Source organism: Dromiciops gliroides, chromosome 2 (assembly GCF_019393635.1).
Source record: "Dromiciops gliroides isolate mDroGli1 chromosome 2, mDroGli1.pri, whole genome shotgun sequence".
Lineage (NCBI taxonomy): Eukaryota > Metazoa > Chordata > Mammalia > Microbiotheria > Microbiotheriidae > Dromiciops > Dromiciops gliroides.
This window is the reverse complement of record NC_057862.1, coordinates 351,142,434-351,272,096: the sequence shown is the minus strand read 5'-3', so window position 1 is coordinate 351,272,096 and position 129,663 is coordinate 351,142,434. Positions and strand designations below refer to the sequence as shown.

At 40.7% G+C, this 129,663-nt stretch overlaps 1 protein-coding gene and 1 non-coding gene across 2 annotated transcripts; one reads left to right on the top strand and one right to left on the bottom strand.

Moving 5' to 3' along the window:
* Nucleotides 1-43,362: 43,362 nt before the first annotated feature.
* On the bottom strand, nt 43,363-118,767 carry SH3TC2 (SH3 domain and tetratricopeptide repeats 2). The gene is made up of 16 exons (XM_043986442.1): nt 118,610-118,767; nt 108,822-108,929; nt 106,463-106,590; nt 99,998-100,103; nt 97,649-97,792; nt 95,514-95,715; nt 93,578-93,651; nt 88,304-88,499; nt 87,892-88,070; nt 73,875-75,551; nt 69,875-70,055; nt 59,453-59,603; nt 58,235-58,357; nt 57,716-57,866; nt 45,679-45,875; nt 43,363-44,243 (listed from the first exon to the last, which is right to left on the bottom strand). Exons 1-16 carry the CDS (start codon nt 118,659-118,661, stop codon nt 44,052-44,054), a joined length of 3,861 nt encoding a protein of 1,286 aa, XP_043842377.1. The 5' UTR covers nt 118,662-118,767; the 3' UTR covers nt 43,363-44,051.
* Nucleotides 77,609-77,772, top strand: LOC122744989. Its single transcript, XR_006355308.1, has one exon. It is a non-coding gene; the product is annotated as a U1 spliceosomal RNA (small nuclear RNA).
* Nucleotides 118,768-129,663: the final 10,896 nt, after the last annotated feature.

Here is a 129,663-nt window from a genome sequence, read left to right as displayed (position 1 = left end):
ACCGGCCCTGGAGTCAGGAGTACCTGAGTTCAAATCTGGCCTCGGACACTTAACACTTACTAGCCGTGTGACCCTGGGCAAGTCACTCAACCCCAATTGCCTCACTAAAAACAAAAAACAAAACCAAAACAAAACAAAACAAAAAAGAAGTGATGGGGTCCGGGCAGCTAGGTGGCACAGTGGATAAAGCACTGACCTTGGATTCAGGAGGACCTGAGTTCAAATCCAGCCTCAGACACTTAACACTTACTAGCTGTGTGACCTTGGGCAAGTCACTTAACCCTCATTGCCCTGCAAAAAATTTTTTTTTAATTTAAAAAAAAAAAAGAACTGATGGAGTCCAAATGCAGATCACAGCATACTATTTTTACTTTGTTTTTTTTCATCCTTTTGTCTAATATGACTAATATAGAAATAATGTTTTGCATGACTGCACATGTGCAGCCTATATCAAATTGCTTGCCATCTTAGAAAGAGGGGAGGAGTGATAGGGAAGGAGAGAATTTGAAATTCAACATTTTAAAAATGAATGTTAAAACTGTTTACACATGTAATTAGAAAAAAATATTAACAAGGTGGGGAAGCAAGAGAGACAGGGACCTCCCATAAATGACATATTGAAGACTCAAAGACAAACAATTCTGAGGAAGAGTAAGAGGAGCAATTGGGGTTAAGTGACTTGCCCAGGGTCACACAGCTAGTAAGTGTTAAGTGTCTGAGGCCGGATTTGAACCCAGGTACTCCTGACTCCAGGGCCGGTGCTCTATCCACTGCGCCACCTAGCTGACCCTAACTTTACATTTTTAAAAGACATAATAACAATTCACATTTATATAACACCTTGTGGCTTGCAACAGACTTGCCTCATAATAATATCGTGAAGCAAATAACAAAAGTATATGATCTCCATTATTGTTGCTGAAGGAATGGATGCTCTGAAAAGCTAAATGCTTTCTGAATAATCAGATGGATAGTCAATTCTTGAGGTTTCTTGATTCCAAGTTTCACATGCTTTCTACTCTGTGACACTGTCTTTTGACATACAACCCAAGGAAAGCAGGGCAGATAATGGAGGATGAATACAAAAGTTGGACATGGACTTGTAAGAACATTGTCAAGCAGAAGAGCTGAGGCTGTCAAAGGCTGTCAGGGACAACAAAATGGGTGGTTAGCTATATTGAGGAAAACAGGAAGATAGTGAAGGAAACGGGATGATAAACAACAGAAACTCAGAACTTTGTTGTTGTTGTTCTCGACTTATTTAGCTTCTTTTTTTTCTCAGCTGAAAAGAACTGATAAGTATTTATTAAGCACCTACTATATGCCAGACATTGTGTTAAGTGCTGAGGATACAAAGAAAGGTAGAACCAAAGCAGCTATGGTTGGAAGAAAACCAAAATACGTAAAACTATAGTAAGAAGGTACCTAGCTGTCTGATATATACCAGCAAGTATAATCTGCAATCCAAAATGCTGAAAGAAATGATAAGTGTGTCTTCTGACCACGGTCAGTGATGGTGAAAGACTGAAGAATAAGAGAGGTGCTATTGGCCAAGAGAAAGAAGGGCAAATCCTGTGCCAATTTTCAAAAAGGGATGGATAGCGGGTTCTGAAAAACCCTGACTAATGAACTTTCTAAAAAAATTCTAAAGCATGCTATTAAAGGAGACATGATTAATGAACTTCTAGAAAAGGAAGTGATGCTCACAAAGAGTCAGCTTGGCTTCATGAAGAACAGGTCATATGAGACTGATCTTGTTTCTGTTTTCTGATAGAGCACTTAGAACAAGGATGGTATACATAGAGACCACTGACATTTTAGGAAAGCATTTGATGAAGTCCCTTAGCTATACTTGTAGATAAGTTGGAGAGATGGAGTCAGATGATAATATAGCTAAGTGGAATCATAATTCCTTGAGTGACTAGACACAGATTTAGTATGGTTATCTTAAAATGTGTTTTTAAATTAATTAAACTTTTTCTTCTGAACTTATTGAACACCAAATAAAATAGGCATTTCTACATACATAGTAGAACAAAAGAAAATTGTACATAAAACTTTGGATATATTTATAATATATTGCTTGTTTATATAAAATGTAATAATAATATACTCAACATACAAATGCAAATATATTTTGCATACAGATTTGTGTGCAAATATATGTACTATATATGTATATATGTATCTATTTCAAAATGTAACTTTCAAAACCATTCCAATTGTATGATTCTTTCTGTCCTTCCTTCTGTTCTGCATAATTAAAAAAAATACTTCAATAGCCTTCTTTTCTTTCTTTTCTTTCTTCTCTTTCTTTTTATTCCCTTCCTTCTTTCCTTCTTTCCTTCTTTCCTTGCTCCCTTCCCTCCCTCCTTCCTTCTTTCCTTTCCTTCACTTCCCAACACTACCCTATCTCCATCCTACCCTCCCCCAGTGGAAAAAAAGAAAGAAAAATAAAGACTTGGTAACTCTTATGCACAGTCAAGCAAAACAACTTCCCATATTGTTCATGTCTGAAAATGACTGTCTCATTCTGAACTCTGAGTCCATCACCTCTCTATCAGAAGGTAGTTAGAATATTTCATCATGAGTCCTCTGCAGTGGTGGTTGGTCATCATGATGATTAGAGTCCTAAGTCTTTCAAAGTTGTTCTACTGCTTCTGTTCACTTCACTCTTCATCATTTCATACAAGTTTCCCCAGGTTTCTTTGAAACTGTTCCTTTCATAATTTCTGACAGAGAGGTATATAATTTCATTCATATACCATAATTTTTTAGCCATTTCCAGTTGATGTTCATCTCCTTAATTTCGAGTTCTTTGACCCCACAAAAGGGTTACTATGAACATTTTTATACATGTGGGTCTTTTTCTGATCCTTTTGTGGAATAAGACTGGTAGTGGTAATGGCTGGCAAAGGGTATGAACAATTCAGTGATTTTTTGGACAGAGTTCTAAATAGCTTTCCAGAGTGGCTGAACTAATTCACTGCTCTACCAACAATGTATTATTGTATATATTTTCCTGTAGCCCCTCCAACAACTTTCATTTTCATATTTTTCATCATTGCCAATCCAAGGCATATAAAATAAAGTCTCAGAATTACTTTAATTTGCATTTTTCTAATTATTAGTATTTGGAGCATTTTTTCAAATGGTTATTGATAGTTTGGCTTTCTGTCTTTGAAAACTGCCTGTTCATGGGGCAGCTAGGTGGCGCACTGGATAAAGCACTGGCCCTGGATTCAGGAGGACCTGAGTTCAAATGTGGCCTCAGACACTTCACACTTACTAGCTGTGTGACCCTGGGCAAGTCACTTAACCCTCATTGCCCTGCCCCCCCCAAAAAAAAAAAAGAAAGAAAGAAAAGAAAAGAAAAGAAAACTGCCTGTTCAGATCCTTGACCACTAATCTACTGAGGAATTATTCTTTTTCTTATAAATTTGAATTAAGTACCTTATATATCTTAGATATGAAACCTTTGCTGCAAAGATTTTTTTTCTTCTTGCAAACTGGTTTCATTTCTAATTTTAGTTGCATTGGTTCTATTTGTACAATTTTTTAAATTATATAATCCATATTGCTCATTTTATTCTCTATGACTATCTCTATCCTTTGATCATTAACTCTTCATCCATCCACAGATATGAAAGGTGATTTCTTCTTTGCTCCTCTATTTTTTTTTCTGTTGTCATCCTCTTATGTCTAAACAATTTATCCACTGGAACTTAAATTGGTATATTGGGTAATACGATATTTTATAACTAATTTCTTTCAGACAGCTTTCCAGTTTTCTTATCTTAAAACTTCGATAGCTTTGGGTTTAGAGAACACTATTCTTATTATATTTGCTTCTGTATTTTTATCTCTATTAAGTTCAATTATTCAAGCTCCCTATTTTTTAACAAAAACCAAATCATTTTGATAATTAGTTCTTTGTAATCTAGTTTGAGATCTGATTTAAGATTCTTTCCCACTCAAATAATATATGTCCCTTGATAGATGGAATGTTCCAGGCATTTGCCCTTGGTCTTGTACTATTTAACATGTTTATTTATCAATCACTTGGTTAACAACATACATAGTATAAGCATACTTATCCAATTTTCTCATGATTCAAAGAGGAATCAACTAATGCATCACGTGTCAGGTCCAACATCCAAAACAATCCAATGGGCTAGAACACTGGGACAAATATAACAAGATTGAATGTGATATGATTTATGTAGTCTTAAACTTGGGTTCAAACCATCATATTTCAAGTGTGGGATTACATAGGAATGGAGAAGACCAGTTTACATGTAAAAGGCCTAGAGATTTTAGAGGACTGCAAACTTGATAGGAGAAAACAGAATGATACCATAGCTCAAAAATGAACATAAGATTACTATAGACTGTACTGAGAGGCATAACATCCAAGACTTGAGAGGTGATAGTGCCACTCTGCTCTGCCCTAGTCAGAGCACATCTGGAATATTGTATTCAATTATAGAAGCCACATTTTAAGAAAGACATAGATTAAACAGAGAATGTCTCAAGGAGGGTAACCATGACAGAGAAGGATCTTGAGATCATATCAGAGGAAGATGAACAGAGGGAAAAGGAATGTTTAAATTGGAGAAGGGACGACTAAAGGGTGGGGAACATGAGAGCTGCCTTCAAATATTGTGATGGCTATTGTGTGGAAAAGGATTGTACTTCAGTTAAGTCCAAACAAGGCAAAACAATGGGTGGAGTTGTACAGTCAGGTTTAGACTTGATATTTTAAAAAATTAATTCTTCCTAATAGTTAGAGCTACATAGAAATGGAATGGGCTGCCCCATAGGAAGCAGGTTCTCCCTCACTAGATGCCATCAAACGAAAGCTGACTTGACCACCTGTTAGGCATTTGATTCTAATTAAATCTGCTTCAACTAGAACCAGGTTAGTTTTAGTTAGTTTCAGGTGCAGGTTAGCCTAAAGAGTCTCTGAGGTCCCTTCCAGCTCTGAAGGTTTACTTTTACCCCTCTCTTGTCAGTGCTGGAAAAGCCATGTACTTCATCTTTCATAGTTTGAGAACTAGAGAGAGGAACCCACTCCTCTTATTTTACAAATAGGCATTCTGAGGTCTACAGAAGTGAAGGGATTTGTACAAAGTCACACAACTAGTAAGTGATGAAGCTAGAATTCCAACTCTGATTTCCTAGCATCAAATATTTCCAGTGTCGCACCCTTGCCTGAGTCTTAGTTACCTCCTCTGTTAAGTGAGGGAGAATGTAAGCAGCTACGGGTCAGACTAGAATAGAACATCTCAAATGGCCTTTCCAGCTCTACGAAGTCTATGATTCTAGTTGGAATCAGATCCTGGAGAGTCTTGAATACCAAACTAAGAAGTTTGAATTTTATCGTATAGGCAAGAAGAAGACATTTGAACGGGGAAGAACATAATCAGAGTCGCTCATTTGCCAGATCATACTGTTTTGGGGATGGATTGATTGTAGAGGGAGAGGCCAGAGACAGGAAGACCAGTTAAAAGGTTGAACAAAAATAACACCCCTTGGAGTAAAGAGGAGGAGTTAGATAAGAAAGATACTATGAAGGGGAAAATCAGCAGAACTTGATGGCTAATGAAATTTGGACTAAGAGAGCACAGAGTCAAAAATAGTGACAAGGTTGAAAGCCTAGTGAATTAGAAAGATAGTACTGCTAGTGACAGAGATAGGGCAATCAGGAGAAAGGGATGATTTGTGATTGGAGCAGAAGAGGTGAGAGGAAGAAAAAGGGAAGTAGAGGAAGAACATGGCTTTGAAGACACTGCAGAAAAACCTTAAGAAAAGAGAGCCCTTTGTGGCCCTGGGTGGAGCTGTTGAGGGGCACAGACTCCCCATATGCACATCAGCCTGTACTGAAAGGAATGGATGATGGCAGATGACCAGATATCTGGAATGAATCAAGGTGAAACTACATTTTTTCATTTTTCTAGATATGTAATTAAAAATCCCAGGATCACAGCTTTATTCTTTTTAGAAGCAATTTAACTATTGGGTTTATAGATGAAGGAAAGACCCACCTCTGAAACTGAACTTGAGAGTTCCAAGGGGAAATCCAATGACATTCTGATGAAATCCCTGTCTTTCACAGCATTCAGTATAGTCCCTCAGAGAATTTCAATGCTATCCTGTTGTTTTGACACTCCTTGGAAGGAAAACACACTTTGAAGCTACTAAATGAATGGATTAACATAGGTAAGCACTTTGCAAAACTTAAAGCACCATGTAACACTAGCTATCTTCACCATAATAAAAAAAGTAACTGTCTTCACCATTGGACTTACACTGTCTGAATCCCTCACAGTAATAATGGAGTGCTAAATAAACATGAATCACTACTATTGTTATTATATAACCAGTTTTAGACCACAGAGTAGAATGAAAATACTCTAGCTAAACACAAGCGTTTTCTCATTGATCTGTGAGCAAACTCATCCCAATCTCTAGTTCCCTTTGACGTTTAGTAAACAATTCACCTTGTACTTGTTTTAGAAGCAGAATCATTGGAATGCATTAGGGCTGAATGGGGTGGGGGGGGCAGGGAGGACACAGATTCAAATCCTAGTTCTTTAGTATCTTTTGCCATATCTGTGACTAAGGGCATGGCAAGATGCCAGACTCCCTCTCCTAACTCATGTTAGACTTTTAGCTGTGATCCAGGTGGGGAATCTTCTTTTTCCCAAGAGACATGATATTCAAACCTTCTTAAACTCATGAGGCAACCCACATGAGAAATTTCCCTTCTCTGGGTAGGTGGTTAAATCCTAATATCATTCTGTATAGGAAATCAAGATTCCTCCTTTACACCAAAGGTTAGGGGTCAAGAACGTTGTCTATAAACTTGCCTCTCAGGACACATGGGAAAGCAGACATATGCTTCTTCTACGTGTTTTTACAAGGACAACCCTGAAACTACACCGCTGCCATGGTTGCTGCTATCTCTTCAGCTGGTAAATGACATGATGATAAAGTTCTCTCCAGTTATCTTTCTAAGACAGCTTTGAATGAGTACTTGTATGTAATGGGGGTCTAGCAAATGTGCAGATCCATCAGCTTACTCAGCTTATGCAACCTCTCCACATGGAGGATGCTAGGTAGATGACTTCTGGGGGAATCATGATGATGCATAAGAAAGATGCTGTGGAGAGATGGTGAAGCATGAATAGGCATTCTGTAACTGGTACTGGAAAAGTAGAAGCTCTTTAATTGGCTTATTTGAATGCTCCATTCAAATAATACTGCCAACTTCTATTTCCTCTTTGCTTCATTCAAATCTGAGGGAGCTTAGTTACTTTTTTGTTCACAGAGTTCAGTAAAAAACCATGCATGCTCCTCCCTGAAGAGGCATTATGGGCCCCAAGAAACAGGTCTCTGCCCTTGGCCTTTTGGTTTGTTCTTTTTCAGTTTTAGACGAAGGGAGCATCATGACATAGTGAGTGCAAAAGATAATCTTGTGGGAGCTCTGGCATCCCGGTGTGCCAGAGTCTAGGTTCCAGAAGAGCAAGGAGCAATATTCAATCTTCACACTTTCTGATCTACTGTCTGGCCCCATGCCAACAAAAGCCAGGAAAGCTGTAGGGGACCAAAGTAGAGCATCTAATCTCATCTTTTCATGTTGTTGTTTTTTTCAAAATCTTTTTTTCATTTTTACAGGTAGGTCAAGTGAAGCCCAGGGAAGGGAGATGGCTTGCCCCCAGATCACAGAGCTATTAAAAAGCAGGGTTTGGGGCAGCTAAGTGGAGGCACCAACCCTGAATTTAGGAGGACCTGAGTTCTAATCTGGCCTCAGACACTTGACACTTACTAGCTGTGTGACCCTGGGCAAGTCACTTAACCCTCATTGCTCTGCAAAAAGAAAAAAAAAGGCAGGGTTTTGAACCTGGACAGGAGAGGAATAGACTAGCGAATCTCTCAGACTGCTCCAAAGACATATTTTGATGTTTACGTTCTATCTGGTGGTGATGTCACCTTTCCAGTGAGTTTTATGGGACTGATGCTAGATAGGAACTGGGTTAAGTTTTAAGGATACTCCCAGAGAGACTGAGGTGGTATAAGGAGAAGTATGTCCTGGAAGTATTGGGAGAAATGTTTGACCATTGCTCTTGTTATATCATTGAAATAAATGCCCCTTTGGAAAAGCTAATTAATGGTAAATGATTACATGGACTAGGGTACTAGTAATTGGCCCCTCACAGTGGGGGAAACACAGCCAGTGGAGACATTAGAACAGAAAGGATGTCCTAATTCCTCAGGGTGCCCCCTCTGGCACCACAAGGGGGATACAGTCAGCATGTTCTAAGAGTGAACTAGAGAAGAGCTTCTTAAATTTTTCCCACTTACAACCTCTTTTTGCCCAAGAAATTTTTACACTACCCTGAGTGTATACATATATAAAATAGGCATGCATAACCTTTTACTGTTGCCAAATTCATGACCCCCACATTCATGCAAAATGTTTGCTGCTTATAGTTGTTTGTATATTCTCTCCTCCTTCATAATGTGAGTTTCTTGAGAGCAGGGGCTGTCTTTTGTCCTTTTCTGTATCCCCAGAGCTTTTCACAGTGCCTGACACATTTGTTATTGTTCAGTAGTTACAGTCATGTCCAACTCTTTGTGACTCAATTTGGGGTTTTCTTGGCAAAGATACTAGAACGATTTGTCATTTCTTCCTCCAGCTCATTTTACAGATGAGGAAACTGAGACAAACAGGGTTAAATGACTTGCCCAGGGTCACAGAGCTAGTAAGTGTCTGAGGCCAGATTTGAATTCAGGAAGATCCGTTTTCCTGATTCCAAGCCCAGTGCTCTAGCCACTATGCTGTCCCCCAAAATGTTTCATAATAGCAATAATAGTGATTCATGTTTATTTAGTACTTTATAGTTTGCAAAACCCTTATTACTTCAATTATGTCATTTGAACCCCCACCCATAACCCTCAACAATCCCGGATGGGTCAAGAATTATTTGTCTCTGGTTTGGATGTGAATTCTCTTGTCACTGAGCATATCCAGGTTAAGAAGGCCCCCAAAATATGATGACGTACTTAGAGGCTCATGGTCAAATCAACCCATACATGAGTTCCCTTTGCCATATTGAGATGATACTGACTGAAAGGAACAAATTGTTCCGAAATAAGAAGAGGAGGTTGCTCAAAAGAAAAAGATGTACCAAAAGAAACTGAAGAAACAAAAACACAGGAGTAAATGGGACATTAATATGCAAATAAAAGTGAAATTTAAACCATTTGTTTTTTAAAAAAATAGAATTATTCTTCTCATCTTCAGAGGATGAAAATAAGGCCTCCAGGGCTGATATAACTCGCCTAGTGTAGCATAGTTAAGTGTTAAGAAGACCAGTTGAAGGAACTAGGACTTAGCCTAAAGACAAGAAGTTATAATGGATATTTCCAAATATTTGAAGGACAATCATGAAGAAGTGGGATGATATTTACTTTTCTTACCTCCAGAGGGTTGAGTGGGTGGAGGAAAGCTACAAAGAGGTAGATTTGGTTTTGATACAAAGACAAACTATCAATTAGAACTGTCCCTTAGAGCAATGGACTGCCTTGGACGATAGTTATCTCTCTATACTGTAAGTCTTCAGTTGAAGGCTAATGTTTAGAGATGTTGCCGAGAGGCTTGGACTGGATGCTCTCTGAGCTTCCTTCCAATTCTGAGATTGTTTGCTTTTAGCATTCTAGATTTGAGACTTGAATACAAGATTCCTGATTTCATTCATTCATTCTTTCTTTTTTTTTGGTGAGGCAATTGGGGTTAAGTGACTTGCCCAGGGTCATACAGCTAGTAAGTGTCAAGTGTCTCAGGTCTGATTTGAACTCAGGTGCTCCTGAATACAGGGCCAGTGCTTTAGCCATTGCACTGCTTAGCTGCCCTAAGATTCCTGATTTCAAAACCCACTGCACCATGTTTCCTCTCCAATATATAGCACACCTTTCAGAACAGCACATTAGAGATGAGCAAGTCATGTTTTTTTTGCTCTAAATATTTTTAATAGAATTTTATTTTCCAAAATATATGTAAAAACAAATTTTAACATCAATTTTTTTTTAAATTGTGGTCCAACTTCTCTTCCTCCTCCATTCCCACCCCCCACCCACTAGAACTCGAGCATTTCAAAATAAGTTATACATGAGTAGTCATGGGAAACATTCCCACATTAGCAAGGTTGCAAGAGAAAACAGTAAAAAAAACTCCCAAAACTTCAGACTGAGGAATTGTCAAAGAGGAAAAAAAAAATTTTTTAAATGTGTTTCCAGGGGCAGCTAGGTGGCGAAATGGACAGAGCACCGGCCCTGGAACCAGGAGCACCCAAGCCCAAATCCGGCCCCAGACACCCAACACCCACCAGCCATGTGAACCCGGGCAAGCCACCCAACCCCAATTGCCTCACACAAAAAAAAAAAAAAGAAAGAAAGAAAGAAAAAGAAAAGAAAAGAAAAGAAAAGAAAAGAAAAGAAAAGAAAAGAAAAGAAAAGAAAAGAAAAGAAAAGAAAAGAAAAGAAAAGAAAAGAAAAGAAAAGAAAAGAAAAGAAAAGAAAAGAAAAGAAAAGAAAAGAAAAGAAAAGAAAAGGAAAGGAAAGAAAAGAAAAGGAAAGGAAAGAAAAGGAAAGGAAAGAAAATGTGTTTCCATCTATTTCCAGATACTATCACTTCTTTCTCTGTAGATGGGTTGCCATTTTCATAAGTCCTTCAGGGTTATATTGGACCATTGCCTTGCTGAAAATAACCACATGCTTCCCAGCAGATCATCTTACACTATTGCTGCATGGTTTTATTTTAATGAAGAGTTATATTTTTATAGAAAAATTCCTACTTTGTCTTTGCTCCTGGTGTACCCTGTGCTCAAATGCTACCTCCTCTCAGAAAGCTCCTTTAGGCCATGAATGGCCTTCCCCTTTGGACTTCACAAAATATTGTTTCAAATCTGTCTGATTGTTTGCCATGTGATGTTATAGATTACAACTATCTGCACATGTCAACCCCCAAATAGACTGTAAGCTCCATGAGGCCAGAGACTATATATCTCATCTAAACCTTTACTTTCCCCAGAACCCTGTACTGTACTCTTAGGAAAAGTAGGCATTTAATAGATGTTTGATGATGGAGAAATGGAAGGAAGAAAGGAAGGAAGTGTTATAGACCTGGGGTACCTCAGAAGTTTTCTGGGGGAAATCAAGGAACCTTCTCTTAGAGAAGCTAAATCAAAGGGCAGATACACCTAAAGAGTTAAGCGGAACCCAATCAGGACTAAGTTAGCTCCAGGACCACCACCCTTCATTCCAGTCTCCCCCACACCTCGGGGAGATAAGATTAGTTGTGACTGCTGCCTTTGTGGCACCAGGGAAACTGAGATTGGGGCCACCTCTCACCCAACTTCTCCCGCCCACCCCCAGTGGGAGATGGTGCTCCCTCAGGTGATCACCCCAATAAGGGAACTTTCCACAGTCAGATGATCACCTCTACCATCAGTACTTTATAAAAGTATTTGCCTGTCTCCTGTTTGAGGAGATAGGTATCTCAGAGAACCATGCTTCTGTGCCATGCCTTCTCCCCATAAGAAGTCTAAGGACTTCTTGTTGGTCTCCTTTCTCTAGTGCCCAAATAAAATATTATTTTATTCTAATTGGATTTCTGTGCAAGATGGTATAATTCTTTAAAGAGGAATTCCTCAGGACCCCAACACCCCCAATTCCAACCCCCCACCAATTTCCCCCAAAATGGAAGGAAGGAAGGAAGGAAGGAAGGAAGGAAGGAAGGAAGGAAGGAAGGAAGGAAGGAAGGAAGGAAGGAAGGAAGGAAGGAAGGAAGGAAGGAAGGAAGGAAAGAAGGAAGGAAGGAAGGAAGGAAGGAAGGAAGGGAAGAAGGGAGGGAGGGAGGGAAGAAGGGAGGGAGAGAGGAAGGGAGGAAGAGAGGGAGGAATTTGAAGTTGAGAAATATTTATTCACTATGAGACACCTGGCTCTTTCTGCCTTTAAGCCAACAGTTTTCAAAGTGTGGTATAGGAATCCCTTGGGGTCTCTAAGGCCCTTTCAGGGAATCCACAGCTACCTTCATTTGTATCACTAAAATGTTTTGTATAATACTTTAAATTTCAATAGATATAATCCACATAGACAAAAGCTCTTTGGAGGATCTTCAATAATTATTAAGAATGTAAAGTGGTTCTGAGACCAAAAAGTGTAAGAACCTCTTTCTTAAACTACAACCCAGGCACAACATTTTGCCTGGTGGAAGTTTATTGGATTATAGGCATATTGACTTAGAACACAATTAGACTCTGGCAAACTGGCCTCACAAACCAGCACATGTCCCCTGCCACAAAGAAAAGAACATGCCCCACCCTATTCATGCTGAATATGCCCTGAAAGGGTCAAACTGGGTAAGATCAATATTGTATCCCAATAAGCAAAGCAAAGTTGCCAAAGAACAAGGTGAACCAGCAACCAACCCTACTTAAGGATGTAAGGATGTATATCTGGAAAGGAAGGTGGTGTAGTGTAAAATTCTCCACCCAAAGGCAAGGTCAGTAGGGACGGAAGGAAACCATATTCAAAGGGTGGAAATAGAAATTAGATGGAATTGTGATTGAAAGGGGTTCAGAGTTTAATTAGTCAGAAAAAAAGACAGAGGCAGAATGGTGCAGACAACAGAGCCCTGGACTAGGAGTTAGAAGCTCTGGGCTGAAATCACAATGTGCCTCTAAGTCACTATGTAACCTTGAACAAGTTTTCCCTCTTGAGGCCTCAGTTTCTTCATCCATAAAATACAGATAACAGTGCTTGTACCCACCACCATCAAAAGTATTCTATGGGAGCAGCTAGATGGCGCAGTGGTTAAAGCACCGGCCCTGGATTCAGGAGTACCTGAGTTCAAATCCGGCATCAGACACTTGACACTTACTAGCTGTGTGACCCTGGGCAAGTCACTTAACCCCCATTGCCTTAAAAAAAAAAAGTATTCTATGAAGATCAAATGAAGCAATAGATGTCATACTTGAATAATCAGAAAGTCAACTGTGAGCTACTATGACACCACGATATTGAACATACTATATTCTATGCTTTTAAGTCTCTTCCAGCCCTGACATCCTATGTTCCATGTTCTAAGTGTCCATCTAATACTGACATTCTATGTTCTGTGTGCTTACCTTTGTGGCAAATAAAATTATATGTGGTCTCCCTATTATTGTCCCAAGTTTAGGGAACGTAGCTGGTTTTTATTATATATATATGATTTGGATATATATGTTTATTGGATTATAGGCATATATATGTTACTTAGAAAATAGAGGCTACTGCACCAGTTTGGGGGCATTAAGCATTTATTAAAGCATATTAAATATTAGTATAGAGAGCACTCATGGCTCTGAAAGATAGGAAATCCTAGCTGGGATCTAGGGGAGGAGAGAGAAAATGGGTCCTGTCTGTTCTCTCCAAGTTCCCCGGCCAAGAGAGTGATCAGTGAGGGTAAGCTCTCTGAGGGAAGTCAGAGAGGTAGCCCTTACACACTGCTTAAAGCTAATTGGCTGGCATCATTCAAATCTATGGGTTCACTGAATTTGAGGGTGGTTCTGTACAGTGTGCTGATGTAAGATCCCAGAGAACAGATCCTCTGGAGGGAACAAGGCTTTCAGGTGGGTGGGGTTTTAATCCCCATTCACAGTCCCAGGTCCCACTTGGCTGACTCTGGGCCAGTCTTAAAAGGTCAGGCAGTTAGACCCTTGAGTGAGGGGGGTCTCTGAGAGTGCCCAAACCCCATTATTTTCTCACACCTTACTTCCACTGTGAAATTCTATAAAGTCTCTTAGAGTTCTAGTATTCTCAAATGAGATAATTAAAGGGAAAAAATGCTTTTGCACAATAGTGAAGTGCTAAAAAAAAAAAATCCATGAATTATATGGCTTTATAATCCTATGTATAAAATTTATGTAATTTCAAAAATAGCACTTTGATTTGGATTTAAAGGTTGAACTAGATACTTACTTAAGTGCCTTGTAACTTGGGATTCTTTGACCATGAATTATGAGTTTTAAAAAAAAGGTATTAAAAAGAGCAGAAATCATGCTGATATGATTTTTGTGGCTTTTGCTAGGACTATTATTAGGTCATATGAAATAGAAATTCTTATCTTCAATGCCTTCCTCTCTTGTACCTTACTCTCCAAACAAACCAGTCTTTCACCCCAAATATGTGCCATATACTCCTGCTTCCATTTCTTGACTTGGGCTGCTCCCCACTGGAGTGTACCCCACTCTCATCTCTGTCTGTTGAAATCCTACCTCTCCTTTAAGCGCAACTCCAATGCCACTGCTTCCAGGGAGCCCTCCCTAACAGGCCCACATCGAAGTGACCTTTCTTTCCCAAGATTTTCTCATAACTCTATTTTTTGCACCATATTTTCTTGCTGTGTTAATAATGTGTGTTAATATGTTTGTGTTTCATTCCTCTGCTAGACTGCATGTTCTTTCAGGGTGAGAACTATGTGTAATTTAATATTTGCATTACTTATACTTCTCTTATTATTTGCCTATAGGATGACTTGTATTATGGTAAGTAGAGTTAATGTTGAATGTTCATTGAATGAGTCAATCCTTGAATGTAGTAGGAAGAGGACTGATTTGGAATCTGAGAATCTGAGTTTGAATCTTGGCTCTATTGCTTACTATCTGCATGACCTTAAGCAAGCCTCTTCCTTGATCTGCACCTCAGTTTCCTAATCTGTAAAATGAGTGGATGAAGTATGTCTAAGGTCTACTCTAGTCTTAAATTCTCTGATCTGATAAAGCCTATTAATCTTCAAATTCCCTGTGATGAGAGACTGAGGAAAACTGCAGTCCTGAAACTAATTCTCACCAATGAGGTCAAAGATGGGGAAACTTGAGGGAAGGTGCCCACTCCATCTAAGAATATGTAGAGAAGGAAAAGTAGCGTGATGTATGCCCTAGATTTTCAGGAAATAGATTCAAGGTGTTCTGAGGACAGGTAAGATCCCACAGATTAAAGGTAATCAGAGTGGTTATGGTAGAGAGAGGATTGACTTTGGAACCAGAGGTGGTTGTTGTTGTTCAGTCATGTCTTACTCTTTGTGATGTCATTTGGGATTTTTTTGGCAAAAATACTTGGGGGGAGGGGGGGTTGCCATTTCCTTCTCCAGATCATTTTACAGATGAGGAAACTGAGGCAAACAGGGTTAAGTGACTTGCCCAGGGTCACCCAGCTAGTAAGTGTCTGAGGTCAGATTTGAACTCAGGAAGATGAGTCTTCCTGGCTCCAGGACAGCTACTATATCCACTACACCACCTAGCTGCCTGCAACCAGAAGACCTAGGTTTAAATCTGAGTTCTATGACTTATTAGCTAGGTGACCCAGAACAAGTCACTTCTAAGCCTGTGCATCCAAATCTTTAAAATGAGGGGATTGGACTATCAGATGGTCCTTTCCACATCTAAGTCTATCATCCTATGATTGATCTAGGATCCTTTGAAAATTCTATCAGGGGGGCAGCTAGGTGGCGCAGTGGATAGAGCACCGGCCCTGGATTCAGGAGTACCTGAGTTCAAATCCAGCCTCAGACACTTAACACTTACTAGCTGTGTGACCTTGGGCAAGTCACTTAACCCCAATTGCCTCACTAAAAAAAAAAAAAGAAAGAAAATTCTATCAGGGAGGGGAGAAAAGGCCTCAAGGATAAAATTGTAATGATAAGTAGTAAGGAATGTGCCCCACAGAGAGCATGGGGGTGGAGTGTCATCTGGTGCTTCATAGGGTGGTGGAACAGACATCTCTAGACACTTTCCCCCTTACCCTTCTCCAAAGGAGACTTCTTTTCCTGCCAGGATGAGGGAACAGAAGCTTAGTCACTATGCTATCCTAAGAGAAAGAGGTACTGGGCTAGAATTATAACTACCGCTCCCTTAAATATTGACAGTGTAGGGGATGTAGTTTTCATGTTTAAGCTAAACATCTGATTTCTGTTTCTTTAATGGAGAAAGAAAGACTCATGCTTTACATGCAATTCTTGACCCCTTTCCCACTGGACGCCAGTTCCCCAGTGAACACATAGGAAGTAACAAAGAAATCCATTTGTTCAAGTCAATAGCAAAACAGAAATCAGATAAAGTATACATAGAAGAATATATACCAGGCAATAGAGAATGAAGGAGTTCTCTCATTGGGAATGAGGCAACTATGCTCTACCAAGAGAAAGAATCTCAGATTCCACCCAAGGGGAAGTTCTTGAAGTTTCTAGTGTAGCAAGCTAGTGGTAGGAACATAATGGAGACTGACAGCTCCCTTTATGTCAACTTCTTCCTAGAAACTTTTCCTTTAGCCACCTGTAGCAGGATTGGCATCAGCATCGTTCATCTTCTCTCTCAGAGCTAGAGTCCAGAAACACCCAAATCGATTTCAAAGACACTGAAGAAATTTGATGAAGGTTTAAAGAGAGCAGAGCCTTGCTCTCTTGACAACTCAACCCTGCCCCCCATGCAGGAATGGGCATTGCTCTCTACCAATGAGAGAGCTCCATACAAATGGGCTTTAGGATTTGGATTATAGACTCAAACAGAAAACATTACAGTGCAGTTTTTAAAAAAAGGAAAGTGGTGGACCTGTTTAAAGAAACCACTGTGAACAATAATAACTGATCATATAGAGACATGGCTTGGGATTGAGCAACATATGAATTCAAGTCCTACCTCTAACATATCTTGGCTGTGTGACCCTGGTCAAGTCACTTAACCTTTCAAAATCCTAAACAATTATGAAACCATAAATTGCATAACAGTTGTTGATAATTCATTGGTAATTTCACTAGGAGGTCCCTGCACCAATGAAACCACAAGTCTAGACCAACAATTTAAAATTATATAGTATTTAACATATGAGAACTTACATGAGCCTTACAATGATCCTATGTGGTAAATGCTGCGTGTATTCATATCTCTCTATTACAAATGAGGAAACTGAGGCTGAGAATGAAATGACATGCCTACGGTCATGTAGCCAATTTGTGTCAGAGAAAGGATTTGAATCCTGACTCTTCTGACTTCATTCTATGATTCTATCCACTGTATCACATTGACTCAGGATCGACCAACTTAAGTTTTTGTTTTTGTTTTTGTTTTTGTAATGTGAATACCAAAGGTTAAATCAAAAGTAATAAAGGGTGAATATAAAAGCAAGGCAGTTCCTTAAGAATACTATCCAGAGGGGTAAAACTTAGATTAAATTGAAGTTTGGAAACAAATAATGACAACAAAATGAGCTTTCATAGCTGTATTTGAGGCAAGAGAAGGGTCAAAGAAAGGATAAAACAGTTGTCCTCTCTCTACATACACCCTCTCCTTAGAAGGTCTCATCTGCTTTTACAGGTTCAATTATCATTATCTCTCCTCTACTGAAATCCCCAAATCTCCCATAATTTGCTGGACAGCTCCACCTGAATGCCCTGCCAGCACCCGAAACACAACAAAATCAAATCATTACTTCCCCTTTATTTCCCGCTATAAGTGCCCCTCTTCCAGGCTTCTCTTTCTCTGGTATGGTATCTTGAAAACCTCAGGGCTTTTTTTGGGGGGGGGGGAAGGGGGGAGGCAATGAGGGTTAAGTGACTTGCCCAGTGTCACACAGCTAGTAAGTGTCAGGTATCTGAGGCCAGATTTGAACTCAGGTACTTCTGAATCCAGGGCCAGTGCTTTATCCACCGTGCCACCTAGCTGCCCCCTACCTCAGGGCTTTTGACAAAGAACTTTTGACTCTTTTCATTCCTTCATTTCATACAACCTAATAATTGCCAACTTCTAGTGCTACATCCAAGGGGGTGCTCTTAAATTTTCAGTGTGAGTACTCATACCTTGGAAATCAGTAAATGCTTTGAATCGGGGCTTGATTTATTGTTTTATTAATTGTTTAGACTTAGAAAGTGATGGACAAAATATTAATAATACAGATAAACTTACATGTGTGTGGTTCCAAAAGACCTGGATGTTAAAGATTTGCAGCATACCATTGGCTACATCTTAAGCTATTCTTTTCTCTAGAGGTTCTCAAACTTTTTTTCCCTGAGGACCCTTTTATACTTTAAAAAATTATTGAGGTCCGGGGACGGCTAGGTGGTGCAGTGTATAAAACACCAACCCTGGATTCAGGAGGACCTGAGTTCAAATCCAGACTCAAACACTTGACACAAGTTGTGTGACACTGGGCAAGTCATTTAACCCTCATTGCCCCACAAATTATTATTATTATTATTATTATTATTATTATTATTATTATTATTATTATTATTATTATTATTGAGGTCCTCAAAGAGCTTTTGTTTATGTAGGTTATATCTACAATATTTACAATGTTAGAAATTAAAACTAGTAAATTTTTTTAAAATTTATTAATTCATTAAAATAAGAGTAAGTTCATGACATACTAATACTAATATAAATAACTTCTTAATGAAAAATGACCATATTTTCAAAAAATTAGTGAGAAGAGTGGCATTGTTTTACATTTCTTTGCAAATCTCTTTCATGTCATGCTTAATGGAATAGAGTAATAAAATACAGTTTTCCTAGCTGCTTCTGTATTCAATATGTTGGGATGTTATTTTGGTTGAAGTATATTAAAAACGTCCAGCTTCACACAAATAGAAAAGCGAGAAAATCATAATAGACAAATAACATCTTAGTATTTTGCTGAAATGGTTTTGACCTTACCAACCTCCTGAACCATCTTGGGGATCCCCAGGCATCTAAGGCCCAGATTTTGAACAACTGTTGCTCTATTCATAAAGTTACTACCCCATCACCATTCACCTTAACTATTGTAATTGTACACTGTCTCCCTCTCTAAATCATTCTTTACACAATTGACAAAATAGTCTCCCTAATGAACCAGCCTGATCACAGTTACTCCTCTACTCAAAAATCTTTGATGGCTTCCTTCTGCCTAGAGATTAAAATGCAAACATCTTAGCCTTACATTTAAGGGACTCCTCAATCTGGAGCTATCTATAATAACAATAACCAGTATTTATAAACACTTTACAAATATTAACTCATTTTATCCTTACAACAACTGTGGAAAATAGATGCTATTCTTATCTCCCTTTTACAAATTAGGAAACTGAATCACAGAGAGGTTAAATGACTTGCCTAGGGTCACATAGCTACTAAATGTTTAAAGCTAGGTTTGAAATCAGATCTGCCTAATTTCTGCTCCAAAAGTCTCTCCCCTGGACCACCAGGTTGACTTTCCTTCCTTATTTCCCATTATCCCACTTCTTATTTCAGCCAAATTAGTTTACTTACTCTTTCCCCAAACTCAACATACCATCCATCTCTAGCCTCTACATTCATGCTAGTTGCCCCCATGCCTGGAACACACTCTCTCCATTTCTACCTTTCAGAATCTTTACCCTTATAGCTTCAGCTAAGGGGCCATGTTCTCTGCAGAGCCTTTTCTGACTTCTCCAGTTAAAAAGTATTGTCTTGGGGGCAGCTAGGTGGCACAGTGGATAAAGCACCAGCCCTGGATTCAGGAGGACCTGAGTTCAAATCCAACCTCAGACACTTGACACTTACTACCTGTGTGACCATGGGCAAGTCATTTAATCCTCATTGCCCCACCAAAAAAAAAAAAAAGTATTGTCTCCCTATTCAAATTTTCCAGGAAGGGCACAGTACCTCCATGGTCTGGAAAATCTGAATAAAATTTTTTTGGACCTCCCTTTGTACCAAAGAAGAATTCTAATTTTTTTTCTTTTTCTTTTATGGGGTGCTAACAGTACTTTATTGTAAAATTTTTGTTAACTATCTGGTCATAGGCTCTGTGTCACCTGCTGGTCTTTGTGTGTCATCTGTGGCTTCCACAGAACTCTTCCCAAATTCACATTTGATTTCTTTTCTTGACTGGTGACATATAGAAACTGCAATGAGGAAAGTCGCGATGTGGAAGGGATAACTGTACCTTCTCTAGATGTCTCCTTTGCCCCATCACTTTGAGTTATGCTAACATGTGTCTATGTCATATTCTGCCTGAAGGGCAAGACTGTGTCACATTTTCTCGCTGTATTCCCAGCTCCTGATGTAGTAGACCTTTGCACTTAGTCAGCATTTGATGTTGTATTGAGCAGTACTGACAGGGGCTGAGAAAAACAATTAATATATTAAGTTACAAGGTAAGGATCCTTAGAAGCTAAAATCATATACTGAATCTATGAGGAAGATGTTTAAAAGTGCCAAGTGCTAAAACTCTGGCCATCAAATTGTTTTGTTTTGAATTTCAGGAACATAAAATGGAAGTGGTTTGGCCAGAAAACAGTTCTCATGAAAACACTCTAGGGTTTGTAGCAGAAGAGGTGTTTATTATGAGTCAACAGTGTGACCTGGTAGCCAAGAAAGCTATGGCCAACTTTGGCTGCATTGAGAGACACAGTGTACAGATCAAGGAAGGTGATAGTCCTTCTTTCATATACTGTCCTTACAGGTCCACGCCTGCACACCTCCAGTCATCTCACATCAGGAATCTGTGTTCTGTCCTGGATGCCACATTTTAGAAATCACATTGACACACTGAAAAGTGTCCAGAGGAAGGTGATCTGGATGGTGAGAGGCTGGGAAATTGTTCAATATGAGGAGTGCTAGAAGAACCTTCAAGATGATTGGATTTGGAGTCAGAAGATGTAGATCTGAATCTCCTCTCTGCTCTTTACTAGCTTGGAACTCCCAAGTTGAGCCTGAAGAAGAGTTTATCCTAGTGGAGAACATGATGGCTTATCTACCAGTATTTGAGAAAGAATGTTCTGCTTTACCCCAAAAGACAGAACTAGGAACAAAGGGTGGAAGCTACAGAGAGGATGATTTTGGTTCAATAGGAGGAAAAACTACATGATCATTTTTTAACCAAACCTGTAATTTTATTGGTATAAGGGAGACCCAGTGAAAAAACTCCTTTCACCAATGCAATTAAGTACCTGCTCTTCAACTTATAGCCTTTGAGATTTGGCTGAGGACACAGAGAGGTTATGAATTGCCCAAGGTCACAACATAGCCAATATGTACAAGAAGCAGTCTTCTGTCTGAGGCCAGCTTGAAGTACAGCAGTTACAGTGCTAGACTTGGAGGCAGGAAAACCTACATTCAAATCCTGGCTCAGATGCTTACTAATTCTGGACAATTCATTTAACCTCTCTGTGCCTCAGTTTCCTCATCTATAAAAGGGGGTGGTTAGATTTGATGGCCTCTAGGGTACCTTTCAGGGCAGCTAAGTGGTACAATGGATAGAGCACTGGGCTTAGAAGACCTGAGTTCAAATCCAGCCTCAGACATCAGCTGTGTGACCCTGGGCAAGTCACTTAACTCTTATTTGCCTCAGTTCCTCATCTGTAAAAAGAGAACACACTAGGGGCAGCTAGGTGGATCAGTGGATAGAACACCAGCCCTGGATTCAGGAGGACCTGAGTTCAAATCCGGCATCAGACACTTAACACTTACTAGCTGTATGACCCTGGGCAAGTCACTTAACCCCAATTGCCTCACCAAAAAAAAAAAAAAAAAGGAACACACTGGAGAAAGAAAGAGCAAATATCTTTGTAAAGAAAAGTCCATGGGATCACATAGAGTTGGACACAACTAAACAGCAACAAAGGTATTTTTCAGTTCTAACTCCACAACCTTTTGATCTCTTTCCACTATGCTCCTATTAATTAGAGTTATTGAGAAGTGGAATAAGCCGCTTCAGGAGGAAGAGAGGTCAGATTACTAGAAATTTCTTAGGATGTCATGATAGGACCAGTATCTGTCAGAGTCCCTGTGCTCCCCACAACATGGGTTAGGCTGGAGTTTCCCATAAAAGATGACAAACAAGGCTCAAGGGGTGTCTTCCTTGGTATAGCTTCCTAGTGTCCATTGCCTGTATCGATGTGGCTTCCTGGTCACCTAAGGACAGAAAAGATCCCACCCACATGAGTTTGGGGCCCTTCAGACTCTGTGGATGCCTGAAGACCATTGGAATCACCAAAAGCTGCACTGATAATTGTATGCATTTGTGAGAATTGGAATGGTACCCCTGCTGGAGAGATACTGTAGGGAAGCTCTGCCATGAGGAGAAATCATGTGATTTAGATACCATGTGACTTCGGCATCTGGCAGTTACCTCTATAGAACCACCTGTGGGACTTGTCAATCAGAGCTACCAGCCAACTAGCTTGGAGCTGTGTGTGTGTGGATGGCCCTGTTTCCTGTTAGAGAGGAGGTTTCTGGAAGGAGGAAGGAGCGGGAGAGCACTCTTTGGCGCAGGACCTTGGTTTGAGTGGAGCTGAGATGCTGGCTCCCTGAGATAGATAGATGAAGGAATCTTGGCTTCTTTCTCTCTCCTCTCCAAATTCTTATGCTCCTTAATAAATACTTAAAAGTCTAAATTCTTGCTAAAGCTTATAATTTATGGCAACCACTCATTAGATTTTTAGATGGTTTAGCTAGAAGTTTAGCTCCTTACCCATTTCCATATGAAGAAGCTAATAGACACTGTATCCTTGTTGTGTATCCTTGTTATATTAAACTTCCTTTGGTTAACTGTTCAGTGACCTAAGAATGTCTCATTTCACCCCAATATTGAATCTGAACTAATAGGTGGCCACCCCTAACAGATACAGAGCTGGAAGGAGCATTAGAATTCATGTAGTTGAATCCCTTAATTTTACAAATAAACTGAGGTTGAGAGAGATGAAGTGATTTTTCCCAAGTCAATGAAGCTAATGGAAAGTAGAGAAGGGACTCAAATTCAAGTCCTCTGAGTCCATATCTAATACTCTAGTCAGTATACTGTATAATTGAAGGTTAGTGGGTCACCTATCAAAGTTGTTGGATAAGTGAAACCTCAGGGAACTTGGACAATCCTTGGGCAATATTTTGCCCTTTCTCTCCCTAGAGCTTTAATGCCTGTAGCATAGAGACACAACACCCCAGTCTGTCAGTCACAGGGGCACTGCACACCTTGAGAAGAGGCATAGAAGAGAACATCATTCTTGAAATACCAGATTTCTAATTTCCATCTCACAGTCTGGAGAGGAGTAATCCTGCCAATCTAAATGGAGGGAGCATGCTGCAATCCCATCTATCTGGCCTCACCACGTTAGATGCCAGTGATGTGCTGAACCCTAATCCCTCTGCTAATCACCCACTCCTCCTCTCACCACCCAGTCAGATTCCAATCCATTGCCTAACTCCACCTTTATTGTCCACAAACCTCCCAACATCTTCACAATTTTCAACCAGCGTTCTCTCCACCTCTGCTCTTTAACAGAAATTCACTTCTTCCCTGGGGAAGCATATCTTTTGCAACCTTCCCCACCCCACCCCACCCCCAGCTTGATGGACACTCCTGCCACTTCCCTTGACTCACAACATCATCAGGGGGAGGGGATGGACCTCCTTCTTGATTCCCCTTGCTATATTCTTCTGCCACCATTTCTTAATGAAGTCTCCTCAATTCTCTGGCACCATTCTCAGCAGACCAGAAACACAGAGCAGACAATCTGGCCTCCTGCTGAAGCAGGTGTTTGAGGCCATAGTTTGAGGCCATAGGATGAGAATTACCACAGCTCCCCTTTGCCATTCTGACACCTTTTCAGCATCATCACCCTCTCTTTCTTCCTTCCCTCTGGTGAGAGAGGAAGTGATATCCCTACTAATTATTAAGATTAAGCTTTTCATCTGTGACCTTGATGCCACCTTTTCCTGCCTCCTCCAAGACCTTGTTCCAGCATCATCCCCTCTTTTCCTCAGGCATCTCTAATCCCTCCCTCACCACTGCCTCCTCCTTTGCTCTTCTGCCTAAATCTGCTCAGATCTCCTAATGCCTAAAAATAAACAAACCAACTCTCTTTAGTCCTTCTAACCCAATCAACTTGCCCTATTTTTCTCTTCCCCTTCATTGCTTAACTTCATGGGGAAAAAATGTGAACACTAAATTCCCCTAGGATCATATAGAGCTGGCAGGGGCCTGGGAGGTTTTCTAGTCTGTTCCCTTTCCTACAGATAAGGAAACTAAGTCCAAGAAAGGCTAGGCGACTTGCCTAAGTATTAAGGGGCAGTGTCAGAATTTGAACCCAGGTTATCTCATTCCAAAGCCAGGACCATATCCATTGTTCCAAGCTTCCTCCACTTTTCCACTATCCATTCTCTCCTGAACCCCCTTGTAATCAGAGTCCACCCTGACAATTCACTCTCTTAGACCACTAATGGTCCTTATCACCAAATTTCATGAACTTTTTTTTTTCAGTGTTCATCTTCCTTGACCTCTCAATAGCTTCTGACACTATTGACCACCCCTGACTCCTGGATTCTTTCTTCTCTCTGAGGTAATAGATAGAGAGCTGACCTTGGAATCAGAAAGACCTGGGTCCAAGTTCTATTTCAGATATACACTGGCTGTTTGACCCTGGGCAAGTCTTTTAACTTCTTAGGGCCCCAAGAAAACTTCCTGACTGTCTACATTGGTAGAAGGGGTTTCCTCAGCAAGAATTCTCTATATCAATGGGATCTCAAACCACGGAGACTCCCTGAAACGTATCTCTATTCAAAATAAGGTTGGACTAGATAGCTTTTGAGTATTCTGTCTAACCCCAAGACCTTAAAATTCTGTCTTCTTATGGACAAGCACACAGTAGGTCTTAGAGAATGTTTTCTGAAAGACAAAGGCAGAAGAAAGATACCCTGCTCCACCTCCTAACTCCTCCACACCTCACATTTGTATGTACACTTTATCTACTTGACTCCTCCAAGTCTTGAAGCCTCAGGCAGTGGCTGAGTTTGCAAATATTTCTACTTTAGGCTGAGAGGTGAGGAGATGTTTCCCTGCCCAGCCTCAAATTATTATGTAGGAGGGGGATGAAGGAAGGAGGGAGAGTCTCTGCCAGGCCTGATATGGGAGGGGCAGACAGTTCAGTCATAAAACCTGCTCATTGAAAGTATGGTGATTAATTTGCAGATGGTATCAGAGGAGCTGCTGCAAATTGTTTTTGAAAGAATCACATCCACCACTGTCCAACCTTCTCTGAATCACAACCCAGTAGACAGCCCCGTTGGCCTGGGAATGGAGGGAGGTAGTGGAGGGCGGGTATTTGTTGAGGGGAGAAAAGTGTGGTGGAAAGAGCATCAGACTTAGAGTCAGCAGACCTACTTCTCCAACTGCCTTGGGTCTCAGTATGCTAATCTATAAAATGGGGAGAACTCAACTTGTCCTATCTACCACTTAGGAGCAGTAAGAGTGAACTACTTTGTAACTGCAAGAGATAGAGATGAGGATTACATCCTTGATGTGACTGACATAAGGAACTTCCTGGGGGGAATTCCCTCAACCAATATACCTTCTCTTCAATTAATCTTAGAGAACACTGAGGAAAAGGGACTCATTTCGGGTTTTAGTATATCATTATTCTTAGAATAAGGAAGACCTGGGTTCAAATTCTACCTCTGACACATATCTGCTGTTTGACTCTTAGCAAGTAATTTATGATCTCAGCGTTCCCAGGAAATTTCCTAAAGGACAGGATCTGAACGTAGGTCTTAAGGCTGGCTCTCTATCCAGTGTGCCACAGGGGTAAAGTAAAGTACTATGTAAAAATGAGTCTTTATGATTTGTACCCATGGGTTTGTATGTGTGTTTGGAGAACCAGAGGTGGGGCATTCTCCTTTCTGATACCAACTCATTGTTTGACCTTGGATAAACCATTTCTAGTCTCTAGGACTCAGTTTCCTCTTCTGTAAAATAAGGGAGGTAGGGCCAGGTTATCTCTTGGGCCCCTCTAGCTCTGACAGTCTGTGTTCTATCCTCTGGGGTTCCTTCCTAGTCAAATATTCTGTGTTCCATATTCTCAGGTTCCTTCAGGTCTGACAGTCTCAATCCGAAGTTCCTGCCCATCTCTGGCATTCTGTAGTCTAAGTTTTCTTTTAACTGACACCCCATATTCTAAGACCAAGGCACTTTCATATTTAATCCTTAATAAGCTGTGCAAAGGAAGCTAAAGAGGAATAATTATCCCATTTTACAGATAAAGCAATTAAGAATCAGAGAGGGAAAGCAACTAGGGAAATAGAGCAGAACTTGTGAGCCAACCAAAGTTCCTGCCAGGCGGGGAATGGATGGGGAGGGGAACCGGGGGAGACCTGGAAGATGCCTGGCTGGCTGGGGAAAGGAAAGCTGCTGTTTACAGAAACAGCTGCCACTCCAACTGCCTTTGTTTCTGTCCCAGCCTTTATTTATTTCCACATCAGCCTAAAGCCTTTGGCTCCAGTTTGAAGGCAGAACACAGGAAAGGAGGCCCCTTTCCTTCTGAGGAATGGCCGCCCAGAGTTGGCTAGGGGAGACTTTCAGGAACCTTGCAGAGCCTGGGACCCCTGCCTCGGGAAGTCCGACATTGACAATTCATTCTCCTCGGGGGACTTGGATGCTGAGGAGTGCCTTATCCTTCCCCAAAGGCCTACAGTCTCTGGGTTTTCTATATCAGAAAGACTGAGAAAAGCTAGGCAGCACAGGGCAAGGTCAAGAGGTCTGGATCTGGACTCAAGGAATAAGTTTGAGTCCCATCTCTGCCATTGATTTATTTGTTTTTGTTTTTGTTTTTGTTTTTGTTTTTGTTTTTGTTTTTGTGGGGCAATGGGGGTTAAGTGACTTGCCCAGGATCACACAGCTAGTAAGCGTCAAGTGTCTGAGGCCGAATTTGAACTCAGGTACTCCTGAATCCAGGGCCAGTGCTTTATCCATTGCGCCACCTAGCCATCCCTCTGCCATTGATTTATCATTCACTGGGTGACCTTGGGTTAGTCACTTTCCTTCTGGACCTCCATGATAAGAGGCAGTTGAACCACACAATCTGAAATGTCCATTCCAACTCCATACTTATGGCCCTTAGGGTCTCATAAGAATGTACCCAGCTATGACATGCAGGAGGAAGAGTGATGACTTTGGCATCAGAGGATTTGGGTTTGAATGCCCTGCACTGCTACTTCTGACCTGTGTGATCAGGAACAAATCACTTGACCTCTCTGGTCCTTGAAGTTTCCTCCTCTATAAAATGAGAGGGTTGAATTAGATGAAATCTGCCTTTTCCTGCTCCAAGTCTGATCCCATGCCTTATAGCTCACTCCAAGCCCCTTTTTCCTCCTGTCTATTGCCTCTCACCTCATTTCAGTCTTTCCTTCTTCCCCCCAGGCCATACTGCCACAATCTTCTTGCTGCCTTAACTGACGTCTGCCTATCTACCCTCACTTCATGTTTGACATGGACACAACAAAAGGTGTCACAAGGATGTCACCTGTCACAAGGCACTTTCCCTTAGGGGATCCTCATGACAACTCTGGGAGGGAGGCAGAACCTAGATCATTTCCCCTATTTGACAAAGGAGGAAATTAAGGCTTGGAAGAAAAGTAACTTACCCAAGGTGGCTCTAGTCAGTGACAGTTGGAACTCAAACTGGCCTCCTGACTTCTGACCTAGTTCTTTTCCTACTCTGTGGCCTCATAGGTGAACTCCGTGCTCTCTGAGACCCCTCCTATCCATACCATTTTGTGTTATATGTTCTAAGGGTCCTTCTGGCTTTAACATTCTATGATTTATGTTCTAAGATACCCTGTAACTCTTATGTTCCATGTCTTAAAGTCTTCCTGCTCTGATTGATATTCTGGATTCTTTGTGGTCTATGCTTTCAGTTTTGCTCTAAAACTTATGTTCTGGGGGGCATCTAGGTGGTGCAGTGGATAGAGCACCAGCCCTGGAGTCAGGAGGACCTGAGTTCAAATCCAGGCTCAGACACTTGACACTTACTAGCTGTGCGACCCTGGGCAAGTCACTTAACCCCAATTGCTTCACACACACACACACACACACACAAACAAAAAAACTTATGTTCTAGAGTCTTAAAGTCCTTTTCTGTTCAAAGAGTCTGGCATTAGTAATGAGAATACTTGGGTTCAAATCCAAATTCTGACCCCAACCAGCCATGTGATTCTAGGCAAGTGAAGTCTCTTTAGCCTCAGTATTGTCATCTGTAAAATGGGAATCATAACACTCACAGTGTCTATTTCATAAGGTTGTTATGAGGAAAGTGCTTTGTAAACTCTGAAGTGCTATATAAATGTGTTATTATCTGTTCGGTTGTTTTTCAGTCATGTCTGACTCTCTGTGACCCCATTTGGGGTTTTCTTGGCAAAGATTCTAGAGTGTTTTGCCATTTCCTTCTCCAGCTCATTTTACAGATGAGGAAACTGAGGCAGAGTTAAGTGACTCAAGAAGATGAGTCTTCCTGCCTCCAGGCTCAGCACTCTAGCTCCTACACCACCTAGTTGCCCCTGAGTTATTATTACTGAGCATAATAATTATATCTCCTTTGGTGTTCCTGGGAAGAGATTTGCCTTTTGTTCAGTCGGACCCACAGGACATCTTGATATTTTGCTCAGGAAGCCACAAGCTTATGGTGCAGTTTAGTAACTGCAGTATTTGTAATTAAACCTCTTCTATTTGAGTCCTGTCTGGACTTGGCTACTTCCTAGCGGTCTGGCTTTGGTAGGTAGGGCACTTCCCCTGTGCCAGCTTCAGTGTCTTCACCTATAAAGCAGACATGATAATCCTAGTTAGCCCTCTTGTCCTCACAGCACTTTCAGGAGGATTAATGAGATAATGGTTGGAAAGCAGTATGCCACCATAAAGTGATAGATAGTTGGAAATTACGGGATTGAGGAGGTAAAGCAAAAAGACCATTGTATTTGGGGACCAAGAGACCTGGGTTCAAATTCTGGATCTGCTGCTTGCCATGTGATCTTGGTCCTTTTATGTCCTTGACTCCCTTATCTAAGTTTATAACAACTCAGTGAGGTAGGTACTATAGATATTATCCCTATTTTAGAAATGAGGAAAGCTGAGGAAAGGAGAAGCTAAGTGCCTTGCTTATGATCACAGTCTGTCAGGATTCAACCAGCTATTAATCCCAGGTCCAGGACCCTTTCAGTTGTATTGTAAAATGACTGACGGGGTTGGGCTAGATGATTCTGTGAGGTCCCTTCCCTTCCTAAAATTCAGATTGAAAGCTTTTGGAGAGAGGCAAGTAGGGGGTGTCGTGGATAGTGCTATGGGGAGAAAGCACGTGGGTCCTTAGGATTCCTCTGTAAAGAATTACACTCTGGCACAAGTCTTATTTAGGAATAAAAGAACAGGTTTATTAGGGTACAAGAGAAACTGGTCAGGAGGAAGTCTTCCTAAGACTCATTTTTTCTGAATTTAAATCTAGCCTCAGACACTTAATAGCTGTGTGACCCTGGGCAAGTCACTTAATCCTGTTGGCCTCAGTTTCCTCATCTGTAAAATGAGCTGGAGAAGGAAACAGCAAAACCACTCCAGTATCTCTGCCTAGAAAACCCCAAATGGGGTCACAGAGAGTCAGACGTGACTGAACAACAACAAAAAAGCTTTTGGAGAGCAGGAACTATCTAATTTGTATATTTCAACCCTAGTACCTAGCACAATTCTTAGCACATAATCAGTATTTAATAAATGCTTTGGGGAATGAATTCAACTGTTTCCATCATCATTTAAACCCAGTACCACAGTCCACCTGGTGGCAGCCTTGTCAAACTGAAGGCCAAGTACCTGTAATCATGACAAATCCTGCAAGCCCACACCCAATCCCCTAAAGGCTGTCCCAAGAATCCCTCCCCCTGAGCTCATGATGAGGTTCTTTAGAAAGGCCTCACCCTCTCCCGGAACTTATAGATCCTAGCCCCAGGGCCAGGCTCGAGACAAAGGTTCTCCCTTCTTATGGAATGAGGGGCTCCGTGCTCACGCTGGGTGCGGGTTCAGGTCATCCTCAACCCTCCCTATCTGCAAGGGAAAGGGAGGCACCAGCTCTAGCTGACAAACTTGGAGAGTCAACCCGGAGGCTGACAGTGTCGTAGAATTTATTGCTGCAAGAAACACTCCTGGAGAGTCATTAAAACTCTTTCTCTCTGGACACTCCATTTCTGGGCTCCGCATCTGTGTTACTCTCTGCTCACCTCGCCGCACAAAACCCCTCTGTTCCTCTAAGATCAACTCAAGTACCCCGTGAGGCTTTGCTGATTTCCCGCACACCTCCCAGTCGCTAGTTCCGTCCCTCCCAATCTCCCCGCTATTTAACTGCTTTGTATTTCTTCTCCTTGTTTTCATTCTGGTTGACGTTCAGTTGTGTTCATCTCTCTGTAAGCCCATGTTTAGGGTTTTCTTGGTAAAGATACTGGAGTGGTTTGCCATTTCCTTCTCCAGTACATTTTAGAGATGAGGAAAATGAGGCAAAGGGTGTTAAGTGGCTTGCCCAGTCACACAGCTTAGTGTCTGAGACCAGATTTGAACTCAGCAAGGCTCATTTTCCTGCCTCCAAGACCAGTGCTCTGCGCGCTATGGCGCCATCTAGCGGCCCTATTTTCATTCTGCATATACTTATATGTATCCTTTTAGTCTACCCCGTCAGAAGGCAAGTTCTTTGAGAGTGGGGATTTCTTTCATTCTTTGTATTTGTAAATTCTCAGCACAGCGCCCGGAATTAGTAGGTGTTTCGTAACTGCTTGTTGATAGATTGATTTCTTCTAGTCCCACCCACAGAATTTGAAAGCTAGAATAAAGATGGACCTCAAAAGATATCACTAACTCTTACCTGAGCAGGAATCTCTTGCCCAACAGCCCCAACAAGTTGTCCCACAGCTTCCCCTAGAGGGACTAGCCTATGCCACTTCTGAATAACAGGTCTAACTGTTAGCTTGCTTTCCCTGTGAGGTCGATCAGGCCACATCTAATCAGCCTATCTAATGAATGTCAGACAACCCGACCCAACAAGAATTCACTAAGTGCTGGGGACTGTCCCAGGCACTAACTCTTCATCCTAGCTTCCAGATTAATCTAGGACCCAACCTCTCAACAGCATAAGTGAAGTAAGCACATTCTACTATGACTTAATGGAAGCAGCGAGGTGCTGAAGTAGGTAAGAACACAGGTCTTGGAGTCAGGGTTGAGCTGAGTTCAAATCCTGCCCCAGATACTTATTGCTATATGACCCTGAGCAAATCAACTAGCCTCTGCTTGACTCAGGTTCCTCATCTATAAAATGAATATGATAATATTAGCATCTGCTTCACAGGGTTATTGTGAGGATTAATAAAGGAAACAATCATTTCTTAAGGGCCTTTAATGTGCAAGGCAGTGTGGGAAGTGCTTTGCAAATATCGCATTTGAAACTCACAACAACCCTGTGAGGCAGATACTGTTACTATTCCCATTTTACAAGCTCAGGGTTGCACCACTGGAACCATCTGAGGTTAGATTTGAACCTGGGTCTTCTGACTCCAGTCCCAGACCTCAATCCAATCAATGCCTAGCTGAGGTGTTAGAATCTCATAAAACAAATGTATGGTGCTTTGCAAACCTTAAAATACTGGCTAAGTGACAACTATTGTAAAAAAATTTGCTGAGCCCAGAATTGAATGCCCTTGAAGACAGCCATCTTGATCCTTATACCTCCCCTCTGATCTTTTCAATTCAGTTCAACATTTAAGTGCTTATTATCCACAAGCAAAACATCTCCAATTCCTCAAGTCATTGGTGTCCAGGTCTCTCATTTTATAGATATATTTCTAGGAGGGACCTTGGGGGAACATATATAATGCAGCCCTGTTATTTTATAGGAATTTAAGGAACAAGGACCTTAGGTTACTTGCCATAGGTGATAGATGGATGAATGGATGGATGGGTGGATGGGTAGATGGATGGATGGATGGATGGATGGATGGATGGATGGATGGATGGATGGATGGATGGATGGATGGATGGATGGATGGGTAGATGGATGGATGGATGGGTAGATGGATGGATGGATGGATGGATGGATGGATGGATGGATGGATGGATGGATGGATGGGTGGATGGATGGATGGATGGATGGATGGAAGGACAGACAGACAGATAGACAGACAGATGTGTCACAGTGCCTGGCACATCATAGGTACTTAATAAATGCTTGTTTCTGTTATTAAATCCTCATAATAACCCTGGGAAGTAGATGCTAATATTATCATATTCATTTTACCAAAGAAGAATGAGTCAAGCAGAGGCTAGTTGATTTGCTCATGGTCATACAGTAATAACTATCTGGGGCAGGATTTCAACTCAATTCAACCCTGACTTCAAGACATAGATCAACTATAGTAGCAGAACCAAGACTAGAACACAGCTTTCCCAACTCCCAGGTCAATGTCCTTTTCACTGTACTAGTTGCATTTTCTTTTGAAAATGAAGTTTTTTCCTGGAAAGACTTAAGTGGACTGATGCTGAGTGAAGTGAGCAGAACCAGGAGAACACTGTACACAGGAATGGCAACAGGGTGTGATGATCATCTGTGATAGACTTAGCTCTTCTCAGTGATACAATGATCCAAGACAAATCCAAAGGACTCATGATGGGAAATGCTCTCCACATCCAGAGAAAAGAACTGTGGGATCTGAATGAAGATTGAACCATACTGTTTTTACTGTTTGTGGTGTTGGTTTTTTTTCTTTTGTGATATTTTCTCCTTTTATTCTGATTCTTCTTTCACAACATAACTAATGTGGAAAATGTTTAATGTGATTGTACACATATAACCTATATCACATTGCTTGCCATCTTGGAGAAGGGGGAGGGAAGAAAGAGAGAGAGAGAGAAATTTGGAACTCAAAATGTTATAAAAATGAATGTTGAAAACTATCTTTACATGTAACTGGAAAAAATAAAACACTATTCAGATAAAAAGAAAAAGGAAAAAAATGAAATTTTTCAGAGCCCCCATTTGAATTACCCACATTATGGTTCTGAAAGACAGGGAGTCACCTCAGCCTGGGATATTGGCTTCAGAGCTAGAATGAACCTTAGAAGTCATCTGGTACAATCCTCTCATTTTACAGATGAAGAAAATGAGGTCTAAAGAATCTAAGTGATATGTCCAGTGTAGTAAGCAGCAGAAGCAAGAAATGAACCAGATTCTCTGACTAGATCTATTCCTCTTTCCACTAAATATATTCCATCTCCATATCTAGAACTGTCATTAAGCACAACTGAACATAGTGGGCTTCCCTTACCACCAGCCACCAATCTAAGGCCTTACTCAGAGGCTACCAAATATGGTTCCTGATTGCAGCCCTGTCCCAGCTGGGCATCTCCCAGTAGGTGTCTAGAAGCAAGTCCTTTAAGATGAAGATGAAGCTGCCCCTCTTAGGAATGTGAAAACAAAGCTTTATTTCTCAAGGCAGAGAGTCTTGGGGAGTGGGGGGATGGGGGGTGGAGCTGCTCCACCCTATGATTTTGGGTCTAAGCAGGAAATGACAGTACTGCACTGGGGGTAAGTGGGGTAAGCCTGTCACTCCCAGATAGGTACCCTGGAGCTCTTGCTCAGCACAGAGCTGTCACACCCCTATGCCAGCTCTTCCCTGATCTTATCCTGCCCCCTCCTGCCTCCCTGTGTTGTAGCAGGCCAGACCATCTCCCAGGGCTGCAATGGAATGTTGTGTGTGTGTGTGTGTGTGTGTGTGTGTCTGCACCTCTCTGTCGTTGTGTCTGTTTCTTTCTGTCTCTCTGTCTCTCTTTTCGCCTCTCTCTCTCTCTTTCTCTCTCTCTCTGTCTTTGTCTCTGTGTGTGTCTCTCTCTCTCTGCTTTTGCCCTCCTCCTCTCCCTCCCTCTCTTTCTTTGTCTGTGTGTCTCTGTCTCTTTGTCTCTCTCTTTCTCTCTCTCCCTCCCTCCCTCCCTCTCTTTTTCTGTTTCTGTCTCTCTGTCTCTCTCTGTCTTTCACTGTGTTTCTGTCTTTCTTCCAAATCTCAGTCTGTGGAAATTGATTTTAGGTGCCATCTCCTCCAGGAAGCCTTCTCAAATTCTCTCCTCCAGGGTGTCCTCCCAGAAGAAAGGGAGGGTGGAGTCACTGGATTAAGAATCCAAAAATGCTTTTGAATCCTGGCTCTGACACCCAGGGGAAAGTTAGTTCCTTGCTATGGATCTCAGTTTCCTTATCTAAAAAAATGAGATTTGAAGAAATGTTCTTTGACATTCACCTTTTTTTTGCAAGGCATTGAGGATTAAGTGACTTGCCCAGAGTCACACAGCTAGTAAGTATCAAGTGTTTGAGGCAGATCTGAACTCTGGTCCTCCCGAATCCAAGGCCCCGTGCTTTATCCACTGCACCACCTAGCTGCCCCCCGAAATGTTCTTTGAAGTGTGTTCTTGCAATTTATTATAATTCACAATTGTTTAGCTGGTTTTTTCTTTTACTTTTAAGGTTTATATCATATTTCCCTCACTAAGGTAGGACAGTGCAACTCTTTTAACTCCACTTTATAAATGAGGAAATTGAAGCTCAGAGAGGTAATTTGTCTAAGATCACAGGGCTAGTAAGTGTCAGAGCTAGAATTCAATCTTGAGTCTTCTGGATCCAAGAACAGAGTTTCCCCCACTATAGTTCGTGCTGACTTGGGACACAGTGTATTTGCTAAGGCCCATGTGTAGAACTTTTCGCTCATTAAAATGGCAGAGACTAGTCCATGCTGGTATGAGTTTGATTCTTGCTATGGAATGGCAACCCCCAAAAATTGCCTTAAAATACCCTGTTTTGCTCTGATGCCAGTGTTTTTCAGAACCCTAAAAGTGCTGGGGAAACCAAACAGACAAATCCTGAGTTACAAGTGATTGTTAGAACACACTTTTGAGACCATTTCCTCAAGTCTCATTTTTTAGATAAGGAAACTGAAACTCACGGAGAGGAAGTTTTCGGATATATAATCATTGTTTTGAAAATGAAATTGACTGATTTTCTAAAGCATCTCTTAATTAGAAAAGGGCATGAACACCAGTATGACATGGGCTGATTTTGCAATTAAGGAGGGACTCTTAACAGATTTTTTAAAAAATGTTACTGGATCTTTTTCCACTCTTTGATGATGAAGTTCTCAAATTTACCACTAGAGGGAAAAGCAACACTCAGAGGGAAAAGTGCTAAAAAGCACATGGCCAGAGCATCAGATTTAGAGCTGGACAGTACCTGAGGGATCATTTAGTCGGATACTTGTTCCCTCATTCTATAGATGTGAAAACTGTGAGGGGGAAAGGAGAGGGGAGGACAGAGGAAGACTAAGAATGTGCAAAGCAATGGAAAGAGCTGGTCTTCTGGTTTTGATCCCTGGCTTTGCCACTAGCTTGCTGTGTGACCATATTTCCTCCCCTGATCCCACACCTACACCCACCCACAAGCCTCAGTTTACTCATTTGTAAAATGGGGGTAAAATCATACTAGTACTAACTACCTACCAGGGTTTTGTTATGGAAGTACTTTGTGACCTGTACATTGTTTAAATTTACATGTATACATTGTATAAAGATGAGCTAGTAATTTTAACTTCTATCCAATCCCTCACTAGCTTAAGGCAGCTAGATGTTACAGAGTGCTAGACCTGGAGTCAGGAAGACCTGCATTCAAATCCTGCCTCAGACACTTCCTAGCTGTGTGACTCTGGGCAAGTAACTTAACCTCTGTCTGCCTCAGTTTCTTCATTTATAAAATGGGGATAATAATATCTACCTCATAGGGTTATTGGGAAGATCAACTGATATATTTGTAAAATGTCTTGTAAACCTTCAAGAGTTATATAAATGCTCATTATTAATATGTTGATGTTTTGATTGTTGTGTGTTATAATAAAAATTAACATTTGCTTTAGCTCATTATATTACTATCGCATTTGATCCCCACAGGGTGCTATTATTCACTCGAATTTTACAGGTGAAGGAAATTGAGGCAAACTGAGGTTAAGTGACTTGCCCAAGTTTGCACAGCTAGAGAGTGTCTGAAGATAGATTTAAATTCAAGTCTTGGGGCAGCTAGATGGCACAGTGGATAGAGCACTGGCCCTGGAGTCAGGAGTACCTGAGTTCAAATCCCGTCTCAGACACTTAACACTCACTAGCTGTGTGACCCTGGGCAAGTCACTTAATCCCAATTGCCTCACTCAAAAACAAAACAAAACAAACAAAACAAAAAATAAATTCAAATCTTTCTGACCCCAGGCTTGGGGCATGATATCCACTTACCTCCCTCTAACACTTGTCAAGGATAGCTTTGGATCCTAGAATGTGCTGCATGGTATTCCAATGCAACCTAGTCAGCTCTGAGGTTACATTTCAACTCTGGGCTCAGCACATCATCCATTTGCTGTGACTATATGGTGATCTGCATCCTCATAGACTAACTCAATGGACTGCCTATCTAATTTTATTTCAGAATGTAGGGAACACATAGGCTTTATTCACAATTTTTCCTCCCCTGTGGATTATTAGACAACTCTGTTGTGAGTAACCATAGGTCTCACTGAGGAAGCCCTGAGGCAGTAATACTGCCTGGAGAACCTCCTGATCATTTAATGATAATTCCCCTTCTGACTGGACTCTGTATCAGGCAGCCTCCATGAGATGGGCTACACAGGGGAGGATGGAAAAAATATTTTTAAAAATGTGGTTTGGGAAGAAGAAAGGGGTCAAAAGTTTGTAGATTGAGGGGCAGCGAGGTGGCACAGTGGATAAAGCACTGGCCCTGGATTCAGGAGGACCTGAGTTCATATCTGGCCTCAGACACTTGACATTTACTAGCTATGTGACCCTGGGCAAGTCATTTAACCCTCATTACCCCGCCAAAAAAAAAAAAAGTTTGTAGATCAATCCAAAAACTAATACCATTATAGAATAAAAACTTTCTTCAACAGAGTTAGAAGGCACTGGACATGTGGCAGGCACAAAAAATCAAACAAGCTATATTTAAACAAATTGACTTTTGTGGGAGTCATTTCGGATCCTACCAGCTATAGTGGGGATAAGGACAGTCTATATTGTTTGGTGTGCATAGGGCATCTCTCCTCTATCCTGGAGTTAGTGGTTGTCATGAGGAAGACTGGAAGGAGTGGAGCAAGAGGGAGGCAGTAAGGGCTATTCTGTGGTCTATTCATGCCTTAGTCAATCAATCAATCGATCAGTCAATCAACAAGCATTTATTAAGCTCTTATCTAGACCAGACACTTGATAAGTGTGGGAAGTAGTAATATGGGATATATAGAGACAAAATTAAGTCTTTATCTTCAAAGAGCTTCAAGTCTAGGAGGGGAAAGAACATGTACATGGGGGATAGGATCTGGACCTGTGATTTCATTAGTATAGGGAACTCCTGGGTGAGGACATTCCCTCTACCAGTGCAGATCTGCACCTTCTTGGCAACATATAGTGTTAGAGAGCTGCCTAAAGCATTGAGAGGCTAAGATACTTGGCCAGGGATGCACAGCCATTATGAGTCAGAGGCAGGCTTGGACCCAGGTCACCCTGGCTCAGCTGCAGCTCTTAATCCACTATTCCATGTTGTTTCTTAATATGTACATATATAAGCACACATAGAGTATGCACAAAATGAATACACAGCAGCGTTGGTTGGCAGGACTCTAGCAGGAGAGGGCACCAAGTAAAGTTTCCTGTAGAAGGTGGCATTCAAGCTGAATTGTGGAGACCAGAGGTTGGTTCTATGAGGCAGAAGTCACAGGATCATCGATTTAGAACTTGAAAAGACCTTAGAAGGCATCCATTCCAGCCCCCTCATTTTGCATTTGGGGAAACTGAGGCCCAGAGAAGTTAAATATTTTGCTCAAGGTTACATAGGAAATATATAACCAAGCTAAGATTTGAGGACACATCTACAGACTTCAAAGCTAGACTGGACAGCCAGAACAAAGGCAAGGAGTAGGGAGATGGACCATTGAGTATAAGAAACAACAAATAAGCCAGTGTTATGGTTGACCCAATGAGTACATGGAGGGGTTAATATATAAGAAACCTGAAGAGGCAGGAAGGGACCACGTTGTGAAAAGTTTTCAATTCCAGACAGGAATTTATATTTAATCCAAGAGCTATTAGGGGTCATTGAAACTTATTAAGGTTGGGGGGGGGGGGTTTGGGGCAATGATATAACTAAACCTTTGTGCTTTAGGAAAATCACCTTTGGGAGTTACATGGAAGGTAGTTAGTAGAAAAGCTAAAAAGGAGGTTCCTTCGATAATCCAGTTAAAAGAGTCTGAACTAGGATAACGGTTGTGTGAGAGGAGAGAAAGGGAAAGAGATATAGAGGAAGAAATGACAAGATTTAGAAATGATTGGTTGTATAGGTTAAGTGAGAATGAAGAATTGATCAAGATACCAAGGTTTGCAACCTGAGTGCTGGAAGAATTGGTAGTGTTCTCAACTGAAAATGAGAAAGAAGAGTAGGTTTGTGGGGAAAAGCTGATGAGTTGTTTGGGAGATATTGAGTCAAAATAAGGCACTGTTTTACAATTAGGGAGCTAGGAAGCAATTGCCTTTTTTCTTGGACTCTTCATTTCCCTTCAAGGGTATAAGGACTATGAGGGAGTTCAACCAGAAAAGCTTGAAGACCCTTTCCCTTTGATATCCTATATCCTAAATGTCCTTCATGCTGTGACATTCTTTGTCCTTTATTCTTTTGTTTTGGTTTGTTTTGTTTTTCTGTTTGCTTGTTTGGTTGGTTAGTTGGGTTTTTTGGTGTGAAGCAATTGGGGTTAAGTGACTTGCCCAGGGTCACACAGCTAGCAAGTGTTAAATGTATGAGGCCGGATTTGAACTCAGATCCTCCTGAATCCAGGGCCCGTGCTCCATCCACTGCACCACCTAGCTGCCCTTGTCCTTTATTCTAAAGTCCTTTTCCCCTCTAATATTTATATTCAAGGATTCAAGAGCCTTCCAACTCTGACATTATATGTTCTGAGATTCCTTCTTGTTCTAGTATTCAATTTTATATATTCTAAGAATGTTCCACATTCTAAGCTACCTTCAAGCTCTGATAGTATGTGTTCTAGGTTTCTTTTTTGTTCTTGTATTCTCTGTTCTATTTTTTGAGATCACTTCCAACTCTAACTTCTATATCCTGATATCTCTCCTTAGCTGTGACATTCTATGTTCTAATATCTTTTTTTTCAGCTCTAACATTTTATATGCAATGTTTTCAGCACTGAAATTATGTCTCAATGCTCCTAGAAGTAATCGGTGGTAAAATAGATAGAATTCTGGGGTTGTAGTCAGGGCAACCTGAGTTTGAATCCTACCTCAGATATTTCCTAGCTGTGTGACCTTGGGAAAGTCATTGAAGTCCTGTGGGCCTCTGTTTCCTCACTTATAAAATGAGAGGGTTATATGCAATTGCCTTAAAGATCCTTTCTAGCTTTAAATCTAAGATCCTTTAGCTCCTACATTCTATGCTCTCTAGTTCCTCCCTATTCTTACACTGAATTTTCATCATTCCAAGTTCTCTTCAAACACTAACATTCTATGTTCTGAGCTCTAATGTCCCTGCCATTTCTCACATTCTGTATCCTGTGTTCTAAAGTCTGTTCCAGCTCTTAAACCTTTCATACAATGATCAAAAATTCTTCTCAGGTTAAATGTTCTATGAATTCTCCTTCATCCCTTCAATCTCTCGCTATCCTTTCTTCTTCCTAAATTCTGCTCCTTCACCAACACAGGCTGCTCACATACCCCTTACAAACTTATGTTAAAACTCACAAATTTTATTTTCCAAGCACAAGCATCACCTGCTGTGTTAAAAAGCATCTTAGGAGACTTGTAAATACAAAGGAGGTAAATGTTCAGTTCAAGCTTGGCTTTCAGGCTATTAAGCAGCAGGACAGGGAAGGAAAGAGAGATGAGAAATGCATCATAAAGTTCCAATGTTGTCTGTTGGCGCTGTTTTTAGATTAGATTTTATTACCATGAACAAGGGGTTGATTGTCTTAAAATTTTTAACTAACTTGTCTTTGGTTATAACTTGAAATATTAACAACTCTTATGTATTTTGGTACTACACATTGAGAAGCAATTTTTTCCCAAATAAATTATATTGTAAAAAAAAATCTCAAGAGAAATGTTTAACTTCTTTTGAGAAAAAAAGAACCTTTTTTTTTTTTTGAGAAGGGCAATGGGGGTTAAGTGACTTGCCCAGGGTCACACAGCTAATTAAGTGTCAAGTGTCTGAGGTCGGATTTGAACTCAGGTACTCCTGAATCCAGGGCCAGTGCTTTATCCACTGTGCCACCTAGCTGCCCCAAAAAAGAACCTTTAAAATACTTTTGTAAAAAGCAAAGAACTGGGGCAGCTAGATGGCACAGTGGATAGAGCACCGGCCCTGGAGTCAGGAGGACCTGAGTTCAAATCCGGCCTCAGACACTTAACACTTACTAGCTGTGTGACCCTGGGCAAGTCACTTAACCCCAATTGCCTCACTAAAAAAAAAAAAAAAAGCAAAGAACTGTTGTTCAGTTCACAAATCCAGAGAGGATATGCTAATTAAAATGATTCATATCTCTTCATTAAGGTAGATCAGGCAGCACTTGTGCTTAGCAATATACAGTCCAAATTATAGCAAATACTTAAAGGGAATAAAATGACACTTTAACATATGTAATAATTCATATTAACCTTCCCTTGAGGCCAGGGATTAGTTCATTTTTGTCTTTGTATTCCTAGCACTTAGCACAATATCTGGCATATAGTGGGTATTTAATAAGTACTTATTGATTGATTATGAAATCTTTTTCCAGTGTAAGAAGAAATTCTGTACAACAAATTCTGGTACAACAAAATAAGTTGTCTCAGGAGATCTAAGTCTATTATCACTGAAGTTCACATATGGTCTGATGGAACAGCAGGACTATTATCTTCCTTTCTGGACATTATGCAGCCTAAGATCACTTTAGCTTTTGTGGCTGCTATGGCACACTACTGACTTATACTGCATTTATACTCCACAAAGACCCCTAGATCTTTTTCACATGAAAAAGCCATTCATAACTTTCCCATCCTATATTTGCGAATCTGGATCTTGAAGGAGAAGAGAGATTTCGACAGATTTTAAAGGAGATAAGAGACAGCATCCACAGTGGAAAAGAACTCTAGGTTTGAAGTCAGAAAATCCGAGTTCAAGCTCCAGCTGTGGTATTTACTATGTGAATGTCCTTAGGCAAGTCACTTAACCTCTGTGGCCTCAGTTTCATCACATGAAAATTGAGGATGTTAGATGAGATTCCATCTGAGGCCCATTCCAGTTACAAGCCTATAGGATAAGGGATTCCAGTCATGAGGGATGCAAAGAGCCAAACATGCTTCTGCAAAATCATGGAGAAGAGCAACGATGCCTTGCACAAAACAGGGGCTTAGCAACTATTGAATTGAATCGAGTCATCTATAAAGTGTAAGACCACAACAAGCTCTCAAGAAGCAGGGACCGGGGCAGCTAGGTTGCGCAGTGGATAGAGCACCGGCCCTGGAGTCAGTAGTACCTGGGTTCAAATCTGGCCTCAGACACTTAACACTTACTAGCTGTGTGACCTTGGGCAAGTCACTTGACCCCAATTGCCTCACTAAAAAAAAAAAAAAAAGAAGCAGGGACTGTTGTTCCTTTTGATAAGATCTGTAAAGGCAAGAGCTCTCTGCTCCCCTAAAATTATCCTCCCAGTCTCTTTGCAGTATGTAGGTGGCTCTGTGTTCTCAAAAGCTACATCACCGGAGTGTAAGCCCAGACAGGTCCTCCAAGATGAGCCTGGTGATGAACTGTCTCTCTCTCTCTCTCCCTCTAAAACTAGCTTAGCTTTATGTGCAGAAGAGGCTTATCACTAGAGGGCTGGCCACCAGAAGATTATTTTTCAGCCTCAACTCATCAATGACCTGTACTAAAGAGGGAGTAGAATGGAAGGTCCTTGAGAGTAGGAACTGCTTTTTGCTTGTCTTCTTCACCCATCAATGAATACACATTATGCCTCACACATAGTTGGTGTTTGAAGACTACTCATGGAATTGAATGACTATGACCTGCATTGATTCATTTTAAGATCTTAACTATAAAAACAGAAAGGGAGGGGCAGCTAGGTGGCGCATTGGATAAAGCACCGGCCCTGGAGTCAGGAGTACCTGAGTTCAAATCTGGCCTCAGACACTTGACACTTACTAGCTGTGTGACCCTGGGCAAGTCACTTAACCCCAATTGCCTCACCAAAAAAAAACAAAACCAGAAAGGAACTTCTGAGACCATCCCTCATTGTCCAGATGAGGAAGCCAAGCCCCAGTGAGGTTAGGTGACTTGCCCAAGGATACACAAGTAGCAATGATTTGAACCCAGGTCTTCTGACTGACTAGTTCATAATACTTTTTCCACTGTACCACATGATGGAGGAAGCACTTACGTCTAGATCCGTCAAATATAAAGCAAAACCCCTTGTGGGTGTTTATTAAATAAATAGTAAAATGGAAAACAGCAATGAAGATGTGTCCCACTTATTTTTTAGTGAGGCAATTGGGGTTAAGTGACTTGCCCAGGGTCACACAGCTAGTAAGTGTTAAGTGTCTGAGGCCGGATTTGAACTCAGGTACTCCTGACTCCAGGGTGAGTGCTCTATCCCCTGTGCCACCTAGCCGCCCCACCCCCCATGGGGACTTGTTAAAAGAACAAGGGCTATTTAGCCTGGAGAAGAATAGATTGGGAGATGAAGGAGCATGATAAATGCCTTCAAAATTTCTAAAGGGTTGTCATAAGGAAGAGGGATTAGTCATGTTCTGCTAGTCCTCAGAAAGCAGAACTGGGAGTGACAGGGGGAGAGTCTTAGAAGAAGATTTTGGCTCAATTTAACGCAGAATATCCAAATAATTAAAGCTATCCAAAGGTGGAATGTAAGGGAGAGGGCTTCTGGTCTTCAGATGAAATCAACCAGAGTCTAAATGAGCACTTATTAGAGATGCTATAGAACGGGACTCCTGCTCACATCCGGGTTGGAATGGAAGGCCTCAGAAGTCCCTCCCAGCTCTGAGATTCTGGGATTATTCTTAGGCAATTAGTCAACAAACAAATAATGTTAAGGAGGTAGAGCTCTGACTTGAGTAGGAGAGCAGAACAGTCTATTCTCTTCTCTGGCATGGGACCTAGAAAAAAATAACAACACACACAGTAGTGGTCTTTCCCTGAGAAAAGCCCACCAAAGGGTCTTAGAAACTCCAAACTCTCTTCCCATTTTGTCCATTAGCAATGGAATCCTTGGCCTCAAGGTCTTTCATTTCATAGTTCAAATAATTAAATCCAACAATGATTTATTAAACACCTACTATATATTCAAGGTGCTATTTATAATAATAATAATAGCCAGCACTTTAAGGTTTGCTAAGGGCTTTACATATGTTAATTATTTTTAACCTCACAACCCCTGTGGGGTAGGTGCTATTATTATCCTCATTTTACAGATAAGGAAACTGAGGCACAGAGAGGTTAAGTGACTTTCCCAGGATCACACAGTTAGTTAGGCAATTTGAACTATTGAGAAAGAGCATGTACCAAAGAGACCTGGCCCAGGAATCAACAGCCCCAGTTTTGTATGCTGGCTTTCCTGCTAACTGGCTATGTGACCTTGAACAAACTATTTGCATTTTCTGGGCCCTCCCTTTTTTAGATGGATGATATGATCTACTAGGTCTTTTCCAGATGTGAAGTTTTGTGTTCTCTGTTCTAAAGTTTGATCCACCTCGAACATGCTATGTTTTAAGGCAAGGAATTCTTAAACTTTTTCCACCTGTGACTCCTTTTCACCCTAGAAATTTTACACAACCCTGGGTATATAGGTATGTAAAACAGGTATACATAACCTTTTACTGTTGCCACATTTTTCATGACCCCCCACATTCAGTTATGCGATCCCATATGGGGTTATGCCCCACAGTTTAGGAAGCTCGGTTCTAAGGCACTTTGGCTCTGGTACTCTATGCATCATGTTCTCTGGTTTCTTCCAGGTTTAATGCCCTATGAATCTCTGATGACTCCAGGTCAATCTATGATGGCTCCAGCCAGGTCAAGTAGACTACCTTCGGTTGACATGTGACAAAGCCTCAATAGCCTCTCAGAGGGCAGGTCCTCCACCACTCAGCCACCTGGCCCTCTCAGCAGACTGGCCCCCTGGGCGGCTACACCACAGTGGGCTGTGAGTGATGGTCTTCAGTTTGCTCCGAATTGAGTCCTGTAATTTGCTGTCACCCAGTTGAATAGCTGCTGCAAGGGCCAGCAGGAAGTAGTCAGTGGCATCATGGGCATCCTAATAAAAAAAAATAAGAATAAAGAGAAAGTTACTAGGATGTATTCTTGCTAGAGGAGGCCCAAGCAGTAACATTCCTTAAGCTTATTTGGTCTCCTAGGCATATTGGGGGAGGTTTTGGAAGGGGTTAGGGAAAAAAAAAACGTGCAGACTAACTTTCTGCCCTGCCTGCAATCACTAATGCCCAAAGACAGAAAGGGTAGAAAGAAGAAGAGCTACTTTGGATGGAACAGTGATATCTAGTTTTCACGAAATCTTTGAGTAGGGAATAGTGTGGTGTGGTCAAAAGTAATACTGAACTTAAAATAAGAAAGCCTGGGTTTTAGTTCTTTTTCTAATCCTAAGTAGCCTTATAACTTTGGACAAATCACTTGTCCTAGCTGAGCCTGTTTCCCTATCTGCAAAATAGAGATAACACCAATAGGACAGGGCTGTAGTAAGCAACGTATTTTATAAGCCTTAAAGTGGGTGGTGTATTCTCACTCTCCCACATTTCTCCTGTCCATACTCTTCTCTCCACACTGGTAGTCACTATGTTAATTCAAGCTCTTATCACCTCTCATCTGGATGATTACAACAATCTAATGGGTCTCCTTGCCACAAGCTTCTCCCTATTCCAATCTTTCCTCCACACAATTGCCAAACTTAACTACCTTAATCAGTAAAGTCCAGAGGCTCCCTATTAATTCAAGGATCAAATATAAAATCCTTGATTAGAAATTTGAAGTCCTTCACAGCCTGGCACCAATGTCATTTTGTTTTTTATGCATCATTCCCCTTCACATACACTTCTGACTCTGGGAATTTTCTCTGGCCTGGAATACACTCCTTTCTCACCTCTGCCTTTCCTTCAAGGCTCAGGACCAATAGCACTTTTCTACACAAAAGCCTTTCCTGATTCACCTGCCCCCCATTACTTACTATCTTTATATACTCATATTTTTTTATTTATTTTGGGGGGGTTCAGGGCAATGAGGGTTAAGTGACTTGCCCAGGGTCACACAGCTGGTAAGTGTCAAATGTCTGAGGCCAGATTTGAACTCAGGTCTTCCTGAATCCAGAGCTGGTGCTTTATTTATTGTGCCACCTAGCTACCCCCATCATATGTCTTTATATCTCCAATACCTAGCACAGTTCATGGCACATAGTAAATACTTAATATTTGCAGATTAACCATTAATAAATGGTCAGAAACTGTATAAATATGATTTATTACAGAACTTAAGTTCCTTGAGAGCAGGAACTATTTCATCTTTGTATCCTCAACACTTAGAAAAGTGCCTGTCATACAGTAAGCACTTAAATGATTTTTGACTGACTGACTGACTCTTTTTACCTTTTGACTGGGTGAGCTAAAACTGCAATTTATGATATAAGTTGCTATGCAGCCCAACCTCAAACTGTTTTAGGGACCTCTTGGGATGAAAAATCTGACCTTAAGCTGGTTGAGGGTCATGTGGCCCAAGCGACTGTAGACCTTAGCGTAGTACAGTGCCTCCTGAGAAGAGTACATCCAGGGTGGACAGAGGCTCAGTGTCTTCAGGTAGCAATCTTCAGCCATCTCGTACATATGGAGAGAGTAGTAGACTGTGGCCAGGCGATGAAAAGCCACCAGTTTTTGTAGCCGATCTCCTGAAAAGAGAAGGAGGGATTCTGCAACATAGTGTCATGATGGAGGAATGAAAGCATAGGGGCCAAATTTTAATTGGGGAGTGTTAATTAGGTGGCTCACGGCAATATTGGAGCAAGGAAGGAGATTAATAGCCTCTTTCAAAACCAGAACAGGGTTTGCTAGCAGGAAAACAAATTCAAAACAAAAATAAGATTAATAGAACTAGGGACAAAGTCTCTCTCTAGCTCACATGCCAGAATGGCAAATCTCCTCCCTTCTCCTTCCCAGCAAGCCCCAGGCCATCCACACACACAGCCCCCAAGGTAATTGGCTGGCAGCCCTGATTGACAGTCACATGACTGCCCTCACTGGGCTTCCAGTCATTATAATTTTGCCAGGCCCTGTAGGCGTCAGTGTGTGGTGATGACATGAGCTTCCAGTGCCATGGTGACAGCTATAGCCAGTGGGTGGAGCACCATGCCAGTGCAGAGGCAAGGCACCTGAGCCATAGCCGGTGTGCGTGCTGGGGCTTTTAATTTTAGCCAAAAGATGGGGTCATAAAAACTTCAGATCACAATTAATTCTTTACAAAAGGTAACCTAAGGCAGCTCTTCTCCTGCCTTACCAAGCAAATCCAATAAACAAGCACCATTTCAAAGGGCAATAAACAATAGAATGATAGAAAAGTGATGGGGGAAGCACAACAAAGTCATTTTTATTGGAAAAAGGAGCCAATGACCAAGTTGTTATCCTATATCTTTTGATGTTTTTGCCCAGCCTCCTCCTTCTCCCATAGCCAACACTGGGCAGGGAAGTCTAACTTCCCCTTGGGTTGGCTGCAATCTTTGGCACAGATTTCTGGAATTATCCTCTTGGGAGTGTTCCATAAGAAAAAAATGTATCCAAGGTAGGATTGTCCCTTAATTAGAACAGCCCTGAATCTCATTAAAAAAGAAATGGGTCAGCTGTGGAGGAGCATGGAATGTGGGAAGAAAGACTGAGGAGGAAGAAGACCTGAAATTTGAATTGAATGGCTGTTCCATAGAATTCAGTAGGAAACAAGCAACCAGTAGAAGGAATATGAGAGAAGTGGAGAAGAAACCCACTTGCCAAAGTTCTTCTATGTGCACAGAGTAGTATGGGTGCTGTCTCAACCATCCCCCTGTGGTGAGCCTAAAAACTGATAAGTCAGTCTCATAGAGGAGGATAAAGCCCAGAATGGTGGGACTGATAAAGGTGATGAATAGACCCAAATATGGCCACTACTTGGGCTTCCTATAGCAGTAAGCTCACTGGTCAGTCTCACCTATTGAAAGATACAGAGCTTGTTCAATCTTGGTATATTAATAGAACAAAGAACTTACAGAAAGAGATAGGAGGCTGGGCCTTCAGAAGAAAAAGGGCTAGTAGTAAGAAAAATGTTTTCAACAAAGATATTTTTAAATGGCAATTAGTAATGAGGAAATATAAAAATTCACTCAGGAGTTATGAACAAAAATTCAAGAGTCTTCTTAATAAACAAGTAGCTTGTAACAAAGGCAACTGAGGCAAAATTTTCTGGGAAAGGTGAAAAATATTTAGAACAAATTTTGAAAGATCCCCTGAAATGACAAATGAAGCAACTCCAGTGGTTAGAGTGATGGGCCTGAAATCAAGAAGACCTGAGTTCAAATGTGGTGTCAGATACTTACTAAATGTATGAACCTAGGCAAGTCACTTAACCCTGCTTGCCTCAGTTTCCTCATCTGTAAAATGAGCTATAACAGGAAATGGTAAACTAATGTAGTATCCCTGCCAAGAAAACCATAAATGGTGTCATGGAGAGTCAGAAATGACTGAAACAACTGAACAACAACAACAAATGTATAACTAGGTTGGAAACCAATTGTGAGGGGCTTTAAATGGCAAATGGGAGTTTGTATGTGATTCCATACACAACAGGGAGCCACTGAAGTTTACTAAACAGGTTACTGACATGGTTGAACTTGAAGTATAGGAAAACCATTTTGGAAACTATGTAGTTGATGGGTCAGATAGAGAAGACACAAGTCAAGGTGGCCAATATTGAGGTTATTATAAAAGTCCAGGTAAGAGGTGATGAGGAGCTAAAAGTAGGGTAGAAACCATAAGATTAAGTAGAAAGAAGGGGACAGATAGAGAAATGTTAAGTAGGTAAATGCACAAAATTTGGCAACTTGTTAAATATAGGGGAAGTGGCACAGCAAGAGAGACTGTATGACCTTGTGGGACCAAAATGATGGTGGGAGCCTCAGTAGAAATTGGGAAGTGGGGGAAGCTAGGTGGTGCAGTGGATAAAGCACCGGCCCCAGATTCAGGAGGACCTGAGTTCAAATCTGGCCTCAGACACTTGACACTTACTAACTGTGTGACCCTGGACAAGTCACTAAACCCTCATTGCCCCACAAAAAAAAAAGACAAAAGAAAAAAGAAATTGGGAAGCATATTTGAGAGGAAAGATAATGAGTTCTTTCAACTCTTTCAATTTGAGAAGCCTATGGGATACCCATTTGGAAATGTCCAACAGGCAGCTGGTGATATTGGACAGGGGATTAGGGGAAAGAGTATATATAGTCTGAAAATATAGGCCTGGAAATCATCTGCAAAGGGAAGATAATTAAATCCATGGGAGTTTTTGGAGTCATCAAGAGGGAGTGACTAGAAAAGGGTGTGGGCAGAACCTACAAATAGGGGCTGGAATATGGATTATTACCCAGCAAAGGTGAGTGGAAAGAAGCAGTAAGAACAATAGGAAGGTTAAGTAATGAAATGTTTGTTTTTATGTGGAACAAAGGCAGAGCATTGGACACATTTGTGAATGTAGGATGAGGGAGACTTTTTGTTTGCTCTTTGACTTTCTATTACCCCCCCAAAAAAAAAGCCAGCTCATTGCTAAGACACAGCTTCTTAAACTTTTTCTACCTGCCCAAGAAATTTTTACGGTACCCCAGTGTGTATAGGTATATAGAACAGGTATACATAACCTTTTACTGTTGCCAACTTTTTTGTGACCCCCACATTCAGTTACATAGCCCCATATGGGGTCAGAACCCACAGTTTAAGAAGCTAGGATCTAAGATACATCGAGAAGGCAAAGAGCCTTTATTGTGTTAAATAATTTAAGGAGCAAAATGTCTAATTAGAAAAATTAGGTGGAGAGCAGTTGGAAAAAATTAATTAACCAATCTGATTTCCTCATTTGTAAATCAATATTATAGCTGGTAGGGAAATCAATCAATCAACAGGCATTATTAAGAAGCAAATATGTACAAGGCCTTGTGTCAAGCCCTGGGGATAAAAAGACCATAATCAAATAGTCTTTGACCTCAGAGAAATTAATTTCTATGGCTTGATACAAATGAACACAAGCTTATATTTATCATAACAATATTAAAATAAGGAACTCACCTAAGATGAGAAGTGTTAGGGTTGGGGTGAGGGGCAAAGATAAAACAGGATCCTGATTTGTGAGGAGAGGAGAATGCGAGATTTTCACTTTCTCCCATTGCCTTCAGGGTGGGATACAACAGAATAAGGATATAACTTTGTGGCTGGGAGGGGAGATCATAGAGGAAAGAGTGGGCATTAGTTTTAGCCAACAGAAAGGGAATGATTTGACAGTACTGCAAAGCAACCTCACAAAGGTAGGAGGGGTGAGACTAGGGTCTTACAACAGGGAAGATTAGTTATTGCATTCATATGAGCTGAGAAAAGCAAGAGTAAAATAGCAAATAAAAGGGACATAGAGACACACATAGAGAGAGACAAGATAATCAGAGAGACAGCAGAAAGAAGGAGAGAAAAAGAAGGGGAGGAAGAGATGAAGGAGAAAGTGGGAGAGAGGAAAGATAGGGGAGGTGAAGAGAGGGAGAGGGAGAGGGGGAGAGAGAGAGAGAGAGAGAGAGAGAGAGAGAGAGAGAGAGAGAGAGAGAGAGAGAGAGAGAGAGAATATAAAAATTTAAAAGTACATACAGGCAGGAGAGTAGGAGGAAGAAGGCACTGTGGGGAGGATATTGGGTGTTAATCAAAACGACCCATAGAGAGTATGTTCTGGTTTAAAAGAGGGAGAAAAACACCTATGTACCTAAGAGAAGACACGAACTTAACAATTATAATCATGAATATGAATGGATTAAATTCTCCAATTAAAAAAAGACAAAACCCAACAACTCACTGAATTCAAGAAACACATGTAAAACAAAGATACATAAAAATGAAAATGAAGGGATGGAAAAACAAAACTATTATGCCTTAGCTTCAATAAAAGCAGAAGTTTCAATCATGATTAGAAGTAAAAGCAAAGATGAAATGATATCAAGAGAGAAAAACTGGGAAATTATATTTTTAAAGGCACCACAGGCAATGAACAAATACCAAGTCTAAATATATATTGACCAAATGGCATAACTGCTAAATTCTTTTTTTTTTTTTTTTTTGGAGGATAATGGGGGTTAAGTGACTTGCCCAGGGTTACACAGCTAGTAAGTGTCAAGTGTCCGAGGCCAGATTTGAACTCAGGTACTCCTGAATCCAGAGCCAGTGCTTTATCCACTGTAGCACCTAGCTGCCCTCGTAACTGCTAAATTCTTAAAAGTTAACTAACTTATGAAAAGACACTAGTGTTAACATGACAATACAAATACCCAGAGCTGGATATATATAAAAAAGAAAGATAAAACAAGGAGAAAAAGAAAGAATTGAACAAAGTGTTAAAAAAGTTAGATTGATTGACCATCATGACTTCTAAATGAAAATATTAAAGAATACAAATATGTCTCAGCATTCTATGGAATCTTTACCCAAAAAACTGATTATATGTTAAGGCTTAAAAAGAACAAGAAACAAATGTAAAAAGGCAGAAATAACAAACATCATTTGTAAACCATAAAGTAGCAATAAATAAAGGAAATATGATTAAAGATGCAGACCTAAGAAGAAAGTAATTACAGTCATTAAATGGAGAGTAAATAATGTGGGAGTCCAAGAACAAATCAACTGCTGATTGTACATTTTCAAATGGATGGGCACTTCATATTCAACATGTACAAAACAGAACTGATTATTTTTCCCCCAAAACCAATCTCTTTTCTTAATTTTCCTACTTCTAACCAGGAAGGAACAAGGTCCCAATGTTTGCAACTTCTGAATCTCTTCAATCCTATACCTCTTCAACTCTTCACTCTTCAATCCTATACCATCACTACCACCCTACCCTCTAATCCAAGAAAACTGGGTGGTACAGTGAAGAGAGTGCTAGGCCTGGAATCCGGAAGATATGAGTTCAGATCTGGCCTCAGACACTTGTGTAACCTTGGGCAAGTCACATAACCATTGTCGGCCTCAATTTCCTTAACTGTAAAATGGGGATGAAAATAGCACCTACCTGGGGCCATCTAGGTGGCGCAGTAGATAAAGCACAGGCCCTGGATTCAGGAGGACCTGAGTTCAAATCCGGCCTCAGACACTTGACACTCACTAGCTGTGTGACCCTGGGCAAGTCACTGAATCCTCATTGCCCCACAGAAAAGAAAAAAAGAAAAGAAAGAAAAGAAAGAAAATAGTACCTATCTACATAGCACCTACCTTCCAGAGTTGTTATGAGTATTGAATGAGATAACATTTGTAAAGTGCTTGGCACAGGCTCTGGTGCATAATAGATGCTTGGTTTCCTTCCTTCCTTTTCAAGTCTTATCACTTCTGCCTCCACAGAATCTCTAACACGCAGCCCTTTCTCACATGCCCAATCCACCAGTTCATGCCTTTAGCAAGTCTTCCCACAGCTTCCAAAGTAGCATTACTAAAACCCAAGTCTGAGCTGTCATACCCCTGGCTAGAAGCCCCAAAGATCAAACGCAAACTCTTTTGTCTGAAATGTAAAGTCCTTAACAATCTGACCCCAGCCCACTTTGCCATATTTGTTACATTTTACTCCTTTTTATGCACTCTCCAGTCTAGCCAAACTAGTATGGATATATGTATGTGTACATATATGTATATATGTGTGTGTATTTCTATTCAGACACATACATAGATACCTATATACAAACATGCATGTATATGAGTATATATGTGCGTGTATATGTATATCACACAATACACACACACACACATATATATATATATTTGTATTTATTTATATGTGTCTATATTCTTTCCCCTGATAGAATGTAGGCTCTATAAGGGCAGGAACTGTTTCCCTTTTGTCTTCCTTAAACCCATAGTCCTATGACCTTATCCCTGAGCTTCCCCGCCCTCTTTCCTTAATCTCCTGATTCCCCTTTTCCCCACCAGAGGCCCTGGTCATGTCCCTGATCCCATTTCCAGCCCTCACGCCACCACACTTTACCAAAGGAGACATCATTCCTACTCTTTATTCTTTCATGCCCTGACCCTGTCATCTCTCCTCCAGCCCCCAAAGGTAGCCAACATGTCTCCTTATTTCTTCTCTAGGCTAAACCTTGGTTCCTTCAACTGACTTTCTTGTGTCATGGCACATTCTCAATTTTTCTCTTTGCAGCCACCAGAGTGAATCTAATTCTTCTTCTATTTTATCAGTCTTAAAATACTAGAAAACAACTGTGTCTCTCCCTCCTTCCCTTCTCTCACTGAGTCTTCTTTTCTCTAGGTTAAACCCTGCCCTGCCTCCCCCAGAACCTTTAACTGGTTTCTAACCTCTTTACTATCTTGGCACCATCTTCTGGTTGTCCTCCACTCCCCTCTGACTGTCCTTCAGTTTGTCAATGTCATTCCTAAAATGTGGCTGCCAGAATACTCTAAACATGGTCTGACCAGGAAGAGTACAATGGTACTGTCACCTTCACAGTACTGGACTCTATGCCTTCTTCTCTTAATGCAACATCAGTTTTCATTAGCTTTTTTGACTGCCATCCAAAAAGATCCTATCTAATCCAAAAAACAACATGGTAGGAATCAGTCTCCAAAAAATACATGAAAAATCAGCTTTGACCTCAAGGAAATTATAGTCTACTGGAGGGGAACACGTGTAAGCAGGAGAGAGAGCATTAGCAACTAAGTAGATAAGGAAAGACTACCTGTGGAGCATGAGCAGAGGCTTGGAGGGAGGGAGGGAGGTACTCTCAGAGTGTGAAGTTAGGAGAAGGAATTCCAGGAAATGAGAAAACCTATGCAAAGGTAGAGGTGGAGAGTGGAAAGCCATTATCTGTTGGCATATTGAATTTTGATCTATTGAAGCTCACAGATGTTCATAAAGCTAACTTTGAAGAAGCAGCATGTTATGTTAGCAAAAGCTATGACTTGGGCCCAGAGGACCTAGGTTTAAGTTCCACCTCCAACTATCTACATAACCTTGGACAAATGACTTCATCTCTCTAAGACTCACTTCCCTCATCTGTAAAATGGAGATATAATAACAATAATTGCTTGATACCTCCCTCCTGTGGAGGCTTGTGAGGAAAGTATTTTGTAAACCTTAAATGGCTACAGGAATGCAAGCTATCTTTGCACGAGACTGTTTCTGTGGGAAAATGCATGTTCCCAAACAAGAAACAAACTTTGGATCCCAGCCTGCAGCAAAGTGGGAACTCCCTGTACACACAATAAAAGTCAGCTCCGTCACCAAAGGCCTTGGGCTGATACACTCTCATGTGGTAATAGGAACAGTAACATGATCTAGATCCTTACAGGGTGGGCAGGGCCTGTGTCCTATTTGTGTCTTCCTAGAATCAGCACAATGTATCACATAGATGAGGTTCTTTGTAAATGTTCCATGGGATGAGTTCATATACTGTGTGACTAGGAAGAGACCTCAAGGATTATCTAGTCTAATCCATTCCTGAATAGAAGTCACCTCCAAAAGAACATTCAAAGCAGCCATATGGGCCAGGATGAGGGAAGGTAGGGGGCCAGGCATCCCCAAACATGTCTGACTTTCTATTATTCTTTTTCTTTGGAAGAAAACATTAGCAGGCAGAGACCAAGCTGTGTAAGGACTTAATGTGGATATACTAGAGTGTCTGTATAATAAAGCATAATTGCCAATACTTATATCATGCTCTGCAGTTTACCAAGTGCTTTACATATATTAACACATTTGATCTTCTGCTGTAACTACTAGAGGTATTGCCTTCATTAGATGGATAAAAACAATGATATTCAGCCAAATATAGAGACATGCCAGTGGTCACACAGCTCGTCAATAGAAAGCTGGGATGCAAGCCTGGGTTTCTCCTGACTTCCAGGTCTAGAGTTCCTTATATTGTATGATATTGCACAGATAAGTTTGGTCTCCATAAGTCGTCCTCTAAAAATACTATTGGATCAAGGCATGTCATTTCAAGAGAGGGACTAGAGGAGGCTCCATAGAGAAAGTTATGGAATAATAGCAAGAATATTAAACTCACAGAGTCAGTAGACCTAAGTTTGAATCCCTAGTTGACTACTTAGGAGCCATGTGATCCAGGCCTCAGTTTCCGGATTTGTAAAATTGCCTTTTTGTTGCTCATACCCGTGATTTCATCAGTGTAGGGCACTCCCTTGTATGAAAACTCTATGTACTGAAGGAGATGGACAACTCATCAGTGACTAATAGTTTTAGGGATATGCCCAGGCACTGAGAGCTTAAGTGACCTGCCCTTGGCTGCTTAGTGTATTTAAAAGGTAGAACTTGAACCCAGATCTTCCTGTCTCCAAGGCCTGTCTTCTATCTACTATGCCACATACATATGGTCACCCTGCAATGGTTATCCTGGGGGAAGATGCAAAGTTTGGCTATGACAGAGTTCCTGCTTTCATGGAACTCATGGTCTAGTAGGAGGAAAAACTATGCATCAAGAGAACTAGGTTATGGTGTATTACATGTTCTGAAGTCACCATAAAATAGGGTCTTGCATTTCCAACTGCCTCTTAGATATTTCAAACCAGATGTCCCATAGACATTTCACATTCATCACGTCCAAAATGGAGCTCATCATCTTTCCCCCCAAGTCCTCTCCTCTGACTGTCAAGGGGACCCTGTCATTGCATTCACCCAGGCAAGCAACACAGGTGTCATCTTCCATTGTTCACTCATGCTCACATTCTCATATTCAATCTTTTCTCTAATCCTGTCATTTCTACCTCCAAAATATCTCTGGCATACTTCCCCTTCTCTCCTCTGACCCTGCCACTACCCTGTTACAGGCCCTCATCACCTCACACCTGCTGGCAGGCCTCCCTCCAACCCCAGTCTATCCTCCACGTAGCTTCCAAAGTGATCTTCCTAAAGGGCAGATCTGCCCTCATCACCCACCTACTCAGTAAACTCCAGTGGCTCCCTATTACTTTCTGAATCAAATATAAAATCCTCCATTTAGAATCGAAAATTGTTCACAATATGGCCTCTTCCTAATATTCCAGTCTTATATTATCCACTCCTCTCCATGCACTCTATAATCCAGTGACACTGACCTTCTCTCTGTTCCCTTGGCATGACACTCCATCTCCTCTATATGGCCCCTTTTCCTGGACTGCTCACCCTCCTCACCTCTACCTCCTGGTTTCAAGACTCAGCTCAAATCCTACCTTCTTCAAAAACCCCTTTCCAGTCTTTCTCATTCTTCACTGCTATTGCTTTTCCTCTGGGGCAGCTAGGTGGCACAGTGGTTGGAGCACTGAGTTCAAATTTGATCTCAGACACTTACTAGCTGTGTGATGCTGGGCAAGTCACTTAACTACAATTGCTACATCTTGATAATATATCTTGCCACTGGACTCAGATGGCTCTGGAGGAGAGAGTGAGGTTGGTGGCTTTGTGCAGCCACTTAAAAATCCAAGTCACTTGCAAGTCATGTCATCACTGTGATGTCATGGTCCTCTTCAAGAGGGAAGGACAAATGGGGGCAGCTAGGTGGCACAGTGGATAAAGCACCGGCTTTGGATTCAGGAGTACTTGATTTTCAAATCCGGTCTCAGACACTTGACACTTACTAGCTGTATGACCCCGGGCAAGTCACTTAACCCTCATTGCCCCGCAAAAACAATAAAAACAAAAACAAAAAATAAAAATAAATTAAAACGAAGGAAGGACAAATGACAATAACAAACTTTTCCTCTTAAATGATGAGCTTTCATTTATTTTATATAAATTTTGTATTACAATGTTTTGCATGCCATCTCCTCTATTAGAATGGAAGTATCTTAAGGGCAGGGTCTGTTTTTGCCTTTGTAACATAAGCACTTAGCATGAGGCCTAGAACATAGTAAGCATTTACTAAATGTTTGTTTACTTACTACCTAGAACTGAAAGGAACTTTAGAGTGCATAGATTACAACTTCCTAATTTTTTGTTTTTTTGTTTGTTTTTGCTGGTCACTGAGGATTGACTTGCCCAGGATCACATAGCTAGGAAGTGTCAAGTGTCTGAGGCTGGATTTGAACTCAGGTCCTCCTGAATCCAGGGCTGGTACTTTACCCACTGCGCCACTAGCTGCCCTACAACCTCCTAATTTTACAGATGAAGAAACTGAGGCCCAGAGAGGTTGAGTTAATTACCTAGAGTGACACATTGCCACACCTAACGTCCCTTGTAATTGTAAAATCTCCAAATGGCTTCATTTAAAGAACTACAATGATAAGGAATTGACCACCTCCTGGGCCTTCCATTTCAATTCTGGATATTTTTAATCATAAGGAAGTGTTTTCTCTATATTGATGCAAAGTTGGTCTTCTTCTATCTTCTACTCATTGTTCCAAATTATGTTCTTTGGGGTCATGCAGAATAAATTGAATCCTTCTTCCATATGACAGACCTTCAAATATTTTAATACATCTACACTGAGTCTTGTCTTCTTTGGGTTAAACACTGCTCAGAACCTTCGAATGACCCTTGTGCACAGTAGCCTCCATTCCCTTTACCATCCTGGTCCCCGTCCTCTAGATGTGCTCCATGGATGTCCTCCCTAAAACAGGACACCTTTACTTGAATACAGCACTTCAGATATGGTCTGCCGAGGGCAAAGTACAGGAGGATTATCACCTCCCTCATTCTGTGCAAAATCTTTTCCATTTTATGTAATATAATTATCATTTTTTCATTTTCTGTGATCACCTCTCTGGACATTACATCTTTATGAATGACACCTAAGATGTCATTAACAGCAGCAGCAGCAGCATGACATAGTGGTAGCAGATAGAGAGCTGGCCAGACACAAAGTCAAGAAGACCTGGGTTTGAATTCTGCCTCTGACATATACTGGCCCTGTGACCTTGGACAAATCACTTAAACTCTCAGTACCCTCCTAGCTCTTTAAGTTGGAGAGGAAGTGCCAAGCTTCATTGGTTAAGGGGATTTCCTCATTGGGATACCACTATGCCAATGAAATCACAGATCTTGTCCATCTTCAGACTGTATTAGCTTCTTTGGCTTTTGATTATCATTTACCAAACAAATATTTCTTTCTTAAGTACCTGCTGCATGCAGAGCCCAGTGCCGGGGAAGAAAATGGGGAATTTACCAAGAGTTCTGCTCTCATAGAGCCTACATTCTGGTAGAAGGATAAGAAGTAAATCCAGATAACTATATTACACAGTATTATGTAATTTGAAATTATAGTATCATAGGATTAGAGCTGGAAGAAATGTTAGAGGACATCAAGTCCAACCCTCGATTTTACAGATGAGGAAATTGAGGCTCAGAGAGGTTTATCAATTTGCCCAGGTTCACACAGCTAATAAGTGCCTAAAGAGTAGAATTTATACCCATGTCTTCATGACTCCAAATCAGTTCTTTAGATGTTGTATGTAAAGTTCGTCCCTCTGACACATCAGCTTCCTCCTATGCCCGGCCCCACCTGGAGGGCAGCCCAAGGATGGTTTCCCCACCTACCTGCAATGGTGCTGAGCCTAGCAGCCAAGGTAGCAAATTCCAGTGCTTTGTCATAGCCCTGCAGGGTGAGCTGAAGCTCAGTCAGCTTGTTGAATAGGCGGAGCTCGATGCTGAAAGCCTTTATCCTCCTGGCTATGGGAACAGCTCCACGCTAAGGATAAAGGCAAAATTGAGCCCTCAGCCTTCCCCGACTCTGAGCCCATCCCTGCCACCTTCTCCTGTCCACCCCTCTCCAGGGAGGAAGGGAGGGAACCCCATTCCACACATGCCTCTTTTCTTTAGTCACCCTTTTTGGCTTGGCAGATAACTTTTGACTCAGGACTTAGGGATCTTCTTGTTCCCTATCTTCATTTGATGAAGGAAGAGAGAACTTGAGAGGTTAAGGGACTTACCCAAGGTCATAGAACTAGATTTTAGGACCCCTTTTCTCTAAGTTCTAGTAAAATCGGCCAACATTACTGAATTTCCAGAGGCATGTCTGGTGTACATCAAGAGCTTCCGTGTAGCCACATGAGTTACCCTGTAATATTCAGCTGCTCTGTATCTGTTACGGTTCCCATTGAAATATACATCTCCAGCTCGTTCATAGAGTCTTAGGGCTAGGGAAGGATCCTCAGACTTCAGGGCATTTTGTATGGCTGCCTGCAAGGGAAAATAAACAATAGCTAGGAGAGGAAAAAAAGCCTGCACCCAAGTTAGTATATCATGGACCAACACAGGCTTGATATCTGCATTGTATGTGCCTGGAACCTACCCCCTTTGGTTCCATTTTTGACATTCTTTAATATCTTATGGGCATTGAGGGTATGCACTTGGGATCAATAACCATTTATTAGGACCATAACATCAGGGTGATGTCATGACTTGCAGTGAAATGGATTTAAGGGAGGGCTGTGCAAGGTCACCAACCTCACTCTCTCCTCCAGGGTCATCTGGGTCCAGTGGCAAGATATGTATCAGAGTGACTGGGAGATGGCCCCAGATGTTTTTTAAGGCAACTGGGGTTAAGTAACTTGCCCAGGGTCACACAGCTAGTAAGTGTCTGAGGTGAGATTTGAACTCAGGTCCTCTTGACTCCAGAGCCAGCACAGCTAGATGGTGCAGTGGATAGAGCACTAGCCCTGAAATTGGAAAGACCTGCGTTCAAATGTCACATCAGACACTTACTAGCTGTGTGACCCTGAGCAAGTCACTTAACCCCAATTGCCTTAAAAATATCCAGGGCCATCTCCAGTCATCCTGATACATATCTTGCCACTGGACCCAGATGGCTCTAGAGGAGAGAGGTTGGTGACCATTCACAGTCCTCCCTCACTTAAAAATCCAATTCACTGCAAATCATGACATCACCTCTCTATGTCATGGTCCTCTTCAAGAACAAAGGACAAACAACAACTACCATTTATTAAATGCCTGCTATTGGGCAGCAGGGTTGTATAATAGAGAGAGCACCAGCCTTAAAGTCAGAATACCCAAGTTCAAATCCCCATTCTGTCACCTATTTATCTTCCAGGTTTCACCTTTTCCTGATCTTAACCCCCCTCCTCCTGTTGTGTCTGGCCACCTCCTTCATTAATCTCTTGATTATACTATTCTGTATTCGAGACATCTGTAAATGAATCCTTGAAGGATCTGTGATATCATCTACATGGAAGCCTCCCTCCACCAACACAGGTTGTATCCCATCTATGCCTTGGTAGGCACAATTACACCACAATGCCTGATGCAGATGCCTACCTGAAAATACATCTCTACCAGTTCATCCTCCTGCAAGAGGTAGAGTAGCTGCCCAGCCACCAGCCAGGCTTCAGCAGCTTTGGCCTGGTTCCCTAAGTCAATGAAGATTCTCAGGCTCTCTTTGATACAGGCAAGGGAACGTCTCAAGGACCTGGAAGGGGAAAGAATATAGAGGTAGCACAAAGAGAACATTTTTGGCTGTAAATAAGGCAGGGAAAAAAACTTCAAAATCATAAAAACTGTTTCCTAGTAGAAGGGGCTGCCTTGGGTAGTAGTGAGTTCCTCACCATTGGAGGTCTTTAAGTGAAGGCTAGGTGATCTCTTTTATGGATTGTAGACAGTATTCCTGCTCTGGAAGGATTTTAATTCATGCCCTCTGAGTCCTCTTTCAAGTTTGAAATTCTGCACATCTGAGAGTTAGAAAGACCCTTACAACAAAGGATGTTAGAACAAAAAATGTGAAAGGGCATGGTGTCATTGTAGGGTAAACTGTGGCCCAAGGTCATTCTATGTTTTATTTCCAAAGGTGTTTTCCAGATCTGACATTCTGTGTTCTATGTTTTGTAGGCCCCCAAAGTTCAGACATTCTATTGTCTACCATGCTCCATTGGAACTATTGTTTACACAATCTCGGGGCTTCCTTGCAGTCCCCAGAAAAGGTAATGCCTGGAATTTTGTCCAGGCTGGCCTGCTGCATTCTCCTGACTCCTTTGGGAATGGCTTAGAGAAGACAAGGTCCATAAATCTCCCTTCCAATACTATTTCCTGTTCTGTTGTTGTTCCATTTGGCCTCTCAAGAGGCCTCTGAGATGTGGTTGTTCTTTCTGGGTCTCCAGAGATGACTGCTGGGTATAATTATAGACTGGTCAGTTCACAGAACTGGTCTTTCCTTCTGAGATTCTTCATCTCTGAGCTCACTGTGCTAAACTAGGGGGTATGGAGAATAGGGTATGGAGGATGGGGATATGTATATGGAGCCAACCTTCATTCTCCCACCATGCCACAATGATCCCAACCTAGTCACACCCTGGACTACAAGGTATTAGATTAGGCTGGTCATTGGTTAGGCTATTCAGAAAACAGAATGTCAAGACCACAAAAAGCCAGACCTGGAGAGGACCTTAGAATTTATTCAAATGACTTGCCCAAAGAAACAGTTGATTGCTGAGTCAGTACTTAAACTTAGGTCTTCTTAACAATAATCTAGTCCCCTTCCACTAAAGCATACCACCTCCCCAAGGAACAGACCAATTGCCTAAAGCAATCTCATTTTTAAAATATTGCCTGCAGAGGCAGCTACATGACGAGGTGGATAAAGCACTGGCCCTGGATTTAGGAGGACCTGAGTTCAAATCTAGCCTCAGACACTTGACACTTACTAGCTGTGTAACCTTGGGCAAGTCACTTAACCTTCGTTCCCCTGCCAAAAACTAAAAAATAAACAAACAAATAAACAAATGAATAAATAAAAAAATAAAAATATTGCCTGCCTTCCAGGAGCTTATATTCAGTGGGAGCTAGGGAAGGATGATCTGTACATCGATAAGTAAATATAGAATATGTATATGACACAAATTCTGGAAGTGAATAGGGTAAGCATAGAAAGAACTCTTCCACTGGGTATTAATGGTAAGAATGAGTGTATGGATGGCTCAAATATTGATGGAGTTTGCTAGAACCAGGTAGCAGGATGCTTCTTCACTCCATTCCTCCACTCCACCGAAATCCCAGGGATTGCTGGAGCTACTTCATCTGTCCTTAGCAGCCCTGGTGGGCTCCTGCCTACTTAAATTCTTGAGAGTGAATAAAGACTTCCAGTGTGGACCCTGTAGGTGGTAATCATGTGAGGGAGAGGAGTATAGATCCTACCCCCTGCAAATGTCATGTCAAGCATAATCTTCTGTGGAAACATAAAGGCAAGAGGTCTGTACTCATTTCCAGATTCCATGAACTACAATTGGTTCATTATCCCCAGCAAGAAACATAGGAGATGATAGGAAATGGGATAGCAAAACTACAAAGGATCTTAAAATCAGAATGTCTGACACCCCCCCCCCAAGACACCACAGGACATGGACTTTTAGATCTGGAAAGGATTCTAGAACACAAAGCATAGAATGTTAGAGTCAGAGGGGATCTAATCTTAGAGTCTCAGACTAGGAGGGGACCTTCCTGCTCACCAGATCTGATGCCTACCCTTCCTGATCCATGAATCCCTTCAAAAGTATCACCAAAAAAAAATCTTCCAGCTTCTTCCTAAAGGAAGAATTCAGTGACTTTCAAAGTTCCAATATGATTTTGAAACATCTCTTGAAGTCTTGAAGTCAGAAGCCTATTTGTGTAGGTTCATAGGATGATAAGTTTACAATATAGAGGAGTTGAAATACCAAATGAGATAATTAGGCAGTATAGTAGAGCTAGTACTGGACTTGGAGTCACTAAGACCTAAGTTCAAAACCTCTCTAGTATGCTAACTGTGTGACCCTGGGCAAGTCACTTAACCTCACATCCTCAGTTCACTCAAAAGAAAAAAATGGAGATAATAGTATGATCTATTTTAAAGTGATACACACATATGGGATTTTGCAGACTTAAAGCACTATATAAACATTAGTTGTTGTTGTTGTTGTTATGCCCAATCTTTTAATTTTACAGAGGAAGAAAGAGCCTGCCTCTATATGGGTCAAGCAAAGAAAACTTCCTCATCTGGAAAACAGGGAAATATAATACTTACATAATCTACTTCGCAGAGTTCCTCCAAGGAAAATTTTTATAAGCCTTTAAATACTATAAGAATGGGGGCAGCTAGGTGGTGCAGTGGATAGAGCACTGGCCCTGGAGTCAGGACGACCTGAGTTCAAATCCGGCCTCAGACACTTGACACTTACTAGCTGTGTGACCCTGGGCAAGTCACTTAAACCCAATTGCCTCACCAAATAAATAAAAATAAATAAATACTACAAGAATGCAAATTATAGTTATCAACATCATCTTCATTTTGTACTTAACCTTGCTTCCCTGTCACTTCTCCCCACAGGTTCTAGTTCTGCCCTCTAGGTCCCCCGTAGGCAAGTCTAATACCCATTCTATTTAGAATATCATATTTTTAAACTGGCAATCATGGCCACCCCCAAATCCAAATGAACTATCTCTAATTCTTTCAACCACTTCTCACAGAATATAGCTTTGTCACAAACTCTAGTGAAAATTCCAACTCCAACCCTAGCATTTGCTTGTTTGCCTCCTATTTCTTGCTCTTGAAGGTATGGGACATGCCCTATCAAAGGCTATGGATGCTACTAAAGCATTATTGATTCATTTATATTGGGGGTTCTTAGTCGGTTGTCCATAAAGGGCCACTGGATAGATTTCAGGGAGTCTGTGGACTCGAATGGGGGAAAAATCACATCTTTATTTCAATATAATTGCTTTCCTTCATACTCCTGTGTGGGACAATTATGGATTTGAATCAGATTAAACTCTGAGGATGGGGTATGAAAGATACCTAGCCCCGCCCCCCAGAATAGCTAGCCTCTTGCTTTGCCTAAAAGTTAATTGCTTGCTAAATTCTCACTGTCTCCTTTAAGTTTTATTGTTGAGATAATGGAATTGGGACAGTTCTGTAAACTTTGGGCATGGGGTCTGGGAGATATCCAGTCCCCCAGTAAGTTTTATTACTTGTCACAGTTCTACCAATTAGCACTATTTACTTTACTTCTGCTTAGTTCTCACATGCCAGCTACACCTTAGTTTATGGCCTGTAATAAAAAACTCCCCTCTTACATGCCAGAATCCCAGTCCCTGTCATGATAAATTGCAGTCAGATAAGGGAGTGATTTCTGCCTCCCTCTTTCTTTGACATTCCTCAGACTTGTACCCCTTCCCCTTCTCCCCTTTGTTCTTGGACATGTCTCCATACATGGATCACGAGCTGGGTACGCACCTTGGGTGAGGCAGGATTGGATGTTAGATTGTGAGTTCATCCACCCTAGGTGTATGTGGGGACAGTCCTTTTCAAGATTACTATAAAAACCTAGAGGATTGGGCCTATCTTTGCAAGACTTCAATGTGTAATTGGGTTTTGCCCATCCTCATGAGGATGTAATAAATCTGTCTCTGCTTGACTTGGTGGTCTCCTCGAGTTATTTGGGTAAACTGAGGCAGTTTGTCCCAAACACTCCTATGTGCTTTTTTATGCAGTTAAAATTATTCTGAGAAGTCCATAGGCTTCATCAAAATGCCCAAAGGTCAAGAACACAAAAAACATAAGAACTCTTGATTTAGATTGAATTAAACTAACATGTTAAAGTGCCTACTATGTAGAGTGTAATCAGTACTTGGAAAGATGCAAAGGCATGCTCTCTGCCTACAGAAAACTTGGTCTATAATGAGGGAAATGATGTCCCTTGTTGGACCACATTCAGAGGTCTGACTGACACATTCAGTTCTGGGTGCCACATTTTCTAAAGGACATTGATAAGCTGGAGTGAGTCAGGATGGTGACCGGGATGGGGCAGGGTTTGGACACCATGCCACAAATATGTATCATCTGATAAAATGGTGACTACAGTAATGTTGGAAAGAACAATAATAATAAACAAAAGTGACCACTGTATAACTGTAACAAATAAGCCTGGTTCTAGATAAAAGATGAAAAAAAATTGAATCTTCATTTTAGAGGCAAAAGAAAATGGTATAGACTATTGCCTACAGAGTCAGACTAGGATGGTGTGTTAGTTGGTTTTGTTGAACCAATTATTCTTAGGGATAGCTCACCAGGGTGGAGAGTGGAGGAATATGTGTGTGTATACACATATGCACATATATACATACACATACACATATATATGTCTATATACACAGATGCATGAAGGAACTGAAAGGTGGGTATTTAGACTATTGAATATTTGGCATGAATGATACTTGAGTTCAAATGTCTGAAGGGCTAGAATACAGAAAAGGGATTACATTATTATGCTTGATCCTAGAGGACAGAACTAGGGAGAGTTGGGGGAAGCTGGAAGAATTGCAAAATGGAATGGCTTCCTCAAAAGGTAGTAAGCTCCCCATTAATGCAGGTCTTCATTCAAAGGCTATTCAGGTAAAATAATATTAGAGAAATACAATATCCTATTCAGGCTTGGTCTAGAGACCTCTGAGATCCCTCCCAACTCTTGGATTTTAGGATTTTTCCAACAAATGAGGGCGATCTAATCGTAGAATGGACTATGAATTAAATAGTTAGCTCTGTCTTCAAGAAGAGGATGACGAGGATGACTAGACCATCATATATAAGTGTGTGTATACATATACATACACACATATGCATACACATGACACACTTTTAAGATTAACCTACATTATTAACATTTTTCTCTATCGCTTTTTCAAGTTTAGACAGCCAACACAACAACAAAGAACATAATTGGATTTGTGTCATTTGCCACTCACTCTGACAGTTTAACAACCAGCTCTCCACATACCTATTTGTAAGGTTAATCAGAATGGAGAGGGAATTGAGGACTGTAGCATAAGAATATCCAGTGAAATAACTAGGAATATTTAGCTCAGAGAAGAGGTGACGTTGTGGATGGTGACAGCTACATTCAAGACATTAGATGTATTATGAATAGATAATGAAGGCTAAAGTTTAAGTGCCCATTTGGTCTCAGAGCAATGGGGATGAGTGTCAGAAAGATTTCAGCTTGACATAAGGAAAAACTCTCTTAATACTTGGAGCCATCAGTAAGTTAAATGACCTATTTTAGCACTTCACCACATGTGCTAGGAGGTTTCCCTGTAGAATGGCTCTAAATTGCCACCTGCTGGGCCAACTCCCTCGCTTCTGTATCTGGCCTGGGCCAAATTCACAGACTCCTAATCTCAGAGCCAGCAGGGAGCAAGAAGGCCATGCAGGCCGAGCCTCATTTTAAGCAGGGACCCCTAGCTTCAGCTTGGCTACCTGCCTCCCAGTGATATGGAATCCACTACCTGACCAGACAGCCCCTCCAACTCTGAATCAACTGACTTTGTTAGGACCTTTTAATCTTCAGGTAAGAGGAAATTGGTCTCCATGGAAACCCTTGAATTAAAAAAAAAAATTCAAAGTAGCAGACAGTTTGCACAGACAGGAAAGTAAAATTCTGTTCATTAAAAAGAGACACTCACCAAAGCTTTGCTTAAAATGTCCTTTTTTGGGGCAGCTAGGTGGCCCAGTGGATAAAGCACCGGCCCTGGATTCAGGAGGACCTGAGTTCAAATCTGGCCTCTGACACTTGACACTTACTAGCTGTGTGACCCTGGGCAAGTCACTGAACCCTCATTGCCCCTCCAAATAAAAAAAGTCCTTTTGAACCAAATTCAATCAATCAAACAACCATTTCAACCAATTATTGCCACAGGTGAGGAACAGAGAGAAAGCATGTTTGGTTAGACAGAAAAGTGTGGGATACGCCTACTAAGTGCTAGGAACAGTAGTGAGTGCTGAGATACAAAGAAAAAGCAAAACTTGTCATTGCCCTCAAGGAGCCTGCATTTTAATGGGGGTGGCAACATATAAATCAGAATCAAGAAGAACAGAATAAGTGGAAAGTAGCCTTAGAAGAGAAGACATCAGCAGCTGGGGTTGGGGTGGGGAGAGAAGGCAGGGATGAGGGACCAGAAAAAGGGTTCTTAGAGAAGGTTGTACTTGAGCTGATTCTTAAGGAAGCCAGTTCTAAGAGTTGGAGTTGGGGAAGAAAAGCATCCCACAAAGGGATACAGACAGTGCAGTGGTTGATAGAGTGTCCAGCACAAGGGATAGAAAGCAGGCCAGTTTGGATGGACTGTGGAGTAGCTGGAGGAGAGTAAGAAAATTGGAAACTGAGGAAGGGACCAGGATGTGAAGAGCTTTAAATGACAAAGGACTTTAAAATATTTGATCCTAGAGAGCTATGGGATTTTATTGAGCAAGAGGAGGTGATATGGTCAGAATGATACTTTAGGAAAATCCCTTTGGTGACTGAGTGAAAGATGGATTAGAGCAGGGAGAGACTTGAAGCAAGGAGAGACTATTCAAGAGAATGTTGCAATAATCCAGGGGAAAGGAGATAAGGACATGAACTCGGATCCTGACTGTACAAGTGAAGCAAAGGGGGTGTATAGGAGAGATATTGGAGAGAAAGAAATTATAATATCTGGAAACTGATTGAATATGAGGGGGTGATCAAGTGAGAGGAGCCTAGGATGACACCTAGGTTATGAACCTGGGTGGTAGAAGGATGGTGGTACCCCTGAGAGTGATAGGAAAGTTCAAAATTGGGGAGGGTTTGGGGGAATATAGAATGAACTATGAATGACTAGGTATGGTGGGTGGGTGGGGAACAGGGGTTTAAAATGCTTTTGGGACATCCAATACTTTTTTGTTTGTTTGTTTTGGGTTTTTTGGTTTGGTTTTTTTGTTTTGTTTTTTGGTGAGTCAATGGGGGTTAAGTGACTTGCCCAGGGTCACACAGCTAGTAAGTGTCAAGTGTCTGAGTTCACATTTGAACTCAGGTCCTCCTGACTCCAGGGCCAGCGCTCTATCCACTGCCCCCTGGGACATCCAATTGTTAACATCCCAACAGGCTGTAGATTGGGATAGAAATTGAAGCTGGATAAATATATTTAGAAAACTTCATAGAAATAATCCTTTAACCCATGGGACCTAATGAGATCCTCAAAGGAGAGAATATAGAGTGAGAAGAAAAGAAGACCTACAACAGAGCCTTGGGGGAAAATCCACAGTTAGTGGGCATGCCATGGAGGAAGATACAGAAAGAAATGGAGAAAGCCAGACAGGTAGGATCAAAGTCATGAAAACCTAGTGTAAACAGAGTATGAAGGGGGAGAAGATGGTCATCAATGCCAAATGCTGCAGAGAGGTCAAGAAGGATAAGGACTAATTAAAAGGCCATTCAATTCAGCATTGTTATCTCTGGGAAGAGCAGTTTCCATTGAAAAAAAAAAGAGATCAAAAGTCAAATTTTAGAGGGCTTAGAAGAGAGTGAGAGGAGAGAAAAACAAATACTTTGATTGTAGATTGCTTTTTCAAGAAATTTAGCTGAGAAAGGAGGTGAAAATTCTGACGTGTAAATGGTAGGATTAAATTGGGTTTTGCTATATTTTTTTAAGGCTGGGGGAGAGCTGAGCATGTTTGTAGGCAGCAAAGAAGGAACCACTAGAGGGAGATGTTAATACATGGAAGGAAATTGGGTCGAGGGTACATGTTGAGGAATTGGTCTTGGCAAACAGCTCTCATCACCAGATAATGGAGAGAAGGGAGATATAGCAGAGGATGAAGTCTGAGAGCTATGAGATGAGGAGAAAAAGATAACAGGAAAATCTTGGAGAATGACTTCAATTTTTATTCAGAGATACATCAAGCTCCCCAGCAAAAAGGGTAGGAGAAGGAACAACTGCTGTGAGCAGAATGATGAATACATTAGGGAGAAATAGCAGGACTGCCTTGTTGCAGAAAGGACCCAACTTAAATCGGTTAGCATAAATTTACAGCAAACCCAGTCAGCACAGTTTGTGATGTACTACAGTTCCATTAAACAGTGTAGGAGTAGGAATGAAAGGCTTTGATGGTAGGAGTAATCCAGAATTAGGGTTTGACATGGTGCAGTTGACAAAACGTCAAGGGAACAAGAGTAAAGGATAGTGTAGAGCTGAACTGATTCACCAGAGAGTCAAGATTGAGAAGGGAGGAGACTATAGCCAGAGCAAGGATGAAGGGCTGGGTTAATACTGAGGTATGGAAGGATTGGAGGTGATGATGAGGACCAAGAGTAGGTTTCAGAAAAGTAAGGCATAGGGAAAGATGGAGAAATGAAATATTATAAATCTCTCTCTCAGCAAACTACAACAAATAAAGTTACTTTCTGAGTATCATATAATAAAATAGAGTGTACCAAATGCCAAGGTTTAGAACAATAGGATTTTAGAGTTAGAAGGGACTTCTAAGATCATCTCATCCAACCTACTTGTTTCGGTCTTAATACTTCATACATCTATTGTATAAAGTGCTTTCTTCACAACAGCCCTAGGAGATGTTGGTAGTACATGTATCCCTATCTTATGAAAGATGAAACTGAGGGCCAGAGAGGAGACCTAATGTACCCAGGCTCCTCCCTCTAGCAAGTGGCAGACCTTTAATTGGAACCCAAGTGTTCTGATTCCAAATCCAGTGCCCTTAATACTCCTTTGTTCTTCTTAAAACCATGTGGTGTCATGGAAAGAGCACTGGACTTGAAATCAGAATGTTTGAGTTCAAATCCCCATTCTAAACCTTACTAGCTGGGTAACTACAAACAAATCTCAGAACCTCCATTTCCTCATCTGTAAAATAGTGATAATAATTAGAGTACTTAACTTTACAATATTGCCATGGATGTCAAATGAGAAAATGTATGTGAAACACTTTCCAAATCTCAAGCAATCAGATAAACAATTATTAAATACCTATTATGTACCAGGCACTAGGCTAAGTACTGGAGATACAAACACAAAAATGAAATCCCGTACTTAAGTTACAAATGTAAGGTATTTATTTTATGTGTATATGTATACATATGCATATATGTATATATACATACAGAACAGAATCATATATGTGTGTGTATCTGTGTACGTGTTTCTGTGCTGGCTCCCTTGATACCATGTAGGCTCCTTCAAGGCAAGGACAGTTATATTTCTGTCTTTGTAGCCCCATTCCTTAGCTCAGTGCCCAATACATAGTAGAACCTTAATAAATGCTTATTTTTTGTTTGTTTGTTTTGTTTTAGTGAGGCAATTGGGGTTAAGTGACTAGCCCAGGGTCACACAGCTAGTAAGTGTTGAGTGTCTGAGGCCGGATTTGAACTCAGGTACTCCTGACTCCAGGGCTGGTGCTCTATCCACTGTGCCATCTAGCTGCCCTAATAAATGCTTATTGATTGATTGATAGGGAAAGAGAGTATTAGCAGTGGGGAGGCAAAAGGATCAAGAAAGGTTTTAAGTAGGAGGTAGTAAAAAAAAAGTGATGGAAAAAAGACTTTGTGACCTGTGAAATGTCATGGAGATAGAAGTTAGAGTCATAAGATCCAGTAATTCAGACCTAATGTGCACAAGAATGTCTCACCCATTTTACAGATAAGGAAACAAAGGCTTAAAGAGGTGGATTTGCCCAAGGCTACACACTCAAGTTGCCCACAAGTGATTTGACTACAAAACCATCTCTCTTTCCACTGTTACTATCCTGTGGGGTACTATTTTATAGGATGCACACAAACTATAAAGCCAGAGCAAAAGAAGCCTTCCTTTTCCTAGGAGGAGTTTACATTCAGGCATTTAACTGTATTACTCATACACCAGGACTCTCCTTGCTTCCAGACACCTTACTGAGCTCTGACAGTGACTCACATGGCTGTGTTTTGGTGCAAGTAGAGTTGGCTGAGTTCCTCTAACAGTATCCCTTCAGTTTCATGGTCTTGGAGCTGTTGGGCCAACCTTAGCCAGTGCTCATGGTAGGTGATGCAAGCCCCAGAATTTGGAGACACAGTACTGTAGAAATGGCAGAGAGACTTGGTAGCTTGAAGCTGGGCTGTGAACAAAGAGGAGAATCAACAAAAAACAATGAATTCAATAAATATGTATTCAGTTCAATAAATATGTCTAATGGTAGCCATCTCTAGGGTGGGGGGAGAGAAGAAAAAAAGGAAAAAAAAAGAAATTTCCATGATAATTTGTTATATATTTAAAAGGAATAGCACATTGCCTGTAATAGATTTGCAGTTTCATATGCAATCATCTTTTTAATTATTGTTTTATTTCATAAATTAAAATAAGATTTTAAAAAATAAAGTTAAAGAGATGAATAAGCTAAGAAAAAAAGCAAATATGTATTAAGTGTCTAGTATGTACAGAGCAAATGATTTGGTAATAGGAAGATACAAAGTTTATGGTTCCTGCCTTCAAGGAGTTTACAGTCTAGCAAGGGGATTAGATATTAACACAAATAGGTACAATACATATTACAAATGTGTGTTAGAGAATTACAATATAAAGTGCTTTGTGAGTTTTGAGAGGAAAGTTCATTACCAACCTAAGGAATCAGGGGAGGTTTTTATGGTGGAGGTGGTTCTTTAGTTGGGTTTTAAAGGATGGTTAGTAATTCAATAGTGAATTCTTTCACTTAGCTTCAATCTCTCCCTAATGGCTACTTCCCAACTGCCTAATAACAAGTCTATCTCTCTGCCATGTTCCAAAAGTCCTTTTTAATTCCTCCATTCCCATTAGCTATCATCCTTTAACTGTCTTCCCTTTTGTAGCTAAACTCCTTGAGAAGGACACATACAATTAATGCTTCTATTTTTCTTTCTTTTCCTTCTCTTCTTAACTCTCCAAAATATGGTTTCCAATCTTATGATTCAACTGAAATTTCTCCAAAGTTGCCAATGTTTGATTAGTTGCTAAATTCAATAGCCATTTCTCAATCTTCATCCTTCTTGATCTTTCTACGACCTTTGACACTGTTGATCATTCTCTTTTCCTTGATACTATCTTATCTCTTAAGTTTTCATGATATTCCTTTATCTTAGTTCTCCTCCTACCTCTCAGACTGTTTCCTCTCAATCTGTTTTGCTGGATCTTCATCCAGATCACACCCATTGACTGTGTCCCCCAAAGTATTGTCTTGTGCCTTTTATCTTTCTCACTTAATAGTATCTCACTTGGTGATCTCATTGGCCCCCATGGATTCAATTATCTTCTCTATTCTGCTGATTTTCAGATCTACCTATTTAGCCCTAACTTCTCTCCTAAGCTCTGGTCTCACATCTCCAGCTGCCTATTGGAAATCTTGAATTGGGTGTCCCATATGCATTTCAAACTCAACAGACCCCAAATAGGACTCGTTATCTTTCTTCTCTAAATCCTCCTAATTGTGCTATTACGTTGAGGGCACCGTCATCCTATCAGTGTCCAGACTCACAACCTAAGTGTCATCCTCTACCCTTCACTCTCTAACTGCCCCCTCCCCCATATCCAATCTATTGCCAAGTCCTGTTGATTCTACCTTCAATGTGTCTCATATATGCTTCCTTCTCTCTTACACTACTGCGGTCCAGGGCCTCATCACCCCATTCTTAAACTATTGCAATAATCTGCTGGTTGGTCTCCTCACCCTGTTTTTTCCCACTCAAGTCCATCCTCTATTCAGCTGTCAAAGTGATCTTCCCAAAGTGTAGGTCTAACCATTTCACCCACCTCCTCAATAAACTTTACTGGTCCCCTTCAAATATAAAACCTTCTCTTTGGTATTCACAGCCCTTTATAATCTGGTTTGTAAGTGGTGCAGTGTACTGGGTCTAGAGTCAGGAAGACCTAAGTTCAGATCAGGCCTCAGGTGCCAGTCGTATGATTCTGGGCAAGTCACTTAACCTCTGTTTGCCTCAGTTTCCTCAACTATAAATGGGGGATCATTATAGCAACAACCTCACCAGATTGTTATGAAGATCAAAAAAGATAATATCTATGAAGTATTTAGTACAGTGATTGGCACATAGGAAATGCTCAGGAAATAGTTGTTCCTTCCCCTTCTGGACAGGTATGCTTTCCAATCTTCTTATACCTTAGTCTTCCCCTACATTTACAGTCTGTGACTGAGACCCATTAACACTGACCTCCTTGTAGTTCCTCACATAATGTATTCTATCTCCTAACTTTGGACATCTCCACAAACTGCCCACATCCTTGGAATTCTCTCCCTCTTGATCTCTACCTTCTGGCTTCCTTCAAGTTCCAACTAAAATCTCCCCTTCTATAGGAAGACTTTTCCAATCTCCCTTAATACTAGCGCCTTCTCTCTGTTGATTATCTCATATATATATATATATATATATATAATCTTGTTTTTCTATGGTTGTTTGCATGCTCTTTCCCCCATTGGACTCTGAACTTTTTGAGAGCAGAGACAGTTTTTTTTGGGGGGGTAGCACATGTTTTTCTTTGTGTCTCCAATGCCTTACATGTGGCAGGAATTTAATATATACTTGTTGAGTTGACTTGAACCGGTAAAGAACTTAAAGGAGTGCATTTCAGACCCAGAGAACAGTCCCAGCATAGACACAGAAGTAAATCAATTTAATTAAGCTCAGCAAATATATATTAAGCAACTATTATATGCAAACCCTATGCAGCATTCCAGGGATGAACCCACATTAAAGATGGCCATCAAAGAGCTTACATAGATAGCATCATGTCACTGGAATCACTGGAATCAGCAGACTTCTGTTTGAATACAAGCTGTACTCTTTACTTGTCTAGGTGGGTAAGGCTCAGAGTCTGAAGAAAACCTAGGTTTCTGTCCTACTCCAGTCTCTCACTAGCTGTGCAATCTTGGCCAAGTCACTTCCTGTCTCTGAGCCTCAGTTTCCTCATCTGTAAGACTGGGATAATAATACTTGCACTGATTACTTCACAGGATTGTTTGGTACATCAAATGAGATAATGGATATGAAGGACTTTGGAAACCTTAGAGCTATCATTGTTAAAATTTAACAGAGAAGGGGCAGCTAGGTGGCACAGTGGATTGAACACTGGCCCTGGAGTCAGAAGGACCTGAATTCAAATCTAGTTTCAGACACTTGACACTAACTAGCTGAGAGACCCTGGGCAAGTCTCTTAACCCTGATTACTTCGCCAAAAAAATCTAATAGAGAGATAAAATATAAATGAGTAACAAGCAGAGAACCATAAGAGATTTGGGTAGTGAGAAATCACTTTTAGCTGGGAAGATGGGGAAGGTTTCATGGAGGAGGTGGTATCAGAGTGGGGTCTTAAAGGGTAAAAGATTTTGATAGGCAGGAGTGTGTGTATGTGTGTGTAGGGGGATCATTCTGGGTATGGGTCTAAAAACAAATGTTCGAAGATGGGAGAGGGTATGGGGTGATTACTAAGGATTGGCACAGTTTGGCGGAAGCATAAGAATACATAAAATGTCATAATATGAGAGAAGTCTGGAAAGGTAGTTTGGATTCAAATTGAGCAGAGCCTTGGCTGCCAAGTTAATAATGATAACTCAATTTGCCATAGGATTCAAAGCTTCTGAAGTACTTTCCACAGAATACCTTTGTGAAGCAGGTAGTGTAGATATTGTGTCCATTTTACAAAGTAGGAAACTGAGTCTCAGAGTGGTGATGGGACCTGCCTAGGGACACCCAGCTAGAAAGTGTCAAAGTCAGAAGTTGAACCCAGGTCTCCCTGATTTTCAGTCTAGCACCCTTTCCATAGTTCCTTAAAGTTTTTGACTTGATCCTAAAGGCAAGGGGAGGTCTGAATGTCTTCAAGGAGGGCATCAGGAGAAAAAGAGGTCACTGTCCTTCCTCCAGGGCCTTAAGGAGGCCTCCTGAGCCATACTCACTCTTTAGGTGGTGATGCTTCAGGCCAAACAGCAAAGCCATCTCACAGCAGAGCCGGCTCTCCTCTATCTTGTGCCTCTCCATCAGGACTTGAGCCAGCCAGAGCATCACATGCCCCAGTTCTGTGTCTATGTCCTTGCTGCTCTGGAGCTCAGAGTACAGCTGGACAGCCTGGCTCAAGTAGCTCTCAGCCAGCTGCTGGTTCCGGGACCTGAAAATTAGGTGGCCCAGGTTGGCCAAGGCCACTGCCTGGTTCCTAATGTGACCCATTTCCTCAGCCACCTCCAGGGCCCAGCGATAGTTTTTGGTGGCCTGAGTCACCTGGCCTTCCCCTTCATGAGCAAGTCCCAGGAGATTATGCACGACTCCCTTCTGGAGAATACTGTCTGTCACTGACAGGGAGGAGAGCAGGCGCTCCAGGACTTCCAGGGCCCTCCCTGCGTAGTGGCCCGAGAGGTATGCCCAGCCAAGGCAGAGGGAAGACTCAAAGGTGTCTCCCTCTCCCAGCAGCTGCCCCAGGGTCATGGCTCGAGTCAGGTAGTAGATGGCTCCATCAGATAAGCTATAGTGGAAATATATTTTGGCAAGGATGATACAGAGAATCCGCTGGGTCCTAACGTCTCCCTGCTCCTGAGAAGCAGCTAAGGCTTGTCTCAGAGAAGGGCAGGCCAGGGCAGAGATGTCACCGCAGCCAGGGGAGGAGGAGGACCTAAGGAGCTTTCCTGCATTCTGTAGGACCAGGCTGACTTGCCAGAGAGATACAGCCGTCCCTGGGGCCCTTCGGGAGCTGTGTTGTCTGGCTGAGGCCAGTGCCAAGTGGGGAAGGTATTTCTTATCATATAAGAAGCTCAGGATGGCCGCAGGGGGTGGGCCTGCAAGGAGGTAAAGGCGCTCTACAAAGGGCAGGGCTTCTTCATGTTGGCCCAAGCTGAGGAGCAGTCGGGTGGCCAAGAAACAGGCCCGGGCCTCCAGGGCACTACTGCCGGAAGCAATGGCCTCCCTCAGGATATGAGCCACCACTTCCAGCTCATTTTCAGCTCTTACTCCACCAATGGGAAGGCATGCCAGCAAGGAAGCTGCCTTCTCCAACAGAGCTGAGGAGGCTCGGGGAGGCCTTGGTTTCTGTTTCAAGAAGATGGCTGCCAAATTAATGTAGAGAGCAGCAAGCAGAGCCGGATCCCTGAAACCGTGACTCAAGATGTGGAGAGCTTCCTCAAAGTAGACTCGGGCCTGGGAAAGCTTGACCTTCTTAACACTCAGACGTCCCAAGAGGAAGCAGAGGCGGGCATGGGCCCAGGTCATGTGATTACGCTTGGCATAGTTCCTGGAGGTGACCAGGTAAGTGATGAGCTCATCCTCATTAGAGAAACCATAGAAGGAAGAAGCAGGAAGTGAGAAGGAAAGGTCATACAGGCTCTCAAAGTGGCCTGCGTAGCCCTCGTGGTTCAGCAGCGTCAGAAAAGGGTGAAAGACTGCGGCAGCCTCGTCCTCTTCCTCATGCCCAGAGCTGAGGTCCATCAAGATCTCAGGGTCATCGAGGTCATCTGGCTCGGGCAGGTGATAGCTGTCTGAGGTTAGTGAGGAATCGTCAGAGTCACTGCCTTGTCCCGAGCTGATGGCCGTGTCCTCCTCCCAGGCTTCACCGGGCTGGCCTCCCTCCAAACCTTCGGCTATAGACGCTGTGGGGACACAAAGAGATCTTGTCAACCTTCACTGGTATATTGGGCATCAATCCCAGGATCTAGCAACACGGGACTGAGAGATGAAAGAAGTCTTAAAGCTCACCCAATCCAGCCTCCTCTTTTTTTACAGATGAACAAATCCACCTTGCTATTATGTAGCAAAGGATTTGTACTTGGTTTCTTGGATTCCTTAACTAGTGCTTTCTCCTTTAAACCGTGGACTGATAGCTTGGGAACTAGGATGGGAAAGAGAATAGAAACTATGACCTAAAAGGATTCATTGGAGGAATGATGGAGGCTTATCTTGGAGAAGAGAAAACATGACCATTGCTTTCAAGACACTCTCCAAGGTCACTTCCAGCTCTGCATTCTATTATACTATTTAAAAGTGTATCATGAGGGGTGGCTAGGTGGTGCAGTGGATAAAGCACCAACCCTGAATTCGGGAGGACCTGAGTTCAAATCCGGCCTCAGACACTTGACACTAGCTGTGTGACCCTGGGCAAGTCACTTAACCCCAATTGCCTCACCAAAAAAAAAAAAAGTGTATCATGAGAATGATTAGACTTGCTCTGCTTGGCCCCAGAAGGCAGAAGAGCAGTGAGAAGTGGTGGCAGATACAAATTTCAGCTGAATGTATAGGGAAAACAAAGCAAAACAAAACAAAAACATGCAAACAATTAGAGCTGTTCCTAGGTAGAATGATAGGCAGCCTAGGGCAGTCATGAGTTCTCGATCTCTGGAGGTTTTCTAGAAGAGCATAAATGGCCACTTGTTCCAGATGATGATGCAGAGGAGATTGTTGTTCATGGACTCCATGACCATGAGGGCTTTCCAAACTCTGAGATTTTATGACTCTGAGAAAAGTTGGGGGCTTTGAGCATAAACATAAAATTGAAATAAGAGAGGATAGAAAGCTTTTGGGGAGTCAGGCTCATGCCGAGGTCCCCAGCCATCTCCTGTGGTGTAGACTTCAGAGGTGAAAATTCTCTCTCCAAATTAAGGCTGGAACCACTGCCTCAGAGTCAGGAAGCCACAGGCCTGAACCTATGAAGAAGGGAAGTCAGATTCTCCCTGGGCATCATCTTACCACACAGAGGTTCCAGTGGTTTGGGGATGAATCAAACCTACCTGGGCAATAAGCCAGTAATGTGAGGGCCCATGAGGTTCAGGGAATTAGTCTCTATGTATCTTTCCCCATCTTACTTCATAGTATCATAAGATCAAAAATTCAGAGCCTGAGAGTATCTTGAGAGGCATATAGACCGATGGTGTAAAACTCAAGTAGAAATAGCCTTATAGCCTCATACAGACTTAGAAAATTACACATTAACAGTACTTATTACTTATTGTATTTTTATTTATTTTTCTAAATATTTCCCAATTATATTTTAACCTGGTTTGGCATCTCAGGCCATGAGCTTTGATACCTCAGATCCAGTCCAATGCCTTCATTTTATGGATAAAGAGATTGAGGCCTGGAATCATCAAGCAGCTTTCCAGAGGTCATACAGAGCCAGAATTTGAAGCTAGATCCTCTGATTTCACATCTAATATCCTTTCTGCTATACCATGTCCTTCATGCTCTCAGACTTGAAGAAGATAATCAATTTTGATTCTGGTCATCTTTGATGCTCTATCTCTCAGGAGGCTGCTCTTTCTTTCACAGCTGAGGTCTTAGTTATTTAGCAATGTGAGCTTTAGTTTTATCATTTGTAAACTGAGGGATTTGGAAAAGATGATCTTTAAGGTTTCTTAAATGTCTCTCCCAATGATGAAATTTCATGTGCTACTTTGTAAGGACCTTTCCAACACTAATATTCAGGGTTTCTATGATGGCCTTGGGCATCTAGGTGGCCCTATAATATACAGGAGCGCCAGGCCTGAAGTCAGGAAGACATATCTTCCTAGGTTCAAATCTGGCCTCAGATTCTTACTAGCTGTGTGACCCTGGGTGAGTCACTTAACCCTGTTTGCCTCAGTTTCCTTATCTGTAAAATGAGCTGGAGAAGGAATTGTCAAACCATTCCACTATCTTTGTTAAGAAAACTCCAATACTTACCTGGCAGGGGTGATTCCATGATCACAAAGGTGGTTTCCCCAGGGTGAGGCTTATCCATTGCACTCCGGATGGGCAGACCCCTGCGATTTCCCCAAATGCGGGAAACTCAACTGCATAATTTGTGGTAGTGGGGGACTGCGTTCGCGCTCTCCCCTGATTTTTTGCGTTTTTAAACAAAAGATTGATAATAAAGCTACTGAAGAATGTTAAAAAAAAAGAAAAGAAAAGAAAACTCCAAATGTGGTCACAAAGAACCCCACAGAACTGAAAATGACTGAACAAATGAAGGCCCTACCCTTCAAAGCATAGAACTTTAGAGCTGAGAGAGCCCATAGAACTCATCCCTTCTAACACCCTCATTTGAGAGATGAGAAAGCCGAGGCCCCACCTAACCTGAGCCCTAGGTTACACAGCTAGTTAGTGGTGGAGCTGGGCTTCAAATTTGAGTCTTCTGCCTTCCAGTCCAGGAGGCCTCTTCATGCTTTTTTAAACTTCTTCACCCTACCATATATATGTTTTGTTGTAATTGTTTAATCATTCTTCAGCCATGTCTGACTCTTTGTGACCCTATTTAGGGTCTTCTTGGCAAAGATACCGGAGCGGTTTGTCATTTCCTTCTTCAGCTCATTTTATAGATGAGGAAACTGAGGCAAACAGGGTTTAGTTAGTAAGTGTCTGAGGTCAGATTTGAACTCAGAAAGAGGAATCTTCCTAATTCCAGTCCTTATACTCTATCCACTGTGCCACCTAGCTGCCCCAGGCCATCATAAAAAAAACCTGAATGTTAGTGTTGAAAAACTCCTTAGAAAGTAGCACATGAAATGACATCATTAGGAGAGACCTTTAAGAAACATTTATATATGTGTGTATTGTATATATGTATACAGGTATACAAACATGCACACATACGTCTATATGTGCATACATGCGTGTCATATGTATAGGGACTAGAGCTTTCATTTTATTGATAGGTAGCAAACTCTTCCACAAGGAAACTTTCTCTGCTGATGCATATCATTACCTTCTTTGCAACTTAGAGTCTTAGAGAGTTGTCTAACCCAAAGCTTCTTATACTGTTGGTAGTAACCCTATGTGGAGTGGCACAACTGAATGTGGTGGTTGAGAAAAATTTAGCAACAGTAAAAGGTTAAATATACCTATTTTATATACCTATATACCCAGGGTTGTGTAAAACTTTCTCAGGCAAAACGGGGTGGAAAGTGGAAAAAGTTGAAGAAGCCCTGGCTTAGAGCACTGAGGCTTCACCCAGCCAGTGTGTGTTAGAGATAGGGCTTCAACTTGAATTTGCTCGACTCTAAGGCTAGCTATTCACTATGCCCTGCTTCTCTCTAATTCATATGTATACAATTCATGATCTAGTACAGGACATACAGGGTCTTAGACTTGTGCTCCTCTCTTTAATTTCAAAGTTCAGCTCTAGCACCAGGATCTGTTGAAGGAAATGGGGCTGGAGGAGAGAAGCCTTAGGGAGAAGACAATCACTATCTTCATGACTCTGAAGAGTTATCATTGAGAAGAGAAGTAAGATTTATTCTGCGTAAGCCCAGATAACAGAATTAGATGCAATGGTCTGAAGTAAAAAAATAATTTTAAGCTCAGGATGGAGGGGAAAAAAAGAAATGCAAATGGTTAGGGCTATCAAAAAGTGGAGTGTGCTATCCTAGTGTGGCTGAGGGGTGGGATGGTGTCCAGTGTGACTTTCCTATCACTGGAGGTATTCAAGTGGAAGTTTGTTAGTCAATTTCTGGGACTGTTGCAGGAGTAATTTCTGTTTTACCCTAGAGACATCTTCCAGTTCTGAAATTATGATTCTGGGGATAAAAATACTTTTACTCTGGGGGCCAGCTAGTTGGCACAGTGGATAGAGCACTGGCCCTGGATTCAGGAGGACCTGAGTTCAAATCCAGCCTCAGACACTTGACACTTACTAGCTGTGTGACCCTGGGCAAGTCACTTAACCTTAATTACCTCACCAAAAAAATACTTTTACTCTCTACCTTATTGAGTTGTTCGGAGGAAAGTAGTTTACAAGGAATTTAAGGTCCTTTTCAGGGCATTTCAAAATCTTACCAAATTTGTTGCCACACTGCCTTTTAAAATCTGTCTCATTTTGCTCCCTTCCAAGCACACTGTGCTCTAAACAGGACTATTCTTTGTCTTTTGAACTTGCCTGCATTTTCCTGCATCAGTGCCTTTGATAACAACATTCCATAAGCTAAGCATGCCCTCCCTCCCCTCTTTGCCTTTTGAATTTCTATTTATCCTTTAAAATCCCAATTGAATGGCATCTTTTCCAGGGAGCTCTTGTGTCTGCTAGTGGTACTTGGTTTGAAACCTCTCTAATATGCATATCTTGTAATATTGTTTGTAAGAGTTATCTATATTTACATATTAACCTGTCATTATGTTAAACTCCATGAAAATGGGGCATGCCTAGTCTAACCTTTATATGTTATCCTCCCTCCCAGTTTAATCTATCAAAGTGCTTTATTTACACGAATTGAATTAATGAATTAATGAACTTTAAAGTATTATAGAAATGTGAATTACCATCTATAGCATTATCATCACCTATAGAAAGACTACTGAGCTGCTCCCCTATTCTCAATCTCTTCTGCAGGATGTCATTGACTCCTTGGCTCAGGAGACCAATTAATGTTGCCTGAAGGTTGGAATGAGGTACAGTATATCCTGGAGTCTAAATGCAGCAGCTCCACTGTGCTTAATGGTGAAAAGAGATTGTTATAAAAAATTTTATAGATTGTTTCCATTTTTCAGTCTGTAGGACTCCCAGTTGCATCCTTAATGCTTTCAGGGTGTCTTTGCTTAGTTGAATTTCTTGCCAAGCTTTTCTTAAACTTATTTTTCCCTTCACTGTTTTATGAGGCAATGCATAATGCTAATAACCTTTAACCATCCTCCTCTGATTTTACAAATTGGTTTATATTTTAAGTTGGCATTGTTCTTGTTTGCCTTCTCTCTCCTCTTGCCAAGGAGATCAAGTTTTTGTTAGCTGAATTGACTTCTATTCTCTTTCTTTCTTTTTTTGGGGGGTGGGGTGGGGTGGGGCAATGACGGTTAAGTGACTTGTCCAGGGTCACACAGCTAGTAAGTATTAAGTATCTGAGGCTGAATTTGAATTCAGGTCCTCCTGAATCCAGAGCCGGTGCTTTATCCACTGTGCCAGCTAGCTTCTCCCTATTCTCTTTCAACTTAGAAAGAACATAGAAATAAATTCCTAATTACAATGATTTATATTGGTTAAATTTCTTTAGAAAGTGGTTTTAATCTGTGTCAATACCCACTCCTCTCATCTCCCAGTTTTTTGGTCAAAAACCACTTGTTTAAATAGGTAATTTATGGGGCAGCTAGGTGGCGCAGTGGATAAAGCACCAGCCCTGGATTCAGGAGTACCTGAGTTCAAATCCGGACTCAGACACTTGACACTTACTAGCTGTGTGACCCTGGGCAAGTCACTTAACCCCCTTTGCCCTGCCAAAAACAAACAAACAAAAAACCCAAAATAAATAGGTAATTTATTAAGTGCTCACTATATGTCAGACACTGTGCTTTTCCCTGGCTTTGAGGCCAACTCTCTTTCCACATGCTGCCAAGGAAGTCAGATTAACTACAGGTGTTCTAGCAATCAATCAACAAGTATTTATTAAATACGTACTAGGTGCCAGGTACTGTGCTAGGTCCTGGGGATACAAGTATAAAGAATGAAACATTTTTACTCACAATAAACTTACATTCTAATGGAAGATGCATACAGCATAATTAGGAAGTATATGAATATATACACAGTAATTAAATAGAAGGTTGTATGGAAGGGAGGGCACTATCAGTTGGTGGCATCAAAAAGGCTTCATGCAGAAGATGGTATATGACTTGCAACTTAAAGGAAGGAATAAACTGTGAGGTTGTGGTAAGGAGAGAATGAATTTTGGAAATCGGAAATGGTTAGTGCAAAGACATGGAGATGGGAGATGAGATGTCATGTGTGAGAAGCTGAGAAAAGACCAATTTGGCTGGCTTTCATAGTAGAAGAGGGTGAATACTGACTAATGCAGGTGGAAAGAGAGGGCAGGTTGAATGAGGTTTTACAAGCTAAACAGAAGAGTTTATATTTTATCTAATGGTCACCAGAGATCCACTGGAGTTGGGAGTAAGGGAATCACATGGCCATATCTGTGCTTATGGATAATTATTTTGATAGGCTTCTGTAGGACAGACTGGATTAGTGAGGGAATTGAGGGAAGACCAATTAACATACGTGAGAAGTAATGAAGGCTTGAACTAAAAGAAGCCTCAGGTATGAGATGTATCCAATGATCAATGAATTGATATTGATCCACACCAACATTGATAAAAGAAACCAGAAGACAAAAGGAAGTTGCAGTTGAAAAGTATGCTTATAAGTTTCCCTTGGAGAGACAAATAAAAGAGTTGTGTACCCAGCAGGCAACAACAAATGTCATTTAGTGGATATTTAATCACCTTGGTTTTTGTTGGTTATATAAACAAAAAGACTACCATAGAGATAATTACAGCTTATGTGTCAATGTCTATAGCAGAGGATGAAAAACTAGAGAAATTGTAAGAACTTGGCAAACTCCTCCAAAAACAAACTAACAATACTGATTCTCAGTGATTTTTGATGTCCCAGTAGTCACAGGAGAGGAGCACCCCCCCACCCACCCAGCCAAAGCACAGTGGAAAGTATGACTTCAAATTTGAAATATAAATAAGAATAAAGACTCGAAGACTACTTAGAAATCATGAATACTTTCTTTTAAAAGAGATGTTGAAGGTACTAGACTTAATGAACAATTAAAAATGAAATAGCTGGGGGCAGCTAGGCGGCACAGTGGATAAAGCACCAGCCTTGGATTCAGGAGGACCTGAGTTCAAATCTGACCTCAGACACTTGACACTTACTAGCTGTGTGACCCTGGGCAAGTCACTTAACCCTCGTTGCCCTGCAAAAAAAAAAAAAGAAATAGCTTCCTTTAAAGTTAGGGTATTGCTATGGGAGTCATAAGAATCAGCTGTCTACTTGTAGTCGGATAATGAACCAATAAGAACAGGTCAAAAATTATTAAAAGAATCAACATTAAACTAAAAGGAAAGCTAAATATGAGATCACCCTGTGAACAACTGCAATAGCTTCAAGGTGACATATTTGAAAAATCTCTCAATGCTAAAAATGGGAAACAGAAATAAAGGCAAAGATGTGATCCTTATCATCACCATTGTCTTTAAACTTGTTATAAAGGCAGTCACCATAACATGGAGGACAAAAGAAACCCCCAAATGCCCTATCCATTAAATACTTTATCTCCTAATGAAGCAGAGAAAACGTGGCAGTCAAGGGAAATATGGGTTTAGAATCATCAATCAATGAATCAATAAATATTTATTAAATGTCTACTATGATGAGGCAGCTAGGTGGCACAGTGGATAAAGTACCAGCCCAGGATTCAGGAGGACCTGAGTTCAAATCTGACCTCAGACTCTTGACACACTTACTAGTTATGTGACCCTGGGCAAGTCACTTAACTTTCATTGTCCCACCCCCCAAAAAAAGTCTTAGTACAAAAACTGTAGCTATGAATATTTGGGGGTAGCTAGGTGGTGCAGTGAATAAAGCACCAGCCCTGGATTCAGGAGACCTGAGTTCAAATCCGAACTCAGATACTTGACACTAGCTCTGTGACCCTGGGCAAGTCACTTAACCCTCATTGCCCTGCAAAAAAAAAATGTACCAGGCCCTACTTCAAACTTGTTTATAAAACACTATGGAGGAGAAAGAATGAATAGTATAATCATCTTGTAAAACTATAAAAACCAGTGGAAGCAAAAACAAGGCTACAGAAATTTTGGTATAAGACCCAACTGAGTCACATCATCACAAGAGGATTCATCAATGACACTTGTAGAAGGACAACAAATAGAAGCAATTGTCTCTGCATTTATATCCATATATATATATATTTAGAATTTTATTTTCCCAAATTACATGTAAAATACAAATTTTGACATCAATTTTTTTAAAACTTTGTATTCCAAATTATCTTCCTCCTTCCCTCCCCAACCCTCCCACCACCAAGAATTCAAACAATTCAATGTAAGCTATACATGAGCAGTGATGCAAAACATTTCCACATTAGCCAGGTTGTGAAAGAAAACACACAAAAACAAAACATCAGATAAAGGAACTAACAATCTGTATTCAGATACCATCAGTTCTCTCTCTGTAGATAGATTGAATTTTTCATAAGACCTTCAGAGTTGTCTTGGATCATTGCATTGCTGAAAATAACCAAGTCATTCACAGCAGATCATCTTACAATATTGCTGTTATTTTGTATATAGTACATTTCACTTTGCATCAGCTCATATAGGTCTTTCCAGGTTTTTCTGATAGCATCCTGCTCATCATTTTTTATAGTAAACTACATTTATATAGTACTTTAAAGAGACGGTTCCTTACAATAAACCCATAATGTTGATCATTGCAGCAATAGGAATAGATAACATTTATATAGTACCTTATACCTGACAAAGAATTAACTTCACAATAGCCCGGCAAAGTAAGTGCCATATGTTTTGCCATCATCATCAATAAATCATCATTCATCAATCCTCCTCATCATAAATCAGTCTTCATCATCAATTAATCATCATCTTCATCCAATAATCAATTCATCAATCACCATCATCATCTTACATTACTCTTGCCTCTGTTTCAATTGTTTTTTTCAGTTACTGTTGTTAAATGTTTCCCTCCATCCTATTCCCTCCCCATGATATTTTCTATCTTCTTTCACCCTATCCCTCCTCAAAAGTGTTTTGCTTCTGACTGTCCCCTCCCCTGCTCTGCCCTCCCTTCTTTCACCCCTCCCTCTTTATCCCCTTCGCCTCCTACTTTCCTGCAGGGTTAGATAGATTACTCCATCCAAGTGAGTGTGTATGCTGTTCCCTCCTTGAGCCAACTCTGATGAGAGTAAGGTCTTTGAGCCAATTGTGATGAGTGTAAGGCTCATTCTGCAATATATTTTCATTGTTAACAATAGGGGAGCCAAAAAAAGGGTATTCTCTACTTTCATGAACAATGTTCTGTGTGAGGTTCAAAAGACAGAAGAATTTTCCATAAATATTGAGGCCTCCTAGATGGAATTTTATGTGGATGATATTATGCTAATTGTATCATGCCACAGAACATAACGGGTAATCCTCAATGAGAACAATGAGTGATCACAAGATTGTGGCCTAACAATAAAAACAGGAAAAACTAAACGAATTAGACATACCTATTGTCCAAGCTCTGACAAGCAGTTGGATGACTAATCTACTGCTTTAGCATATCAATGTATATAAACGCTGCTTCTATTACTGTTTTACTCTATAATTGATGGTTTACAAGTTAAATCAAGATTTAAATTGGAAGAACAGATCAAATTGCATTGTACAGGAGAAATGCTTCTAATGTTCCCGAGATGATCCCTCAGTACAAAAGCAATCTTTTAAACACAATTGTTCTAACAGCGATGCTGAATGGTTATAAATCTTATGATACCACAATATCTTAAGAATAAAAGTTGTAGAGGAGAGGTGCATGATGGTAGTAGATAAGCTGCACCATATTTCTAATGATGACTTATGTGCGAGAAGTGGCATAAAGATGTCATCAAGAAAATGTATGACCATGAAAAAGAAGAGCTGGGCTGGTCACAGATCTAGAGGATGAGATAACAACAGATAGACACCTTAAGCACTACTCTGGTGCTTCCTAAATTTAAAAAGAAGGCTTATGTAACACATTGGGCAAATTTTCCATGGTGAATCCATGGGAGAAGATGGATAGGAATTTCATTTAATTAAAAGGCATGGGGGCAGCTAGGTGATGCAGTGGATAGAGCACTAGCCCTGGAGTCAGGAGGACCTGAGTTCAAATCTGGACACAGACACTTGACAATGTACTAGCTGTGTGACCCTGGGCAAGTCACTTAACCCCAATTGCTTCACAAAAAAGGCATGGTTAAGGTATGGTCTGCACTGATGGAGAGGACACCTCAAATCATGAATAACAGCCCACTAAGGAAGAAAAATCTCAATTTGTTAGCTGGTTATTTGAGGACTTCCATGATCCGAACCCAATCTGCATTTCCAACCTATCTTCCACTATTCTCCCTCATGTATCATATGTTCTAGTGTAACCACACTGCTCTCTCAACTGTCACTCACATTTTGCCCTCTCCTGCCTCCACGATTCTCCTAAAACCATTCTCTGGGTTCAGAATGAAACACACACTATCTCTTCTTAAAATTCTGCTCATCCTTTGAGAATCAGATCCTTATCGAAAAATATGTCTTTCTTCATTTCACAATACTTTCTTTGCTCCTCTCTGATTTACTTTTTTGTGTTTTATTTTTTTATAGTGAGGCATCATAGCATAGTGGACAAAGAGTCCTCCTCAGAGTAAAGAAAACTTGGTTTTAAGTATCATATCTGGTTGTGTGATCCTGGGAAAGTCACTGAACTTCCTTCTCAGTGCCCCAGGCAACTCTAAGACTGTCAATTGCAGATCAGGGACTGATCTGCACTGGTAGAATGAGTTTCCTTACAGAGAATTCCCATCCTTGAAATCACAGGTTTCTTCCAGAGAAGAGAAAATCCTCTACCCAAGTAGAGAACCTAGGGGTCCTCTGATGCCTCATTATGGCATGGATGGTCTTTGGTCTCAAACACTATTCAAGTAGAGAACAAGCCTAGTAGTTCCTACCAAGCTGGAAAGTCTCCAAGTTGGGACCTGTCAACAGATGGTTAAGACTAGCCCAGATGAGTTAGGAGAGGTTAATCAACAGATTAGCCACTACCGATGAATGTTTTTGTTCACTTCAGCCCATAAAGATCTTTGTGATAAGTAAAGCCTGGCAAGGTTGTGTATTATCCCAAATCAATAATCTTCAGAATGTTTTTTAACTAATCTGTGTCTATACATGCCATATCTCCACAACTAGGTTGTGAACTCCATGAAGAATAACATAAGTCTCCTTTAACTGTATCTTCCCCCAGTACTGAGCACAATGATGTACAAATTGGTAGATAGTAAAAAAAAAAAGTTTGATGATTTGAATTTGGTTTCCATGCCCAGATACTAACTGGAAACAGTAGTAATTCTATCTCTGGGCATACAATCAAACAGAACCAAGTTATGACTGTTTTTAAGTGAGAGGTGACCCCAGATTTTCTGGCAATTTGAGGTGGAATGCTATCCATTAATAGCAAATAGAAATAGCTCATGTATCTCTCTGTATAATGCCCTTACTTTGAGGGGAACAGCGGAAGGATTATTATTCCCATTTTACTGAAAAGGAAACTGAGACTTAGAAAGTTTAAGTAACTTGCCCATGGTCTCACAAACAAGAATTGGATATGGAATTTAAACCTAGGTTTTCTAATTCCAAGTTCAGTGTTCTTTCCCTTCAGGTGGTGATTCAATTTATCAACTGGCTTGGAGAGTCCACTTAAACATCAATCATTGGTCTATAATCAGAAGGGCCCTCAGACTCCATTTAGCCTGACCTCCCTTCACCCCCCACATGTTACAGAGGATGAAATTGAGGGAAAGAGAGATTAAGTGACTTAACTGAGGTCACATAAGGTAGCAAATCTCAAAGTGGGGTCTAAGTACTCCTAAGTATCCTTGAGACCCCTTCAGTGCATCTGCAAGGTCAAAACTACTTTCATAATAATACAGAAATGTTATCTGTCTATTAAAATAATCCTCCCTTTTACAACTACATATCTTTGTGGTTAGATTTTCTTCAACCAAAACAACATATTGCAACAGATTGAATGAAGAAGCAGATATGAGAATTCAATTGTCTTTTATTAAACCAGACATTAAAGAGATTTGAAAAAAAAACATGCAAGACTAAATACTACCCTTTTCACTGAATTTTTTTGTTTGGGAAAATGTGTTGTCTTACCATATAACAAGTTTATATTATTTTTAAATGAATTAATAAATATTTTAAGTTGTATACATTGTTTTTCTAAGATGGTAAATATTGATAGACATAACTCACATTAGCAAAAGCTCTTTGGGGACCTCAGTAATTTTCAAGAGAATCAAAGGGTCTTGAGATAAAAAAGTTTGAGAATCGCTAACATAAGGAATAAGCACTAGAAATGGGAAATAGAAAAGAAGCATATTTTTTCTTAGGTCAATGAAATTCTCTTACCCAAGCTAGTCGTCTGAGTTTCAAAGGGATCTTGGGAAGATTCACTAAGCCGGTAGATGGAAGATATGTCAGTGTGGGTTAGGGATCGGAGAAAATCAGCACAGGTCCTTTCCCTCTCATTTCCAGGGTCCCAAAAGGACAATCTTTCCTCATCACTAAGGAAGGCAGTGGCCTTGCTTCTACATTGAGATGACAGAGAGAAAAATGATCATTTTTTGAGGTGGAGGAAAAACACACACTTTCTGCCTATCTGCCTAAGGAATGAGCACAATCAGAGAAGTTTGATATCCCATGCCATTGCCCCCTAAACCCAATACTTTATCTTGATCTGGAGAACAAAGATGAAGGTAGTTATTTCACATCTTTGGAAAACTCTAGAATGGGGTTTTCATTCCATGGGCTACATACTTACAACGGAATGTAAGAATCAGGAGCTACATGCTTAGTTTGAACAAAACCAATCTCCCCCGTTGCAGACAGTTTCCCAATAAAATATCGAAGTCCTGAGAGGAGAAAGCCAAAGACCTCAATGCTATCTCCTTGGCAGAAGGTCAGTTCATCTTTTTCCTCTCCTTGGTAATCCCTCAAAGCTTTACATTTTCCTTTACCTGAGGAAAAGACCACAAAGAGAAGTAAGTAACTTGACCATAACACTCATAAAATTGTTTTAAAGTGCAAAGGGACCTTAGAACATGAAAGGGTAAAACTTCAATGGTATAGCTTGTAACGATTGGAATGATGCCACCTGCTGGAGACTTACTGTAGAAGAGTTCCGCCCATGAAGTGAAGGTCTTTGAGGGCAAGACCAGGAGTCTTTTCTTTGGCATTAGGAAGTGACGCGGGCTAGTGGGAGGAGGAAGGAAGCGACTGGCGCTGAGTCTGACTCTTTTTTCCTGGGGACTCTGGCAGAGAAGGGAGCTAGAAACCTGCTCTCCCTTTAATAGATAGATGAACGTAGGCCTTTCTCTCTCTTTACCAAATTCTTATTCTCCTTAATAAATGCCTAAAAGTCTAACTCTTGCTAAAGCTTATCATTTATTGGCAACCACTCATTAGATATTTTAGACAGACTAGCTAGAATTTTAGCCCTTAACAAGCTGGAAAAAGGCCTTAAAGGGAACTTAGTACATAGAACAGAGAATGTTCAAACTAGAAGCTCTTAAAACAGAACATAATGTCAGATTTAGACAGAGCTTAGAATGTTAGAGCTGGAAGTTACCTTAAAGATCATGTATTCCATCCCCTCATTTTACAGAGGATGAAACTCAGGCCCAAGGAGGGGAAGTTTCTTGCCCAGGGATACAAAGTACTTTGGTGGGGTTTTTTTGTTTGTTTTTTTGTTTTTTTTTTCAAAGTACTTTGTTAAAAGAGCTAGAACTTGTAACCAAATCTTCTTATTTCCCATTTAGATATTTTTGCACACCTTTTAATAACACTTTATAGCTTACAAAGTATTTTCCTACCATAGTCTAGCAAGTTAGGAAATACGAATATTATTATCCTCATTTTATGGATGGGAAAATAGACTCAGGAAGACAAAGTGATTTGCCTACAGTCACACTACTTGAATCTTCTTCTTCTTTTTTTTTTTTTTTTGGTGAGGCAATTGGGGTTAAGTGACTTGCCCAGGATCACACGGCTAGGAAGTGTTAAGTGTCTGAGGCTGGATTTGAACTCAGGTACTCCTGAATCCAGGGCCCGTGCTTTATCCACTGCGCCATCTAGCTGCCCCTACTTGAATCTTCTAACTCCTAGGCCATTGTTCTTTTAGATACTATACAAACTGTGGCTTAGCATGGATTTTGCCAGGCTTGTTGTCTGACCATGAGCAGGTTCCCTAGTAATGAAAATGGAAAGCCTCAAGAAACCACGTAGCATGGGGTCCTACTGAATGATAAGAGTTAGATGCCTGAGTACAAGGAGGACCATATAGGTAGCCCCCACCCATGTGGATGACTTCCTAGGGGCACAGTAAAAACAAAAAAAACCCTATGAAACTTGGAGAGACAAAGTTTGAGAGAAGATAGAAGAATTTGAGAAAAGAGGGTCTTGGGACAAGTGGAAAGAGCACTGGCTAGGGCCCTGAAGGACCTTATTTCTACCATCGCCTCTGCAGCTGACCATATACATGTGACTGGGTAAGTCATAACTTCTTTCTACTCCTGGTTTCCTCAGCTGTGAAGACGAATTCTCTCTGTCCTGGGAACTCACTGGGCTAAAAGGGGGGTTCAATGAGTTAATGAAAGGATGTAAGATGCTGCTCATACGTGAGAGGGTATTGTTATTATATCATGAAAATCTATAAATTCACCAGAGGAGAGAGACAAAGAGAGAGATAGAGAGAGATACACACAGGGAGACAAAGAGACAGGGAGAGGCAGGGAGAGAACGAGAGCGAGAGCTTTAGCTCCTAGGATACTCAAATTAGGATGCCACCTGATCCTGGAAGGATGTTGATTTTAAAGGCATATTTTCATTTAGTGCCTCCAGTTTAAGGTAGGTAGAAACCTATAAGAACTAATCACTGCAAGAGTAGTAGAAGATTAAAAAAGGAAGAAGTTTGTGAAGAATAGAGGTAATGGCATGGATGATAGTGTCCTGAAGGTTATTAAGAAAAATGAGCAGATATGGGTAATATCCCTTTCCTTTCAGGGCATCTTCTGACAGACCTCCAGCTAGTCTCCTCCAAAATGTCTTTCGAGACTCATGCCAGTGATAGGATACTTGAACAGATGCTCTCAAAGATCCCTACATGACAGTGTCACGTTTTGATGGCTATGAATACCAGCTCTGCTACATGCTGGCTATGTGACCTTGGGCAAATCATTCTTCTTCATTTGTGAAATGAAGAGAGGGGGAGGGATAGCAGTGTTGAATTGAATTATCCCTAAGGTCCCCTTGAGTTTTGAAATTCTCTTATCCTATGATGATCACGATTCCCTTGACCCCTTCCCTCTCTCCTATGGCTTCTACAACTCACATACCTTCAGATATTCCCATTCAAGACTTTATTTACTGCTTATTACTTCCACCAATTTTCCTTGTAAGTTTCTTACAGTCAAACCCAGGCATTCTGATGTTAAATGTTACCCTCACTTTAGAGAACTTTACTTAACAGAATTCCATACTGAAGGACATTATGAATTGAAAAATTCATTTTAAGGGATAGTGAACAGCATCTTGGTTGAGTCTGAGGACCATAGAATACAAATCCAAGTGTAGCAAAAGACATTTATTAAGCACCTATTTTGTACCAAACACAAGGCTACGTTGTGGAGGAAATATGTTGGGTTTTTTTGTTTTGTTTTGGTTTTGTTTGTTTTGTTTTTGTTTTTGTGGGACAATGAGGGTTAAGTGACTTGCCCAGGGTCACATAGCTAGTAAGTGTCAAGTGTCTGAGGCCGGATTTGAACTCAGGTCCTCCTGAATCCAAGGTCAGTGCTTTATCCACTGAGCCACCTTGCTGCCCCGGAAATATGTTTTAAATAAAACTCAGTCCCTGCCTTAATTGAGAGTCGTAGTGTGATAAGAGTCCTAGATGGGTCACTAGAACACATACTATAAGTACAATGGAGAATGATATAATTAAAGTGCTAAGTGAAAATTCTGAGAGAAAAAAATCATTGATTTTATTAGAAAGGTCAAGAAAAGCTTCCTGGGTTACAGGCTCATAGGATTTAAAGAGACATTAAATATTATCTAGTTGAACCCTTTCATTTTATATATAAAGTCCCAAAGAAGCAAAAGCAATTTGCCTAAGAGCACACAGGTATTAAGTAGCAAGAACCAAGATTCAAACCTAATTCCTCTAACTATAAATGGATCGTTCTTTCCACTTACTAAATCATCTAGTTAGCCATCATGTCATCTACCTTCCTCCCCTCACTGTAGATGTTAGGGCCAAATACCCACAGTTTGGGTATTCAGCTTGATAAAGAGAAGATGCAGGGACAGAAAAGTGGGGGCACAGTGGGGCATAATAGCTGTCTTCAAATATTTGAAGGGCCATCATATGAAAGAATAATCGGACTTGTTTAGCTTTAGAAGGTAGAACCAGGAACAACAGGAGAAAGATGCAAAAAGGCTCTAATCAAAATCCCTTATAATTAGAACTGTACAAGAGTGGAATGAGCTGCCTGAGGAGTGGGATGGGGTAATGGATTCCTACTCCTTGAATGTTTTCAGCAGAGGCTGAATGACCACTTGTCAGGAATGCTATAGGGAAGATTTCTTTTGGATTTGGATTGGATGAAGATGACCCCTGTGGTCCCATCCAACTCTCAAATTCTGGGATTCTGTGTCATTCTAGAAAACTGTTGTCCTGAGAGTCAGAACATCTGACTCTTAATCCCAGGTCTGCCCTTGACTTGCTCTATGTCCCTATAAGATTAGTTTTCCTTCCTGGACTTCAGTCTTTTCAACTGTAAAATTAAGGGCTTAGAATAGATCTTGAATTGCAGAATCATAGGAGACTATAACTGGAAAAGATCTAAGCACCACCTAGTCTAACCTATGATTGAAGAATGAGACTTCCTTATGACATTCCTGAAAAGTGATTGAAATCTGTGTTCAAGGGTCCTTTCCCACTCTACCATTCCAGGCTTCCGGGAAACTGGCAACCAGCTGAATAATGTCTGACAATTACCAGTATTTTGCCTACTGTGATGGTTAATAATCTGTAATGAGATTCAGAAGCTGGCCATTAGCTCAGTAAGCAAAAAGCCAACACAAACACAAGTCTACTAGTCAGCACAGTGTAGTGGAAAGAATCCTTGGACCTAGAATTGAAACCCTGGCTCTGCCACTAACTACCTGAGGCAAATCACTTCAGTTTCCTCATCTGTAAAATAGAGATAACAGTATTTGCAATCCTTTATATGGCAAGGGCAAAGCAGAATAGAACTGAGTCCTTTATTGGACTTACTTTCATCTGCATCCCCCACTTCTTTAGTTTCATTATATAATAACAAATAATGAGTTAAATTCAGAGATCTAAACAAGAACTCAATATTTTAGTTCTTGGCTTTTTGTATTGCTGCGTCCTCCCACCAAGTACAATGGGTACATGATAAAGACATTTGGGAAGAAGCCAATAAGTTCAAGTGGTGGGGAAAGTACACAAACATCTAAAAGAGAACACACTGTAGTGTAATACATGTAATTCTGGTCTGGGACCTGGAAGATGCAGCTTGGTCAATTTCTGACCTTGAGTGAGTGAGATATCCTCTCTGGGTCGCAGTTTTCCCTTCTAAAAAACAAGATGTTTGGATTAGGTGGATGCTAAGTGTTCTCCCACTCTCTAGTTCCAAGTCTATGGAAAGTTTTATAGGAATGTGACTTTGAACAAGTCCCCCCTACTCTCTGTGTGTCAGTTTCCTCATCTATTAAATAATGCAATTAGACTAAATGGCTTCTAAGGTTCTTTCCAGTGCTGACATTCTTTATGATGTTTTGTAAGTTCCCTTCTTACCCTGAAATACTATGTCTATAAATATTTTTAAAGAAATATGACCCTGGGTAATTCACTTCCCTGGGCCCCCTTTTTTTAATTCTAAAATGAAGGGGTTAGACTAAACGATTTCTGTTTTACTATCATCCATTCAATCATTCAATAAATATGTCAGTGCCTGCTGCGGATGATGACCTGCAGAAGGCTCAACAGTTATTTTTATCAGCTCCAACATACCAATTTGATAGGAGCCTGTCCAATCATTCTTCCTATAGATGCCACAGGTCCCCGGATAGTTTTTTAGGAACCATCTGCCAATGGAGAAATGGTGAAGTCAAAAAACCTGGTGTTCTAATATCAACAAGCAATCTTTTGACTTTGGGCAAGTCAAATTCCCTTTAACATATTGTGAGTCTAACTCAGTCATAGAATTTCAAGTTAGAAGGGATCTTAGTAATAATCTACTACAAATGTACTAGATTTAAATAAATCTATTTTTATTTGAATTATATTATTTATAATTGATAATTATTTATTTAAGTGAATAGTACTTTATTGTATGGTAATAAAAATTAAATTTAGATAAAAATAGTTTGCCAAAGATCACACATAGTGGAAGAATTGGGACTGAACACACATCATTCAATCCAGGACTCTTTCCATTATACCAAGATGACTTCTTTGATCTCTACCCTTCCCCCTCATTCAGAAATGTTCTTTCTTTCCTTTGAATTTTCATCAATCAATGTACCTTTCATTTGTAGTTGTGGTGGACTAGAAAGAACATTGGATTTAGTCAAAGGGAAATCCGCAGTTCTGTTATCTACTACCTTTGCGACTTTGGGCAAGATATTTTTCCTCACTGGACTTGTTTATTCTTCTCTTAAAGGGGAGTGGGATGTACTAGAGCAGTAGTCTCCTGAGTAGGGTCCATGACATTACCCAAAGAGTTGTGGGACCAACCAAAGGATGGGAAGATTGATGCCATCTTACCCTTTCCACAATCACTAGCTAATCATGATGATTGTATCCAGTATAACCACATCTATCCTTCATTCATTATAATACAAAACTCTCTCTCTCTCTCTCTCTCTCTCTCTCTCTCTCTCACACACACACACACACATACACACACACACACACACACACTTATGTAAGCTCACAATTTTCTCTTTCTGAGAAAGACATTGATCCTTCTAGGCAGTTATAACCTAATTAATCTGGACTTCTAATGGAATGGTTGTGTAGGTGCCTTTGGACAATCCCCAGCCTACCACTATGACCACTATCATGTTCATTAGGAAAAAAACACTGATAGGCATGCATGATCAAAACATTTGGATGCCACTGGACTAGATTGTCTCTAATGTGATCCCTTCCAGCCAAACATTCTATGATCCTTGCTATGCTTAAAGTAATTTGTGAATTATAGTTATCTGAGTACATTTATCTCCCCTTTATGAATTCTATGAGGGCAGAGAATGGAACCTATTTGTATTGCCCTTTCCCCAGATCTTCTGAACAAAGGGCCCCAAATATAATAGATACTTAATAAATGTTTGCTGGGTTGAGTTGTTGAATTGGAAACCTCTAAATTCATTCCATTATTGGCTGGGAGATGCCAGTGAGTGAGTCTAGAATGACTCATAGCACTATGGACAAGCCTCCTGTTTAAAGGCTTGAAGAGGCTCTATAGTATAATGGAAAGATTGTTGGACCTGAAACCAGTAGAGATGGCATTTTTTTATCTCAGTTTCCTGATCTGTATAATGAGGGGTTGCCCAAGACGACCTTCCAACTCTGAATCCTATGATCATAAGTGTTCTATAGAAAAGGGAATTATTGTTATTCTGTCTTTGCTGTGGAGCATGCCTTTGGAAGACTATCAGATATGGAGGAGCCTATTAATAACAGCAATTCTCTTAGCTCCCCAGCTAGCTAGAACTCCTGACAGAGGAAACGTTCATATTCTTCTCTCAGGGACTAGAACACAGAACTTGAATATGGAATTTTCAAAGGAATATCTGATTTGTTCAGCCAATTTAGAAAAATCTTTCCCGATGCCTATTTGCTCACAGGATTCCGCTTCCTGGATGTTAATTTCAAACTGGGACCACTCATGATTTGCAGGCAGTCTAGAGGACTTTACTAAGTCTAATATCTCATAACTCACTGGTGGAAGGGGAGGGAGAGTGGTTCTATAGCTGTGCCAGGCACCAAGCCCCGAAGACCAGTCACCAAGGAGGTGCCTTCACATTCTGTTTCTTCTTTGTTGTTCTTGATATAGATCAACTCATTCTTGCAGAGCCTCAAGTACTCTCCACCTTCCTTCTCTCCTGAATGAAGGATGGTGTGCAGAGTTCTTGAGAAATGGCCTATAGACAATGAGATAAGACAAGTCAACAAACATTAATTAAGTACTTGCTTTTGTACCAGGCACTGTGCTAAACTCTGGGGATACAAAACAAGACAAAAATAGCCCCTCCTCTCAAGGAGCTCACAGTCTAATGGGGAAGACAACATGCAAAGAACTACATACAAGCATATTATATACAGGATATAAGTTGGAGATAATCAGCAGAGAAAAAGCCTTAGCATTAAAGGGGATGGGGAAGAGAAGCACAGAATCTTCTATCTGGAAGGGACTTAAGAGGTCACCTAGTCCAATCCCTTCTCTGATGCAGGCATCCCTTCCACAGCATCCCTCAGAAATGACCATCCAGTAGTCTGAATACCTGCAGTGGTACGATGGGGTACTCACTAGCTCCCTGGGATCTCCTGATTTGCAAGTTCTCTCTTACATCGAACCAACATCTTCTTCCTTGTAAATTCTACCCACTGCTCCTTCTCTTACCACCTGGAGCCCAACAAAATAAGTCTCACCTTCTAACTCTTTTTTTTTTTTTTTTAGTGAGGCAATTGGAGTTAAGTGACTTGCCCAGGGTCACACAGCTAGTAAATGTGTGTTAAGTGTCTGAGGCCGGATTTGAACTCAGGTACTCCTGACTCCAGGGCTGGTGCTCTATCCACTGCACTACCTAGCTGTCCCCCTCACCTTCTGACTCTTAATAGAGTTGTACATAGCTGAAGATATAAGCAAACATGTCCAGACATTCCCAACTCCTTCAAATGATTCTCTTTATGATATGATTGGTTCTTTCATTAATCAATTTTATTTATACCAATTATACCTTTGTTTTTAATGTCATTTTGGAAATGTGATAACTAAAATTACATAGGACTAAATGAGAACTAAACTTTAGATGTCTTCTGAACAGGAGAACTAAAGTGTGTGTGGGGGGGGACTGTCACCTCTTTTGTTCTATTATTGCAACTTAAGGTTGAATGACTTTTTCAGCTGATATATCATAGTGTTGAGCTTGTAGACCATAGAGGGTCCCAAATTTTTTTTTTTTGCAGGGCGAGGGTTAAGTGACTTATCCAGGGTCACACAGTTAATAAGTGTCACGTGACTGAGGCCAGATTTGAATTCAAGTCCTCCTGAATCCAGGGTTGGTGCTTTACCCACTGTGCCACTTAGCTGCCCCCCAAATTATTTTCAAATAAGCTGGTGCTGGGCCAAATCTTTCCTATTCTGTACATGTTACAGTTGATATTTTATATTTCTCCCATTCTGTACTTGGGATAATAGGATCATGAATCCAGAAAATAATGTAGTATAATATCCTTATTTTACTGATGAGAAAACTTGGTATAGTTGATGTTTTAAAGCTAAATGCAAAAATTTACATATCTCCCTTTTGCACATAATTTTGTTAGGTTTGGCTCATGGCTCCAGCCTGTAGAGATTTTTTTTTTTATCCTAAAACAGATACCCCAAACATTAGCTATTTCTCCCAAGTATGTGCTATTCACAAATCTGATATGCATGCATTTATGCCAGCATACTGATCATTGATATAAGTATTAGCTAGAACACAGCTGAAGACAAACTCCAAAGTCAAGGAACAATTACCAAATGCTCACAACCAGAATCTGTCAGTCAATAATATTTGTTAAGCAACTGCTATGTGCCAGGCAAAATATCCACAAACCTCCTCTTCTAAGAACATTAAACCTAGAAGAGACCTCAGAAATCATCTCATTCAAGTACTTCATTTTACACATAAGGAAGTCGGGGCCCTGAGATGACAAGTGAGTTCCCCAGCAAGATCTCACAAGAAGTAAGTGGAGCCAGGATATCAAACCTAGGTCCTTTTACTTCAAATCTGTAATTCTTTCCATCGTCTCTACTACCTATTCCAGGAGACAAAGCTCTAACTGTCAGCATCACTACTAATGACTTACCTTCCTGCATCAGGAGAGCATGGTAGATGGCCTCCAGGTGTTCTTCATTGACTGTGACATGGATCTTAGTGTCCTCCACTAATTTGCATTTAAGCCAATAGTTGTGGTCAAAAAGGAGCTGCTCCAGGCAGAGGGACACGTGACCTATGAGGAGACAACTCACAGAATGAGGTGCCAGGCCAGTCTCGTTCTTAGTCAAACACCTTTGAGGTTTCTTCTTAACCTGGGGTTTCTTCTATCTGTCTCAAAATCTATCTACTTCACATGGAGTTTGGAATGTTGGACAGCAGAGGGTGGGGCAGAGAATTCTAGAAGGGCCTTATAGCACAGCAACAGTCATGGTATTTTGCAGTGGGAGTAACCAATTGGTCTTCCTGATTCCACATGTTTCCCCTGTACTGTGTCTACACCAACTCTCATTTTAATAATAAAGGTTGATTTATATATCACTTTGTGGTTTAGAAAAAGCTTTACAAAGATTGGCTAATTTGTTCCTTAAAACAACTCTGTGAGCCATTTACTATAGGCATCATCTTTCTCATTTTACAGATTGGGAAACTGAGGGACAGTGAAGTTAAATTACTTGATAACAATAACCCACATTTATTTTGAGTTGGTTGGGTGAGCTCAAATCCTGTCTCAGTTACCTATTTATGATGTGACCCTGGGCAAATGACTTTTTTCGGCCTCCAGTTTTTTCATCTGTAAAATGGGAATAATAATAGCACCTACTTCATGGGGTCATAAGAATAAAATCATATAATCAATATAAAACACCTTATAAATCTCAAAGTGAAGTATAAATGTTAGCAATTTATATATATACATATATATATATATATATATATATATATATATATATAGAGAGAGAGAGAGAGAGAGAGAGAGAGAGAGAGAGAGAGAGAGAGAGACTCTCCCTTAAGGTTTTCAAAGTCCTTTCCTCACAACTTTGTGAAGGAGGTAGAGCAAGTATTATTTTCTACATTTGACACAGAATTGTTAAAGAAGTTAAGTTGACTTGGCCCAATATCACAGTTGTTAAATGTCATAGAGGGAATTTGAACCTAGGCCTTGGCTGACTCCAAATTGTACATTATTTCCATTACACTACCACTATTTTCCTGCTTTCATAAAGTTGGTGTTTCATGAGATTTAGAGCCAGTCTTCAGGGACCTTAGAGATCACCTTGCCTAGTAATATCAAATAGAAATAAGAACCACATTTTTTTTACAAATCAAGGCCAAATTTATTGTTTGGTTCGTTGTCTTGACATAAGAAAATGATGGAGAAATTAATAATAAGAAGATTAAACTTTATAATGTGTCATATACCTTTTTTATTCTAGGGAGCCAGTTGCTAAATGGTTATCAGTATACTTCTATACATATCTCTACTTTGAAAAGGAAACACCTTCTAATGTTGGGTAAGGGATAAGGAGAGAAGAAAAATTCAAAACCAGAATATATATACACACATATATAAGATATATAATGTGATATATAACAATTTATATATATATTCCAGTGTAGAATACAGGCAAACATAGTTTAGGGTGATAGTGAAGATTTTCCCAGGTTAACAAAGATGTACTTTATCTAGAGAAGTATGTTGTTGGTCATATAAGAACACTACCCCCACTCACCAAAGATTAAAAATCTATTATTATACTAGATTCATTTTGGGGACTGCTTCTTTGTCTGCCTTCCTTGTGGAGTACAGTGTTTGGTTTTTCTGTCATATAATGGTGACCAACAAAAGTTCTTGAAAAAAGAATTCCATGAATTATTAAGACCAGGAGGAAGTGTATGGGCTACTGAAAAAAGTAGTGGATTCTCCATTACTGGAAATCTTCAAGCAAAGGCTTGATGAACATTTGGCAGATTGGCTGTAGAGAGTATATTTATTTAGGTATGGGTTGGAATACATTAGATGCCATTTAGTTACACAATCTATATTAACCACCTACTGTTAATAAGGAATTAAACTAGGGTTGCAAAGGCAAGTAAAGAATGTCCCTGACCCTCAGCTCCAATGCCAACTCCTTTATTAAGTTTTCCCTGATCTCCTCCCTCCTCCCCCGATTCAAAAATTATCTATCTTTTTAGGGCCTTAAATAGCACTTTCCATCCCTTTTGAACACATCCTCTATTTCATATTCTAATTTCCCTGAGCCTAAGTTTCCTTGCCTGTAAAATGGAATGGATAATATAGAGGGATACATAATATACACAAAGAGAGTACATGATAATCCATGTACTATATACATTACAGAAATGTTGTATAGAAAGTACTGTAAACTAGAAAGTCTACCAGAAATATAAATTGTTTTCCTATTAACCTTTACCTTACCTAGATTCAGATATGTAGAGAACTTCCATATTTCCTCAATAGTCTTGAAGGTGATAATGAACTGATCTTTATCAACTTGTATAGAAACAAGCCGAGCTGAGAGTTCCTAAAAAAAAGAAAGAAAGAAAGAAAGCAATGAGACAATATAGAATGTCATATTCGAAGGGCTCTGAATGACCAGTGAGTCTAACCCACTTGTTTTATAAAGGAAAAAATTAAGACCCACAGATAGGGAGTGACTTGTACAAGGTAATAGGCTAAATTTGTTCTTCAGAAAAATTTTTGTCCTTGGCTTCTGACTTGCATGGAAGGAGCAGAATTCCTTACAATAAAAATAGTAACTCTTATCTATATCACAATTATATGTTTTCAAAGCACAATCTCCACAATGATCCTGTGAGATTTGCCCAGGGTCACAGAGTAGTAAGTGCTGATTTTAGTAATCCAACACAGGCCGACTGACTTCAGATCCATTGTTGGGCTTTGTTGTTTTTTTCATTATACAACATGGTGTCTGCAATGTTCTATAAACAGAGTTCAGAATTCAGTTATGTAGTAAAGGGATACAACATGTACACAAATAATTATAGGAAAAATGGATGAAATAGAGAGTTAAAGATACCAAAGAAAAAGGACAACAAAAAGGATTTTTTAAAAAATTCGTTTAAGAGCTTCAGAGAAGTGAGTTTAGACTTAATTTAAGGGAAAGCTTCCTAACAATTAAAGTTATTCAAGGGTGGAATGAATTGCTTTGGGAAGCAATCAGTTCCTGCTCATTAGAAATCCTCAATGGAGGTCAAATAATCACCTGAGGGAATTGTGTAGCAGGAATTCTTATATAAGGTTGGACTCCATAGGGGCTAAGGTTGCTTTGTACTCTGGGATTCTGTCCCAATTAAATTACTTTAACTAATCTCTATCACCAGCTCATATAAGTTATATTCTACAATCCTGGAACAACTGTAGGATGTGACTCCTGGGACGCTTTCGATGATCTTTGAACAATCATAGAGAATAGATGAAATGCTATAGGACTAAAGAAAAGTAAATGTATTGATTTTCAAAAACACTGAAAAAGTAGAGTCTATAGACTCTGTCCCAGAGAAATCGACTTTTTTCTCTTGGCAAAGTTCTAGAAAATGTTAGAATTGATTCCTGAACATCTAGAAAATATCCAGGTAAAAATCCAGAAAACGGCAGATTACTTCACCAAGAACAAGTCATGCCCTATTTCATTGCCTCAAAAATATAAAAAAAAAACAAAAACCCCAAGTCAAAACAGGTTTACTAGACTACTAGGTAGATCAGGTCAATGTAACAGATCCTAGTTATCTATATTTTGGCCAAGTATTTACCATCCTTATGGACAAAATGTTAATATGTGGTCTTGATGATATTATTATTATGTGACACCACATTGAAAGTGACAGTTTACACATTAGATGACACTATTAGGATCCAAGCAGACCTCAAAAAACCATAGCAAAGCTGTCAAACACACCACCCACAGGCTTCCTGCTGCCCAAAATGCTCCCATGTGTGGCTGAACTAGGTTATAATATAACTGGGAAATATTTAGAAAAAATAAATAAAAATGCAATAAAAATAGATAACATTACATTTTTTTTAATTTTTTAAAAATTTTTAGTGAGGCAATTGGGGTTAAGTAACTTGCCTAGGGTCACACAGCTAGTAAGTATTAAGTGTCTGAGGCCAGATTTGAACTCAGGTACTCCTGACTCCAGGGCCGGTGCTCTATCCACCGTGCCACCCAGCTGCCCCGATAACATTACATTTTTAAAAGAAGATAATATGTGGCCTGTAGGGATCCTTATGTACAATTTAGGGACTCCTATTTCTATTTGAGTTTGACACCACTGCTCTAGAGAGATAGGCTGAATCAAATAAGATGGAATGTAATAGAAACAAAAGTAAAGTTTTATTGTTGGGCTCAAAAAATCAACTTAGCAAGTACAAAGTGAGGAGTGTGACTAAGCAATAGGACTTAGGGGTTTTAGTAGACTAACAGATCAATATGAATCAATAATGCAACATAATAGCCAAAAAATCTAATGTAAGTTTGGGCTGCATTAAGAGAAGCATAGGATACAGTATGCAATAGGTGATGATCCCCCTGAAATCTGCCATATTCAGAACACATCTGCAACAGTCTCACGATCAATTCCAGATACCACATTTTAAGAAGGACATAATAAATAAGGTGGACAGGGTTCAGAAGAGGACACTTAAGACAAAGAAGGGCTGACTGCAAGACTATAGCATAGGATCAGATGAAATTAAAAACCTACGATCACATGATGTTTAGTCAGGAAGGACAAGAGGGCTTAGAGGTAACATGATAGCTACCTTCAAGCAGCTGAAGTAAGCTGCTGTGTGGAAGAGATATACTACTTGTCACGAGTGACCTCCAAATACAGAACTAGGAGCAGTTGATGTAAGTTGTAGAGAGGCAGATTTTTGGCTCCATAAAAGAAAAAAAAAAAACTTCCAAAAATGTAGAACCTCTCCAAAGTAAATGGGGTATTCCCTATGACCAGAACACTTCAAACAGAGCTTTAGTGTTTACTTGTCAGAGTTATGAGGTCGCTAGTTAGTGTACTGGATAGAATGTTGGACTTGGAGTTGGGAAGAACTAAGTTCAAATCCTGCCTCAGTTACTTATTAACAGTGGGCAAGTCTCCTCTCACAGCCTTAGTTTCTTCACCTGCCAAATGGGAATGATAATAGCATCTATCTAACAGGGTTGTTGTGAAGATCAAATGAAATAACATGTAAAGCACTTTGAAAACCGTATTAAAGCATTGTATGTGGTGGGCTATCAGCTAGGCAGTGCAGTGGATAAAACACCCGCCCCGGATTCAGGAGGACCTGAGTTCAAATCCAGTCTCAGACACTTGACACTTACTATCTGTGTGACCCTGGGCAAGTCACTTAACCCTCAGTGCCCCACAAAAAAAAAATATTGTTGTAGAGGACCATCTTGTGCTGACATGAATTGAACTGGATAACTCCTGAAATCCTATTCTACTCTGAATTTCTATGATTAAGAGGCAGCATGGTCCAGTAGGTGGAGCGTTGGACTTGAGGTCAGGAAGACCTGGTTTCAAATGTTATCTCAGACATTTATTAATTGTGTGACCTTATCAGAGCTATTTAATCTCTCTGTCCCTCAGTAAAATTAGGGGTTTGAACTAAATGGCCTCTAAGGTCCCTTCTGGTTCTGAGTCAAGGATCTCGTGATTCTAGGATAAAGAATTACTTTCTAACTTCTAGCCCAGGAGCTCAGAATTTATCCCCATGCTCCTAGACTATCTTCTGACATCTTTTATAATTAAATGGTGGAATTTTCTCCTTCAAATTCACCTTGATGTTTGTATTTCTTCTTAGATTTCAAAATCATATTGATTTTGTGATTACAGAACTGAATTCAACTGACTTGGAAGCAAGGTGGTGCAATGGATAGAGCATGGGCCTAGAGTCAGGAGGACCTGAGTTTATATCTTACCCAAGACACTTACTAGCTGTGTGACCCTGGGCAAGTCACTTAACCCTGCTTGCCTCCATTTTCTCATCCATAAAATGAGATGGGAAAGGAAATAGCAAACCACTCCAGTGTCTGCAAGAAAACCCCAAATGGGGTCACAGACAGTCAGACCCAACTTAAATGACTGAGCAATAACTGCCTCATGGTGCTATTGTGAGGGTTAAATGAAATAATGAATGTAAAGTGTTTTGTAAATCAATCAGTCAAGAACCAACAAGTGTCCAAAGAGCTGACTAGATTCTAGGCACTGTGCTAATCCTGGAAATACAAAGAAAAAGCAAAAACTCTCACTGTTCTTTTCAAGTGGCTTATATTCTAATGGGGGAGACAACATATGCAGGAATCAGTTCATATAAAATGAATACTGTATAGATTGAAGGCAGCCTCTCAGTAGAAAGCACTTGCAGTTGAGCAGACCAGGAAAGGCCTAATGTTAGCTATTATTATATTTCTGCCTCTCCAGCCCCACTGAGGGTCACAGGATTTTAAATGATTAATTTGGAACTAGAAGGGATCTTGGAGGCCATGAAGTAAAACCCTTTTTCAGCTAAGGAAACTAAGACTAAGAGAGGTTAAATACTTTCCTAGGGGATCACATAACTAGGCAGTGTCTGAGGCAGGAACTGATCTCTGGCTTTCTTGACATCAAGCCCCTCACTCTAACCATTGTACCACCCAGCTGCCTAAAGATTGAACTAGTGACTCATCATTTATCAGACTGGCACTCTAAGCTCTGAACTACCGGTTACCCCCATTCTATCATCTACTGGTTACCAGATATCCTAGAAGTTCCAAATAATATTCTACCTCTTCCCTTTAATAGAAACCAGGCTCTGGACAAGTGCTTATTCCTTCTTTCATTCTCCCAAATAATAGAGGCAGGACAATAGAGAAACATACTCCTTACTTCCAATGAACACTTCTAGACCATCCATCCCTCAGTGATCATTTCTATTTACAGCTCTATTCAATCCATCTGAACCACCCAATCACCATCTATATTGCTGACTTCCATCCCAGGTCATTCTCTCAACTTTTCTATGAGATTAATACCTGGTTCACAATCATGCTCTCTACTCTACCTTCTGTCCTCATCTCCTGAGACTTCAATAATCATAATGACAATCCTTCTAGAAATCTAACCTTGAAGTTCTTTATCTTGGGATTATTTTTGACTCTTCCTTCTGCTTATTTTCACCATGCAACTAGTTACCAAAATGTGACCATGACATGCATCAATGTTTCTTGAATCTATCACTTCTTTTCTATTGCTTTGTCCACAAATCTAGTATTGGGTCTTCAGAACCACCCTCCTAAGCTATTCCAATTGCCTCCTAATATACCTTGTCACTCTCATTCTCTCCCCTTCAATCTATCCTTCATACAATTATCAGAACACTTTCTCATCCATATCTAGTCATGTCTTCCTTCCACACAGAAGTCTTCAGGAGCAATTTATTTCCACTTAAATTCATAGGGACAGCTAGGTGGTGCAGTGGATTGAGTATCCAACCTGGAGTCAGGAAGACTCATTTTTCTGAGTACAAATCTGGCTTCAGACACTAGCTGTGTTACTCTGGACAAGTCACTTAACTCTGCCTCAGTTTCCTCATCTGTAAAATGAGCTAGAGAAGGAAATGACAAACCATTCTAGTATCTTTGCTAAGAAAACACCAAATAGGGTCACAAAGAATTGGACGTGACTGAAAAATGACTCAACAACAATAACAACAACAACAACAACAACAATGTTCAGACTCCTTTGCCTGGGCACTCAAGAATCACAGACTTGTAGCTCAAATTATACTCCTTCACACACTTCATGGTCTAGCCAAACTAAACAATTCTGTACATCTTAATACTTTGTGTTCTCATACCTCCTCATCTTGATTAGTCTGTTCATTGTAGCTGGAATATTTTCTTTCCCCATCTTTTTTTTTCTGTTCAACTCCTACTCATATATTTTTTAAATTACCTGAAAAGTTTTAATGCCACAGACATTTTCCAACATACCCTCCCTTGTCTCAAAGAAACAGTTTATTAAAACCAATGATACAACAATTGTGTCTGGTATAAAATGTAACATGGAGCATTTGTGTTTCCCTACCTCTCTATAAGAGCAGGAAAATTCCTGTGGTTTTATGATATCTTGTAAAATATCTAAGGGAGAGGTTCTATAACTTTCCAAAGTAAACCAGTGCCTTTTTATTCACTTATTAATTTTATTTACCTTAATTCCCCAAAGACTTCTATGCTCTACTTTTAATCCATCATTACTTTCACTTTACTGAATGGTGTCTTTTATTTTGTAAAATTCTACATATTCAGAGACTTTTATTCTTATCTTTTTCCCTTCCATTTTTCTTAAACTGAACACCATTAATGCTTTGTATATACTACTGTCCCTTCCCAACTGATCTCTCCCTTATAATTAAGAAAAACAGTTAAGCAAAATAAACTAGCACCTGGACAGTGTATTCCTCATTCCATACCTGTAGTTTATCACCTTTCTACCAAGTGCAAGTACTACCTCTACTTTAAAGCTCAAATCAAAGGTTACCTCTTTTAGGACACCTCTGGTATCCTCCATCAATATTCACCCTCCTCATTATACTTTACATAGCATTTTGTTTTGTAATTTTCTAGTACAATTATCATGCATTGTACTAATGACCATTTTTGCATCTTTTCCCCTTGCAAAAGTATAAGCTGCATGAGGGTTAGGACTGTGCCTTATAGAAATTTTGTTTCTTCACCACTCCCTAGCATAGTGCAGAGATCTCAGTTGGTGCTTAATATGTTTAGGTGCTCACATATTAAACCACACAATCATTTCATGCCCATTAAAGAGTACATTTAGAAGTTCCCTATCTCCTCTTCACTTGGGGGTAGAATCTTACCTTGAACAATGCATTGACTTCCTTGTTATCATTCTCCATGGCCCACAACCTTTTTCTTGCAGCCTCTTGGAGTTGTTCATTGATTCCCTGCCCAGAGAGGCTATACACAGAGAAAGAGAGGGGGATCTCTGAAAAAAAAATAGACATCGTAGGCATGTGGAATGTGGAATATTGAAATGAAGGGGGTTGATATGAGAATAACCACCTTGGCTTCCCAAACATGGTGACAGAATTTTTTAGCTAGAATATATCAAAGAATCCATCTAATCCAATATACTCATTTTGAAAAAAAGAGAAAAATGAGGTCCAGAAAGTGGGGGAGGGGTGATTTTTCCAAGATGATTCAGAAAATAAATAGCAGGATTGGGAGTTAAAATCAGATCTCTTAGTTAACTGCTACAGATTCCACTCAATAAGGAAATAGATTCTAGGTCAAGCTTTGCAGCCGACAATTTTCATATGTTGTTATACTAACAAAAATATCCTTGCCGAAATTCAAGACTACAGGGCTAGGAGTCAGGGGATCTTTGTTCTAGCCTTGGTTCTGTCATTGACTACCTGTGTGATTTATACAAGTCATGTCTTTTCTCTGGACCTCAATTACCTCATCCATTAATAGAAGATTTGGCATATATACTGTCTAAGGTCCCTTTCAGCTTAGATATTTTATGATATTCACGCTTTATTGAAAACATCATGAGTCCAGCAATATGCTCAGTGCTGAGGTTGGATATGAAGAGAAATATAACACAGCTCCTGCTCTAAAGGAATCTGTAATCTAGTTGAGTAGATAAAACATTTGCAAACATAAGCCTTCCTCAGCTAGAATGATCAATCAATAAAACAGTGGATTAGTTCTCAGTTCTGATACTTATTATCTGTGTGACCTTGAGTAAGTCCCTCCCTCTCCTTAGTGCTGTTTCTTCATCTATAAAATCAGAGGACTGGACTAGATAATCTCCAAGGTACTTTCCAGCTCTTAGTGCCTAAGAAACTTATGATACCAATAGTCAGGGGCAGGGAATGGGAAGAGGGAAAGAGCATTCCAGACACAGGGAACAGTGGAATAGAGACATTGAGGTGGGAATCCATAGAGTGTGATCAAACATTTCATTCAATTTGGCTGGTCAAGATATGGCTTGAATCCCTGGAGCAGAGAATTTTGAGACAATGCTAAAAGATATATTTGAACAGGGTGGACCTTGAGTAAATACAGGGCTGAGCATTTTAGAACTTATACTATAAGGCAATAGGAAACCATGGAAGATTTTTGAGCAAAGGAGGAGCTGTATATGGGTCTAACCATTCTGGAAAGCAATTTGGAATTGTGCACAAAGTCACTGTACAGTGCATACCCATCTATATCACTGCTAGGTCTAAGGTCCTATATGTACCAAAATATTTATTGCAACTCTTTTTATGGAAAAAGAACGCCTCCAAACTAGAAGCTAAGGGGCTGTCCATAAATTTGGAGTATGACTGGACAAACTCTGGCATATAAATATAATAGAATACTGTTGTGCTGTAAGAAATGAAGGAAAAAATAATTTCAACAAAACATGGAAAAACTTGTATGAATTGATGTAAAGAAAGAACAATTTATAATATCAGTATAGTAAAAAATGAATAATTTTGAAAGAATTAAGAATTCTGATCAATGTAAAATCAGTCATGATTCTGTAGGACTGAAAAAGAACTACCCATCTCAGGTACATTATCTCAGAGAGATAATGGACAAAGAAACAGAATAAAAAATGCAGTTTTGGACTTGACAGTTGTGGGAATTTCCCTCCCTCCCTCCTTCCCTCCTTCCTTCCTTCCTTCCTTCCTTCCTTCCTTCCTTCCTTCCTTCCTTCCTTCCTTCCTTCCTTCCTTCCTTCCTTCCTTTCTTCCTTCCTTCCTTCCTTCCTTCCTTCCTTCCTTCCTTCCTTCCTTCCTTCCTTCCTTCCTTCCTTCCTTCCTTCTTTCTCTTCCTTCCTTCCTTCCTTCCTTCCTTCCTTCCTTCCTTCCTTCCTTCCTTCCTTCCTTCCTTCCTTCCTTCCTTCTTTATCCTGCCCTCTCTACCTCCCTCCCCTCTTCTTTCTTTCTCTCCCCACCCCAGTGGTTATAGAGAGGCGGGAGGGATAAAAATAATTGTCTATTCGTTTTTAATATATAGGTATATATATATATATATTGAAATCAAGGGAGGGTCATTGAACTGAGTGGTGCATTAGGAAGATGCCTCAAACAGTCTGTATAAGGAGGGAGTGCCAAAAGGGATAAGACTGGATAGAGGGGGAATGTTGGCATAGACCATGTAGAAGATGAAAAAGGGGGGGACCCTTTGATTCTCCTCCCACTCCAGGTATTCAGATACCTGATGTCATAGACTGTGACTGGAAACATTTTCCCTTGCTTTTTGCTGAGACTGTTGACCGTCTGAGTCCATTGGAGGGAGCTTGTGCATTAGAGGGAGCCTCTTTACCTGGAGGGGAAAAAAGACAAATTAAGGCTCAGACTAAGCAATTCCCAGATAAGCCTCATAGACTTAGAGCTAGAAGGAACTTTGGAAGCAAGTGAATCCAACCCCTTCATTTCACAGATGAGGAAACTGAGATTGAAAAAGATTAAGTGACTTGCTTAGTCATACAGTCAATGTCTGAGGCAGTATTTGAACCCAGGCCTTTCTGACTCTAACAAGTGCAGCAGAAGGGACAATTTTTAGTCGATAGTGAAGCCAGGTAATTATTCCCCAGAATGCTTCAGATGGGAAAAGTACTGGGAGGTACCCACTGAGCACTAGGCCTTTCAGAATTAGAGGAGATCTTAGAAAATAAGTTGTCAGAGCTGTAAAGGGTCTTAGAACATAGAATGTTAGAACTAGAAGGAACCTTAGAGCATAACGTATAGTAAATAAAAGGAGTTGTAGCAAGTTCTCATAGAATATAGAATGCCAGAACTAGAATTAGAACACCGAATGCTAAAGCAAGCAGGGACCTTAGAATATAAAAATGAATGTCTGAACTAGAAGAAACCTCAGAACATGGAATATTAGAGCTGGTTGATGCCTTGGAACATTGCATGGCTTTAGAACATAAAATAAAAAATTTCAGAGTTAAAAGAGAACTTAGAGCATAGATAATTAAAATAGATGGAATATGAGCCATGGACCTAGCATCGATTTGGAATGCCCCCTTTTGTGCCCATGCCAGCCCTAGACTGTCAGCCCTGACCTAAGGCTCTGTATAAACCAGACACAATGTTATAAAGGGTCCTTAGAGGGACACCCTAGTTGGCTGGGACATGAATGAGAGATTGTGTAGTAAAGGGGAAAGAACTAGAATGTAAACATCCCTATTTATTAACCCTTTCCTGAGACCCAGTTAATGTACCCATACAATGGGGATAATCTCTGTCTGTCATAATTGGTTGTTGTGAAGTCCATTGAGAGAATAAATGAAACGAACTTTGTAAAATTTAAAGGTTGTATATAAGCTTGAGCTTATATTATTACTACTATTATTAATTATTATTATTATAGTAGTATTAAGTGATGATGATGAGAAAGTATATTTCATTGAAAAAAGACCTTCAAAGCAACCAATCAGCAAGCACTTGTTAAACACTTACTACGTGTCCAGCACTCTCCTAGACGCTGGGGATAAAGACAGAAAGAAATGAAATAGTCCTTGACCCTCAAAGAGCTTGCATTCTATTAGGGAAGATAATGTGCATGCATGCACACACATACACATGCCTTCACATGTACATCTACATACTCACACCATATGTGGTATAGTGTTATGGATATATGTGTATATACAGACACACATAATATTGAAATATTAAATATTGGTTGATTTGATTATCTTTTTTCAATGAAATGTACTTTCTCATCATTATCATCACCTAATACTACTACTATAATTAATAATAAGGGGTTCAAGAAAAGCCTAATGTAGAAGGTGATGATGATCAAGCAGAGTATTTGAAGGCAATAGGATTCTAAAAGGTAAAACAGGAGTGAATTCCAGGTTTGGGGTGACAGCAAGTGTGGAAGATAGAATATCATTTTTGTTATTTGTCCTTCATTCTCAAAGAGGACCATGACATCAGGGTGATGTCATGACTTGCAGTGAATTGGATTTAAGTGAGGGAGGGCTGTATAAGGTCACCAACCTCACTCTCTCCTCCAGAGCCATTTGGGTCTAGTGGCAGGATATATATCAGGATGACTGGAGATGGCCCCAGATGTTTTTAGGGTTATTAGGGGTTAAATGACTTGTACAGGGCCACACAACTAGTAAATGTCTGAGAACATATATTAGGAAGAGCAACAAAGGCTGGACCTTAGAAAAGGTTGTAAGGAGGTTTGAGACAGGTTCTGAAGGACTTTAAAAAGCCATATTATTTCTATGCAAGATTATATTTTATTCTAGAGCTAATAGGGAGCCACTAAGAAGGGGAGTGACATAATCAAAGCTATCCTTTGGGAAAATAACTTTGTCAACTAAATAGAAGATAGAGTGGAAAAGGGAGAAACTTTAGACAGGAAGATGAATTAAGAAGTTACTGTGATCATTCAGGAGAGAGCCAATGAGAGCCTGAGTTAGGGTGGTTGCTAAGTGAGGAAAGAGGAGGAGACAATTTTAAGAGATGTTGTGGAGGTAAGAATTCCAAGGTTTAAGAATGGATTGCGGGGGACAGCTAGGTGGCACGATGGATAAAGCACCCGCCCTGGAATCAGGAGGAGCTGAGTTAAAAAACGGCCTCAGATACTTGACACTTACTAGCTGTGTCCTTGGGCAAGTCACTTAACCCTCATTGCCCCGCAAAAAAAAAAAGAAAAGAAAAGAAAAGAAAAGAAAAAAGAATTGATTGGCTGCATGGGATGAGGAAGGATGAGGAGTTGAGGATAACACTGAGGTTGTGAACCTGGTATCCAGAAGGATAGTGGTGCCCTTGAAAGAAATAGGTAAGTTTATAAGAGGGGTGAGTTTGGAGAGAAATAATTATACTTTGGACATGTTAAATTTAAGATGCAATGGTAAGCAGGATGATTTCAGAAAAACTTGGAAAGACTTACATAAACTGATGCAAAGTGAAGTGAACAGAACCAGATGAATGTTATACACAGGAACAGCAATATTGTACAATGAAGAACTGTGAATGACTTAGCTATTCTCATCAATACAATAATCCAAGACAATCCCAAGGGATTAATGATGAAGCATACTCTTCACCTCCAGAGAAAGAATTGATATTGCTTGAATAAAGATTGAAACATGCTATTTTCACTTTCTTCCTTTCATTCTTTTTCTTTTATTTGAGTCTTCTTGTAAAAAATGACTAATATGGAGATGTTTTCCATTATTGCAGATATTTAACCTATAATATCTGATGGTTTGCTATCTCAGAAAGGAAGGAGGGGAGGGATGGAAGGAGAAATATAATGTGGAATTCAAAAGTTTTTTTTAACTGTCAAAAATTGTTTTAACATGTAATTGTTGGAAATATATATTATTTTTTTTAAAATTTAAGATACATATGGAACATATGTTCTATATGGATCATACACACACACACACAGAGTTTGAAATAACCAACTGACAGTTGGAGGTGCATGACTGGAGTTAAGGAAAAAGAATAGGACTAGATATAAAGATCTGGGAATCATCTGATAGAGATGATAATTAAACCTGTCAGAGTTGATGAGGTTTCCAAAGGAGAGAGTATAGAGAGAGAAGAGAAAAGCGTCTTAGATAATACCCATAGCTAGAGGGGTATCATATGGGTGAGGATCCAACCAAATAGATTGAAAAGTAATAGTCAGACCATTAAGAAAAGAATTGAGAGACAGTAGTGTCACAAAAACTCATGGAGAAGATTGTTTCCAGGAGGAAAGAGTGGTTAACAGTGTCAAATCCTTTACTGAGGTCAAGAAGGATGAGGATTGAGAAGAGGCCCTCAGATTTGATAATTAAAAGATCATTGGGGGATAAAGCACCAGCCCTGGATTCAGGAGTACCTGAGTTCAAATCCGGCCTCAGACACTTGACACTTACTAGCTGTGTGACCCTGGGCAAGTCACTTAACCCTGAAAATATATATTTGACTTCCTGGACCAAGTGAAACTATTTGGTTAGTAACTAGTTACTATGAGAAAACAGAAATAGGCAAAGTCTGATGACCTAGGACCCGGTTACTCAGAAACACAGAGTCATGGGGAAGAAATAGAAGCTAAGGTTCCCATTGACCATTTTCATTAGATGTACCCAAGCTCACTAATGTTAGGAGGTTCTTGGTATCTACAAGTGAGGAAAGAAGGAGCTCAGAAACAGCTTTTGTCATTGTTTTTCAGTCCTGGCTGACTCTTTGCAACCTCATGGACATCAATACTGTCCATGGGGTTTTCTTGGCAAAGATACTGGAGTGGAGTTGTTTGCCATTTCTGTCTCCAGTGGATTAAGGGTCCCACAGGTAATAACTGTCTGAGGCTGGCTTTGAACTCAGGTCTTCCTGACTCCAGGCACAGTACTTTATCCACTGTACCACCTAGCTGCCTCCTAGAAATAGCTAACAATTGAGAATTGGATTCAATAGATCTAATTGTTTACTCAGAGACTGTAGTGAAGAAATTTTAAGAGTGTATTCTTAATGTAAAGGAAAGGGCAGATACTATAGCATAGGGCAAGGTATCCTGTTAAATCTGGCAAATTTTCTTTCAAGGAAAATAAACAGCTATGGGGAAATTTGGAGGACTTTCTATCAATGACTAGTATTGAGACTACAGACAAGATATCCAAAAGAGAAATCTGTTATCACAGGGCAGCTAGGTGGCACAGTGGATAGAGGAGCAGCCCTGAAGTCACAAGAGGACCTGAGTTCAAATCTGGCCTCAGACACTAGCTGTGTGACCCTGGGCAAGTCACTTAACCCTCATTGACAATCCCCAGAAAAAAAATCTGTTATCACTGACTTAAAAAGAAAGCACCAATTTAGATGCTATATTGGGGAAGGATTTCCCTGGCCATAGAAATTGATATATATTATGGAGCAAAAAAATAAAAGTTTGATATCAACAACTATAAACGTTTTGCTGTTGTTTGGTCATTTCAGATTCTTCATGACCCCATTGGGGTTTTCTTGGCAAAGATACTGGAGTGGTTGGTCATTTCCTTCTCTAACTCATTTTACAGACGAGAAACTGAAACAAACAGAGTTAAGTGACTTGCCCAGAGTCACACAGCTAGTAAGTGTGTGAATCTGGATTTGAATTCAAGAAGATGAGTCTTCTTGATTCCAAGCCCAGTACTCTATCTAATGTGCCACCTGGCTGCCCAACTATGAAGGTAGATATAGCAAAGAGGACACTCAAAAGTTAAAGAAATACCAGTATATACATGGAAATGATCAAAAACAAGATTGGTGAGATAGTATCCCACAGTAGCCTTTCTGTTGCAATGAAATTCTCTTAGATTAACATAAATCATGTTCCTCAGAGTAAAACAGAAACTCTGAGCTTAATTAAAGCTATTGAAGAAGTGATTCAAAAGAAGATGTCCCCAAAGGAGATATAAGACATAGATTCTAGGCTCCAAGAAGGCAATTCCAGAATCTTTATCACTTTTGTGGAAATGGCTCTACAAGGGCATATCCTGGATAGAAGTAGAAGCCAAAGTAGAAACAAGAAACTGGATGAAGTGCAAAAGTAAGTGACTTGAACTTTTCTAACCAAGCAAATGACCAATAAGAAGGTCATATGCTGTGGGAGAAATGCTGTGAATGCCAGAAAAAACAATCTTTTCGTATAAAACAAATCCACAAGAAGCTCATAAAATCAACTGAGAACATCTTGCTAGTGCCGTTAGGGATATTCTTTCATTCTATATGTTTAATCTAAATTTCATAAACTGAAAACTCCCCGTTTCCCTCTTTGGCAGAAGAAGGCTTTCCCAGAAATAATAGACAAATGCTATGAGACCAGCCATAATCACTGGGACAAAGGTTAAAGAAGATTTATCCAAAGAGGAAGAGCCCAAGTATACAGGACTTTGAAGTGACAAGGCAGTCATTTTAACTCAATGATATTGTGCATGTGTATGTGTGCATATGTGTGTGTACACATGTGTGTGTGTGTGTTAAAGGGACAGTGAGGAAGAAGACAGAGAAGAAAGTAGCTAAGCCAAGATCAAACGCAAATTCCTTTTTGATGTTTTTAATTATCATACTGCTCATTATCTTTTTTTTTTTGGTCATTTTCAGAATTGTCATACTGTGAAGAATGGACAATGACCAGAAAAGGGTTGGGGTTTTTTATTTGTTTAATTTTGTATTAATACCATTAGAATTTGATGTAGAAGAGATGCTTAAAGTTTTTCTATTCCAATCCTCTGATTTTATAGATGGGAAAACAGAGGTCCAGAGAAGGGGAAGTCATATTACTGAAAAAATGTAATGTGGAAGAAAAAGAGCATTTGCTAGCTATGTAACCAGGCTCAGTTACCTCATATGTAAAATGAGAATAAGAATCCTTGCACTAGTTGTCTTCCAGAGTTGTTGTGGAGAATGTACTTTGTAAAATTAGTTGCTATAAATTAATGCAATAAATTAATTGCTACATAAAATGATTTTTTAAAAAATAGCATTGGTAACTTTGGAGTGATGAGGTCAGAACCTGAATGGAAAGGTTTAAGATGAGTGTTAGAGGAAAGGCAACAGAGGCAATGTGAGTGGACATTGTTTTTCTCGTTTAATACTGCAGAGGACAAGAGGTCTAAGATGATAATAATTTCAAAGGTTAAGAAAGACTGCAGAAACTCACAAGATTTCTTTTCCCAGCATCACTTTCAGTGTGGGCAGCGTGGGTCTGATGGGTGGCCATGGATTCAATAAACATCTTATTAAGGGCTCACTGTGTACAGGCACCATGGTGGGACTATAGATGCTCCCACTGGAAAAGTCATGGGAAGGAGAGCTGGGCTGTTTCATGAAACTTGAAACTCTGCCCCCTCTCTGAGCCTGATTCTTCTTCCATCAAATGAGAGTAATATTTTTCCCTCCCTCCAAGAGTTTATTGCTAGGTTCAGCAACAATATCAATAAGAAGAATGTTGGCTCCTCTCTTTCTATAGCACTTTAGCATTGCAAAGTACTTTACATGTATTATTGGTATGTGAGAGATTAGAGGAAGCAGGATAGTTCAGTGGAGCAAGCACTAGTCTTTAGAATCAGTTAATCTGGCTTCAGATCCTAGCTCTGTTACTCACAGGCAAATAAACCTCTCTGGGCCTCATTTTCCTCATCTATCAAATGAAGGAATTGGACAAAATGGTCTCTAATGTTTCTTTTAGCTCTAGATCAATGATTTCCCAAGATCTTCACAAAGGGAGGGAGGGAGGAAGGAAAGAGGGAAGGAAGGAAGGAGGGAGAAAGAAAGGAAGGAAGGAGGGAGGGAGGGAAGGAGGAGAGAGGGAGGGAAGGAAGGAAGGAAGGAAGGAAGGAAGGAAGGAAGGAAGGAAGGAAGGAAGGAAGGAAGGAAGGAAGGAAGGAAGGAAGGAAGGAAGGAAGGAAGGAAGGAAGGAAGGAAGGAAGGAAGGAAAGAAGGAAGGATGAAAAGAAGGGAGGGAAGAAGGGAGGGATGAAGGAAAGAAGGGAGGTAGAAGTGATTTTCTCAAGGTTGACCAGTGAGTTGACAAAGGCAAGTAGGTCTTGAACTCACATCTCTGGATCAATTTTTTTTCAAGTGCTAAATCCATGTCAGCTATGATTAGCCAATGCTCTGGGCAGAAAAGGAAAGAGTCATAGGTTTCAGGGACACTAGGGTTCTGCTCCAGATAGAAGGCAGGATCCATGATATAGGCAAGGTTGGTATGGTGATCAAAAGACTTTGCAAACCATAAAGCATTAGATAAATGTTATCGATTGCTATTACTAGGGCAGCTAGGAGGCACAGTAGATAGAGCACTGGGGCTAGAGTCAGGAAGTCATCTTCCTGAGTTCAAATCTAGCCTCAGATACCTACTAGCCATATGACTCTGAACAAGTCACTTAACTCTGCCTCGGTTTCCTCATCTGTAAATTGAGCTAGAGAAGGAAATGGCAAACCACTCCAGTATCTTTGCCAAGAAAACCCCTAATGGGGTCGTGAAGAGTCAGACATAACTAACTTGAAAAGAATCGCTATTACTATAATTAGGGACAGAGACTAAATCTGTGATTTCATTAGTAGAGGGAGGTCCCAGGTGAGGAAATGCCTTCCTACAGGTGAGGATCAGCACTATGTCTGTAACTTCTTGTCCTAGACAGCTGACCAGAACATCGAGAAGTGTTTTGCCTAGGGTTACAGAGACAGAACTTGAATCCAAGTCTTCCTGCCTCCAAGATCAGTTCTCCATCCATTACACCACACTGTCTCTTATTATTATCATTATTATATATGTAAGTCAGTTTTACCACTTAAACCTGAGGGCCCATGCTCTGGACTCCAGGAATCTAACTCAATAGAGACTCAATTGAACTTGTAGGTTTTCCCTACTTTTACCCAAAATCAAGCTAATAGACTCATCCCATCCACAGTTAGAGCCCTTAGGATGAGTGAGGCCTGCTGAATGCACTGGGGGCAGGGTAAGCAGTGGGGTTAGAAGTGGGAGATCTGGATTTGAGTCTGAGCTCTGCTATGGATTAGTTACACCACCTGAAGAGCAATACTTCACTGCTGCAAGTCTCAGTCTGCTCATTTCAACAAAGGAACTGATAACACTTGGATTACTTTGTGAACAAACTGTAAAGCTCTTTAAAAAGGTGAGCTACATCTATAACCTACATTAAGTTGCTTGTCTTCTCAATGTGGGTTGAAGGGAGGAGAGGGAAAGAAATTGGAACTCAAAATTTAAAAAGAAACAAATATAAAAACTGTTTTTACATGTAATTGGGGGAAAATAAAATACTAATTCTTTTAAAAATAAAAGGGTGAGCTCATCGGCTAATTATACAGTGACTGCCATTTATACAACATGTTACAGTTACAAAGTACTTTCACATATATTGTGCTATTTCATATTCTCAACACAATTTTTAAGGAAGGAAGAGCAAAGATTATCCCCATTTTATATGGATGGGAGGGATGTGAATAAGAATTTATATAACATTTACTAAGTGCTTTACAAATATTATCTCATTTGATCCTCACAACAAACCTATAAAGTAGGTGCTATTATTATCCCCATTTTACAGATGAAGAAACTGAGGGAAACAGCTGTTAAGTGGCTTCCACCGGGCCACACAGCTAGTAAGTGTCTGAGGTAGGATTTGAACTCAGCTCTTCTTGACTCTGAGGCCAGCTATATACTATGCCATCTAGTTGTCTAAATATGGAAACCTGAGGTTCAGAGAATGGAAAAGACTTGCTGGGATATCATTAAGTCATTATCTGAGGCAGGATTTGAAGCCAGCTTCATTGACTATGAGTCCACAGATGATTATTAGAGCAATTAGGAACCCTTGGCATTTTGTTTCACCTCATCTTTTTTTTTTTTCAGATGAGGAACATAAGACTAAGAGTAGGGAAGCCCAGAGAAAAGTCAGTGGTATAGAGTCAGTGACCGAGAAGATAACTTGAACCCAGAGCTCCTGATTCTAAATCTAGCACCAGATTCTCCACACTCAGCTGCCTCTCTCCTAGCTTGTTCAGTTCCCCCAGAACCCTTGGGAGAAGGAAAGCCCTCACCAGACACTAACTAAAAGAATGCCATTGGGGGCATTCCAGAGAAGCTCTGAATTTCCCAGCTTTCAAGGTGGTGGAAAGACTACCAGATAAGGAAGTGAGATAGGCCTAGGTCTTAATCCCAGTTCTACCATAAAGTAACTGTAACCTTAGGCAAGTTACTTTACCACTCTGGGCCTTGATTTCCTGATTTGTTTAAAAAAAAAATGAGGTCTGGATTCTATGATCTTTAAGGTCACTTCTAGTCCTAAAACAGATGAGCCTATGAACTGTTTCTTTGTGGTTGGGAGTCTAGTCCCTGAAAGCCATGGCCAAGTGTGGCCTAGTGACACAGGTCTCTGACCCTTCTTGAGATATATAGAACTGTAGGCCAAGGGTTAGCATTTCTTACTCTGCTGCAGTCCCCAAACCCTGGGGAGGGGGTAATGGGAGAGAACTCACCTGGGCCCCGACACACACTCCTCAGCCTGGGAATACCGAAACAGCAGCCCATGTGTCCACCATCATCCGGGAGCCAGGCCCGGGGCCCCAGGGAACACACGTCAGGGCAGTCCTGGGGGAGGATGGGGGGGGGGGGAGCCTTCCCAGCCTGCCTCCTCCTCCCAGGCACCGGAGAGCCTCTGGTCTGCTCAATGCACAATGCAGCCTTTGATTGTCCTTCCTACAGCTGGGAGGAGGCTAGAGGGAAGGGCGGGAGGGACCAGGCCAGCAATCCCAGGGCAGCCCCACAGCTCTTGCACCATGGGTCAGTTGACTTTAGAGGGAACTTTCTGGCCTATCAGGATGTGGGACATTCTTCACATTCTGCGATGTGAGAAAGCATATTTGCTGCATGTGGGGGCAGCCTGAGTGGGAGTCCCAGGGAGAGATTTTTGCTTTCCTGCTACTGTTTTCTCTCCCACTCTCCCTCCCTAAATTAAGTGTTTTATTTTTAAAAGGAAAGTTTTATGGTTCCCTGGAAAGAGGTCCCAAATCCTAATCTCTCTACAAATACTGGTCACCTAACCTGTACCCTGACAACAGTCCCAGAATGTGGGGGAGGAGATGGGGTGGGGGCAGAGAAGAGAATCTCTGGGCACAGCTCAACACCCCAACCCAGGCCAAGGCAGTTAAAATAAGCTACCTGGCTGCATTCTTTCCCCAAGTCACAGAAATAAGTATGTTGGGCCTCGAGGAGGACTTAAAATTACAACTAACATTTATAAAGTCCTTTACACTATAAAAGTACTCTGCATACATTATCTCAGCTGGTCCTTATAGCAGCTCTGTAAGGGAAGGACTACTGGCATCATTAATGCCTTTTTACAGATGAGGAAACTGAGGCTCTAAGAGGCTAAGTGATTTGCTCAAGGCCATATAGCTGGAAAATTCCAGAGGCCAGATGTGACTGTAGGAATGTCTTAATTCCAGTGCATTCCCACTGTACCACGTTCATGTTATCTTTTATCTGCCTCTCTATCTTGGACCATGGAGCATAGAAAGCCAAGGTTAATAGTGTACTTAGGGGCAGCTAGGTGGTGCAGTGGATAGAGCACTGGCCCTGGAGTCAGGAGGACCTGAGTTCAAATCCAGCCTCAGACACTTAACACTTACTAGCTGTGTGACCCTGGGCAAGTCACTTAACCCCAATTGCCTGACCAAAAAAAAAATAGTGTACTTAGATGGATACAAAACATTTTGTTTCTTTATGGATGAATTGTAGAAAGGGATTGGGTGGGGAAAGTATTTTGCAGAGCAAATTATGTCCAAATAATAAAAAGAAATATATAATAAAGGTGAAAAAATAATAGTATACTTAGAGCTGAGAGGTCTCAAGGCCCAGAGAGACTGACAGATGGCACAAGGTCACACAGCTAATAACTGATTAATTCCTTCAGAGGCCATGAGTATATGTCATAGACACTTTTGAAAGGGATCAAGAAAGTTTTCCTCAAGGTGGCATTTAAGCTGATGGGTAGACTTTCCTTCAGCAGAGGCCTGGGGAGCGGGGGGAGTAGGGGGTGGAGCACAGAGTGCAGTGGAACAATCTTGGCAGAGGAGATAGCTCATACAAAAGGATGGAGGGGGAGTGGAGCGCACAGCATGCTGCAGAAAGAATGAGCCGTCCAGTTTGGCTGTGGCTGTGATACTGTGCAGGAAGTCGATTGTGTATCTACCACTAATTCCAGTTCTCCTCACTCCTAATCTAGGACTCTCCCTACCTGCCTATCTCTTGAAACTAAATTTCTTGAGGGCAGGAAATGTGTTTTGTTTTGTTTAGGTACTTAATTTGTGTCGATTTAGATTCAATTAAATAGCCCTCATTTATGTGATTCTTTGTGTCTTTGCAGAGACTTGTTTTATCTGTTACCTCATTTGAGAATCACAGCAGCTAAATGTGCCAGGCTTTGTGCTGAACACTTTACAAATGTCCCATTAGATTCTCAAAACAATCCTGAATGGCAGAACTATTATTATCCCTACTTTACAGCTGAGGAAACTGAGACACGCAGAGGTTAAGTGACTTGCCCAAGGTTACACAGCTAGTCAGTGTGTGAGGCAGGATTTGAACTTGGCTTTTTTTTTTGACTCCTAGCCCAGCACTCTCTCCACTGTGCCACCTAGCTTCCTCTAGGGACACAAGGAAAGAGTTGTTATTGTTCCCATTTTATAGAGGGGGAAACTGAGTCTTAGAAGTGACTCAGTCTAACGCTTTTTCCTTGTGCTGTAACCTGACCAAGCAAGCTGAAGGTATAGCACAGCAAACTTGTGGCCTTGAACCGCGGTTCATCCCAAACCTTTGCCTGCAGCCACTTTCACTCATGTGAAAATGCAAGCTTGCCAAGGACAGCAGAGCCAAGTTCAGTCCCGGCCAGGAAAGGGAAGGGCAGGGCACTTACCAGAGCAGGGGTCACAAAGGCTGCCTGCGCTGACTTCATCCAGGGGCCCTCCCCACCTTTTCCAAAACATCATTTCCCCATATCTTGGCTCCCACAACAAAACAGGAGCCATGTGCTTCTAACCTGAGAAAATCATGGAAAGGGACTATTAGAATCACAGAGATCTCTACAGCACAGGTCTGAGGGGGAAGAGGGTCCTTGGAGATCTTCTCACTGAGGGAACCTTTGATGTGGCCTGGACCCCTCTAACTGTCTGCTGGAACCCAAGGCCCCCTTCTCGGGATCATCTTTTTTATGGGCATAAAATAAAATACATGGGATTGCCAAGGGAACCGATTATATTGAAATATGGATAATAAAAAGAGCTTGGGGCTTGTTTGTTTTTTTTAAAGTTCATGGATCCCAGCTGAAGGATCTCTGATTCTAGTCCAACATGCTCATTTGACAGATGAGGTAACTTGGGCCAAGAGAGGGGAAATGACTTCCTTAAGGTCACACAATTAGTGACATGCCTGGGTTTTGTACCCAAGCTTGGCTCTTTGCCACCCCCATCTGCAATCAGGTGACTGATTTTGCAATGATGTTCCCTGGTGTGACTGTTTAGGAAGGCAGTTTCTTATACAAAAATTACAAGAAAAGAGAGAGAGAGAGAGAGAGAGAGAGAGAGAGAGAGAGAGAGAGAGAGAGAGAGTCTGTGTGTGTGTGTGTGTGTGTGTGTGTGTGTGTGTGTGTGTGTGTGTGTGTGTGAGAAAGGGAGTGTTCACCAAGTACTCCAAGGAGGTTCAGTACTGACACTCCCTCACATACACAAAGAAAGAGGAATGTCTCCTCCCTACAGTGTATCTTTTAGGGAAGCTCAATTTTTCAAGAGCCCAACCCCATGGAAGAGCTTGAAGATAAGGATAATAATATGACTAGCTCACATTTCTGTTGTTCTTCACAGTTTATAAAGTACTTTTCTCTAAGCAACCTTGTATTATAGAGAGTACAGATAGTAGCTGAGCCGTAACCAGGGTGGGTAGTAGGGGTTTTGTCCTGCAGGGTGGAGCAACCTTGAGGGGCCTGACCTCTTGCTCAATTGCTGTGTCTTCCCTTCTCAAGTGGATAGTTCTGTGTGACTGCACATGAAAGTTTTATTTTTCTCCTGGGGTCCCCACTTCCACAAAGTCTCTGTCTCTCATCATTCCTCCTCACTCCCTACATACCCCTGACTGTTGCCTCCCACAGACTCCTCTCTGGGGTTTCTCAGAGTGACAGAACCCAATAGGGCAGACCATCATTTGTGCCTATAACCTCTCTTTGCTCTGTCCCATTCCAAGGATTACTTGGTTTAATGACTCCATAAGTTCCCATTCTCCTGCCCTACTACTGTTGAGCCCCCAGTGGGTTGCCCTGCTTGCCCAACCACAGCATATACTGCCTCCTTCAGGGGGTAACCATAAGGACTAGGCCCAACCAAGACTTACTGTCCTCTCTGTACTACCACATCCACCCCCCTCCCCAACTTAACCCTGGATGCCATAATTAATTACCAGCTATGCCTCTGATTATCATTATCCCTAGTAAGCAACTAGGTTGCACAGCACTAGACCTGAAATCAAGAAGACCTGAGTTCAAATCCATCTTCAAGACTTTTACTAACTGTGTGATCCATGGCAAGTCACTTAACCTCTGTTTGTCTCAGTTTCCTCATCTGTAGAATGGGGACAATAATAGCACCTACCTCCCAGGTTTATTGTGAGGATCAAATGAGATGATAATTGTAAAGTGCCTGGCACATCATAAGTGTTATATAAATGTGAGCTATTATTACAACAGATAAAACTAAAGCCCAGAATGGTGAAGTGACTTGTCCACAGTCACACAGCTACTAAGCTTTATGATTAGCTATCCTTTTTTTCTAAACCAGGGCCCTTTCAACTGCATAACACTTTACCCAGCCTGGCTTGGGGTGAGTAGGGATTACATATTGGAAGAAATAACTCTAAATAAATGCCAAGGGGGCAGGTAGGTGGCTTAGTGGATAAAGGACCAGCCTAGTCAGGAGGACCTGAGTTCAAATCTGACCTCAGACACTTGACACTTACGAGCTGTGTGACCCTGGCAAGTCACTTAACCCTCATTGCCCTGCAATAAACAAACAAACGAATGAATGAATGAATAATGGATAAATAAAGAAATGAATGAATGCTTGAATGACAAAATAAATAAATGAACAAACAAATAAATAAATGCCAAAAATATTCTCATTCTCAGCCAAAACCACAGGATTTAAAGGACTTTCTTGATCACCTAGTCCAACCCTCTTATTTTACAGAGGAAGAAACTGAAGCTCACAGAGCATAAATTAATATGGGAATATATGGGGATAAAACTGGGGCCCCCCCAAATGTGAAACTAGGGCAAGTTGTTCTCTCCCATTAGACTGTGGTTTGGCACCTGTGTCCTAGTCAGCAGGCCCCCTTTCCAGTTGCTTACTGCTTCCACCAGCTGCCTGCCTCTTTTTACAGAACCATGATCCCCTGTATGTGAGCAGCTTTACCACAATGTAGCCATTACCATGTACCCATGAAACCCGTCTGCATCCACACTAAAAGGTATATAATTGCAGTTTGAACATGCATTCCGGGCCCAGATTGTCAGAGAGCTCCTCTCTTCTGGGCCCGCGCATTAATAAATCACTTTCTCATTCCTGAGTGCCCTTTGAGTTTCTCCGCCAAGGTTTTCCATAACAAAATGACTTGCCCATAGTTGCACAGTCACCAAATGTAGGAGGAAGAAATTGAACTCAGGTCTTGCTGTATCCAGACTGAAGGAGCTGAGCATTGAAGAATGAATCTCTTTCTGGGTGGAAACCTTGAACTATTATCCTGTGCTGACTCCAGACCATAAGAGCTAAGTGCAGCATGGCACTCAATTTTCTTAGGTCATATAAGGCAGATTGGAGAGGCAGCACTTTGGATTGGGAAAGAACCTCACCTGGGAATTAGAAGACCTGGGTTTAGTTCTAGCTCTAGCACTAATTTGCACAGCTAGGTGACACAGTGGATAGAGCAACTGGCCTGGAGTCAGGAAGACACATCTTTGTGAACACAAATCTGGTCTCAGTCACTTACTAGCTATGTGACCCTGGGCAAGTCACTTAACCTCATTTGCCTCAGTTTCCTCATCTGTAAAATGGGCTGGAGGAGAAAATGGCAAACCACTCCAATATCTTTACCAAGAAAACCCTAAGTGGGGTCACAAAGAGTCAGACACAAGTGAACAACAAAAACTAGCGCTACTTGGCTCTGTGACCATGAGTGACTGCTGTCCCTTCTCTGAGCCTCTATAATATGAAGGCACTGGAGTAAACTATTCCCTAAGGTCCCTTTCAGTGCGGACATTCTAAGCAATAAGAATTTTGGTAGGAGCAAGAGGAGGCAGGACCATTTTCTTATCTTCTGTTCTGTGCATGCCAGAGTCCTTGCCCAATCTTCAGCCTCTGGGGGATACTAACTCTCCCTAGAGCCTGATGCAGGGAATATTTGCCTTCCCTCCCAAGGCTATCTCTACTTTCTTTCTTTCTTTTTTTTTTTGGTTGTTTTTTTTTGCAGGGCAATGAGGGTTAAGTAACTTGCCCAGGGTCACACAGCTAGTTAGCTAAGTGTCAAGTGTCTGAGGCTGGATTTGAACTCAGGTCCTCCTGAATCCAAGGCCAGTGCTTTATCCACTGTGCCACCTAGCTGCCCCCTCTACTTTCTAAGCTTCAGCAATCATCTTGTGGGATGAAGCCTCCTGGCCCTTCCTGGCTCCTGAGCTTTCTTTGTTCCCTGGAAATTGTCTGCTTCCATCCCTAAAGACCCATCCCCCATTCCACTGCTGTCACCAGACCTTGGTGTCCATGTCTGGGACCCACACTTCTTTGCCTTCTATTTATGCCTCCACATACTCCCAGCCCACCAGGCCATATTTCTAAAATCATTTTGCAGATGGAAATAGAATTTTCAAATTCAGAGATAATGCATCATGAAAAGATTATTTGCTGTATTTACAAAAGAAAACTATTTCATAGGTCACCAGTATCCACAAAACATTCAAAGACTCAGGGAAGGTCTGCAGTGTTTAGGGGAGATCTTTAATTGAGAGACCATGGAAGAATGAGAAAATATAGATGGACTGGGATGTCTGCAATAGAGAAAATACTCAAACTCAAAAGATTTTAGAACTCCCAAAGTTTTGAAGAATAGTAGAAAATTACCCACTTCTCAACTAAGTAGCCTTCCAACTTCATAGAATCATAAAACTGTAGATTAAGAGATGGAAAAAAACAAAAAGGGTCTAGCCCTGTCGGTCCCCATTTTACAGATAGGAAGCAAAATCCTGGAGAGGTAAAAGGACTTGTTTCTAGAATAGCTGAGCTATTTTATCTAACTACAGTTTCCAAGGCCTGGCTTAACTTTCAAAGCCTAGCTTCAACCCTGACCTGCGGGCCTGGGGACACATCACCTTCCTGGGAATGAGGGGAGGAATGGTCTTAGGAAGCCACAGGACTGGAAGGACCCCTAGAAGATCATCTAGTCCAAGTCTTTAATTTATAATCTATGTTTGATGAAGTTGATTCAATTGAACAAGTCACATTTATGCAGCTGGCGCAGTGGATAGAGTGCCAGGCCTGCATTCAGAAAGACTCATCTTCCTGAGTTCAAATCTGGCCTCAGACACTCCCTAGCTGTGTGACCCTGGGCAAGTCACTTCACCCTGTTTGCCTCAGTTTCCTCATCTGTAAAATGAGCTGGAGAAGGAAATGGCAAAGCATTCCAGGATCTTTGCCAAGAAAACCCCAAATGGGATCACAGTCTTAAATGACTGAACAACAACAACAATTACATTGTTAAAAAGCTTTGTTTTACCTATTACCTCATTTGAGAATCAAAGCAACCCTTTGAGGGAGACAGGGAAAGGATAACGTCTCTGTTTTATAGAGGAGAAACTGAGACTGAAAAAAGTTGCAATAAGTGGTGGTGGTTGTTCTTTCCACAAGGTTGCACATATGATAAATAATAACTGGGCCTAGTGACACAAACTCTAGTCTTTGCTACTGGGGAAGCTTCATCAGCTTCAGGTGGATCTCTTGAACTTAGAACTTCTGAGATGCAATGTGGTTACAGCCAATTAGGTGTCTTCACTAAATTTGGCACTAATTTCGGGACTCTCTAGTGAGGGATCAGCAGGCTGTTTTAAGGAAGGGCAAATTAGCTCAGTTTGGAAAGAGAGCAGGTTATAGATTCTTTGCCAATCAGCAATAAAGTCAGCCATTAAGTGTCTGCTGTGTTTTCTGGGCAAGATAGGGAAGGAAGGAAGGAAAGAAGGAAGGAAAGAAGGAAGGAAGGAAGGAAGGAAGGAAGGAAGGAAGGAAGGAAGGAAGGAAGGAAGGAAGGAAGGAAGGAAGGAAGGAAGGAAGGAAGGAAGGAAGGAAGGAAGGAAGGAAGGAAGAAGGGAGGGAGGAAGGAAGGAAGGAAGGAAGGAAGGAAGGAAGGAAGGAAGGAAGGAAGGAAGGAAGGAAGGAAGGAAGGAAGGAAGGAAGGAAGGAAGGAAGGAAGATTGGTTATTAGAACTTGTAATTAAGGTTCCCTAAATCCAAATTTATTGCTTCTTCTAAATTTGAAAGGAAACATGATAGGGTAAATAGAATACAGTACTCAAAGTCCATAAAACCAGGCTTTAAATCTTGCCCCTTTCATTGAACAGACCATAAGGTAACTCATTTAACTTCTCTGAAACTCAATTTCCTTATCTGAAAAATGAGGATAATAATGCCTTTATTCCCTACCTTGAGGGCCATTTTGAAGTTCAAAAGAGTTCATGTATTCTTTAACCATAATATAGGAACATAGATCCTACATATAAAGCAAAAAGAGCCCACTGAGTCTGATTCCCTCATTTTACAGAGAAGGAAAATGAGGTACAGAAAGATAAGTGGCAGAGATGAGATTTGAACACAGGATCTATAATTGCAAATACACCTTCACATTTCTTTCTATAAATGTTACTTTATCAAACCTGGCACATAGTGTCCTCTCCTGGTCTCCCATCCCCTATTTACAATGGGCGGTCCAGTACTTTCCTGTAAGATCTTCAATCATTTCTCAGCATTAGTATGTATTTAAGGCTGTGACCAGCAGGGAGCAGCAACGACTCAGGATTTTTCTGCTCTCCTCACAGAAAGGAGAAATGCAGAACTCAAAATTCTCAGTAATGCTGAACCCCAAATCCTCTTTGAAACACCTCATTGACTAGTATTCTACCAGAGGACACGCAGTGATGGTAAAATCAGTACTTTACAAGGGAGTCTATTCTTTGCCCACTTTTGGATCGCTGATTATTTGACATAGGGTGAGATCTGTGATAGCATTAATTCAGGGATTCTTTCCAATGATTAAGATCACAGCTCGTCCATACCTACTTATCTTGTCTGACCCTCATCCATGTCCTCCCCACAGTTCACCACAGGAGACTCACCCAACGTGTTGAAGTTTTAACAACAACATAATAATAAACATTTAAACTAAACCGAATAAAGACAATGATGAGAAAGAACACTACAGACAGATATCAGTAATGAATATCATTGCAAAAATATCTAATAAAATACTTGCCAATAGGATGAAACATTATATTGGGGAAGCGGAGGATTTATCTATTGCGACCAAAAAGGATTGATAAGTCGGATTGAAGGATGCTTTAATACCAAGCAAGCAATATAATAAAGCACATCAACAAAAGGAAAAATACAAAATGACATAATCATATAATCAGATGCAGAAAAGATCTTGTTTACGTTGAAAACATCAGGAATTATAAGAATAGGATTTTACTAACGTGATAAAAGGTAAATATTTGAAACTACTAGCTAAAATAATATGCAATAGTGAAACATTAGAAACATTCTCGTTTTAAAAGTGTTAAATGATGATGACTGTTCTTACCCCACTGATTAAGCACAGTTTGGAGAATTTTAGAAATACAAGTCCTACCAAGAGCCACATGCAGGAGCAGAAACAACAAAGTTCAGTTTAAAGCCAGTGTATCAACTGAACAACCTGCTTGATCCAGCAGGAGTGGGTTGACCCATCAGCTAAGACAACATGTCCCGCAAGGAGCCAACTCACAGGGCAAGGGAGCTACTTGTCCACCACTGATGCCATTTACCAGAAGCAAACCTTGTGGGCACTCTGCAGAGAGAAAGGAGTCAGGGGGCTAAAAGTTATGAGGTACTCCTTGGTCCCATGCATTCTCTATACATGTACCTCACTGCCTTTATACTTTTTGTTTGATTCCACTCTCCCCAAGGATCTTATGTATGCAAAGGGAGAGTATGCTCCCTAGCTTCAGGGGATTGTTTGGTGACTACTATTCTTGGTATCCTGCAAGAGCAGAAGGAAAAGTGGGGGGTTGGGGATGGGGAAGGCCCAAGGACCAACCACGTGGGAGCCAAACACAGACAAAGGACACAGACAGGAAAGGATGGGCAACAGGTGGCAGCCAGAGACAGACATGCAGTACCTGAGCACAGATAAAAGACAGACATGTGGGGTGGACACACCAGTTGAGGCTAGGATCTCCTCTGTAGGTGCTAGAAATCTCAAGACAAACCCCTGATCTGCAGTAGTGGTGGTCTCTCCACACTTTAGTTCTCCTGCTTCCATTTTTGGGGGGTTTTGGTCTTTTGTTTGGTTTTTTTTGTTTGTTTGTTTTTTGTTTGTTTTTGCAGGGCAATGAGGGTTAAGTGACTTGCCCAAGGTCACACAGCTAGTTAAGTGTCAAGTGTCTGAGGCTGGATTTGAACTCAGGTCCTCCTGAATCCAAGGCCAGTGCTTTATCCACTGCGCCACCTAGCTGCCCCGGTTTTGGTCTTTTGTAAAGGGGTGTGAGGTCATGGAGCCCAAGCTGAGGGGCAGGAGTAGACAGTAAGAGCACAGTACTGTACAATAAAATCAACATAGGTATTTTTTTGGAATGTGGATTTCTTTCAGAATTATTGAAGTTACGTTGAATACATATATTGTATATATATATATAGTATATATTGTATTGTGTGTATATATATGTATGTATGTATGTATGTATGTGTGTGAGTGTGTGTGTATATATATATATAGTTTAGAGAGAGGAAAAAAATCGTAAAGTGAGAACCATCCATACCAAAAAGAAGGAATTCTTGTAGACAAATACCTTTTAAAATTATGATAAAAGACATCGTATTATTCCAGTCCAACATCTTCTAGATACCAAAGGGTAGCCAGCTGACACAGCCTAGCCTGGATTCAGGAAGACTATTCTTTCTGAGTTCAAATCCAGCCTCACACATTTCCTGTGTGATGTTGGGCAAGTCACTTAATCCTGTTTGTTTCAGTTTCCTCATCTGTAAAATGAGTTGGAGAATGAAATGGCAAACTATTCCAGTATCTTTGCCAAGAAAACCCCAAATGGGGACATACAGAGTCAGACACAACTGAATAACAACAATGCACTGAGGCAACCAAAGATAAAGACAAGATGAAAAACAGACCCAGTTCTCAAGGAGCTCACATTTTACTTTTTTTTTTTTTGCGGGACAATGAGGGTTAAGTGACT

What these genes read in the sequence shown, in the direction of transcription:
- SH3TC2 (XM_043986442.1), bottom strand. Translation starts at nt 118,661, where the DNA reads ATGGGCTGCTGTTTCGGTATTCCCAGGCTGAGGAGTGTGTGTCGGGGC. An exon ending in CTCTACATATCTGAATCTAG is followed by an intron (nt 97,793 to 99,997) that starts GTAAGGTAAAGG and finishes GTCTCCTCATAG; the next exon opens with GTCACGTGTCCCTCTGCCTG. An exon ending in TGCTCTCCTGATGCAGGAAG is followed by an intron (nt 95,716 to 97,648) that starts GTAAGTCATTAG and finishes CATTGTCTATAG; the next exon opens with GCCATTTCTCAAGAACTCTG.